The 122,943-nt window shown below is 31.8% G+C and overlaps 5 protein-coding genes and 1 long non-coding RNA gene across 7 annotated transcripts in view; 3 read left to right on the forward strand and 3 right to left on the reverse strand.

The window, feature by feature from the left end:
• Positions 1 to 11,762, reverse strand: part of LOC148305487 (uncharacterized) — a 19,150-nt gene extending 7,388 nt beyond the window's left edge. The window contains exons 1-13 of one of the 2 annotated variants that reach the window (XM_088266606.1): positions 11,607 to 11,708; positions 9,380 to 9,497; positions 9,052 to 9,253; positions 8,420 to 8,981; positions 6,964 to 8,341; positions 6,676 to 6,830; positions 6,080 to 6,229; positions 5,279 to 5,511; positions 3,256 to 3,364; positions 2,919 to 3,071; positions 2,179 to 2,294; positions 437 to 660; positions 34 to 178 (exon numbers count right to left, since the gene is read on the reverse strand). In XM_088266606.1, coding sequence (XP_088122732.1) covers positions 34 to 178; positions 437 to 660; positions 2,179 to 2,294; positions 2,919 to 3,071; positions 3,256 to 3,364; positions 5,279 to 5,511; positions 6,080 to 6,229; positions 6,676 to 6,830; positions 6,964 to 8,341; positions 8,420 to 8,981; positions 9,052 to 9,243 — 3,417 coding nt within the window. In that variant the 5' untranslated portion in view covers positions 9,244 to 9,253; positions 9,380 to 9,497; positions 11,607 to 11,708. Of the gene's footprint in view, positions 1 to 33; positions 179 to 436; positions 661 to 2,178; positions 2,295 to 2,918; positions 3,072 to 3,255; positions 3,365 to 5,278; positions 5,512 to 6,079; positions 6,230 to 6,675; positions 6,831 to 6,963; positions 8,342 to 8,419; positions 8,982 to 9,051; positions 9,254 to 9,379; positions 9,498 to 11,606 lie in introns of both variants that reach the window. The other variant, XM_088266605.1, reaches the window with a different exon arrangement.
• Positions 11,763 to 14,670: 2,908 nt separating this feature from the next.
• On the forward strand, positions 14,671 to 19,385 carry LOC148305488 (uncharacterized). The gene is made up of 3 exons (XM_088266618.1): positions 14,671 to 15,102; positions 16,403 to 16,573; positions 17,071 to 19,385. The coding sequence occupies exons 1-3, from the start codon at positions 14,916 to 14,918 to the stop codon at positions 18,708 to 18,710; spliced, it is 1,998 nt and encodes a 665-aa protein (XP_088122744.1). The 5' UTR covers positions 14,671 to 14,915; the 3' UTR covers positions 18,711 to 19,385.
• A 1,996-nt stretch (positions 19,386 to 21,381) lies between these two features.
• Positions 21,382 to 23,991, forward strand: LOC148305489 (uncharacterized). Its single transcript, XR_015838152.1, has 4 exons — positions 21,382 to 22,066; positions 22,357 to 22,437; positions 22,517 to 22,685; positions 23,583 to 23,991. It is a non-coding gene; the product is annotated as an uncharacterized LOC148305489 (long non-coding RNA).
• A 112-nt stretch (positions 23,992 to 24,103) lies between these two features.
• Positions 24,104 to 29,404, reverse strand: LOC148305490 (tether containing UBX domain for GLUT4). The gene is made up of 8 exons (XM_088266630.1): positions 29,216 to 29,404; positions 28,853 to 29,045; positions 28,511 to 28,736; positions 27,638 to 28,022; positions 27,336 to 27,533; positions 26,640 to 26,799; positions 25,230 to 25,422; positions 24,104 to 24,564 (listed from the first exon to the last, which is right to left on the reverse strand). The coding sequence occupies exons 1-8, from the start codon at positions 29,300 to 29,302 to the stop codon at positions 24,396 to 24,398; spliced, it is 1,611 nt and encodes a 536-aa protein (XP_088122756.1). The 5' UTR covers positions 29,303 to 29,404; the 3' UTR covers positions 24,104 to 24,395.
• Positions 29,405 to 29,750: 346 nt separating this feature from the next.
• Polr3H (RNA polymerase III subunit H) lies at positions 29,751 to 33,674 on the forward strand. Its single transcript, XM_088266610.1, has 4 exons — positions 29,751 to 29,941; positions 30,029 to 30,212; positions 30,970 to 31,110; positions 31,938 to 33,674. The coding sequence occupies exons 1-4, from the start codon at positions 29,831 to 29,833 to the stop codon at positions 32,159 to 32,161; spliced, it is 660 nt and encodes a 219-aa protein (XP_088122736.1). The 5' UTR covers positions 29,751 to 29,830; the 3' UTR covers positions 32,162 to 33,674.
• Positions 33,675 to 38,389: 4,715 nt separating this feature from the next.
• LOC148305492 (F-box/LRR-repeat protein 16) lies at positions 38,390 to 117,750 on the reverse strand. Its single transcript, XM_088266633.1, has 6 exons — positions 116,469 to 117,750; positions 106,927 to 107,049; positions 99,797 to 99,965; positions 75,472 to 75,667; positions 40,646 to 40,794; positions 38,390 to 39,885 (listed from the first exon to the last, which is right to left on the reverse strand). Exons 1-6 carry the CDS (start codon positions 117,087 to 117,089, stop codon positions 39,737 to 39,739), a joined length of 1,407 nt encoding a protein of 468 aa, XP_088122759.1. The 5' UTR covers positions 117,090 to 117,750; the 3' UTR covers positions 38,390 to 39,736.
• Positions 117,751 to 122,943: the final 5,193 nt, after the last annotated feature.

The raw sequence follows: 122,943 nt of genomic DNA on the forward strand, positions 1-122,943 counted from the left end.
TGCATATTATGTCTAAAATAAAGCGCACATTACCTGCGAGGAGACATAGGCAGGCAGTTGTTGGTGATCTCCCACCAGATGAAGGCTCTTGACGCCCAGCGATAGTGGAATGAGAACTTCCGGTTCCTTGGCCTTGGCTGCCTCGTCCACAATACAGAATGCTATCTTGTTTTTCAAGCTGCAATAAGATAGAAATCAGCTATAGCAAATAAAAGTCTATCAGCGAAAGCCAAACTGGCAGTACCTAAAAGGTACATAGTCCTGGTACCGGTGAAAAAATCACTTATATTTATTTGACACCCCCTTGGTAATGGAACCCGGGACCTCCAGTACGGTAGCCGAGTTACATTAATTAAACTAAAATTACACAGAATTTCATCGCACATTCTTCTGGCTTACAAAAATTTAATTTTATAAAATGTTAAAAGTTTTTCACCATTGCATCTTGAAGAGTGAGCAGCCTTGCAGCGTGGTGGCGATGACGTCCGCCCCCTCGATGACGGCCAGCTCCTCGTGAGCGAGGTTACCGCCGGCAGCCTGCAGCACCTCCAGCTTGCGCCTGTACGTCTGCAGCTGCACCTCCGAGTACGCGGCCTGGGGCCCGCTGCTGCTGCTGCAGCCCTCTGCGAACTTAGCTATCTGCTTCTCGATGATTTTGGTCTAGAGCGAGAACAGAATGAGTTCAAAATGGTCATACGATACCATCCAATATTGATATCTCTTAACACATTGTTGTCGGGCGGATTTTCTATCATCCCCGATCCTAATTATACTCGCCCCGTCTGCCGTCCGACCCTCAGTATACTAATTGTGAGTAACCGCAAAACCAATTCCGATCCGTACGATGTTTTTTGAAGTCTCTGGCGCTCTACCAAAAGTAAGCAAATAGAACGCTTATAAGCGTCTCCCGCTCTCTACCAACAGTATATAAAAGACACTTTTAAGCGTTTCCCACAAAGAATTTGTTAATATACAATTCTATTTTAAGCTGACACAGATGGGCATTCTGCAGTTTCAATTAACATTCTTGACACACTGGCTTTTGAGCAGTCGTAGTCACGGGTGACAACTGAGGTGTAGTGTACGTTGGAATGAGATTTTTGTATTAAAACTGCGAAGTGTCATGCTCCGGTAGCTTGAAGGAGTCGACTGCTTTAACTGTTAGTGTTGAGAATTGATATATCGATTCTGGTACACTTTGCCAAAAGTGCAGCCGTCGATATACCGAAAATGAAGCCAGTGTATTTTGGCGTTTGAGCTGGGAGGTTGTGCGTCGTAGCATGTGCATTTCTAAAACCCTAATTCATCAATTATGTTCGCAAATAAAAAAATTTAACCCATTTTTAGTGAAAAATATATTATTTTTTTTTATAAACCTATTGTTTTCGCCCTTACAATATCCACTAAATTTTAAATGGACTATTTTTGCAAAAAAGTCTTCAAAAAAAAAAAAACAAAGTTGCAATTTTAGCATACATATAAGGAAAAATATTACCACTAAAATTGTTAAGCTAGTCTGTTTCAGGCCTTAGCGGCGCAATTATTTAGTCGGCCATATATGTATAAGATACATTAAAAGACTCAACAGACCATTGATGGATGAAGCATCTTTTTAATATGAAGCGAACATGGAAGTCTGGAGATGGAGTCAGCGCTTACTACAAGGCATCACTTTATACACTGTGTAACATTCAGAATTATGCCCATATTGTACCATATCGAGCATCTACATATATTGCCTGCATTTGTGGAAGTTATATTTAGTTAAATATCTTGAATATAATATCTCTCACCTCAAGTACTAGCTATCTTTGGTATGAAGAGTATTTGATAAACATAGACGATCATAGTAAAAAACTGAAATAAATAATGACTCGAAATGACTGAAATAATAATGAATAATGTTAAAAGAAGTCATAAATTAATTTGGTTTTAGGATCCAATCTTTAAAGTTAGTCACGCCAATCAGTGAGCAAATTTTATCATGTATTGCATATTTCTAGCTTGTAATACATTTGACATTGAAAACATTAGCAGGCAAGAAATATAAACTATGATACATCCTCGGTCTTCGTAGGTTGCAAATCCAGTAACATGTACGTGTAGCGATCCATGTAGTGTGTCTCTGAGATACCATTGCTATAAGATGGACAATTACCTGGAATAATACTAAATTACCTGGAATAATACTTCGGGGTTGCTGTCGAGGCGGTGCTTGGCCAGCACGGCGGAACTTACTGGCAGGACGTACGGCTGCATGGCATCAGACCGGCCAACCCTCACCACACTGAATTCTGGAAAAGAAATATTACATAATGTGGCCATTTCAAATTAATTTATATCTGAATTGAATTTATATGTCAACAGAGACATTTTAATTTCTTTACCGTTTTCAACTTATTTCATTTTACTTCATATTAATGAATACATAAAAAACTTACATAGTTTTTTATACTTGCATTTGACCAGTGACCGTGTATTTGTTGACCACTACGACGAAAGTCCAACGGTGGTGTCGGTAATTACGAAACTCAGTCACTAGTCAAATAAAATAAAACTAAAAAAGTACATTATAGTTGTTGTTTCATTATATGTATACTAATGCTGAAACTATAAAACATTTGATAGAATCTATTAATGTCCGCAATCTGCAGTTGTACATAGAAATATTTAATTCAATACGGGAAGAAGATTGCACATATATCAGTATTTCTTACTAGCAGCATTATGTTACTAGAGCAATATTCTAATATCGTTTTGTATCAACATACTTTAATCTCTATACACACGAGGTTTGTTATAATGTGCACAGGTGCAGTGCATTATTTATCTTTAAACAATTCAATTTACCAACAACTGTGTTTCAGTCTTTACATTATTATCTTAGCATTCGGTATTTTTTGTACTATGAAAGTTACTTTGTTTCATTTGATCCCTGCTCTCCAGCAAACGCTTGACGAGCTCGTCCACGGCGATGTTGGTTTGGGCGCAAATTAAAATCTTCCCCCGTTGCGATTTCACAGTCCTTTCCAAATACTCAGCTACAATAGAAACAATAACCCTGGACTTTCCTGAAATTAAAGGAGAAAACTTCAAAATCATTTAGACTACGTAAACAGTATTTTTTTCTGATTTACTTCGAAATTAGAAAAAAAATCTTCGCAAATCGACACCATGTACATACTTAGTTCATTAAATGTCAATAATTCCTGCGATGAATTTTCAAAGAAGTGAATAAGTAGCGATAGAGTTTACCTGTTCCTGGAGGTCCCTGGATCATTTGTATAGTGGGATTGTCGGTGATGATGGCGCAGATACATTGAGCAACTGCCCTCTGTTGAGTGGGATTCAGCTGGTGTTTCCACTGAAACATAATATGTACCACAATTATAAGGTCCCTGGATCATTTGTATAGTGGGATTGTCGGTGATGATGGCGCAGATACATTGAGCAACTGCCCTCTGTTGAGTGGGATTCAGCTGGTGTTTCCACTGAAACATAATATGTACCACAATTATAAGGTCCCTGGATCATTTGTATAGTGGGATTGTCGGTGATGATGGCGCAGATACATTGAGCAACTGCCCTCTGTTGAGTGGGATTCAGCTGGTGTTTCCACTGAAACATAATATGTACCACAATTATAAGGTCCCTGGATCATTTGTATAGTGGGATTGTCGGTGATGATGGCGCAGATACATTGAGCAACTGCCCTCTGTTGAGTGGGATTCAGCTGGTGTTTCCACTGAAACATAATATGTACCACAATTATAAGGTCCCTGGATCATTTGTATAGTGGGATTGTCGGTGATGATGGCGCAGATACATTGAGCAACTGCCCTCTGTTGAGTGGGATTCAGCTGGTGTTTCCACTGAAACATAATATGTACCACAATTATAAGGTCCCTGGATCATTTGTATAGTGGGATTGTCGGTGATGATGGCGCAGATACATTGAGCAACTGCCCTCTGTTGAGTGGGATTCAGCTGGTGTTTCCACTGAAACATAATATGTACCACAATTATAAGGTCCCTGGATCATTTGTATAGTGGGATTGTCGGTGATGATGGCGCAGATACATTGAGCAACTGCCCTCTGTTGAGTGGGATTCAGCTGGTGTTTCCACTGAAACATAATATGTACCATAATTATAAGAGGTTAAAGATCACTTATTCCAAATAGAGAGGAAATTCAAAAAATATTTCTTCTTCTCTCTTCTTATAGATCCAATGATCTGTCTGTTCCGTTATCTGTCTCTTGTGATGTGGACTGCCAGCTGTCACGCCATCGCCATCCATTTGGAGGTCTTCTTCTTTCAGAGTTCTCTTGAAGAGAATTGGAATTATCGCACTGTCAAAGATTTTCGATATTAGCAGATGCAACTACCGGTGTAGCCCTGAATATTTGAACAGTTCATTTGATATATCGTCTAGTCCAGGTTCTTTCCCGTTTTTAGATTTTTAATGCTCTCTTCAGATCAGATGCCTCAATAGTCTCTTTAGTGTTGGGTCCAGATTTATTCCTCGGTCTTGGCCGGTCCCACTGTACAGTCGTGGAAAGTGATTTTCCCATTCCACAGGGACAATCTTTGTCGATTGGATGTATTCGGTGATAAGTTTCCCCATGTTTCCAATCATTTCCCGGACCTTTCTTTGTGCCCCATACAGGTCATTTTCCGTACATTTATGAATCTCATCCAGTATTACTTTTTAATTTTATTTATCTCAGAGTTCAAAAAATAATTTCAAATCTCAAGTTAAGAATATTTTTTGAGCTTTGATAGAAATAAAAAAATATTTTCAGCACAAAAATTTTCTAATACTTTGTTTTAAAATTTTATCCCACCATTAAGGACTGGTCCCGGACAAAGTGGTGTGAATTTATTTTTTAATGAACACATATTTTGTTTTATTCAATAGAAGGCATCGAGTTATTAATATAAATTTACTTTACGATGACTTATAAATCCGCAACAATGCTGGTCTGCTCCTTAACAGTCTGATCAACTTTCCGCACTAGCGCAGGGCCAGTCGTTAAAATGTTAAATTTAAATGACAAATCAAGAAAAATTATGAAAGATAATGATCATCTTAAAACTTGCCAATAATGTTGGTGTAAGGTGTGGTCAAAATATTTTAAGCGTATTAACAATATTTCTGTATTCCTAAGATTCTAGTTTTAAAATCACCCGTAGATGGGATAACGGCTCTAGTAACGTAATTTAAAAACTATAATATAGTAATATTTTGACTTAGTTAATAAAATAATATAATATACCTTTAACGGAGCTTTGCTATTATATTTCTGGAATATCCTCTCGCTAGGAGTGACGATAAACTCTCTGAGTGGTGAGTTTTTAAGATCGTACACCGACTTCACCATGCTGATTTCGTTATTTATCTGAGTGAGAACTTTGACGATGGCTTTAGAATCGGGTACCATATGTTTATACAGCCTCGGGTCCAGCCATAACCACATTGTGAAATACTCCTTACATCCGATATATTTATCTACAAAAAAATTAAGATACAAAAAGTGGTAATTATCTCATTGCATTAATTAACGCATTACATGCATAATTTTTTTTTCAAAGAATATTTAAAAGCAGATCGTTTAATTTAACAGGTTTCTTTCCAATAATTGATTTTACTGATTTTATTCGCAGTTGTTGTTATTTTCCAATAAAAAATAAAAATGATTTATTCATTTTCCAATTCGAAATATTTATTAAATTCAATTTTGAATTAAACAACCATTTCTTGAATATTTTTCGCAGATACTTTGTGGCACATTTCATAAAATTTATAAAATGAAACAAAGTTTAAAAAACTGCTCAGGAAGGGCTAGTAGATTTTCAATATCTTGTTATAATAAACATTGTTTGACTTTTAACTCTTTCTCTTTATCTAGCGCAAGGGTGGCCAATCCGATTCTGAGGGATTCCTAGAAAATAGCCCTGTATACAGGTGCCGGGCGCTTAAATCTAAGATAAAGAGAAGAGTCGAAACGCTCAGGCTACCTGTAGACAAGGCATAATATGACATACAATATATTTAAGATCGATGATTAAATTACTACCTTTACTCCCCCCACTAACCGACTTGAGCTCGGTTTCATCGACCAAGCCAAAAAACCATTTAGCGCCGCACAGCGGGTGAGCGGGATACTGCACGAGGAGAAGAGAGCCGCGACTTATGTTCCGCGTGAGAGAACAACTTCCTTCATCCACTGAAAAATATCAAAATTAACAATTCCACCTATTTATATTTGTTTACAATACGCGAAATGTGCAGATACCACTAAAAAGTGTTTTTCAAGCTTAGCAAGTCTCATTTAAAGTAACACCTATTTATGTCGCTAGCGGCTGTGGTTATCTTACTATCCATGATTTAGTGTAATGGGTGTTCAACTGAATTTGGACAATTATCTCACTCAAAAGGAAGATAAATAAGCCACATATTAATTCTATGATAAACTCATCATGGTCCACACGAGTTGGGCAGTAGCTGCTTATGGTTGATTTTCCAATACAGAAAAAGATCCATAATTTCAAATATGTATATATTTTTCAGCCTGTTTTCCACATCTAAGCTGAGCCAAGGCGATATTTCTTAAGTGTTGTTTTTGATAAAAATAATTGAGCCAGTATGATTTGTAAATAAAATGATGATTACCTTTCATGGTGACTTTGGTAACTTTAGTTCCCGTGAAGGGTTGGGGGGGATTTGAACAGAGAATACAATGTAATTCCTGTGTCTTCCCCTCGAGTCCTTTGTAAGCGATATAGACCTGTTCCCAAACCTCTATCAACATCAAATTTACCACCGTACTAGAATTAAAGAAAAATATATACATATATCAAAAATAAACATACAGCTTATTAATTACAACCGTAACAAAGACCGTATATGAAATTGCAAGAATGGTACGATGAGAAAAAGAAATGAATTTAAAATACTAACCTACAATAGGAATCAAAATTGCTATACGAATATAACATTACAGTTGGGACATTTTTGGGTCCGTTGTGAAGTATGGGCGGAAGATCCTCTTTTACGTACTCATCTAACCACACGGAGTTCCATCTCACCACGGCCGGCATAAACCTTCTGTGGTATTCCGGGAGGAATACATTCCAACTCTTCTTCGCAACTCTACTCGGGCGCAGAGGAGAGCCATTGTCGGCATCGTACAGACGGCTGAGAATAGACTTACTTCGAGGGTTACCTTGGACGTTTGAGTCACTGATGAATCCTACTATGGATTTTGAACGTTCAATTTTTTTTTTTACACTATTGTCAACCAAGTCGACTGTAGATTTTGGATTTTGGTCTCTTTTTTGCTGACCATTATCAAATAAACCAACTGTGGATTTTGAACGTTTAATTTTTATTGTAGTTCCATTGTTTGGGTCAATTGTACATTTTAATGGTTCAACACATCCTATATTTTTTTGTTCGACTGTTGGAAGCGATCCGACTATGGATTTTGAGCGTCTCATTTGTTTTGGATGACCATTATCAACTAAGTCGATTGTACATTTTAAAAATCCAACTTGTTTTTGTTGGCCATTGTTGAGCGAGCCAACTGTGGATTTTGAGCGCATATTTTTTTTTGGTTGGCAATTGTCGATGGAGCGAACTGTGGATTTCGAGCGTGCATTTTTTTTCATTTGAGCAATGTCAATCGAACCAACTGTGGGTTTTGAATGTTTTATATTATTTTGTTGACTATATTCAATCAAACAAACTTCAGGATTTAAACTTTGGTGAACACTTTGCACGGAAGAATTATAAGATTTATCTTTCAATCGAGGGTCTAAATTCCTACATTTTCTGCTGTTAGAAGATCCAGACTGGGCCATATCTAGAGAAGATTTATTGGCATTTTTAGTCTCGGTGACCTTAGGATCCACATTAGAACTACACTCACTTTTCCACTCAACATCTGACTTAGATGATCTTTTAGGTTTCGTCTTGCTATTATTTTCATTTTTGGTTGTTGATGTTTTTCTGACTTTCTTACTGTCATTTTCCGATTTGGTATCTTTATCAGCTTTCTTTTTAAGTTCTTTCGCTTTACTCTCGGCATTTCTGGAAGTCACTTTAGAAGAACTTATCTTAGTACTTGATTTAACACTTTCGGGAATAGAATTAGCGTCGTCGGTAGCGGCTTTATTTCTCTTACTCCTCGTCAGCATCGGAACAGTTTGATTGAGCTGTTCCTCTCTTTCTGAATATTTCCGTTTCTTCTTATCCAGGACATCGGATCGTGGCTTTCTTTTTGAATGCAGGGGGTCTATGACAATTATTTCACGTTGCTTTTTCTGCTTTTTCTCAACTGCAAAAATAATATAAAAAAATTACAAGAGCTTCATTACCGAAATAGAGTAGAATTATGAAATAGATAATAACTCACCGAGAACAGATGAAGTTGACATTGAGTGTAGTCGTTTTCTAGTCTTTTCCTTTCCCTCCGCTTGTTGACAAACATTACTCGAAGACGGAACACACGGAGGTTCATCGAGTACCGCATGTGGTGGAATGTGTATCTGTGCTTTTTCATTACACGGAGCTATATGACATGGAGACGGAACACAAGGTGGTTTTTCATTACACGGAGGTATATCAGGCGGTGAATTGGGAGAAAGTTCTTGTAGTTGCAATAACGGAATATTACTATTATTGTTTTGGATTCTGGCTTCGTACCGTGAGATATTGCCCACTTCATCGAACCCCAGCTTGATACAATGCGACAAAGTATCTATTTTCTTGACCAGTTGAGAAGTTGTATTCGCTTCTATGTCTAGAAAATGCCTAGCCCCCGGCGGCTTATCACACATTAACTGGAAGCAGTACTCAATGTCCAGATCTTCCATCAGGTCTATGGGTTTTCCAAAAGAAATTATGTCACTCTCCATTAAGAGGCAAAACCTTCCCGGTTCTGCTCTATCCCCGTTGATATATGTTCCATTAGTTGACTGCAATATAATGTTGTTAATGTTGTAATGTGTTAACTATTATAGGGGTTCCCGCAATAAAGCTACTTACGTTATAGTCCTTAATAAAAACAGGTGTATCTTCCTCTACTGCCAGGACAGCATGCTTCTTGGAGACAATTACGCTCAGGCATACTACGGTGGCATTGACATCTCTCCCGATGTGAGAGTGACCAATCACTAAGGGGTATTTTGTGGGATGTGAACATTTCCGCATGAGGTACCATATTGAAGTCTTTTCCATGATGGAATACCTAAAACAAGGCTATTATTTTAATATAATTTATATTTGAAGCACTAACTTTGTGTTTTTTCATTTTATAAATAAAATATAGTGATTTTAAATCAAAGTTACATTTTAATTATATTATTTTACTCACTATATTACAAATATACCTTCTCAATTGAATTCGACCTAAGAGCTTTTGCATTTGGGCTGTAGGGAAAAATTAAGTAGAAATTTGTATTCAAACTCGGGTCATCAGCATTGCCAAATATCTGGAATACTCCCAGGAAATAAAGATGTTATTATAACTACTAAAAAGGACACATCAGCCAGCCGCTCTGGAACAGCTCCGAAGCCGCATGCCATACCCACCCCCCAGGCCAATTAACTTACAAAACTAGCAAACCAAATTATGTATATTGTTTCAGTTTTGTAAAAAAATATACCTATTCTCTCAATAAATGGTATCACGCAATATAAACGGTATCTTAAAACTTTGTCAGCTGGACAATTTGCAAGTAGAGCCACTTTGTGAAAGTGATATTCAAACACCTCTTCTGGATTTTTGTTAAATAAAAAATAATATTCATGTTGAACAGGCAATCTTTGTAATATTCTGAATATTTATAATGTTATGAAGTTTGTGTAATGTACTTAAACGTGTAATCAAAAAAATGTATTACATTTATGATGAGACAAGAAAAGTAATATTTTTTCACAATTGTGTCATAATAATGTTCTCACCACACAACTAATTTGTGAGTGAATTAATGATGAATTTTACAGAAGTATGAAAATATTGTGGATTAGGTCCACTAAAACAGTCCTTTCACTCCTCTCCTTATATCTCCTTTCCTGATCCCTTTTTCTTTACCTCCTTAATCACTTATGCTTTTTACATTTTCACTTATATATTTAGGATATTGCTTATAACGTACAACGAATATTATGTATGACTAGAATTAGAGATGAGCTATATTTTTATACCGGTGACTTAGATAGCTACCGGTAATACCGGATGCCTAATTCTCCGCAAAGCAGCAACCCTGGTCGCTGCCGCAACAGCTCTGAGTTCAACATAATGTTGATATTCAAATGATTTTGGCATTACTCTTTTTTTTGTATGTAACACTATGATATTTACTATTTTTTGTATTTATTTAGTGCTTATGTTGTTTTGTTAAATGTTTTTTTAATGAAATTTTACAATGCCAGTCTGATGATGTCGGTAACGACGAAACCCGGTCGCTGGTCAAATAAAAAAGTGGAAAAGCTAAAAATATTGGTTTTAATCTAATAATAAATTAATTTTACAATTGTTTTCCCTATTTGTAGAAGTACAAAATAGTAAATACAATAAAAAATATGCTCTTTTATGCAGTATTTTTTTAATGTAATTTTTTAAAAATTATGTTTATTTTTTATATATCACTGTCATATATTATGTGACTTACAAATCACTGTCCTCGGTATACTGGTCACTTAAAAGTAGCTGTTCACCTCATCTCTAACTAGAATCATTCAATGCCATTGTTGCTCAGCAAAACTTAATACAGACTACACAGGGATTGCAAATCCAGAGCTGTTTTGGAAAATTTAGATTAAGGATTTCTTGCAACTGAAAATTCCCCTGATAATATGGATTTAATACTTTTATATGGTTCAAAATTGCAGTTTCTTTAAGAGCACTTTCGGTATGATGAAAATAACATACCGATCCATTTCTGTTGTTACAACACTGAATCAACCATGAACATAACAAGTTGTTATTATTAAAAACTGTACCAAAGTAAATAGGTACTAAATGTATTAAAATCAACAAAAAAGGCAGAAGGGTTTTGTTACATCTGTTAGCCGGTTGAACGCATACACTTCCTAAGGAATGCATTAAAAATAAATAAAAATACATCTACAATTTGGCTAATCCGCATTTTATATTTGAAAATCCAGATACTTCAGATATTCATAAAATTAAAATCTCATAAAATCCATATTATCTGGAAAGACGCCAACTTACCATCTCTAACATATTTCGCATTTGATTATGTTTACGAGTCAGTTCTGATTCTACAAAACGGAAATTTGTTAAAAATTTCAATTCAATGGATCAATTTGAAAAATTGCCTCGAGGACATCACATGTATCGAAATGTTTATTTAAATGAGGCCAATAATGGCTAAAAGACTGTCTCAAATGTCTCTACATTAAAAAATACAATATCATCAATATAGGTTAATCAATGATCTTCATGAAACTCTGATTATTAATATAATAAATATATCAATAAGAATAATAATAATGTATCAATAAGACATTAATTCACATGTTGGAATTTTATCTTCATGTATTTAATTAATAACTAAATTAAGTATTACAATTACCAAAAAAAACCCAGATATTTCACGAATAAGCGCGATCGAGCGCGATTCAATAGTCGTATAAATCACAAAACATTGAAATAAATCAGACCAAAGATTATATACGTCACAAAATATTTATATATCCTCAATATATCTATGGGGACCGAATATAATATTACTATCCTCATTTTTTACACAAAAAGGACCTACGCAGAAACTTAGCTAATAATTAAATTCTTTTTTGCACCACAGACTATTACTTATTTAGTTTTCTCCAAAAGGATTTCACTTACTCACTAAACAATTCCAGATTTTTTTAAAACTGGAAACTGGAACATAATTTTCATCAGTGTTCGTCAATCTTTTCATGCCTACCGCCCACTTTTGGTTATTTTTCACGGTAAAAAAACTCTAATTGTAATGATGTGACTGAATTTAGAAATTCCAATAATCAGTCTCGCTGATTGCAGTCAAGTCATTTTATTGTTTGATAGACCCATGTATATACCGTTACAATATATACGATTTTGCGGTAAAGGCAAAAATCGTCCAACTCGAAAGTCTTTACCGCCCACTAGTGGGTTGACAACCCGTAATCTACATTCCAGAAGTAATATTTGATTTTAAACAAACATTTCACTTTACTTTTCTTTGGCCGAAAATTATTTTAAATAATGCACTCACTAAACACAGCATACACGGGTCCGGCACTATCTAAGTTAACTTAAAACCAAAGTTTCTCTACATTTACTACAAATATTCAAAATGCATTAGCGGCCCTCCAAAATAAAATACTAGGTCAAAGATAATATACTTGTACATATACTATATAAATCTTTTGAAGATACTTTTTGCTGTCGACCGTCAAATGATCGTCAATACGATTTGTAATGAATGAAGACCTAAAAAATCTAATATAACTACAGCTGTAACGTATCTTTGTAGTACTTAAATAATATTATGTACGTACGATTGTGAACGATTCACTTTTCTAAATATGTATTCCTCTTTACTGACTCAAAGAACTTGTACAGATTAGCAATGCAGGCTAGTATAAGTTGATAGCAACCCTGAGTACCCTAGACATTACCGCTATTCAAGTACCCTTGAGGTAGTATTTTACGAAAATGACGTTATATAAATGATCTAAAATTATGCATATTATTATCCTTTTCCAACCAAATTTTTATCCTCCATTTTCTTTGAATTTGGAACACAATTAAATATAAACCAAAAAAAGTGAGATTTTTTTTTTCAAGAGCGATGCTAAAATAAAAAAGTGAATTGAAAATAGTTTTCAAAGGAAAATAAATAATATGTGCAAAACAGTTTGAGATAAAAGTATGTGATTGTTCGAAGTATAAATATATTTATTTTAGAGGAATTTTTCTCCCCTAATATCCACTTGATTGGATTTCATTTTTTTTTTGCAATTAAACTATCTTGATCTATATTTATAATAATCAATGTAGATATGTGTAATAAATAACATACAACGTTCAATCCATTCCAATGAAATATTTGAGTGCAGGATTTATATCTAATCTAGATGCAAATATATATTAGCATTTACGGTCCTCATCTTATGCACATACAAAATCATGTTACGTGTTATCTATTTTTTCTTTTCCATTTAATGAAACTGAGCCACAGCGACATGTGGCTGGGTACTGTTAGTAAATAGATAATTAACGTAGCCCTAGAACGTAGTACATACCTATTTATACACACGAACTGCGTACCATACACGGACTAATTAATTATAAATATAGTACAGTTTTTAGTCTTTGGATAGTATAGGTTTGGTACTTGGCACAGACTAACTAATTTATATAAAGACCGCCAACTGCCTCGGTTTTTCAGGGCTAGAAGTGATATTCGCCAGGGGCCGGAAGTGACGTAGACGGCTAGAAGTACTAAGCTCCCGGCTGGGCGTGACTTCGCCGCGGCTAGATGTCGAATCCACCCGCCGAAATATTTATCATTCATTTTTCAGGTTAAATGCTATTTATATTGAAATTTGTCGTATTACGTATTTTTTTTTTTTAAATCTTCACTTAGATTTTGAATAACTAACTCTAATATTTTTATTCTTTCGTGATCAGTCTCAGTGGATGTATTTGGTAGAAGAACAGAACCTGACGGAGTAGGAAGAACATTTTTTAAGAGAGCCCACTGTAGGAACCCTGTTTTCTTTATCACCTGTGGGGAAAGTACGATTATTAACATTATCTAATTGATTATTTATAAATTTAGAATTGCTGCACACATCCAAGAAATAAATGGGTGAAATTGATTCACTTGAACAAGGGATATCAATAATATTGCTGAAAAAACTTAAAGGCAAAGGCAGATTATGGTTAGGAAAAGCCCCTTTTTTTAAACGATTACGTGCAACGTCACTGACATTGAAGTGATTAGATCAAATTCGAGGATCTTTTATATTTAAAAAGTTATTAATATCCGTCAAATATGGGAACATTATCCTATACCATAACTCACCCTTACCTTTAGGAACTTTAAAATTTTTTATTGAATTATTTTTCCTTGAAGGGCAGCCAGGAACAATACATTTATAACCCATTATATAGGTTTGAAGGCACTGAAAATAATAATGCACTATCAAAAATTGATAAAAAGCAAATGCAGATTCAATTCCGGCAGGTCAAAATGGATTATCCAAGTTGTTTGAAGGCACTGAAAATAAAAATTATGATACATATTAAATTGAAAATAAAAATTAATAAAAGCAGATGTATGTAGAGTAGCAGAGCAAATCTCAAAACGAAATCGGTTCTAATTTAAATTGCCCGCAATATAACTGTAACCAACAGTAAGAAGATAAAAGAATAATTACCAGCAACATAATAAAACAAAAATATCAATATAATCGACGCTGCAATAGGTAGGCACCTACGGATTTCTATTTTTCTATCGATAATTGTCTATAACCATAGTTTGTCTATATTTATTTGAAATATTTGAACAATTTGTTGGTATCTCGTATTCTTCGTTCCCGTTTTGGTGTTTTTGTTAGTGGTTGGTGTTATCTCGTCATTTCTGGTCGTTTTTTGAACAATCTGACGTTTACGAGTCGACCCCCCCCTGGTACTTGGCACAGACTAACTAATTTATATAGTACTTGGTACCATGGTACTATTTGGCATGAAGTGTCAATAATCGAGTGCTTTTAATCTGTGATGTTTTTTCAAACGTCAGTGTCGCGAGCCGGCGTTAGGAAAATATTTGGAATTTGCGGTTTTCGTGGATCCTAGTATAATTAATTAGTTGTGTTGCGATTTCCATTAATTCTTGCAGTAAAATAGCAATATGGCTATGCATATTGCTCACAACCTCGAAGAAACTGAAAGAACGGAAGATATTGTAACACATGACGATGTTACTTTTGATGGGTTATTGCTATCGAAGGATACTCTTGCGGGACTTAAAGCTTGCGGTTTTAGGAAGCCTTCACCCATACAGCTCAAAGCTCTTCCGCTTGGAAAATGTGGATTTGGTAAGTATTTCTAGAATCCTTGCTTAGCTTTCTGAATTTTGTTCCTGAATCCAGAAAGCCCCTAAACGCACACACTCTACATTATAAATTATTTGAATTTATTTATTTTCTCTTAAGGACATCACTGACAAACGTTTTATTTCTTACTTTACGCCTAAATCTACGAATCCGGACTCTTGTATTGGTTACCTGCTTCTTTGCGTCCTTCCAAGCCAGGCTCGTGTCTCATGAGTTGGACAAGAACTGTCGATGAATTCTCAACAGTGTATGTTCCTGGTTATGGGAATCGGATACCTTGTAAAAAGTCATCCAATTCCTATCCAGTTTAACACTTTCCTTCATCGTTTACTTTGTGTAATACCACTTTTATAAACACTTATTTGTGACTGCCGGTTTCGGAAAATAATTCCATCAACAGGTTATTAAAATAAAATTATTACGATTTGACATTTCGCTCACTCCTTTCAACAACGTCATATATAAAAAAACTTGATTTTTCAGGAGATCCTTTTTAAAGAAAAATAAAATGGAATTATTATTGAAAAATAAAATGGAATTGTTATTGAAAAAAAAAGCAATTATTATTGATATTTATTAAAAATAAATATCATGCCACTTATTGAACTTTTTATTGTGCAACAGATCTTTTTAGGTAAAACCTGAATGTTTTTTCTCCATTTGAAAAATATTTTTTACATTTAAAAAAATAATTAAACAATACCTTTTCTTCAAAATGCAAAAACAACACTTTCTGCCCTGTAGCGGGTAAATATTATGCTAAAAATATGCCTCTTTTGCTGGGATTTAGTACATTTCCTGGGCATTCTGAAAACATGCACGGCTGAAAATTGACAATTTTTGATAAATGACGGTGAAAGGAGTGAGCGATTTGTATAAAAATTAAAAATATGAAATTTTTTGGATTTTTTTATTTTTATACAAATGTTAGATTGTAATAATTTTATTTTGCTGGAATGAATTTTCGAAACCGGTAGTCACAAATAAGTGTTTATAAAAGTGGTATTACACAAAGTAAACGATGAATGAAAAGGAGAGTGTTATATTACCATACCACAAAGTTATCAATGCTTTTAATGTACCAAATATACCCATCCAGTTTGATCAAGGCTCTCGGGAGGCATGCAGATTCGATGGTCTAACCAATTGAATTGTCTTTTTTTGGCAGCAGTTGTGACCATGCATTGTTTTTAATAAAAAAAATAGAAAGTTTCAGACCCTTCTTTGTTATGAATTCTAGCATTTTTTTATTATTATTGTTATGAATTGTTTGTTTTTACAGATCTTATAGTTGAAGCGAAGTCAGGAACTGGGAAGACAGCTGTGTTTGGAATAATAGCCCTGGAGATGCTTGTTATGTCTGTCGGTTGCCAAGTTATCATTATTACACCAACAAGAGAGATAGCATCTCAAGTCGGACAGGTTATTAAATCACTGGGAGTTGCCTATAAAGGTAAATACAAATCTGATGAATAAAAGTTACCAAAAAACCTTTCTCTGGCCCATATTTGCACCCAGGTGGTGCATACCCATCGAATTGACACTACAATCGTTGCACTACAATCAACAGTTTTGTGATACTGCTTTTTTTTGTCTTAGTCATCTTCCGCATACCTCTCAGCGCATAGTACTGAGTAATAAATGCATGCGAGGGATGTGGGAAATTCCAAATTGCCCCGTTAAATAATAGTTATTTTTTTCTCTTGTTTTTGCACCATCTTATTTTCAAATGGTGTAGAAAATGGAGTTCGCAATGAAGAGTTTAAGGGACTAGTGCATTTGCACTTTCTTGCGTAGAATGTAGTATAAGGAATGATGCATTTGCACATATGTACTAATGTACTTAAAAAAGGGGTAAAATGAATAAATTATTGAGTTATTTCAATGTTTGTTGTAATTAAAGCAGGTATTTACACATTTTGAATGGTGCTAATTTATTGTATTTTGTAGGATTAGAAGTTGAAGTCGTAATGGGAGGCACAAACATGGGTGAAGAAATTCAACGCCTGCGCGGCAAAAACTTTCAAATTCTCGTCGGAAGTCCCGGCCGTATGAAGCATCTCATCAAGTGTAAAGCCATTCCCCTCCAATCTGTGCGCCTCGTCATACTCGACGAAGCCGACAAACTCATGGAAGAATGCTTTCAGTATGACATTAATTATATATACTCCCTACTCCCCGAGAGAAAGCAGGTCATAGTGACGAGTGCTACATACACCCCGGAACTTCGGGATTTCCTGACACTGTATATGAGATCCCCGTCTCACATCTGTCCCTACTCTACCTCTATACTTATAGGAGTGACTCAGTTCAAGTGCGTTGTGGCTTCTCATTCTTACTCTGTCCGACAAAATGCCATCAATTTTGAAGAACTGAAAAGGATACTTTCCGAGGTCCCGTATAAACAATGTTTAGTGTTTTGTAATTATCAAACGAGAACTCGCAATACGTGCGCACAACTATCCAAAAGCGGGTGGCCGTCGGAGTATCTGGCGAGCTCTCAAACTCAAGAAGAGAGACTAGCGAGCCTGCAAAAGTTACAGGAATATGCTTGCCGAATTTTGGTAGCCACAGATTTGGCCGCCCGAGGTATAGACGCCGCTAATGTGGATCTTGTTATCAATCTAGATATCCCTTATAATCTTTCTACTTACTTGCATCGCATAGGGAGAACTGGAAGATACGGATCCAGGGGAACCGCTATCACCATCGTACCCGCAGGAGAAGAATCTAAGTTTATGTCGTTATTTGAAAGTTTCGGTACATCTCCAGAGATCAAACCGCTGAGAGTGCTCTCTGACCATGTTTCTACATTTTCGCAACCCAAACTAGCCATTCCAGCTGCGGAAGTTACCGAGCAAACGCGCATTGAAAATCATCTTATAGACTTAATGGTACATGTTCAAAGCTCCGATACTAATAAAGACAGTTTTGATAATTTATTAGATTCCCTAAATGGGTTTCGAACCGAGAATGAATCTCACGTTACCTTTGATTCTCTGCTGGAGTCATTAAATAATTTTAAGAACACCGATGAAAGCGAAGGTACTACAGAAATTTCTTTAAAAAACTGCAGTGATTCTGCGCCAATGTGTGACATACTTAAATATATCCAATCTAATGTAAATAGTAACAACTGCATTCCTCAAAATTTTTCCAAACTTGTAGATAATACAAAAGGTGATCAAATTTCCCCAAAAAATTATCATCATAACTCAGATCATATTAACAGCGGTCATGAAGATAGTGGAAACTTTACCAATTCTTGTCATTTTACAAATAATAGTTTTTCTGAATTTGATAGTCAAAATCAAACAACAGATGATCGCAAATGCAGATCTGCAAATAAAAGACAACCTAAGAAAATCAGTAATACAAATTGTAAAGAAAAAAAGGTAACCACACCGTCTTTTAGTAATGAGAATTTAGCGAGCCGCGGTTGTTTCGTAAACACTAAATCTGATATTTTGTGTACACCTCCTGTTAGTGTTGAGGATTATTTATTATGGAAATCTCAACTGGGATTCATGACCCAGTATATCCAACAGAGTGTTTATATTTTCACTCTTCAGGAATTAAACAAGTATTGAGATTTATTAATTACAATGATTTTATTTAAAATAATGGTACTCACTTTAATGAGGGATAGTAATATTAATATATAATAGATATATTAATGTATTTTACGCCACATTGACATATTTTGATAAATATTCTGTAATATGTTGTTATTAACAGGTTCATGGCCAAGATAGCCATAGCCGTCGATAATAAAGCCTCATTTGGGAACGAAAGAATGTGTTTTCAGTGCTCCAAAGACAAAACAACTGTCGGCACTCCGGTTATATTTTTATACTGTTGAATTAGATATTGTGTCCTACGATAAGCCGCAGTTTAAGGAAAACAGATAAAAAGTTTCAATTACCACAAAGGTGTCACTGATGTTTATTGGTCACTCAAATAATGCTCACCAGAATTGCCAGATGTCATGTGTTCTGCATATTGGCTGATATTCTAATTTGTTAATTCCTAAATCATGTTTTTTTTTAGTAAAAACAACATAGAAATGCTAATTTGAGTATCTACAGGTTTTGAAATGCTGTCTTATTTAGGTTTTGAAATGTGTGCTTATGCTTACGGCTTCAAACTATCATATTGTCCGTGAATGTGTTATATGACAATACTATTTGAAACCTGAAAGTATTTTTATATAAATTTTTGTATGAAAAAAAGTTTATTAATGTTTCTCAATGTACACAAAAAAATAATGTTATATTTTATAATAAAATATTGAAATTTAAAAAAAAAAGTTTTTTATATCCCTATATTTTCAAGTGCTTTTTATTATACTTTGTTCTTGGAACATTTTATTTAAATATTATGCTTGTCTTACACTCGAAATACATTTCAAATTATCAAATACATTTTTATGCTACCAAACCAAGTTCATTAAAACAAAAATGAAGACTAACTCCTCCTGGGGCTAAGTGGTGCATAGGACACTGCATTGAATCAATGAGGTGTTGACTTGATTGGGATTATATGTAGACAGTGTAGTCTTGTTATAGATTATAGAGACTTGCTATAGTCTATAGAGACTAAACTTATGTTCAATGGGATGCAGATGATGTAAGTGAATGAGCTCTGGGTCACGGACATTACTACAAGAGGAAGAAAGTGTAAGAAAAATAGTAAGTACTATTGGGAGAGGAAAGGGAGGATAGCTGCATTGACTGGGGCATTCAGGTTGCACGCTCGCACTCAAGCTAGCTTGTATAAGTTGCTATTTTATAGATACGATTCCCTTAAGAATATCAGACAATTCAAGCAGGGTTTTTTTTAGTTTAATGTGAAAGTTGCAGACACTCGAATTGTATTTTTTCATTCTTACCTTTTCCATCCTCCTTTCTTAAGAAACCCACTGCTAATTAGAGAGATGGTTAGTGTTATATTTCCTTTAGAAAATAATTTACCTTTATTTGGTGAATTACATCACTTTAAAAACCACTAATAATGAAAACGTACTAAGTATGTGTACTTACTTAAGTTAGCTTATTTATTTGGCATAGAGTACTAGTACTTGAGTACTTTGAAGATGTCCTTCATAGTTCACTAGCAATCAAATAAATAAAACGAAATTATAAATTATGATATAACAGCTGTTTTTTACCCCACTGTGTATTTTCACCGTTTCCTTTTCATTAACTAAAATGGTTTTAATGTTAGTTTTTTGGTTGAGCTAGGTAATTTCATTAACTAAAATCAATACAGTAATCAATTATTAAAGAACATATTACAGTAATTGTTTCATGACAAGTATGTAATTTACATAAATTAAAAAAAAAATTTATACAGAGCTATTGAAGTACTCATGAAACTTCTTTCATGCAAAGGATTTTTTCAGATGTGCAAAACATTTATAAAATTAAAATTTTTTGATATTTATTTTAATCTAAAAAAATTATAATTGAAAATGTTATTGTAATAAAAAAAGTAGTTTTGTAGTTTGAGTAGTTTTCATGAAAAAAAGTGTTCAAAACAATAAAAAAAATAAGCCTAAATGATTTCATGGATATTTATCGTCATTACTGTCTGCTTCTACAGTACAATAATCAGCGATTTAGCTACTATGCTGAAGGCCCTGGGTTTGATTCCCAGGGGGTCAAAGAGATTTTTCACAAAGGGAAGCGCAGGACTGGTTACCCTTTCTTACATATAATTGAACGATCAAGTTAACATTGCATACAATGTGACTTATCTGCCCCCAATGGTTTTTGACAAAAAAAATTAAAGCTTCTCTTTCTTGAAAGTTGAAATGCAATAAATCCTTTCATTTTAAAGTACATAATTAGATTAACGCGCCCTTTATGTTGTATGCGTCTACATTTTGTTTAAAGTGAATAATTTTTTTTCAACCACAAAATAACCTTGCTTGGTAACCACTGAATTTACCTTTATAAAATATTCAAGTAAATAGAAGGTATGACCACAACCAATTATTATTGGTAGGTGTATTCAGTCAAAATTTATTTTACACGGTTTGCTCCAATTCAAACATACATTTTCAATTTCCTATTTAAAAATTCGTAACAATAGTAATATGATAAAAGGCAAAATACTTTCACAAGAAGTAGATCCTTGGGGTCCGGTCAGACTTTTATTCAAGTTATTTTTTTTGGAGCAAACCGCATCCAACAATTGGAGTAGAAAAATATGTTGCTTATTTTTTATCACTCTTTCAATAATCGGTACGGTGTACACTTTCAGGTTGCGGTTTCAGTTTGTGTATTATCACATACCTCAAGTAGTTATTTTGACGGATTGTCTCGGATTGTGTACTATTTGGGTTCTCAGTATGTATAATGTTATTTTCAATACATTTTTCAACATTGCGGCATGCAACCGCAGTCATACCATCTATAAACAGATCGATTCTCTGCTTGCTGTCGATGGACCGGCGCTGCATAAAACGCTACGGAAATTCGTGATCCTGTTATTGGTTCCTGCAGTAGTAATACCAATATTGTTTCATTCATTTGATTTCTACACTTGGACCGTATCATTCGATTATGATCATTCATTCGCATACATGATAAATTATCTTTTTTACACTATAAACATACTCGCGACTCTACACTTTGTTATCGCACTTTACCTATTATGGAGCCGGTTTGTAATTCTAAATGCTCAGCTCGGAGTTTATTTTCAATTACTAAATGGAAATAATTTTGGCCTCGTAAAGAACACAACCAAGGATACTCCGTACTTTCTAGACTCCGATGAAAGTTCAAATATTGAGAATATTATTTTGAAAACCAAAACACTAAAAGGTTTGGGTAAGGAAGCTGTGGAGAATAAAATATATTTTAATGAAGACCGCTTAATGAAGGTGTACATGTTGTTATGCGACGGTGCTGATTTGTGCAATTATAATTTCAGCTTTCAGGTAAAAAAATCTTGGTTATTTTTATTGCATGTTTTAAATAGATTATCTAAAAATTGAATTTATTTTGAGAAATGAAATGTTTTAAATCCTGGGTATCACCAAATCGTGAATATAAATAGTCTCATGGTAGACACATTTGTGTATCATGACAGACATATGCGCGAGTTTTTACGGTGTTTAATTTATTCTTTGGATTTTAAAACTGGTTTGTAGTTTTAATTTAAAAATAGTAATATGTACTTTTAATGTTAATAGTTGACTAAATCATAAGATTTTTTTGTTTCTTTTAGAATTTATTGGCATCGCTGAGCGGATTGTTTTCAATTATAAGGACATTGAGAATTATGGTTATGTTCCTAACAAATGAAATGGTAATATAAAATATATCTATGAGAAAATTATTAATTTGTAATAAAAAAAATACCACTGAAGAAAATCAAAATATTTCAGATAAAATTTCAAGAAATGCACGTAATAAAACCGGTTTTAACTTCCCTAAACTACACAGTTTTGGAGATAGTCATCTTGCTTCTTGTGACATCAGTGTGTGAGCTCACTGTTTCTGAGGCGAAGAAAACATCGGGTATTCTGGACATCATCTTGTATTACAAAGGCACTGGTAATAGAAGAATCTATAAGTTTATATAAAACAAAATGTAATATGTACTTTAATGGGGTGATTTATTATTGTTACTATAGACTTTAGACTATGATTCTCAAAGTAGATATTATATGTGTCTGGGGTTTTGGAGGTGAAACAAGAAATCTGCTAGGGGTGACATTTGGAGATTGTTTTTTCAACATTGATATTTCTCCGCTGAAGGTTGCCAATTATCGTGGCAATTTTAACTCTGTCTCCAGCTGCTCTAAACAGCGATATAATTTTACAGTAGATCCATTCTCTCATGTTTTGAAGCTAGAATATAAGTATGTTTTATATTATATTTGACTTTCACTTGGTAAATACCGCTATTTTTATATATGTATTGCCAAGTAAGAGTAAAATATTAAATGGATAGCTATAACCGTGATATTTGGAGCATTCTTTATATGTAACACCACATTTCGAATCCTTTAATTTTCCTTCCGGTAGCTTGAGTAACTCAACACCACAGAGATGTTCTGAAAATATGCAGAAATGTCCCATTCTCTTGCGCAGATTAAGGCTCAAGTTATTATAACTTAGGGGGTCAAGTACTTTGAGAAGCAGTTTCTCGCCATTTCTATCCTGACTTTAATCTTTTGGGGATGGTACCACCGGTCATTAAACCAACAATACAGATATTCATATTCATGAACCTTTCCTAATACATTCAGAGGGGTGCAACTGGCAATCGTTTACTTTTAGAGAAAATCATATATGTATTTGATTTTAGACACATTTTATTAGCCCTTTATTGTTAAGGGTTATGTCAATTTGATTCATTAATCTTTGTAAACCTTCTATGACTGAAAATAAATAAAGTAATCATAAATCAGAATTGGATGTCAATTAATAACATATCTGTATTTTTAGGAGACTGCCACAAGTTGAAAGCATGGTCCCGCATGATGACACGCCGCGCTCCATACTTCTCTGCCTGTAAACTTTTCCCAATCGACTATACGCTTCTATACAACTTAACTGGAACAGTAGTTACATATTTTATCATAGTTATGCAAATAAGAGATTAATAAGATCGTTGTAATAATTGATTAAGCATACTTGACTTAATAATGTGTCTCGAAAAAGACTTTCATTTTGAATTTCCAATAATTTTGTGTTAAATATAGAATGCTGATATTTCAGTCGCTACCAGTAAGGTTTTATTAACTAACTAATCCCACACCACTGTCTTTGTAAACTTTCTTCGCCTCTTCCACATTCATGCATCTCCTCATACAATTATATACACCCCAGTATTAATTAAGATAAATTAAATCGATTCCGGTTAATCCAATTAAATTGAAAGAAAAAAATTCTGATACTTTAACCTACAGTCAACCTTCCATATTATGAAGTTAAAATCATAGCTAAAAAATTGTTAAATAAAAAAAATGTGTCACAATATAAATATAATTTTATTGGTAAATGGAATACAGATATGAAATAGCAGTTGGTGAAGGAAACGTGAGGGGGTGCAATAAAAATTGATCTGTTGCCTTCTAGAGGAACACAATCCATTCGGTCCATTGTACAGTAATGAAAAACGTGTCATTTCCTTTTTTAGAATTTTGGTACCTAACTCAACAATTTTTTAAAATAATCCAGTTCCTGGTTAATTGAGTCCCGGTGAATTGAGCCTGCTGTATGACACTTGTGTGCCCCTCAGTAGATATATTCTTCATTTTATTTGGAGGGTTTAAACCATTTCGGAAGCTTTCCATCCTTAACCCTGGAAGGTCCCGGCACGCTGAAGGGTTGGGTGCGGGGAGCTTTCCTATTCCCGATATATCCACTTACGGATGGTAAAGGCTCCAGATCAGAAGAATTGGTTTCCTTCATTTTTGTGATACCTCTGTAACAGATCAGAAATAACATAGTATAATAATAATATATTATAAAATGCTTGTGAATAAAATTAATGATCAGGTAAGTTTACTTACTATGCATATAAGTTTTTAGAAATACAGTGTCAGTTTGCTAATCCGAATGTAAATCGTGCAGGGGCCATTCGGATAGTAATCAGTACTCAGTAGAGTATTTTGAGAAAAAAGGGAATTTCAGCTTATGAGTTTCAGTAAGGAATGAATAATTTAACATTTTTATTTTAATTTAATGTTTTACTTAGTAAATACCACTATTTCTTCAAATCTACTGTGACACGTGTTTCAATGCATTCCGCATCATTTTCAAACACCGTAACACGTGTCACAGTAGATTTTAAGAAATAGTGGTATTTACTAAGTAAAACATTAATTAAAAATGGATAGATTTTACCACAAAGTGACTGCCGAATCAATAAATGAAATTTTTATTTTAGCTTGAAAAAATCAGGTATTTTCTTTCGAACCAACGAACCTTACTGGTGCTCAAGGGCTAAATCACGCAAACTGGCATCAACTGCTCGCCGTCACCAGAGCCGCAAAATTGTTCAGATCTGCGAACTGGCACTGTATGTGTCGGTTTTTTTGCTAAAGTTATATTAGTTATATTTAAGTTAGTTGCGCAATAATAAGGTACCTCGATTTTGACGCGGAGAATGATGCAGCCTCAGGGGAAGTTAATTTGGAAAGGATATCGTCCTTGAGGTATTGAGTGCTGGAAATTTCGGACTCCGCAACGTGAGGACCAAAATATATCAGCGCTGAAGGAACTAGGCTACAATCAACCAAAGTCATGTCAGGTCCCAAAATAACCTTCGGTGGAGTCACATCTAAAAATTATAAAAATATCAGCGAGTACGCTCCATACGGGTTACAAGTAAAACTTGAGGAGGACTTGACAAAAGGAGTTATCCATAAATAGATCAAATAATACATTTATACACTCGAGCTAATTAAGAAGTGTTTTGCCTAAATATTTACATTTTATTAACCAAAAAATAAACACATTATAAATCCATTATCCCGATAAACTTTCTTTATTTATTAAATAACAATGTTTATTTAAAACAAAATCACTTTTAAAAAAGAGGAATTTCAGTTATTTACTGACATTTCTTGGTGGAACTGCATTTTATATAAGAATGAAACAACTAATTAGCTTTTTTCTGGCGCTTTTTGGCTTTAATGTTGAATGTGTTAATCTACACACTAAATTCAACACCTATAACGTTATTTGACGATTACGACGTCTATATACATATTAGTAACATTACACGTAGGATTACACACTATGTGGACTTATCGTTAATTCTGAGTAACCAGATAGATGTGCGTAATAAAATTTTGTAATTAAGGTTTTCAGATAAATGTAAAGAGTATATGACAATTTATAATTTCGACCAAGTACAGTATTGGAAGGAAATCATGCAATTTTAAAAGCCGAAAGGGTCTCGCTGAAATGGAACTGACTATACCTACTAGTCACAAGCGGCCAGCGACTGAATTGCTGGCTATGGTATGGACTTAAGAAATGGTAGTAGTTTATAAAATATGCTAGGTCCGCTTAAATTTTTTATTCTACCATTACATTTAATTTGTCACCTTGGATTGTTTTAACCTCTCGAGTAACAAGATATTAATGACATTTAAAACATTCAGTTGGTAAAACAGGTAACTAGCCAATATAATATTTAATTGTGTTGTACATCAATAGATGGCGCTGTTAGTAGTCCAAATCCTGACATAATCTGAAAATAATCACTACACCCCAAATGTGGGGCCACTCGCTACCTGACCTGATATTTTATGGCCCTATGGTTGGGGCGGTACGCACGCAGAAGTTAGTCACTCCTTCGAAAACAGTTAGTTTCTCGAGATATTCCTTCACAGATAAATTAATTTCAGCGACAAAATTTATATACCGTACTAAGAAACCATATGTGCTTCTAATATAGTTTTTGAATTATCCATGTGTACATGCGTTTGTAGAAAAACCAATAAAAAAATACATTTTTAATACATTTTGAAGAGAGAGAAAGATTCTTACACAAATCAAACGTTTCAGAAGGGTTTTGTAAGTAATCCTTCACAAAGTCCATAACAGTTTGAATGGTGTCTAGGGGTCCAAATGTACCCTGCAGGACAATCCGATCCGGGAATAAAACTCTCAAAATCACTTTTCGGTAATCATGGAGCTGTGTTATCACCTGCAAAAGAAGTTTATGAGAAGTCTAGAGTTAAAATATGTTTACTAAACAAGTGCAATATTTAGAGGCTGAATTTATATAATCATTATCATCAAGATGTCAAAATAATAATAATTATTCAGAATTTGCCAATCAAAAATAAAGCTCAAAACATATTAAATATATGCAATAGAAAGCTTTTACATAAGTTATTTATTACTGATTTGGCACTAACTTTGTGGAATATCATGATGATTTATGTAATAAAAAACTTGTATATGACAACTTTTTAAATTTATTAATGTAAAAATGACTACAATAAATCGAGAACTACAGATGTTTTTAACAGGTGAAAATACAGATGTTTGTATTTTCATCTGTTGATTAGAACATCTGTAGTTCTTGAAACTAGTAGTGTTTACATTTGTAAACTCAAATAAGTGGTCTTATACAAGTATTAACTTAAATAACATTATACAAAAATATTAGAAAAAAATAAAATAATAATTAATAAATAAATATTGGTAGGTATCTTATAGACGGTGGTGCATGCTTACTCTTCGATTCACCTCCAAGTTTTTCAAAGCTTCAGTTTGTAGCGGGATATTCTCCAATTCTTCTCTCCGTTTACCCAAATCACTAAACAGTTTTCTGACCTCGTTCACCGTAAGCTCGTAAAAATCATCAGGCATATCATCGTAAGGTAATCTTGAAGCCATATTCTGGGAGAAGACCAAGGCATTTCTTTCGCCAAGCTGAAAATTAACAAGTGTTACATAGAAAACTAGGCGATCCTGTTAAAATGATCAGTTAAACCAGTCAATGATAGGTCCTTTGGAATGGTTTACTCGGTACTTACCACAATAATTTCTTCATCTAGATGCGAATCATCTTGATGACTATCTTCTGTAACAACATCGGATGCGACTGAAGAATCGGTTTCCATTTTAGAAACATCACAATCTTTTAACAAATTGTTAGATTCGGTAGTGTCAATTTTCTCAGCATCGTTGCTGCTTAGAGAGGAAGAATTAGGAATGTTTACAATCGTTTCATTGAGCACGCTACTTTCGCACGGTAAAATAGAGCTGCTTGTGTCAGTTTCTACAACATCCATTTGCAGCACAGGCTCATTCTCAATTGGCTCGCACACTTTGGTCGATGACAGAACGGATGATGTGTTAAATGAAATTTCAGAAACATCCTTCGACTTTGAAATTAGCGGGGTAGATACGTTCGCCTGCCTAAAATAATAAATTAATTCATAATACAAAATAAACTTAAGAATATTAGATTTTAAACATTCATTGGTGTCAAAATCAATTATGTTTGAAAATGGAATATTTTCAAATTCCTAATGTTGCCACAGTGACTTATTATTTTTTAGTAAAAGTATCTGTTTACTACTTACCTACTTACATTATTGTTCAGACTAAAAGCCTAAATTTAATGATTGTTTTAAAGAAAATTTGAAATAGATGTAAATTTATTTAGTTTAAAATTGTTGGTCCTTTTAATTTTTGTTGGTCCATAAATTTTATAAGTTTAAAACGATCACGATTTTTTTTTTTAAGTACACAATGTAAAGGCAACAATTTATTTTGGCATTCGTTGTCATAAAATATAAAGAGAAAAATATGTGACATGTAGTATTAAACACCGATGCTAGATTTTTTACAGTTGAAAGTAAAACAATCAGAAATGAATTGGTTAGATTAAAACATGTACTTACACTTTAAGTTGTTCAGGAGTTCTATGTATGAGTCTCAATATAGCTCGACCCCCAGTGAGCCCTAAACTTTTCAGTGTTGTTTCCTTTAGTAAATCTATTCCATAAACTTCCCGTCTCATATATATTATCACGGGATTGAGTTCAGCGGCACATTTATCCGGCGCTAGAGATGTAAGGATGCTCAAAAGGTCTGTGGATGGGCTAAAGTTGCCCATAACGCGCTCTCCTGCAAAGCCCAAAAGAAAAAGAATAATGCTAAACCATGATAAATAATATTCCCAAATTCTCATATATCCACTAAATCTATGAAGAAAATAAGATTATCTAAAAATGACGACTAACCCGTTTCTAATTGTAGCCCTATGACTACTTCGGTTTCTTTCCTGATCTTTTTAGTCTCGGCCATTTCGAGGAAAGCATTATTTGGTAACCCAGAGAATCGCAATGTTGTAGACACATCCAGAACATGGTTATGATGAGTTAGATCATATTCCTCTGGTCTAAAATCATGTTTTGCACAAGTTTGTTCTAGAATCTAAAACAGAAATAAATTTTAAAATGAGAAAATTGCCCAAGTTTTCAAATTTCAAAGAAGTAGGTAATGTTGAAATGAGTAATAAATGGGAAAACAGGAGTATGTAATATCGAAATGTTTATCACGCATACGTTAGTGACTCGACATATTCATAAAATATACAATTTTACCTGCAGAACTGTTGTATTTGGATTGCATTTGACAGTATTTCTCCTGCCGTTTGGAGTCAACACAACGACGGATAAATTGTTTGCCATTTTGAATGAATACAGTGGTTCCGAAATCAAGTTAATTAATGTAAATATAAGAAGAAAAAAAAACTGTCGGCAACCACTCAGAAAAGTCAGTTTTGATATGTCAGAATTTTCCTAACCCACCCGCCAAAGAAGTGAATCGAATAATACACATGAAGTTAGTCAATTTAGTGTGTCTATTAGAAAATAAATAAAACAGAGACCTACCGAAACTAGCTGTATTGTGAATGCATGAAACCTGAAAAAAACTACTTACCTGTATTGAATTATTTGTTTTTATTGAGTAATAATTGTTTATATACACAAAGCTGTCATATGATTTCTGGAATTTTATTTTAACTATTCGGAAAAACGAATACAAAAAACGCTCGTGTACAGCTACCTATAAGGAAAATAATATAAATGGCAGCACTGTTTGAATTGACAGTTGTTATCCATAGAAATTATTTTATACAACATGTTTTTGACGTATTGAGTCTTGAGTTTTTTCATACACATTTGAATGGTTTCAAAAATAATAACACATTAAAGATGTTTGTGTTGGCTGAGATGAAACATATAACGCGAATACCCCCTGATTTATTTAATTTAAAATTAACCGATGCAATTACTAGTGAACTTAATAGAAAATTAGCCAATAAAGTGAGGGTCTACCATAACCTAGTTCTTTTGTTTTTCTACAGATATTTCATTGAAAGTGGATACTAAAAGTTGTGTTCTTTTTTTCAGGTTGTTTTGAATGTCGGATTGTGTATCGCGTTATTTGATATTACTAAATTAGGCCATTCTTATATATTTCCCGGTGACGGCGCATCACACACGGAAGTAAATTTTAGATACATTGTGTTTAGGCCTGTTTTGGATGAGGTGTTAGTCGGTAAAATAAGAAGCTGCAGCAGAGAAGGCGTTCATGGTAATTATTTTATCTTTTGATTTTTTCATGTGTTATATATTGTATATAAATGCAGTGAATCAGCTTTATGATTGATTGCCACGACAGGACAAATGTTCACTTCTGATGTTTATTAGATTACCTATAGTTAATTACCTATAGTTTTATAGGTACTACAACTCAACGATTATCATTGTAAATATTTGTGAACATAACCAAACTGTACCACATTACCTGCTCTGGATCCGAAGTTTGGTTCCATGTAATTGTCAAATGTTTCGAGCTACCTGTCTGTGCTGCCGCTGTCTGTAGAGCCCCTTGCATTCCTGTCCTAAATACCTATTATATGCTCCTACTGCGCTGTATGTGAATCTTATTACTTTATTAAACTATGTTATATATGTACAACATTTTGAGTGTGTCCAAATACTTGTTCACAAAATCTGGATTATCTCCAATTACAGGAGTTATTTTCATATTATTTTTTGACATTTCATCAAAGATGAAGAAGAATATGGAAATCTGGGCATTTACGGGGCTTACGACCGTCATAGGCTGGTTTGAGTGATCACTTTACACACGTGTAACATTCACCAATTCTACCCATTATTGAATAATGGGTAGAATTGGTGAATGTTACACGTGTGTAAAGTGATCACTCAAACCAGCCTATGACGGTCGTAAGCCCCGTAAATGCCCAGATTTCCATATTCTTCTTCATCTTTGATGAAATGTCAAAAAATAATATGTTATATATGATTTTACTTTATGATTCCAGTAACATTGGGGTTTTTCGATGATATATTAATACCAGTCAGTGGGCTCCAGCATCCATCACAGTTCGATGAGACGGAACAGGCGTGGGTTTGGAAATATCCCGTTGGAGATGGAGATACGCACGACCTGTTCATGGATGCTGGTAAATAATATTGGAATTAATTTCCAGCGCTTTTATTTTATTTTATTATTATTTGTTTCATCATCTTACTCTGTCTATTACATCCTTATTTTATCGTAATTTAGTATTCTTTATTACCTAATTCTTTTTTAATCAATGTTTTACTTAGTAAATACCACTATTTTGAAAAATCTACTGTGACACGTGTTTCGATGCATTCTGCATCATTTTCAAACACGGTGTTTGAAAATGATGCGGAATGCATCGAAATACGTGTCACAGTAGATTTTTCAAAATAGTGGTATTTACTAAGTAAAACATTAATTAAAAATGGATAGATTTTACCAAAAAGTGACTGCCGAATCAATTAATGAAAACTTAATTATATTACTGCGCAATCTTCTAGTCTTTGGTTTTAACTATTCCTCACCTTAATTTATTTAATTTGTTTATTGCTTTCGACGCGTTTTTCCTTGTCATGTAGTCAAAATGTAAATATGTCAAATTTCTTCCTTTGAGACCTCCATACTTGACGCGCAATCGTTCACAACTGAACCCACCAAGCGCAATACTGTCAAAAAGCATTTGTGGTAATATACTCACATCTTTACAACGCCGTATCGTATGGTCGGATGTGACCAATAATGAACGAGATATACTTGGTTGATAAAAAAGGGCACAAAATACGAAATTACTTTTTCCTCACACAATATCTTCCAAGAAAGATCTTAATTATTTTCTCCTAAATAGGGATTAAAAAATACCTCCCTAACTAATTTAATTTGTGTTAGTTGTGACTTTTATTTTGATGATATTTACTCAGACACTAATAAGTATTTTATCATCAGGTGAGACAATCCGTTTCCGTGTTATTTCGGAGAGCTTCCAGGAGACTTCTCCCGTGGGTCCCCCGGGAAGCGACCGGCCCGCCGCGGCGGAGGAAGAGGGATCGGCGAGGGTGCCCTACCGACTGATGGCGGGGATCAACGAGCCCGGCCTCGGGCTGCTCACCTGGTGGGAGAACACGGCTCCGGAAGGACAGGAACCGGAGGAAGAGCCTGAGGAAGAGTGATTCTTTCAAATATATTTTCACCATAAGCTTAAAAACAAATTAATCTTTTTGGACAGTTAACGAAAATGGATTAGCAATCAATGTGTTAGCATGTGCCACTAATGCAGTATACAGTATATGGAACTATAATGGTCCGCCTCCGTGGTGTAATGGTTAGCGTAATTAGCTAGCCTTTTGGAGGGCCCCCCCTGGAAAACAAACCCGAGACCTTATAAAATCAATAATAAATATTATTGATTTTGCACTCTAATATTTATTTAATATTACACTGCACTGGGCCTTGAGGCCCAGGAGTGATCATCTCGCCTTTGTGTAAGTAACGATCAAGATAACACTGCGTCAATGTGATGCAGTGCCTTATGCATTATTGGGTGCAGATAAGGGTTACAAGAATATTTTTCTTTAAAAGACTAATATACCATAACAATAGCTTGTCCTACACAATGTTGTTTTACAAGTGCTGGTATGTGACCCCATGTACCCTAGCCTTTGCTGCTTTCCTGTTTTCCTACCTACTCCTCCTTATTTATTTCCTTTCCCACATACCAGTGATATCCCTAACTTAGAACATCTCTATACCATAAGATATGTTCCACTCCTAGTTCCATGAACCTTTCCAGGAGTCACTTTCTCTTTATTAATGATTGGTTATCGGCATGTCAATCTGATGCTGTGCCCTATGCACCACTGGCTGCGGATAGGAACTAGAACATTTTGGAATAGAGTAATATGGAGTCAATCATTATTTATTAAGTTATATTTTCATAGACACTGTTAATGTACCACAACTAATGACCCTTATCGGCACCCAATGTTCCAGTGAGCCCCGAATCAAATTGAGGCAATGTTAAGTTGATTGTTAATTATATGAGAACAAGGTGATCAATCTTGCGCTTCAGCAACCAGTCCAGGGCAATATAAAAATAAACATTAGAGTGAAAAAACATTTATTTTTATCTTGACCCCGGCATGGTAGACATATAACCGTTAACCACTATACAATGGGGGCGGATTGTAACTGTAATATAAGATAAAATATTTTTTGGGTAATACTGGTAATAATAAAATTAATTAATAGTATATGTTAGACTTGTGCCCCTTTTCTGTTTCACGACAGATATTGTGTTACAAAACTTCAAAACAAAAGTATTCTGAATTGGTCTTGCAATAGCCATCGTAAGTTACGTTTACACTGTATTGTTTAAAAATCTATCTATCTGTAAATGGTAGAAATTCGTTCTAGAACCACATTTGTGTAGATCAGGGATGGTTAAAGCGTCGACCGCGGTAGGCTGGTCAACCGCGTAACTGTTCCTAGTCGCCCGCCTATCTGATATGTGCATACTAATTATATTAATTGTGTATTTACAACTTCTTATCCATTATTTTTCTGAACAGTTGGTGAAAGTGAATAATAATCTGATTATCTCTACCCTGGTATCCATTTTCACAAACCTTTTTCTAGAATTGGTTGGGGTGTCAATGTCGTCGTTGGTGATACAAAAATGAAAAATGATAATGATTCGATTATGCCAAAACATCAAAAAAAGTTTAATTTTTTTACAATCAAGATAAGTTTGTCTAATCGTACAGCTTTAACATCCTCAATTTCATCATTACTTGTAATTTATTAGCTTAAATTACGTAAAGATTAGTTGTTTATCTTTTTTTTAAATTATATATTTATGATGCCGAGTAAAACAAGTTGACAAGTTGTGAGTTTTTTTTTACATAGACTAGTATAAATTATTAATAATTATATGAGTATGCATTTGTTTTTTGACTTGTCAGCTTTTTATAATAAAATGTTTTGTATTTATACAGTTACAAAAATATATATATATTTTCTAATGTAGTTATAAGTAAATAATTTGTGTATATATTGTGTTTAGTATTTAAAACTAGGATATTAAATAAATTTTGAAAAAAAAATCTGTTTCATTTCCTTAAGGCACACCAACAATACAATAATGATAGTCAAATAGAAGATTGTGTAATAATAATAATAAAAAACAATTTATTTCTTTCACGAATTTATTAGCATATAAGATTTTTATAGATCTAAAGGAAAGGTATGTATAGGTAGGTGGTTCTAAATCTATCATTGCACTTAGACTTAAAACAGAAATAACAAATAGAGAAAAACCTAACAATACTTATAAAAAAAGCTAAAACAAAAAAGTCATTGTAAAGATAACAAAAGACTTGATGTAAGTCAATGTCACAATAGTAAATGAGGTACTGTTGAAAGTAAATGAAACATCTTGATATAACCTTCCTTTGGAGAATTGAAATTGACACCTACGATAACCCAACAGACATATTACTCTTGTGAAAGTAATACCTTGTATATCACAAAACAAATATTTTACATTAGAAATATAAAAAAAAAACTAGATTTAGACACAAAACTTCAAATTCGAATTTTCGGTTAACAAATATTTTTCTTTGATTACAATTTTGAGAAAATAATTTATAATATGCTGACATTCTTACGTCATGTGTTGATCATAGTTCTTGCTGAGTATTACTGAGGTTCTCTTCAGGGTACACTCAAGATGGCTTCAACAATGGTGGCCGAAGCGTTGGAAAGAAGAAAGAATCGACACACAGTATAATAACCCAAAAAAATGCCAATAGCATCTTTACGACTTTGAAATTCTTATTTACAAATTTGAAAAAATAACTATAAGCCAAATCGTGAATCCATGTATGTACCACTCCAAGTATAGTTTTATGGATTCAAAGAATTACTTTAATAAGTAAAAACATTTTTTATTTTATTTGGTTAACAACATGTAGCCCGGTTGCTTCGACATGAGCAATAGTTTTAAAGCAAAAATATATTTTTTTTAATGATTTTTTGTGTCAGGATTATAATTTATGTAAATTGATTTGCCATTATGTACATTTTTTTGTAATTAATACACTTAATTTTTCACATATGAAATATCTACATTCATAATCTTATTTAACACCACATCACCAATCACAGTTATCTAACATTTAGAATTATCGTGAATTTTATGTGCATCGTGTTATTTATATTTGCATGGAAGGAATTCCTTCATCTTAGCATAGATTACAGGAAAGGCAAGATGGACATATTTTTGTTCATTTACGAGAAACAAATATCTACAATCATTCACGAACATAGCCCTTAGTTCAAATGGAATACGTGGCACTATAATAATATATTCTACGCTATATAATATTCACTTCTATTTGTCAAAGAGCCAGGCATTACAACATTATTATTATAATCATAAACAAATATTATCATTGTACAAAACGGAGCTTTCTTTTATGAAAACCTTTCATCCCGTAATTTCAAAAGAATATTTTAGTTTTAAATAATGGAATTGATAAATAATCTGAGTTCAGTTTTCGCATGGACAAATACAATTATTTTTAATGACAGGCAAATACATATATTTATTTCTTTTTGAGCAAACATGTTCAAGTCGTTGGGTGTATATATTTTAATGTGTTTTTAATACATTAAGGAACTCAAAATTAAAACTGTAGTATTAACTTTAAAATGCAAGAGTTTTGGTCCATTAGAATTACACTTAAAACCGCCAAGCATTGATTTAATCCTTTAAATAAATAAATCCTCAAGCAGGAGTTCTAGTTGTAACACTTTTCAAAAAATAATATTGAAATAATGTTTTATAAAGATCATTGAAAAAAATGTTAAAGGTAACAATTAGTTTGTATGGGTACATGTCTTTCAAATGTAAAATATAAAGATGTCATAAATTAATATTTTTATAACAGCAATGACATTTTGCATTATTTGTAGTTTTCCCGACTACTCTGACCTATCAACTATGCAAAAATAAATGTTTGGGAATTCATTGATGTTAAATTTTATTTATGAAGTTAAAAAAACTTTTTTTATTTTTAAGTTTAACTGAATTCATATATACATATATAAAAATTAATGAAATTATTTCATATCTACTGTGTTTTAGGACCAGTTTGTGAAACTTAAAAATTCCATGAGTTAATAACAATTAATAATAATAATTTTGGATAATTCATAAAGCGCCATTTTCATAAAATATCTTCTCTTTTTTTACCAAAAATTATATAGAAATTCATAAAATTCATTGTGCTTATAAACTTTACGCATCTTTGAGTATTATTAATTTTGAAAACTCTTCCGTGGCTTTTGATTAAGTGTTTTTAAAGGGGTGTTTATGTTAATCAAAAATGTGTTTTTGATTTTTTATGAAAGGATTTTAAAAGTTTTTTCATTTGCACCTAAGTCGTGCATAAAGCACTTCATCGCATCAATGTGTCTCATCATGATTATATGACAGCAGCATGATTAGTCTTGCATTCTAGATTCCTGGATCTAGGAGGTGAATATGTTTGATAGGATGCAGGTGGCAGTAGTGGTAGTAAGTGAAAGAGCTCAGGTTGAAAGACATTAATGCTATATGGGAAAAGAAATTGAGCAAGAAGGTAGGTACTTTAGGAGAGGGTAAGGAAAATAGCAGCAATGGCATGGAAACTCCGAGTTTTATACCCATACTAACTTGTGTAAGTTGTACACTGCTAATATTTACGCAATAGTAAGTTGTACAATGTACTAATAGGTAATTCCCTTGAGGTTTCTTCTTTTCCTTGAGTTCCCTTGAGATTACAATAAATCACCGCTCCAAAGTTTTACAATCTGGCCTAAAATCGCAGTATTTAAATATATATATATTTATTATTCTTTCGTAAAATATTAATGAATTTTATATCTGTGTCCATCGATTTTCTTTTTTTGTTACTTTTCTCAGGATATATATATTGTATCCTCATTCGAGTAAATTATCTCCTAACTACGTAATACTAATATATTTATTTTTAAAATCTGTTAAATATCTCTGAATGACTAGACAATATACGTATGTACAAATTGGATTTCATTATTGACAAGTTTCTTTGTTGCTCGGTTAGTTTAGAATAGTGAACCGTAAATAGATTTGAAGTAATGAAGCTTAATTTTGGTTATCATAATGTAGACAAAATATTCATATCATAAGTTATAAATTTCATTTTCAGTCTTGGACTAGTTGTTTCAAAGAATCAGATTTGAAGATATTAAATAAGTTGTTATCACAATTTAAAAGCATGATGTATTTTTTTTACTTGTTTTCTTATAAAAAAAAACTTTGCTTTAGATAGCTGCATGAAATAGGAATATGCATTGTAAATGTACTAATTGTATATCTACGACGCATTTATAAAGTACGTAGTGGTAATCATGTATCAAAAGCTTGGAACTATCGTATTTATAATTTATCTATAAGTATTTTACACTGCTCTACTGAGTGCTCGCTTATACTCATCGGTGAAATTATTTCTTAGTATACCTGATTTATTCTCGTTAAAAACCAAAGAACTAAAGCTGGTCAATTAGCCAAATATTTGAACAAGCTTTAATTTGATTTAATTAAGTACTGATTATATTCAATTGGTTTTTGAGCTATAAAATCTTGGTAAAATACCAAATCCTTAAATAGAGAAGTAATTTTCATGTATGTATCGCATGTATATTTTGATTAACAGATGTATCCGGCTATACACCTTCATTCTGTTCATATTAAAAGATAAATTAACTTACTCTTTAATAAAATACAAGGAAACTAATTATAGTTTCCGTGTATTATTATATAGAGTATAATTATATAGAGTATAATTATATAGAGTAAGTTATTTTAATTACCCTCATCGACACTCGATGGTGCATAGGGAAGTGCATCGCATTGTCCTGGTATTATCTTGATCGTTAATCATGTGAAGGGAATGTAATCTATCTTGCCATTTAGGTACCAGTCCAGGGTGATATAACATGAATATTTTAGTGAAAAATCATCGAAAATCTCTCCCCAGGAATAGAACTTCCAGCATGGTAGCCAAACGGAGTAACTCCTACGCTTTGGACGCAGACATACACTATAAAGATGGACATAAATTTTATCGTAAATTGTATTGTTTTCTGTTATGGGCTTAGGAAGATCAGCACAGCATTTATTACACTGCAATTTTTATCTGAATGAGGATAATGTACCATAACTAAATCACCAATTTAGTCTTTAAATCGAAGTCTACGTAGGGTGGGATAAAGTTTAATTTATTCTTTGTAGGGGAGGTAGCAGGGTAATGTTTAATTAAGTCCTACATGTACGGCAATTTGCAGGGTAAGTGGGAAGTTAACTGTTATAACACTTTTTTACATATGTTTGATTTTTTTTTATTTTCATAAACAGAAAGAGTTGTGAAGAATAACCCAACTTGTAGGATCACTTTACTTATAATCATGACTTATTCTAAAAAAAAACATTTGTTGCAAAAATTTACTATTAATCCATTTGTTAAATATACATACAATAACTATAACCTTTCCTTTCAAGCCTTTAGTAAACGTGGTTGACATAAAATAGTTTTTTTTTCCAGTCTCCAAATAAATATTTTTAAAGGAATAAACTGTGTCAGGATGTAAACACCCTATTTGATGAGTGAATTTTCAAAAGTGCGCTTACATATTGCGAAGATCCTGTCAAAAGAGTTGGCACAAAAAAGTGATTTATAATATTACAGCAACATTATAATTGTATTTTAGAAACAAATACAATTATATATTTGATTTAATCATTTTATTAACCTTTTTTTCAAAATAACATGACTTAGTTACTTTTAGAAGTATGTATGGTATGTTCACAATATTTTCATTTTACAAATTTGAAGGACTTAGTATTTTGTTTGTCTCCATAGTGTAGTGGTAAGCAGATTTGGCTACCTTGCTGGAGGTGCCAGGTTGGATTCACAGGGGGGTCAAACTAAATATCCTTGAATTTCCACTTTGATACTTATTTAACCATACCCTGGGCTGACATCTGAAGCGCAGGACTGCCATCATATAACCAACAATCAAGATGGCTCTGTGTATATATGATGCAGTGGCCTATGCACCATTGGGTGTGAATAAGGCTTAAAACAAGATAGTCTTAGATTTATCGCATAGAGAATAGGTTATTGAACTTTAAGGCATTGTAATCTAAATTTGGTCAATCAGTCCTTTTGAAAAGTCACTCTTCATTTGTGATGAATTATAGAATTCATGATTTTATTGGTATTTCGACATACCTAAACAGTTATATTGAGATGAGTTTCTGGGTATATACAGGATTTACAACCTGTCATTGGCTGGTTTAAGTGATTACTATATATACTGTGAACATTTATTATTCTATCCACGATTGACAACCACCTTTAACTGTTACCACTTGCAACATACGACATTAATTCAGAATGTGATTCATAGGCGACATCCATGGTTGAAAATTTCAAGTTATATTATGTTACAGAGTTATAGAATTAGCAGATCTATAGACTTAGCATCCATAATACTGATGTCAGTACAATTATATCAAGGTGACAATAGTATCGCAAGTTCATATAAAATTATTTTGTAATAATTGTCTATAATACTTTTATAATAATTATGCTTGTATTAAAAATACACACAAGATCTGGTGGACAGATTGTTTCCATACATTGTATTTGGTAATAGGTTTACTCTATAATAAGACATCTCGGGAGATGTTCCCGAAGGTAATCGAAGAGCTCTCTCGAAGCACCGGGACAATTGGTCAGTTCTAACTCTTGCATATGACGGAGTTGGATCAGGCTGGACAGTCCGCTGGATGTCAGCAATGGGCAACCTGGAATAACAAATAATAGTATCTTATAAAATATCGCAACAAACTTCACACACTAATTGGCTAATTCTCAAAATAGCTTTAACGTCTTTTTTTTGTGAATATTGAAATGCAATCCCATAGACAAATCGTTGTATGATAAATGAAAAAAATTATACAGGAAAGGAATGTAAGACGGAGACAGGAGATAGTCAAGAAAGATGAAGACAGGTAAGAACAATGAGTGTAAGTCCCTGTCCAAGAACAAGAACTTAGTCTCTTTATAAAGGAGAGCAGCAAAACTAATTTTAAGATTATCAAAAGTAAAAATGTCTAGCAAATGAGTTAAATTACATAATTAAAAAATCTTATAACCATATTAAATAATAAAAAAGGTTCTTTAAGGTGTTTGGTCACGCGTACAAATGGATGAAGAGAGAATAACTAAGAGAGTATATTTGGCAAATATGAATTGGAGACAGACAAGTGTGGCATTCTATCCTCTGTAGCGTAGAATTCATGGGAGAAGAAGGGCAACTATTACAATGTCATTTTTGAAATTATCAAACTAAATATAAAAACAGGAAATTGTAAATGAAAACACAATTTTTTACATTCATATTTACATATTAGAACGGTAAAAATATGATAAATAAAAATGTTAAATATGTAAATATGTAAGTAAATATGTATGTAAAAACAAAGGAATTGTAAATCATTTATTTTACATATTTTAGATACACCCAAATGAATATTAAAACTATTGTTTTATAGTTTAACTTACCAGCAAGGGAAAGAATTTGTAGATTTCTCATGCCACAGAGGTGTTGCAGTCCGATATCCCGAACTTGTGAACACCAGCGCAGAAAGAGGGCGGACAGTGACAGCATCGTGCTGATGTAACCCACACCAATGTCCGTTATGTGGACACACCTGCGGACAATTACAAAATAGTGATGAAATGGTGCAACTTGATATGTAACTTACTTACATGCCTTCTTCTTGTGTCCAGTATTAAACGACCTCCCTCTTGGACTTCCACAGTTCTTTGTTGAAGGTGACTCTCTTCCAGTGCAGGCACGTCACTTTCCTAATGTCATCTAACAATCTTGTCTGGGGCCTACCCACGCTTCAGCGTCCTAGGCCTCCAGTTTCTAAACATGCGAACATAGTTTTCAAATGAAGGGACCTTTCAAAGGGTATATTACTAAAAGATCCCTCCAGTGACACTCGACTCGATTGATATTTTCATTTGAACATTGGCTCTATTCACCTACTTTTGCTTTTAGTGCCGGTACATTTTTTAAATCTCAGCTAACTAGCTAACTTCACGTTATTCATGCACAATTAGTATATTGATATATACTGAAGAAAAAAATGTGCGAAAACAACACGTGTGGCTTCTTGCGCAGCCGGTCGCATACTGAATTGTACATTTTAGACCCTTAAGGTCGACAAAAAAATTAAAGATTTTTAAAAAACAATTTTTCAGTTTGGAGGCCTAAAATTCCATCCTTAGGGATTTTAAGTTTTGACGTTTAAAATTTTGCCTCTGGACGATGCCACTGAGGCATATATTTTTTTTATACATATATTTTTTAAACATATAAATATGTCTACTTATATGTAAGTTCTCTCATTTTTTCAAAACGATTCTCTTATATCGACGAATGCGATATTTTTGATAGGATGGATTCGATATATTATCAGTATTATAGAAAGAATATCTCGCCTAAACGGTCGACCGTTTACCGAAATTCCAGTGCTGTCATTTTATTAGCGAATTTTCCTAAAGTTCTCTTTCAAGGCTCGCGTCCAGCTGCCGCCTAATTAGGTAGAGCAGGTAGGTAGGTACTTCTCCCTGCTTTCCACCCTTTTTCCTTTTATTTTACGGCGGGAATGTCACGTTCAGCGAACAATCTTTCCCGCGCTAAAGCGGAAAAAAGTGTTCTAAATCTGTGCATACGTCAAAATTACGAGTACCTACCTTACTCACACAGTAACGATAAGAGAAATGAGTTTCCCGCGCAATTTGATATCCTCTAAAAAAACCCATTTACTTCTGAAAGTATTCAACGATAAAAAAATATTTGGGATTTGTAAGTTTTAACAAGGAATATAATCACAATATTTTGAGTGTGTGCAAATCTTTGTTCACAAATCCAGATTTATCCACTAAGGAGTTAGTTATATTGGCATTTCAACATAGATGAAGAAGAATATGGAAGTCTGGGTACTTGAAGGATTATAACCGGCTGGTTTAAGTGATAATTCTACCTATAATTGACAGCCTCACTACTCAAATTTCGGAAGTTGTATTTATTATTCGATTGACACCTTTCACATGTGAGTTCTCGGCACCATCTATGGTTGTATTTAGCAGAGACCTTCATAAAATGTATGTGAAGTTCTTTCCGAATTATTTTACATACTAGGAGACACTTGAAAATATGATTTTCAAATTTTATGAACTTATGAAATGAACGTGGGTGATAATTGTTAGGGGATCTTTTTCTCTTTTCAGCAAATTAACATGCTCTTACACGCCAATGAATTTTTCTCATGATTTTGGTTTATTAGCTATTAAATTATTATGAAAAATCATAAGACTATCGGTAGCATTCTTATTAAAATCTGTAGAGAAGTAAGGGAGATATGAAGATTTAAACTTTAGATATTTGAATAAAACGAAAAACGGACATTGCTATACGTTATCAAATTTTACGTCATTGGGTGAGTTGTGGGGCATATCCCTTTATGTATCTGCTTTAAAGAACTGTAAAACTTTAAAGAACTGTAAAAGTGTGGATTCGTTTCTGTGACGTCAATCGTTACCAACTTACGAAAACAACGTTTTTACGAAGGCGAATTTTTCAATAGAAAATGATGAATTAAAATATTGATTATATCGGCTGTTATAAACACTAAACGAGTCTTACACAACCCTTTATAGGTTCAGTATGTTAAAGTAGACATTTCTCCCGAGTGATAAAACTCCATCTTTTTCTCTTTTTAGCAAATAAACATCTCTTATACATGCCGATTATCGCTCCATTCAGTTGGCAAAACTGAACAAACTTTAAGTAAAATAATTAATATTCTGCGTGTTATACCTCAATTATATCAATGTCCTCATCTACTTGATGCGTAAGGCACTGTATAAAATAAGTAAAGTACAGCGTTATCTTGATTTTAGCGCAATTTATATATATTCAATGTGATCAGATCTACTTATCAAATTTAAGAACTGTTATTCATTTATTCTTGCATATACAGAGTGACGTAAATCGTAAAAAGCCATAATAAACGATAAAAGGCCACGACAATAAAAAAATACATATTACAGTTTTGGTGAAAGAAAATCCCACAAAATCATAAAGTGTAATTAATGTGGCAAGGGTAAGACGTAAAAAGGTATTTTAAGACTTTTTAAAGCTGATAAGAAATGTCGGTTCACAATCAAATAATATATAACACGAAACGGAACCCGAAAAGCTCAAATTGACCGCCATAATACTGAATTATTTATTTATCTTTATTCCAGACCTTGAGGTGAAGTGTGCAAGCCAAGAAGAATATCTTAAAGTATTTTTATAACGTTTGAAAAAAAAATCAATTACTTGTTATATCCATACATTGAGACTGTTTTTTTTTCCTTTTATTTTACAGATTTTCGTATTTAAAATAAATGTATGTTAAAAAATCACTTAATTTGATGTTTTGAGAAGGCCCTGATGATGATTTTTAAATAACACAGTTAGGTAAGAAAATGCAAAGATTAATTACAATATAATAAATTAATTTAAGCAATGAAAACAGAATAAGTCACATAAATTCGTAAATTATTACGAATGATATTGTTACTCTGTCCCAAAATAATAGATTTTGAGGGACTCATTGGGAGTATTACGCATATCGCTCACTCCTTTCAAGAACGTCATAAATCAAAAATCGTCAATTTTGAGTTATGCATGTTTTCGGAATGCCCAGAAAATGTACTATATCCCAGCAAAAGAGGCATATTTTACACATAATATTTACCCGCTACAGAGCAGAAAGTGTTGTTTTTGCATTTAGAAGAAAAAGCATTGTTTAATTATTTTTTCAATAAGTGGCTATTTAGTGGATATTTATTTTCTAAATAAATGGTATAAATGTGTATTATATAAAAATATAATACATAGTATTATATTTTTAAACTTCAAAAACGCTCTCCTGAAAAATCAAGTTTTTTTTATTTATGCCGTTCTTGAAAGGAGTGAGCGATATACGATTACGAATGTACCCAATACATGTCGATGGGTCGGTAAAATTCGATCTCACCCAATTGATGTCTATTGTCGATTATTGGATTCAATTTTTGGTACTTAAAAATCTACATACATCAATGAGCCAGTCTAAAGTACAGTCAATCTGGTTATATATAAACCATTTTTGTCTCTTTGCAATTACGTTTGTTTTTGTTACAAAAGTTATGATCAAACATTTTGGAACATAAGTTGTGAATTTTTCGCGTCATACCCTTATTCTTTTTTTATTAAAACAAATATGTTCACACAAATCGAGTAAGATTAAATATTATTATAAATCAAATAATTTTTCTTTAGATTTAATAAAGTAAGACCTTTTTTACCAAAAGAGATTAAATAAATTCCTCCAATTTTTTCATAAAATATATTTATTTTATCGCCCAAAGTAGGCTTTTAAAAATTAGGTTATGTACCTTCTTTCCTGATTTGCTTGGTAAAAATACAACTAAATAAATTTTTTGAAGAAATTCATACTAGTAATTGGTGATTTTCCTACTTTCACTTTAGTTTAAATATTCTCATATTTGTTAATTTAATAAATATTTTATTTTAAGTGAAAAAAATATATAATTGTTGATTTTTCATCTTAATATCCATTGTTTTCAATTTCATACCGTTTAGTGAATTGTATACCCACGTTTAGGTTTTTAATGACTATACTATCCCAGTTATTAGTGAGACAGAAATTCCTAAAGAAATACGTCTATTTTTCTATGTTACCCATATTTACTGTATTTAAAGAGACATTTTTCTGCAAAAAATCGAGCCAAGTAATGTTTGTCAAACGAAGAGGAAAATCTGAATAATGGAAATGTCACAAATCCCGAGATTGATATGAAAGTGTCAGAATATATATGACAGTTGATGAAGTCGAATTCCCAGGGCAGTCATATTTTAGGGATATTCATATTCTAGTTCTACTTTCATGTCACGTCTTGTAAGAAAAAAATATCTGCTTAAATCTAGGCTAGTGAAATAATACAGAAAAACTAGAAGAAAGACGGAGGAAGCGACTCTACTGCTTCCTAACGACTGTTACTGTCCTTATGCCCGAATTAAGGCTCGTGGCAAATGGGACCTCTAGAATGACAAGGTTACATTATAACTTTAATTTTTATTCAATTTTGAATTGTATACTTAATCTAGCTTTTTATTCAAACGAGGTTTTTAATATATAATACATAAAATTTTACATGAAATCTTTACACTTAACAAACGTTCTTGAAATAAATATAAAATCTTATTATTTTTTACATTTACCTACTGTATAAAATAAATGTAAACGGAATTATTTCATTCCTCATAGTTATTTTATCAAATTTTCTTACTTGGAACCTTGTTATTCTAAGGTTATGAAATACTTTTTGAAGAATAGCGTGACAATATTAAAATCATCACAAGAATCGGAACGGAACCGGGTCGAGCCGGAACGGATCCTATCTAAAATGAAAATGAGGACATGAAAAATTTATAGATACATCTGCATATGAAGATTTTTTAAAATAAACGTTTTATTTATAATTTTTATTGGTAAAAATTCTTTTCTTCGTGGGTTACAATCTGTGTGATAATTAGTTTGCTTATTTCATGACCAGTATCCACCCGACTCTATCCTCCGCTCGTCTCTTCAACTCGACGCACCTGCTACAGCGTATGTCGGAGACAGTTTGGTATGTGAAGTTAAATTGAAATTATACTTTAATTAAAACTCTAAAAGCATACTGTTGTACGGAAGCGAAACGTAGACTATCGGGCAGGCAGAACGTGGGTGGCTGAAGGCGTTTGAGATGTGCTGCTACAGGCGCATGTCGGGGATTTATCAGTCGGAACATGTAGGGAATAACGAGGTATCAAGCCCCTGCTGGGGAGTCTAGATGTTTACTGAATAAAGTAGCACAAAAGTGAGCCAAATAGGCCATAATATACGACACCCAGGCCTGCTTCTTACGATTGCAGAGGGCATATAAGAAATCATAAACTACAGAGGACGATTCCGCTTAAAATACATACACCAAATAACAATTCATGCTCGCGCTAGTCAAGAAGTTCCTAACGGGAAATATATTATCCTCCCATCCCAGCGGGGGATGGAGAAATTTTCTAGGGGGCACTCTAGGGGACGGAAAAAAGGACCGAGAAGTGGGCAATATATTTTTATCCCTTCCCTTTCTCATTGAGATGGCATTTTGCTATTTTTTCTCTAGACAAAAATAATAATTAATAAACAACAATCATAAAAAGTAAGTGCTTCAAAAGAGAAAATTTTAGTTTAAGATATAAAATTAACATTGGCACTCTCAAATTTGAGGAACGAAAACATTAAAGTATTTTTCACAAAGACTGCGCGAGATTGCTTTCCCACAAACAACTTCGAGCTGATTTTAAACAAACATTTATTGGCGTACTTAGAAACTTTTTAGCCTGGGGATTTTAGCAAGTGGAATTATTATGGAACAAGTTTCAGAAACACTTTCACTATAACTTGGAAGGAAATAAATGTTTAATCAAAATCATATCGCTCACTCCTTTCAAGAACGTCATAAATCAAAACTCTTCAATTTACAGTTGTGCATGTTTTCGGAATGCCCAGAAAATGTTCTATATCCCAGCAAAAGCGGCATATTTTTAACTTAATATTTACCCGCTACAGGGCAGAAAGTGTTGTTTTTGCATTTCGAAGAAAAGGTATTGTTTAAGTATTTTTTTTAAATATACTAAATATTTTTCAAATGTAGAAATAACATTCAGGTTTTACCTATAAAGATCTGTTGCACAGTAAAAAGTTCAATAAGTGGCTTGATATTAATTTTTAATGCATTGTATTATATTGTTAAACTTTAAAAAGTTCTACTGAAAAATCAAGTTTTTTGATTTATGACGTTCTTGAAAGGAGTGAGCGATATGTCAACCTATTATACCGCGGTAAGTGAGTAACGTTGAGATAACTGATATTTTATGCTATTTTCAAATTTGAAATTGTAATATTCTAATGGTTTCTTAGTGTCAAAGCACACTTCAGTTTTCTGAATTCAGAATCGAATTTATAAAAATAACGTAAACTGTATGTATAATTGTCATTAATAGTTTTGTTTGAATGAATTGGTTAGAACATCTGTCATAGTTATATGTACCTATGTTATGTTTATAGAGAAAGATTACCAAGAAGATAAAAAATCTTCACGAATGATGAATTGTGTGATTACAAATTTTCGTAGCTCAATCTCGGTTGTCTAAAAATAAAATGAAAAAAGGATAGTTTTTTTCAGCTTAAAGTAATAAAGCTAAAATAAGACAAATTTAAAACGCTGCTTAAATACGTAGGCAGGTAAGAAATTAATAAGAATACACGTCATTTCAATAAAGGTAAATACGAGACCTGAAATTTTCAGGGGTAATAAAAAGCTATGTCGGAATTAAAAATGAGTAGATATATTGTAAGGAGGACAAGCGCAATAATAAAGTTTTTATTTATTGCGAATGTTTTAAACTTATAAATTTATCGTTCTTTTTCTAGTTGTTCCGAAAAACCGTCACAAGTTTCGTTGGAATGCTGAAATGTGGCCATTTTACTGAAAAATTAAAAGCCGTCCAAAGTTATGTGAACGCGGTATTTTACAAAAAGTTGGAAATATTGTTATTTCAGTGTTTATTTTCTCAACGATTACAAGCTGAACTACCAATATTCTATCCCCAATCGTAAAAAAATATAATTGCCATGTTTGGTAAAAATCGATAAAATTGAATTGTCCAAAATATCAATTTTAATTTTATATCATACGGGGAATGGAGAGTTTTATATCATAGTTAGGTTAAATCTAGATTTTAGAAATACATATTTTTTGTGTTGAAAAAAATCTTGAATAAATTTCAACTTGGTAACAACTCATTGTAACTTGAAGGAAATTTAATAATTGTGTTTTTATCTTTTTGTTAAAGTCTTTTTCGGATCCTTTACGAAACATTTTTAAAAAAATGTAAAATAAAACACAAATTTCATTTTTAACTACTAGTTTCGCGCTATTTCTACAACCGGTTTCGACAAATACGTTGTTTTCTTCTTGTTATTTGTTATTTTATTTCCATTTATCTCAAATGTAAAAAGTACCATTTAATAATTTAAATTGGTTGATTGGGAAAGTATTCTTCCATGAGAATATCCTGACTAAATTTCAGTAAAATTGGTTGTGCTTTTTCATCCGTGGATATTATAATGATGCGGAATTAAGACATCAATCAATAGATTTATAATGGTACTTTAAAATAATTCGGAGTAATATTTTTCCACAAAACAGGTTCAGGTTCTTTTTTACCTGTGGTAATCCTAAAGAAATTTGAGTACGCAAAGTAGGTGACTTCTTGTTTGTAATTTAAATATTTGTTTGTAATGAAAGCCGTTCGTGATCGCTGGTTTTATTGTATACTATAATATCAATATATAATCTCTTATTGCTGTATTTACTCGTATTATGACTTTTCGTTATACTGGCACCGAATATCACATTTCGCTCTGATAATTTTCAAAAGGCCTAATGCACCCCATAATACCACGAAAAAGTCGTTCAATTTCGAATTTGGCAACACTTCTTATATATTTTTAGCAGCCTAGAGTAAGAATGGTGAGTGGTGAGTTACTCACAGGCCGTTGAATTAATAGGGGTGGGTGGTCGTCGGGCCTTTGTGTAGTGTCTAGTTTATTTTTAGTCCACTTCTACTAATATCACGTTAAATAAATTAAATAACTTTATTTTTATTTTGTTTTAACATTCCGAAAATATGCATTTAAAATAAGTTTTTTAATAAGGTACTTCAAAAACAAAATAAATACAAAAAGAATCAGAAGAAAAGTCGTTTAAAACGTAGAGATAGATACCTACATAAATATACCTTGATAATAATTTTTTTAATATTTATTTTGTATCACGTTTTCAGTTACTTATCTAAGGGCTTTTCAAAATGTTTTTAACTAAAAAATTGAATTAGTTCAGGCTAGGGTGAGAAATTTTAGTTTTACAGTTATCATTAACACATTTATTATATATTTGGTACCAAAAGTCTAATTACGAAAATTTTTTTTTATAATGATGGACCTCAGAATTTATTCTAATTAAAATAATAATCATTACAGGCGCCGTGGCGTTGTTAGGTTGACGCTCGTCTGCAAAATATGCGTCGCGGGCTCGATTCCCGCCAATTGCAAAATGAATTCTAGAAACATTTTTTCCAATAAATCTAGATAGTTTTGTTATATATTTCACATATTCCTTTTATATCTTTACTACATTTCGGCCGACAAGCCTCTATAAAAGTCACTTGGTGTAATTTTTACATGGCAAATTTTTACTTTTTCTTAAACCGTTTTGTTATATGTGATTTGATGCATTCAATATCATTTCCTCAAAAACTGTATGTGAAACTAAGCCTCAATTAATTAGTCTAAAGTTCCAAACATTGTATTTGAAAATGACGTTAAATGCATCGAAACACAAGAATATTCGATTTTGAGAAAAAGAGTTTTTCATCAAATATAAGTAAAATAAAGTATCCTAGGTTTATATTCGGTTTTCCAAATATAAAGTACTTTACACATTTTATCGTATGGTCCTGAAAAGGTTTTCCAATGACCCGTACACTACAATCGATACAGGCACTAGGGGTTTGCATTGTTACATCCCAAAAGGGTTGGGCCAACTGGCTAGATGTGTGTATTTGGATCTGATATCAAAAGGGGAGGTGTTGTCCCTCTCAAAAGCTGTAAATTTTAATATCGTTTGCCTCATCTTTGTAGAAGATGTCGTTAACACGTGTTTCAACCTTTCTAAATACTAAAATAGGAATAAATTGAGAAGGGTCAAATAACTGTCAATTATGAAAAAAAACCGCTCAACTTTTCAGCCTTTTCAATTTTAAATGAGTTCGAAACCCGTAAAAGAGTAAAAACATGTGTTTTGGCTGAGCCAAAGTTAACCTTTTACTCTATTTGAATATTTTATTTTAAAAACGGTTCCAGATACCAAGTCTGTTCTGATTAACCTTTTTTATTTTTTACTTATTGTCAACGTTTATGGATATTAACAAACATTTAACTATTATGTATCATATTTTCTAATACTTACTACAACTACTTTATATTTTTAATAAGAAGCATTTTTTTCTTACTGTGAAATAAAGGGAAATAGTAATCTAAACAGTCATTTTTAATTTAATTTCCCGAGTATCCAGACGTGATTCATCACTGAACAAAGCTATGACCATATCTATTTCCAACCGTAATACTCCAATAATTTCAAAATTGACAAAACTGTTACTATTCCTATTGATAAAAATAATCCAAATCACTTCAGTCCCGTCATCCAAATCCCTGGATCTGAATCATTTAAGTGACCCGTTCACAAATACCAAATCATTGAATGATGGATCTTTCAACAAACGAGGAGGGAGAAATTTCTACCACTCACTAAAGGTTGCTGGGAAATATTGCTATCGTAAAACCTTAAGTTTTTTTCAAATTTCCCTAATTTTTTAGGGACATTGATTGGTTCACAATTTATTTATGAATTTATGTTAGACGAATTTGTGATCAACAACCGGCCAGAGTTAGTGAACGAAATTTATCTGAAATTTGGAACCAGTCACTGAATCAATATAAATGAACGAGTCGTTACGATCCGTTCACGAACGATCCATGTCATCATCATATTCTTAGTAAAACAACGTTTTGATACCCGTTAGTAAGTTATGGCGGGTAATGTTTCAATTTTCAAAGTATTCATTTGAACATAATCATAAAATAAACAACAGCAGAGTACTGATGTTTCCTATTCGTTTCAGGTACTAGTCGTTAGTCGAGAATCACGCAATTTCACGTCTTTCCACAGTGAAATACGTTGTACTTTACTTCTGGCAGAGTAAGGGGAGTTTTCCTGTATTAATAACAAGAGATTACGAATGTCAGCGCCAATGTTCAGAAATTTTGCGACTGACTGAATTCATAATCCTTCGTCCAATTTATTTCATCTCCGAAATGAGCTCGGATAATCCACTTCATCGCGCAGTAAAAATGATGAATTTTGGTACAATAAGACGGGAGCCTTTTGAGACTAAAAATACTACGCAATATTACGTTTCCCCAAAGGATTTATCGAAAAAGTTGATAGGGTCCTGGCGTTTTAAAGGGCTTGTATGACTAGATGGATGGAAATTCGGAAAGCTAGAACGAGGTCACTTACTACAGTAAGATTTAATAATCTATTGCCTTCATTTAACTGTCAAGTTAACGTTAACATGTACGTATGTATCGTTTATTATAAAATGATTCACGTTTTTAAACTAAACTGTTGTACGGAAGTATACTTAAATTTATGATTTTTTGACACACGATGCTGTGGCTCAGTCCAGTTAAAAGGAAAATGAAGAAAAAAAAACACAATTCCAAAATGTTGTAATTTAGATTGGTTGTAGGTAAACAATATTTTAGCAGTTATCGAGAAACAGGCTGTCCGTCATAAACAATTTTTAAATTTGATAATGTTCTTCGTTGCATTTAACAGCTGGCACTGCCATTGCGGTAAAAATGTGTTAAAATATGTAAAATATTTTAACCTATCATAGGTACACCATATAATACCTGTGTTCTATTAAAAATTCAAACAATCGATGAATAAATTTAGAAGATTTAAAGTTTAGAACAAAATTTTATATCTGTAGAAAATTAAGGCAGTGCTTTGTCCTATGTAAAAATATAAAAAATTCAATCGCGATATTCGCATTAAAGTAGCAAAGTTATAAAAAAATATTCTTTATGGAAGTCCCGAAAATATCATATCTCTTATAAGTCAAATAAACACGATGTTTGCTTTTTATTTGTTTTTCGATAAACAACTGAACCGTATTGTAAACAAGTATTGTTTATGAAATGTGAGAATAATAAGCTCGTTTCACAACTGTTTTTCGACAGGTTCGTTATTTTAATTATATGTTTTTGAGAAAAACATCGAGAACAATAGATAACCTTTGGCATTTGCACATAATGAGATTACGAAGAATTTAAATCTCGAGATAAATCTCCAGAAAATTTAATATCTTTTCTTTCAATTACGAAAAAATATAATCGAGTTTCAGAAATGGGAAATGAATTAGGGATAAATTTAATTAACGGAGGAATACGGAATAATTGTAATTTAGGGTATTACAATAAACCTGGAAGACCTCCAAAGCGATGGCGTGACAACTGGCAATCCACATCACAAGATACTGATAATGGAATAAACAGATCCAAACATCTATAAGAAAGAAGAAGAAGAAAACAATAGAGTTATCCTTTTTTAAAAACTTTAAAAAAATTAATACATTTTATGTATTGCCATTTCAAACTGAAATTTATTGACTACTAGGTATCTAGGATAACGTACTTACGATTGGACTGTGATTACTAGTATCTAAATATCTTATTTTACCACATCCTAACAACATCAATACAAGATGAAAAACCACACCAGCAGATGCCTCTTTGCAGAACTTATATACACACACACACACACACACACACATATATATATATATATATATATATATATATATATATATATATATATATATATATATATATATATATATATATATATATATATATATATATATATATATATATATATATATATATATATATATATATATATATATATATATATATATATATATATATATTTATATATATATATATAAATATATATATATATATATATATATATATATATATATATATATATATATATATATATATATATATATATATATATATATATATATATATATATATTATATTATACCTCCAAATGTCTTCATTCTCAAATCTCCTCATCTTTTTTATTTCAACTTCTTGTATCGTAAATACTTTATTTATTAAAAAATAAATACTGGAATGACCACTTATTGAGTTTGATTTAATTTTACACGACTAGTTTTGAATTATGGTTGTTTTCATTGACAGGTGATTACAAAAACCCAACAAACAAACAAAAGTTTTTCATCGATTTTTTTTATGTTGGGTTTTTGTAATCACCAGTCGATGAAAACACATATAGCTTTCGAAACTAAATGTCGTGTTTGTCGTGTAAAATGAAATAAAACTCAATGAGTGGCATAATATAAGTGTTTAATTTAGAACAGTGATTCCCAATGTGGTCTATATCGACCCCCAGGGGTCTATGACAACTTGCAAGGGGTCTATGTTTTAATTTGAATTTTAAATATAAATGTATAAAACCTAACATGTGTGGTTCAAAGAAAAACACTACATATACCAGCTGTCAAAAATACATTTGAAGTTAATGAATTTGATGAAAATCAATATCAGGTAAGGCAAGGGGTCTACGAGATAAAAGAGTTTGGGAACCTCCGATTTAGAATAATCAACATGTTATTCCACAAAGTTAATGCCAAATCGATAAATAATATGACTTTACGTCAATATTATGTATTCATCCGAACTCTATATCCGAAAATTTAAAGTTACTATTTTTCTTTTAATATCAATTGCGCATGTAAAGCGATTTAAGTATAATAATTAATGTAAGTATAATAATTAAGTATAATAATTAAGTATAATGATTACTTTAAAAATATGGCCTCGTGATAAAAAAAAACAGTACTTGCGAGCGAAAGGCGAAAAACGCTCACCATGTGATTTTCCCGACATACGTTATGAAATTATTCTAGACTTTCTTCAAGCCCATCAAATAATTTAAAAAAAGTTTAAAATGCACATCTGAATTAGGTTTAAATAAAGCAACTATTCATTTCAAAATTATAAAAACGAAGGTATTTTTTTTAATCTGAAAAAATACAGCATGATTTTTCCGAAATAATTATTTAGCGGAGGGTGGAATAGTTTTTGTTGTATTATGGGTTGTATAATGTAGTTGTGGTTAATAGAACAGCGCAGGTAAGGGTTGTGTGCAGACAAATTAGATAGGGTTGATTGAACCTCGCGGAACTAATGTCAGGTACCTTACTAGTTAGGCTTACAAAGCTACCGTTATGTACACAATATATAATGTAAAATATCAAAGTAAAATCATAGCTTTTGTCCACACTATAATTGTTCCCCAAACTCTAACAGTACGTACAAATATACCCACGTAGTAAACGGTTTAAGTGGTTTCATGCTTTTTGTGTGGCGCGCTTTATGTCACATTTAAATTTGCAAAATTCAATTTCCAAAACTGTTTGCAGACAGAGAAAAATTATGGATTTTTATTATTGAAACATTTAAGCGAAATGATGAGATTTTTTTGAAGGGAAGCTTTTTAGTCGGCTATTCGATAATCGATAATTGGAGAATTTAATTCAAAGGACGCGTCACGTTTATTAGGTATATTTCGTTACATGAGAGAGAAGTAAAATACAACGTAGAGAGAAGGAGAAAGAGAGGTAAACATTTTGACGTCAATGTAGTGGAGTAAAAGAGAGCGATATAGATAATGAATTCGAAGCGATTGAATAAGGTAGTGTGGCATGCGTTCATTGAATTTTGTATTGTTGTATTTCTTTTAAAATGCTCTCTCTTTCTCTGTCTCTCATACCAAATCTCTTTTATTATTTTATTCATTTCTATTATTTTTCATATCGTTTTCCTTATTTCACAACTTAACCATATATCGTGGTTGTCGATTTTTTGCTAATGCTTTCTCTTAAAATACATAAAACGAGGCATTTCATTCAGTAACAATCTAAGGATAACTCGCGATCCTCCATTTTCAGCCTGCCAAAAACATTCAGGACCTCAATTTTCTGATAATCGCCAGAAATGGTCGGAAAACCGCTTAAAAACGATGACATATTCCTACGTCTCGTGTTAATGAGGACCGAACACATTTTTGGTTACACAATTTATCGAGTTTGAATAATATTTACAAAACGTAAACAAAAAACAAGCAAATAATTTTATAATAAATTTATTTTATTTGATGATATCAATTTTCAAGTCAGGTTGATTCCAATTAGTTTCTATGACAACAGACATAGCGTTAGCTGGAAAATTTCCCGGGTATTGCTGAGTTTATTTTCGTATGTTTTGTATGTATATGGGTTTATCGGCAAAGAGGGGGTATCTTGCCTGGAGCTGTGTATAAACTGCCAAGGGGATGCAAACACATTCGCTTTGGAAGCATTGTGGAGAACATATCTCATTTATTTGGGTTCTTTCGAATACGGAAAGTAAACTTTGATTAAAAGTAAGTACAGATGATTGGTCCCAAAGTTATGGAGAGTAACTTTGATAAAAAAAAAATTACAGTTACATTCAATTTCACATTTTTTAGTTAAAAGAAATATGAAAACTCGTAAATTTCACTCAAATTTTTTTAATTATAATTTTTAATTAGTTTACGTTTTTTATACGTTGATATGTAAAAACACAAAGAATTCTAAAGAGATGGAAGACTGAGCATTTACAGGGTTTGTAACCTTTGATTGGGTGGTTTAAGTGATCACTTTTAATGCTACATACGTTCATTATTTACTAATACTCATCTTTTCAAGACACATATCAACTATACTATAAATTATGTTATGGCAGATTTCGAAAATTTTTTTTACTTAATATTGCTGTTTAAAATAAAAGATTCCTCATTTTAGGAAGTAATTAATTGATAAGTTTCCAATCACTTCAAAAAACGACATATTTTTTCCTGTAATATTTTTGTTTCAGTTCGGAAAAATGACCGTTATCTATCTTTTTTGCCTACCTGTTATGATTACTCGTCTAAAGATAAAATATCTTTTAAACAAAATACTACATTAAAAATAATAGGTTTGGCTCCCTAAATATGTATTATATGTTCACAGATCAGGAGACCAAAAAAGGTTTAACTCTGTTAAAGAGCCATATGAAAGCATGTTGATTAATTAATTCATTAAAAATCTGATCTTCAAAATATTTCTACAGGTGGTCTCGAAGGAACGAAGAGAAAATTAATATACGGTTGCAATATCTAAAGATCATTTTACTGCGAAATATATCGTTTTTAATTAGTGTACAAAAGATAATTCAACGCCATCTAGCGCCATAGTAAAGCGCGCGAGTTTAATCAAGTAAGATTTTCCCGCGCGCCGCGGAGCGGGAAATTAGATGACATGTTCAGTGCCCACTGCTCGCGCGCACGAAACATGGACGAGAATTATTATACCGGGGAAGGAAGTTAACTGTTGGCTTATTATGTATAGTTATTAAATTTTCCAGGGAAATAATCACAGCGGATAGAATACTCATAGTGAGAGAGTACATCCAGAATTCAAAGCGAGGAAGATAATATTGCTTACGGTATGAATGTATAATATTAATCCTTACTATACAGGATGTCAAATCATGTCAGAATACCTAAAAAGGGTCTTTTGAGATCCCTAAACTATTCAAGTAATCAAAAGTGTTATACTGTAGTATTATATATACATAATGAGATTATGTAGGTACCTACTTCATTCTATGGTATGTTAATTTCTTAAAAAAACTCACACATTTTGGTGTGTTAGACGCAAACTTAGAATTATCTATCAAACATGAAAAATAAGTCATTTATGTTAAAAGAATTTTAGATGTAAAAAAACATTTTAAAAATGTTTCTTAGTTGATTAAGAACAAAAAATGAATGCAATTTCATAGAATTTTTTTTTTAATAAATACTATTAGAAACAAGAAATTTCGTTTTAATAGATAAAAGACATATATTTGGATTTATGTTGAGAACCCGCATTTTTTATTTATACGCTCGAAACTAAAAGAACATATTTAAGATAACTCACAGAACCCGGATGATTTTTGAGTTGAGGTTTACCTTTGAGGCAAAAAAGTCTTCAATTTATCTTTAGAAAGGCCTTTAATTATGTTTTCTTGATTTCCCTGTGCCTTTTCCGGGTAAAAGTGTTTTCAGGAAATGGTGCTAACCTCCCTGAAACAACTTCAATAGGAAATCGACCAAACATTTTACATTTTCAGAGAAAAATCTATTCAGAACGACTTCCCCTAAGAAATGAGGAAAAATAAGTCGTTACCTAAATATAGATGAAAAATATCTTTACGAAAATGCTAGCGGATTATATATGACCTTTTGAATATTTTCGAATCAGAAATATTGTCATTTTAAAATTGTATTAAAACCTTTTGGCGTATTAAATAAGATCTAAAATGTTCCATTACTTTGAAACCTTTGTATTCATAAAAATAAAATGAATAAACGAAAAAACAATTTTTTCATTCCATCTAAATAACAAATAACTTAACAATATTTTGGGTAACATTTGACCTTTGGAGTGATATTTTATCAATCTCTGTACAAGGATTTTTTTATAATTGTGATTTACACTTTATTATTCACCCTTTTTGTCAATTTAATGTATTACATGATTTTAACATATGTAATGAATTATATCCTCATGAGTAAGATTAATGTTTTTACTTTCAAGTATCGGCTAAGAAAATAATTGATGATAAAATATAAAACAAACAAAATTCTCAAACAAAAGAAGAGTAATTAATAAATTCACAAAGGTGGAAAGGGTATACAAAATAAATGTTGGTGTTTTTGTTTCAGCTTTCAATTCCACTAAACGTCTTCGGACGACAGCTACCATTCCCTATTATTCCTATCTTTCATTAGAGAAAGTTTCTCTATTGGCAAGAACGTGAAACAACTTGAGGTTGAAAAGAATTGTTTCGGAGGAATCCAAAGTTCTTAATGAGATAACTCGTCGCTTTATCTAACTAAATTACAAGAACTTTCAGTTACCCAGTTGATGAAAGAGTTATCTATACAAATTGAACTATACAAGTAGAACTTCCATTTTGAGGGTCAACTAAGACACACAAAATGATGAAATTAAGGTTCATTTTTAAACACCCAAGTTTATAAAGGCATTAGAATTTTGGAATTATTTTTAATAAAAAAAAAATATATTAAAAGGAAACGTAACAGTTTATTTGGCAAATAAATAAAATTTACAAAATCGGATAATTGAAGAAGATAAGTAGATAATTGGTACCATTTAATATAAATCTGCAAATAATAAAACAACGATAAAAGGGATAAGAAGGTGTATTGTAAAGGAGTTGTCAATGATTATTTATAATATAAGAATCGCTTATGTTTATCATTTAATGAGTGAAACGGTATAAAATCATCTTTTAAGGGGTCAGAAATCTAAAACAGTTAAACAAAGATCAAATATTTGCACTTAAAAAAATATACAAAGAAAATGCAAAAAATGTGTAGTTATTCAAAATAATTGTCTTTTGAAATTTTAGGAAGCATAATTAATGCCGCTGGGTTACATTTTAAAATATGTTTATAGGTTTTTCGAATAAAATGTACAAACATGGTACTTACAAAGACCGTAAGACCATAAAACATCTCTCTTATTTAAAATTCCATTACATCGGATGCAAAATTGGCCCTAGTTTTTCGTTCAACAAATCAGGCCAAGAATCACGTAATTGTTGGAAAGAAAAATGTTGCCAGTAAATTAGGGCAATCTTTTTACTACGAGGAAAGAAAAGGCAAGAACGTCCTGATAAAAGCCCTTACATTGCTTCCTCGTTTTCCTTTAAGGTATATAATGTGATGATGTTCAGGAATACCTAAAAAAACAAATGAGCCCCCAACGTGGGGCCAAGAATAATAGCTACAATTAGTAAGTAATTTTTATGCACATCAATATACGAGTATTTTACAATTTACTCGAAAAACATATTAAAAACTAACTGTTCTCGGCTGCGCGTTGCTGTGGTCCAGAAGAGCGAAAGTACATTTATAATATTTTGTTAATAATTTATACATTTATAATATTTTTTCCTGTTTGCTATGAGCAATGTTTAATGTTGCGTGTTTCCGTTAATATTAAAAAAAGTGATACTAAAGTAACAAAAAACGTGTTTTTACCCGCCACAGGTAAAAGCAAAATATTTATTTTTTACGCACAATTTCAAAGCAATCGGTAAATAACTGAAAGATATTGAAGACTTTAAGAGCAAATATTAAAATTTTTATTTATAAAGATTATACCTTCGTCTCATCAAATAAAATTTCTCAAATAAATATATAGGTAGGTACCCAAAAGCCGCAATATTAATAATTGAAGTAATTTACCAGCGTTAATAATTTGCCATTCCTTTAAAACGTATTAAAAAGTACTTTCATAGAGTTTTCTTGTCACCATAAACTCCACTTTACCGATGACACATTTATAAAATTCCATTGAAAAATAAAGGTTTCCACGGATGAAGTTTTTTAAAATAATATTTTCTTTATTATTATTATTATTATTATATATATATATATATATATATATATATATATATATATATATATATATATATATATATATATATATATATATATATATATATATTTAATTTATTTCTCAAATATAAATGTACATTAACATATATATGAACATTCATTTGTAAATTCTTAAAAATAATTTACATATTATTTTTAAACACACTTTTTGTGTGTTGTCAGTGGAGTTCTTTTAAAGTACCTAGTTTATTTTAAAAAATCTATTGTAATAAAATATGTACACAACAAAACTTTTTACTATTTTCAAAATATTGATTTTTTTCTTTCTTTCAATATCCTTTATCACTCTTTCCTTAATTTTGTCTATAAATATTAATAACTTTTAAAATTAGAAATGTATTTTTTAAATAAGTAGTACGTTAGTGAAAATTCATCCACGATATTTTTTTCTTAAATTAAATCACATTTTATGAATATTTTATTCACAAGTAAAGAGTTTATGGTAAAACACTTAAATATGTGAAAAAGAGGTCTGAAATAAAATATATATTAAAATTACATTTTGTTTAATTAATAAGCACAATATTCCCGTAAACAGCGATTGCTTAAATTATTTTAGAAATTGCGTACAAACTATGGGAAACCACACAAGTTTTAGTAAATCAACACGCAAAACGAGCATTGGAAATATTGTAATTCGATGTTTACTCAAATGAAACGAAAATATCAGAATAAATTATACCAATTTACGACTGATATTTTTTAAAGGGTCTGTTATAGAAATGTATAAAATAACTTTAACAACGATCAAACGATCAATATTTTTTGATGCAATTTTCCTGACCGGTCTTTTTCAAATACTTGAAAGTGACCAGGTCAGGAAAAAAACAGCGGGTATGGTATGCCCTTGGCCTGAAAACTCTGTAAGGGCACATTACCGTAATCTGTAATTTGTAATTATGTACGAGTATATGATGACAATAAATACATTAATAAAACAATATGAGGAAATGTATGAAGGTCGAGGAGGTCAAGATTGTTTGCAAATACTGATTGGTGTGGCATTCTTTTCTCTCTGCCTATCCCTGTGGGGAAGAGGTGTGACGCGTGATGGTTGGTTTTTTATATTTTTTCTCAATTTTACCAAATGGCGCATTTATTACAGAATAAAACTCTTCCACATATTGAAAATATTTTTTTCTAGATTATAATTTAAATCCACTACTTGTTAAACATTCTCGTGATGCATTATTTTTGTAACCCTTATCCGCTTCCAAAAGTGCATGGGGAACTGCATCGTATTGAATTAAGCTTATTTTGACCGTCTATAATACAAAGGCAAGGTCCTTCAATTCTAGAAGTAGTTATGAATGATATCAAGTGAAACCCGAGACCTTTAATAAGATAGCGAAACGCACTAACCACTAAGACAAGAGATTTAGTTCGATTATCCTTTGTACCAAATGTGACGTTAAAAAAAAAGAAAATCTCGCACACGCCACGTTTTTCAAGAGCTTTTAGCTAGTTTAGATTCGCCCAAAGTATTATGGAATGTTCCTTGCTATTATAACCGTTGACGTCATTAGATATGCCTTACGTTATTCTTAGAAGCCTTTCGGCAAATAAATCAATTGTTTGCATGTACTAGGAACGTAATTTCTCGTCTACCTAATGCCCGAATAACATCACGAAACTCAACCCCTACGTGTTGCCAACACACAAATAAATTGAACCCCCAGAAATAATTATATCCGTCTGGCAACTCTAAATAATAATTAATTAAGTTATACATGTACTTGATGTATTTAAACAACTATCTCCCGAAACAGTAATTAGCACTATATACTGTGTACTATATTATACTTAATTACTTACATATATTATTACTAATATGTACCAGTAATAACGGACTAATTTAATAATAATACACTTCTAGGATCACTTATTGAACCATTGGAATACCTATAGTTCTTAAAAATAATATTAAGAATATTTTTTAGGACCAATAGATGGCACTTATAATGTTTGAATCAAAAAATAAGAATGATGTTTCAGTTGAACCATACATACTTCGAAATTTAAGAAGTATGTTTGTCAATCATGAGTAGAATGATGAATGTTACACAGCGTATAAAATGATCTAAATTGATATATCAACAAAAATAATAAAGAATATAGATGTCTGGGTATTACAGAGTTATACATGTGTAACATTCACCAGAATGAATGGTGACAATTCCACTAATCAAACTTCGGATCAAGTATTAAATTAACGTTGTGTATAAAATTATTATATATTATTAGATTAAAACCAATATTTTTAGCTTTTCCACTTTATTTTCATTTGACCAGTGACCGGGTTTCGTCATAACACAAAGTATTTTTATTTCTCGAAATAATATAAAGTAGAAAAGCTAAAAATATTGGTTTCAATCTAATAATATATGAAAATGCAATTCCATCACGAAGTGTCAGTGGATAATATAAATCTTTTATAAAATTATCGTTGAAACCAGCCAAAATAAAGTCATAACCCCTTTAAATACCAAGCATTCATATCAGTAGACTTTTCCATCTATGCTGAGATATAAATAGAATCTTTCTATAATATGTACATACATATATTCAAAATGTTCCTAGATATCGTCATCCTTTTATGAAATCCTTAATGGAGTGTAAAAGCTTTCAGGCGTCAGTATCTGTTCGCCGTTAAAATTAATATTTATTAACCCTATCGAGACAGGTCAATGAACAGCTCAAACTCTGAATACGTTCTGAAACCTTTTGCCTTTAATATTATTTAAGGGGCATCGCATCGTAGTACAAATATATTCATACAGGTTTACTTTAACTTATGCGTGATGTACTCGTATTTATTAAAAAATGGTAGATATTAATACATTTGAAAAATTGCATAACCTGAACAAGAGAATTAATTTTATTGATTAATTCGGTAGTCACTTTGTAGTACTATCTATTTATTTTGAGCTACTTCATGTTTACTTCAAGCTTTAGTTTTACTTGGTTAATACTATTTATATCCTAAATTCTATTGTGACACATGTTTCATGACAAGATAATTAAATCAATTATTATACTCGGATTGCCATTATACAGTCTTGGCTGTAAAGGTTTCGATCGCTCTCTTGAACAAAAACTTGTTTTTATCAGCTTATTTTACAAATTATCTTAATTTACAAATTGAGAGCCTTATAGACAATCTACTAGATAGTACTGACAATTATAAATTGACAGATGAATTTGTAGTATCTATAATATGTTACAGTCGATTATTGTAATTGGATAGGATATATACGGGTCTACCAAAAAATCGAAACTCGACTGTAATCAGTATTTACCGCGGCAGCAATAATAATTTTTGTAATTTCCATTTTCAGTCAAATCACTCCACTACTCTACCAATTGAGCGGATAACGCTTTTACGAAAGGGTAGGATATATTATTTGTCTTCTAATCAATCCATAACACGGTTTCAAAGTTTCCAAGAAAGCTTTACAATCTAGACGAATAACGGATAGCCTTAGGTAATGTGGTCCTACCAGTTCGCAACCAGTGCACTAAATTTTATTAGCGTGCCTTTTTTTATTTCGGGCCCTATGGTAAGGAATGCTTTTCAATAATCTTTTTTCTTATCCACACAGGAGATTGAGAAGTATTGTTTGTAAAAAACATTTACATATTTTTTGTGACATATTTTAATTTTACAGATTAATCAAAGTTCCCTAGGGCAAAGTATAATACAAAAATATAATAAAATGGTCCAAAAATAATTATTTATTGTTTTTGTTGCCAACGATCTAATTACATTGCCCTAGTTCTTTTAAAACTTATATAACATAACGTAAATAAACAGAAAAAAAAATCTTACAAAAAAATATGAGTTTTTAATAGTAGTACATAGAAGTACTTTTTTTTAAAAGTAGTACGCTAACGTAACCTTATAAATTACCCGAATTTAACGGTAAATACACCAAACTTGTGACAATCTTGTGGGGTAAGAGATACCCCGCCTCAAACCGCAAGTGCTGTGAAATGTGTCTTCACTTAAGTGTTCAGATCAAAAATAAATTGGATAATCTAATTTGTTTGTAGCGGCAGTGCTTGCCGACGCGGTATTCATCCTAAAAGCGCTGGATGAAAATTGCGGCACACTCGCGCAGTGGTGGCGGCGGTGTGAGGGAGCTAAATGCCATTTTAAGGGTTCATATTAAACGGATCAACTGACAAGTTCAAAAACCACGTAAGGTACACTTTTACAAAAATTAATTATTGAGATTGATGTCTTACTATTCTCAATATTATCAATATTTAATGCATTTTATTTGTCATTTTAACATTTGCATTTTATTTTAATTTTATAATTTTTTCCCGAAGAGTCGGGTACGTCTAGAAACCGGTAGTCAAAAAAATATTTGTGAGTGGTTATATACTAATCTCTTTTTGTGTTTATTTCAAACTTCTTGTACAGTATTGGAAGTGACTTGATGGTTACCTACCCCCGAACATGTCCAAACACCTCAAAAAGTAGCTGTATTTTGTTCATAGATATTGAAATCATATCTATGAACCAACAAACTCTTCATTGTAGTACAAGTGGTACATATTGCACATTTTAAATGGATAAATAGTACTTATACAAATTAATATGTAATTGATATATATATATATATATATATATATATATATATATATACATATACATATATATATATATATATATATATATATATATATATATATATATATATATATATATATATATATATATATATATATATATATATATACATATTGTATATATATATAGCTGTATCTAAAGGTCACATACCGTGTTTTGGACAAACAATGTACTTAATACTTTTATGGTAGAGGTAGAATAAAAGGGACAGGTATAACAAGGAGACGAGAAGCTCAGAGCTCCTTATTCTGAATAAATTATGTGCATCAAAAATCATAATGGATTTATCAGTATCAAAGACATTGTGACCACTAACCTTTATAATATATCCTACAATGTCGCATAGGTATATAAATATAGTCCATGATCCATACATTTTTTTTATTATCATTTTACTTTATAATGGTTTTCAGTATTACATTGAAAATTTGAAAAAAAAGTTTTTAAAAGAAATTTTTTACATTTTTAAAGGAATAACCCTCATAACATCTATTTTAGAGGACGGAATTGTTTAATCACAATGCATATCAGTGTAATGATCGTTTAAAATATGTTAATCAATATCACGTAAAGGTTTTTTCTCACAATATCACGTAAAGATACGATATTTTTCGGTTACTCTATTTAAGGTTGTTTAATATATTTTAAGATTGAAAGCTCAATAATTTAGTTTGATCCTTGGTGCAGCTTTTAGATTAATTAGTACCATGATACGAACAATGCGGCCAGCTTTCCGATGTCAGCTCCTATAACCTAAGTTAATTAAGCTTTGACACTATAACACCGAGAACCTTAAGGCTGTTCACAAGTTCCCGTGTTGCTAGAAGTCCATAGACGTTCCGCCCCAAGAAGTAAGTCTCTTGTTAATAAGTTATTGAATCATAACTTGGCAGGCCCCATACTTACCATGCAAGAAATTACTTTGGAAACAATCTATATATTGTATAAACATACTTTTTATGCTAAGTAATTGATGGATGGAACGAGTTGATACTGACGGGAAAGTTTTTATTTAGCAGAGATCCTTTTATTTCTATTATTTATGCATATTTTACTTAATTTGGATTATTTTACATACAAAAGAAATGCCTGGAAACTTGATTCTTCATTTTATAAAGCTAATAATTAGATAAGTTATTTTATTTACAGATGAAAAAAGTGACAGGTCAACAATACATCAAAATTACCGAAATGATATACTTTTTTTCCTATTTTACCATAATTTTCGGTATCGACGAAATTTTGGTTCGCGATCGACCAGTTGGGCATCTTCGAATTGGAACATTTTCATTGAAACAGATTAAAACAAACCGCCTTTCATATATAATTTCATTTGATGAAAATTTTCTGAAGTTATCTTACCGGTAATTCAATTTACATTTTGTTAGCGACTAGACAAATTCGTTCTTTGTCTTGTTTACTTGCTTGAATTAATTCAGAGAGTTTTTTTTTTAAAAAACGAAAACGTTTATAACTAATTTGCTTTTGCCGCTTGCCAAAGTACATTGTAATTTTCCAGGGATTTGCATTCTTATTAAAAATATTTTGATTACATCTAAATCTTTGTACATGAATATTAGATGAATCCCCTGAGGGATGTTATTAGTACGTAGCATATAAACACAGAAGTTACGAAAATTGAAAATAGCATGGATGTTCTATCACGGGAGAAATCGTGAAATATTTTTTTAATATTTCAGACTAATACATAAGTCCTTGTTTGATATGTTCATCCTTGTTAAATATACTTAAAAAATAAAAAAAAAATTATTACCATATTATTTTATGTAATATTTTATGTTCAAATTGGCTACAGCTGTTAATAAAAGAAAAAAACGCCGAAGATATTTCGTAAGCCCAGCAAATTCCCGAACCTTCATTATTCATATTACTTTTAAATTTTTAATCCAACATCTATATTTATATTCATATTTTGGATTTTTCATAATAAACAATAAATTAGGTCGCGATGCGTTCTATGTTTGACCGCATTCCTGCCAGAACTTAAAAAGTATACACAAACATGTCTCAGAAACCTTTTGGGGCAGGTTATGATAAGCGATGCATCCATTGAATAATACGTCAGTTTAATTTTAGTCAACGTCTCCAGAGATGGCGCCTGTGTTCTTGTTGACTGAACGCGACAAGCGATGCAACCGCATAATGTTCAGTGACAAGCAAAAATATCAGTTGAAAGTGCTGAGCGATTTATTTGATTCATCGATCTTCGTATGAGGAATTGAGAGCCAAAGGAACTTAAGAACAATATATTTTTAGAAAAATGGCTGAAATATTTTCGACTTGGTTTTTAAAATGACATGGTTAATGTAATGTTTTTATTGACATTTTGTCATATAATCAATTTATTTTTATTTTTATAGCTGTTAGTTTAATAGTGAGTCAGTGCGCTTCAAACTATTATTGTTATTAAACTATATAATCAGATAAAATTTTTGAAAAATATCTCTTATGCTCCTATGTTGCCCTATATAAGACGCCTTATACGATGATTTTTACATTTGTGCTCTTTTGTTCCTTTTTATCACTCTGGACTCGCTCGTCACTTTCGAATAAAGTTGTTGAATATTTTTTCGTAATGTACTTAATATATTCACCCTTTGAAGTGATTTGATCATGTATAATATTACACGAGAAATGTTTGCGTCACAGAATTACAAAAAAATAACAAAAAAATAGAGACGCTTCGCTAACATTGGCGCCTAACGTGTCTTACCGATACCATAATTCCTAAGTGCGTAGTCTAAATCGATCGCTCTGGAGTGACGGGGCTACAAACCATTTAAAAAAAGAAATATTCAAATAACAAACAACAAATATAAATACACTTTTAATTACCTTATTTGTGGGATCATTCTTGGGCTTACTATGTTAGTATAATTTACATAAAATTAATCATCAGAATAATAAATCTTATCTATTGAAAAATAAATTACATACACCATTAACATACATTTTTAATTATATAGGAATAGGAAATTTATTGATTCCAAAGAAAAGAATTTGGTGTACACTATGAGTGGCAAAATATACCGAGTGCCTGAAAATTTTTGACCTTTCGTGATATTAAAAAGTGGAGAATTTTTTTTATATAGGTATATTTTTTTAATATTATTTTATTGATATTTAATTTATATTGTTTGAATTTAAAATATTTAATACCAGAATAAAAACGTTCAATTCGAATAAGTTGTATTTGGCGAAAAACTAAAAATGCCAAATACATTTTTAGATTAGATTATCAAACGCATAATATTGAAGGTTATAATAGGAAAAATAAACAAATTATTTCTTTATGACAGTGTAGTAGGTAGTTAAGATTTTTTGTCCTGCAAGTGTACCTATAGCAAAATGTAGATAATTCATCGATTTGCTGCAATGTCGGCAGATTCCAATGCTAATAAACCGCAACGCCCACAAGTAGGTACTGAAGATTTACGGCTTTCTCAAAACTCCATTTTCAAAAACAAATTTTCTTTCTAAACTTGGCATTCCTGTGTCGATGCGGCACCCGATTGTGACAATGTTGCCAACAGAACAAACAAGCTGCGGTAAACTTTGGCCGGCTCAGCGCAGGTACTTACTTGGAAAAATCTTTCTGTCGTAAGATTCCGAACAACTTGTTTATTACAAAAATGCTACGAAGCGGCAGTTCCAAGCATCATATTGTTTGCTCCATACAAAAGGATTGTCAATTCGACATTTTTCAAATGGAAAATTCATAATTTTAGTTCAACGATACGTATTGTTAGGGATTTCTGAAGATTAAAAATTTAAAGATTTTCACTTCTTCTGATGGGTATAATATTTAAACATGTTTTACGCATAACTTTGTTACACTCTAATAAACTACTTTTGATTAGTTTATTGCATCTTAATTCAAATAATGAAAGCATTCAATATGATCATTTTGAATTCTACTTTTTCTTATAAAATAAAAATAAAATCTGAATGTTGTATTTTTTTCTAAATGTGGCTTTCATTCAGATCAAATTAAAATATCGTTATTCTATTGTACTAATGTGCTATTTATATTTAACTTAATTATGTAAATCCTAATTTTAAAATCTAAGTAAATGATTTTCCACGTATATATTTGAACATCCCGCAACCTATATAGTTTTATAATACCTAAGATCTTTAAATAAAATATCAACTCTTCTGTTTTTACTCTTTGTTAAAAAAGGTAACGAGATGTCTTTGGAAACTCTTGTAATTTTATGTCGAATGGAAAGGTTACTCAAGGTTATAGGGGTAGCAATAAAAAATATCTAACCTTTTTTTCTAAAAATATTAATTGAAACTAGTTTTAAGATTGAATTGAAGTTTTTTATTTATTTGATATATGTTTTGTCTTGCGTTGAGAGACAAGATACTGAAAAATAATTTACTAATATATATTACGTAGTATTGGCAAAGAAAAACTCAATTGGGACACATTATTGAAAATTTAAAATTGTGTGAGAAAAACAAATAAATAAAAAGCATTATTTTCAAATTTACTTGGTTAAATCACTATTCATTAAAATCTATTGTCACACTCCACGTCATTTACAAACACTGTATGAAAATAATGTGAAATGCATCGAAACACGTATCATGATAGATTAAAAAAAAGTGGTATTTACCAAGTAAAAATTAAAATAAAAATGGATAGATTTTACAAGAAATTGAATACCGAATCAATTTACAAAAAAGTAAGTATTTGAAATAAATAATTTTGTTAAATATTTTTCAAAATGTACGATAGTAAGACGAATAAAATATTTAGACAATTCGAATAATTTGTGAACTTTATTAATGTAACTTCAAATTATCTGGCGTCTACACAGTATCATCGGGGGAGATGGGTGTAGATTATAAAAAATGTAAAAGGCTAAAAGGTCACGTTTATTGATTAAAATACAGGATTCCTAGGTATAATATTTCATTCGTCTAGAATTTTCTGGAAATTTGCCAAATAATCCCCAGTATTCGGAGAGGAACATAATACTATGAATATATTTTCAATTATGGCTAAAGGTCTCTGGTTGGACTGGAATTTGTTTTCTTAGATTTGGCTACGATGTAAAGATGTATTTAAGAATTATTTTGGCACGAAAGCTGAAATGATTTGTCATACGGCAATGCGTATAGAATGGCGTCAGGATTTTTTTTATTTCTATATAAATGTTGAACTGCGAAGGATGGTCATTAGCTGATCTACAAAGATATCAGCTAACGTGAGATATGACGTAACGATATCAACTAATATAAGTGATGACGTTCATAATAACGAAGGAAGTTCAAAATACAAATTGAATTTACCTACTTGGATCTTTAAATAAGGCAAGGTATTGAAGTCATCTCATTGTCACAAGTCGAATCATGGCAATATTAAATGAGATTAATAAATTTATTGGTCTTCCCAGGGGTGATTTAGATATAATTTATCAGTAACATAAGTGGTACTTTTTTTTAGTTTTACTAATTGTTTCTATCTAAGAAAGCAACCATGTTGGTTATGAAGTCTTTTACTTATGTAAAATCACTCTAATATTTATTCAATATAACCCTGGATGGGTACCTGAAGCACAAGTATATCACCTTTTCTTAATGTATTTATCTATCACGATAACTGTGCTTAATTGGATGCGGGTAAAGGAAGAAGAAGAATAATAACAACATATTTAGTGATTTTTAACAATTTTACTTTGTTTGGTACAATGCAAAATCACAAAGTTGGTATTTCTAGTATTTGTTATATTTATATATTGTATTTTAGAACTATTTATTGATAGATTTCCTCCTAAACACGTAGTAAAGTTATAGATGGAATTCCGTCAAGAAACGTTACTGGCATAATTTGAATAAGTATGTAAATTCAACAATTTTAACTCTCAACATTAAGTGTATTCAAATTAAGAAGTATTCAACTAGTGTTTTAGGAGTCACTGTTAATTTAAGGATATACTTACACAAGTTCCGAAATTTAAGTAGCGTAATTGTCAATTATGGGTAGAATGATGAATGTCGCGGAGACCACTAAAACCAGCCTAAGATAGGTCGTAAGCCTGGTAAATACCCAGACTTTCATATTCGTCTTCATCTTTGTTGAAATTTTGATATAAACGATTGAATAATTAAAATATAAGTTAACGTGCAAATGTCATAATTATTCCAAATATTATTTTTGCTAGTACGTTCTCACATTGCCGTTTTTAACTTAAGGCTTCGTGATATTATGACGCTTTCAAGAGCGAATAGAGGTTTCTGTATAAAATGGGATTAAGTGTATCCAATTACGTTTTACGGTGCGAAATTCAGACTCTTTTGTTAGGGATTTTGTTTCAATTTGACTGCGAGCTTCTCTACAGCGCTGATGAAGTTTCACGAGAATTAATCCAGGGCTTTGTAACAAGAATGCCATTCCGGCCACTGTCTTATCCAGCGGTGGGCTGCAGGGAGCTCAGTGGGGCTCGCACGAGCCCCTTGTTAAATTTACAGAAATAATTTTTCTCTGATTAAATCAGTAATCTACCATAAAAAAATATGTCATGTCTTTATTTTGTCGTTTAATGTGCATATTAAGAATTTTTTATTATTTTCGATAGTTATTTGGGATTGTTAAAACAAAATGATCGATGGCAGATCGATTGCAGGTCCTAGTGGCATCAAGGTTAATGACTAAATTATTTTTTAAGATATATTTTAAAGCAATATATCATACAAGCTATTTATGTAGGTATGTCAATGAAATACAACAAATTTAATAATTTCACATAAAAAAGAAGGTTAATACAGCAATTCTTTGAGAAAGTTATTTAGACATACTTATAAATAAAGAAAAAATTGATTTCTCAGGAGATCGTTTTTAAAGTTTAAAAAAAATCAAATGTATTAAAAATAAATATCAAGCCACTTATTAAACTTTTTACTGTGCAACAGATCTTTTTAGGTAAAATCTGAAAGTTTTTTCCCCATTTGAAAAATATTTCGTACATTTAAAAAAATAATTAAATAATATATTTTCTTCAAAATGCAAAAAAAAAAACACTTTCTGCCTTGTAGCGGGTAAATATTAAGTTAAAAATATGCCGCTATTGCTGGGATAAAGTACATTTTCTGGGCAAACCGAAAACATGCACAACTGAAAATTTTCGATTTTTGATATATGACGTTGTTGAACGGAGTGAGCGAAAAACAATAACAAGAACACATCGATATGTTTTAATGGGCAGTATGTCAAATACGTAATGGAATTCACATGAGTGAGTGTGGTGCCATCTGGGTTTACGGTCTGGTAGCTCTAACACGCAATATTCTTGTCAAATTATTTCAAACAACCATTTTCAATACCTCCGGCGAAATCGCGCGACAAAAGCAATCCTAAATAAATAATATTTTTTCATGAAAGAATACATCGTAGCACGGGTAATGTGTACAACGCGTGCTGAAAATACCATAATGTATTTCTGCTATCAAAAAACTTACCAACAAAAACATTATTTTCAAATTATCAAGTCCCTAATATGGAAAACCTATTGAAAAACCCATATTATTTTACCTTTGTAAAAAAATGATTTTTTCAGGTAATAAAAAGTAATTGAAATGTTGAATTGAAGTCAAACAAAAAAAATCGTTATAATTTAAAATGATTTCAGAATACCAAAGTCCAACATTAAGCGATTCCAAACAAAAAAAAATTTTTGATTTTTTTAAAAATAGCTTACATACATAAATTAAAATAAAAGATATAAAACTACCGAGAATAATGCCATTCATACATACATATATAAAAAAAAGTGTTTAAAAAAAGTATGATAAATAAATATCGTACGTAAGTTCCTCTCACAAAGCACAAAGCCTAGTCTCTTTTTTGCAGAGGAACAGTGTAATTTTTTTGTATTTTTTAAGACCCTCTCATTTCTGACTCTTATGCCCCCCAAAAGTGCATTGAACACTACATCAGATCAACGAAATGTTAACGTAGTCGTTGATTATGAAAAGGCAACGTGACCAGACCTGCGTATCAGATACCAACCAATCCTCATTGTCGAAACTTGACAAAAATCAAGCCGACTTCCAAATCTTTACGGTCTCTAAATTCTTGCTCGAACGGATACATCATTTCGTATATGTGTAAGTCTTTTGGGAATAGTTTTTAAGTAAAATTTTCTACCGGTTGAGGTGATTTTTCTTGGGTTTTTGTCAAATTAACCTTATTCTTAACGAAACATCTCGAACTTCCATAAGTTTATTATCCCAACCCTGACAATTTATTTCAGTTTTTTTATGTGTTTTGTTTGCATGTCATTATTTCTTTAGTTTAAAGAAATATAATAATAAAGCATTTTTACATTTTTCCTTGGACGCAAATCTAGGGCACCTCAGTACAGGAAAAATCTTAGATTAAATCCTTATTTTATAATTCACGTTATGCCTAAGATACAATCTCTAATATACTCGGGGTCGATATATTGACAGCAGGTATTTGATATAATGAAATCAAGTTGCATTGTTCTTTGTTTAAATTTGTTTACTACTTGCATGCACTGTTGATAAAAGGAGATTTCTATTTTATGACGTACCAACATACGTTTATTTTTATTTTCCATCGATTAATTTAACCGATTCATTACGGTTTTTTTTAAATATTGTAGTATTTTCTCAATTATGAGAAATAAACCCTCTAAATTTATGTATTACGAAGTACAAAAACATGTTCGTATTATTTTTACAATTCACTATTACTATATTAAATCTTGTAAATATAGTCAGCTATGTAAAAAAAATTAAAATCTATGCCAACCATTTATAAAAATTGAGAGAAGATCAGACATTCATTATCGTTAGAAAACTAAATGATTTATGAATTAAATTTTTCGTACAATATACTCCCTGACAAAATATTACTTTGATGTTACAAACGATTCTCTTATTGTATTGTATTAATAGCCCAATATTCACCTCATAATTTTTGGCGAACTTGTTATTTTTTCTCTCGAATTATATACAGACGTTTGGAACTATCGATGTTCCAAACAAGTATTTTTGAAAGTATCATGTATTAATAATTTTTATTTTATTTTTATTTTTATTTTATTTTATTTGGGATTTTTACAGCCAAAACAATATATTATACAACATTAATTAACCAAACTATGGCCAATTACAAAAAATCCTCCGATAGTGCTATTCTTATGTTGGTTGGGGTGAGTGAGTGTGTGTGTGTGTGTGTTTGTGTTTGTGTTTGTGTGTGTGTGTGTGTTTGTGTGTGTGTGTGTGTGTGTGTGTGTGTGTGTGTGTGTGTGTGTGTGTGTGTTATTTTATTATTTTATTTTTTAATAATGATTTTTATTTTATTTTTTATTAAACTTCATTTAACTTTTATCTTCACCCAACGTTTTACAAAGTAAAGGGGTTAGAAACGATCTAAAGTAGGTGTGCCTAAAACTCTGTTTTGGTATTAATAGCGAGATAGATCCTAACTTCCAAATAAAATAACCAAATATAATTATTACCTTATTGTATATAAATATTTTGTTATCGTGATGAATGTAAGTGCCCATAAAAGTACTTAGGTTGGTGATTTGGTATTTTATAGACGCAAAGCTTTATTCATTATGAACGTTTCAAGAACTTGAGTTTTCTCGGAAATTGGTAATAACACCATCATTCAATTCAATTCAATTCAATTCAATTTATTCAATAATTAATATATACATCATTAAACAGCCTAATCGGATTGTAATATAATAAAAGATTTCTCTCGCAAGAAAGTTTATTTCTTAGACTCCTTATAAACTTAAACTGAGGCACGCCTAAATTCATTGAAGATGAATAGTTAGGATTATTAGGTTTATTCAATAAAAATTGTTAACGATTATTTATAACAGAATAAAAAATAATAATAATATACTTAAAACGGTATCGGGTGTGTTTAATATTGTCATTTTAATAAAACGGTTTATGTTCATATAAAATTAGTCAGATCCCAAAATTTTAATAGTATATATTAATTTTAAAAAAAAAACAAGAAAACTCAACTCTCAAACTGAAGTTTCTAGTACGAACGAAAACATAGAAAATGCAATAAATATTGAGTTTATCCATGTTTCTACTTACTATCATCGGGAACTTTAGTGGTTGCGTTTATATTATTTCGAAGCACACGGGATACCGAGAGATGGTAATTTACGAGATTAATTATAGTTTTAACTGGATGGGATAGATTACATGGACTGTTCATCTCAAGGTAAAAAGCGGAATTTCTTAATGCTGGTAATTTTTTTTCCCTAGTGTTTTCATGGTATATGTTTGATTTATATTGAACGTATTATCATTAATGTTTTTCGTTAAGTAAATTAAATTTAGTAAATATAATACTTAATTTAATAAAGGTCTTCGTATTCACCAAAATGTAACATTTTTAAGAAGCACTTTTTTCCAATTAAAAGGGGTATTAAAAATTCTAGCCTGGGATAGGTAGAGAGAAAAGAACCTCACACTAATCTGTTTTTGCAATCTTCGCCTCTTCCACATTCTTGCATCTACTCATACATACCCGCCGATTATTCCGACTCTTGACCTGACCACGCCCAAGTATATAAAGGGGTACTATTATATAAGAAAGGGAATAAATACAAAGGTTATTTGAAGCGTATTCGATTTATACCAAGTGTTACGTAACGGTGAAAATCCATTTGTTGAATTTATAAGCCGTAAAATTAAGGCAAAACGTTTGCAGACGTAAAAAAGGAGATCATAAAAAATGAATACAGATCTGTTCCTCCGCATTCTACATAATACAGAAGCATCTAGGCTTCCCGACAGACCTTCTCTTGCAATGAGTTTTTGTTTGTTTTATGAACTTAGTCGGTCCTGGCTGTCTAGGGTGTAGAGGTCTAAGTTCATTGAAAGCTGTCCCACCGCATGCCTAGATCTGATACAGAAGCATCTAGGCTTCCTGACAGATCTGCTCTTGCTAAGTATTTTTTTGTTAAACTAAGTTGCAAAATTATTGAAAATGTGAAACAGTATAAAATTTTATCCCGATTTTACTGTGAATTTACATTTAAAAGCTTTCAATATACCTGTCACTGCCAATGTAAATAAATACAGGTTTGTAAATCCGTCACCAAATTTTCTTACAGTACCCCGGTGCTTAGGCAGTGAAAGGGATTTAGTTCAATTAGTCAGCTAGATCCGACTCCGACCCGACGCTGGCCGGTACACAGACGCCCACAACCCCGACCAGCAGGGATGACGACACGGAAAAGTGCAAAGGTCTAAGTTCAGAATGGAGGCATACCTGTCCAGGGTGAGTTCCTCGAGCTGGTTGAGGTCGCACGCGATGTACTCGAGCGCCGCGTCCGTGATGCGCGGGCACCAGGACAGGTCCAGCGCGCGCAGGCGGGGTAGGTTCTCGGCCACCAGCTCTACGCCCTCGTCCGTCACCTTGCTGCAGCCAGACAGAGATAGCACCGTCAGGTTTGGTAACGAATGGACTGAAACGGAAAAACAAAACGCAATCAATCACTTTTTACAGTAAAAAAAAAAAACAAAATTGGTTCATACATATAGAACTTCTCTAGTGAAGGTCTAGTGATTCAAGAACAATGTTTAAATATTGGTTAATATATATAGAACTTCCAAGAATTTGAGTAGTGTGATTGTCAGTAATGGGTAGAATTGGTGAATGTTACACGTGTGTAAAGTGATAACTTAAACCAGCCTTCTTCATTTAGGTTGTGATGTCAAAAAATTATATAAAAATAACTCGTAATTGGAGATAATCCAGATTTGTGAACAAGTATTCGGACTCACTCAAAATGTTGTAAATAAAATAACAACTGCGTAGTTTTTTTTCAATTTTATTTATTGTTTTTGCATAAATTTTGTGGTAAGATTTGATGAAATTTTAAATGAAAACACTTGTTTTTACCACTTGAGTTATATTTATTATAAAGATTAGTTTCGGAAGCTACAGATGTTTCCATCTTCGGGTCTGAATATAAGCTGTTTATATTTAGACCCGAAGATGGAAGCATCTATAGCTTCCGAAACTAGTCGCTAAAATAAATATAAATAACTCAAATAGTAAGAAACAAGTGTTTTCATTTACAATTAGTTTTTTCAACATATAATTTATTTGATCCGTGACCGGATTCCTTGTTTACCGACATCATCAAACTTGTCACTAGTCGCGGCGATTGACTTTTAACGTAATAGATTTTTTCCAAACGTATCCATGTATTGTCGTCTATAGCCATCTGTTGACAACAGTAAGTTAGTTGCATCGACATGCACCATACCTCAAAACATACGATGGAAGTAACTTGTCAGTTTGTAAGAACAAACAATCAATTTTACGGAGATTTTTATAGCAATTTTAATGGTTATATTTACGATAACGTTACCAACATACTCATACGAATTTAAGGGTTAGTGATAAATGTTAGTATGACTCAAGAAGTTTCAGAAAAGCATTATACCAAAATACAGTGAGCAATAAGCAATAACCACGATTCATGAGCTCATCGACTCCTGCATTGTTAAGGGTAGTAATGGAGATTGGAAATTTGATTCATTTCCGGTCGGAAAGCCAAGCTGACCGGATATTGCCAATGAGCTGAGCTGGTGCCCAAACCGCTGACGTGAATGCGCCGAACCGGTGCGGTGACCCTGCTTTGTTGGCCAAAGTTGGTGCCCAATCGCGCTTAGTGGACCCATCGACCGTTTGAATATAAAGCTTAACAGCTTAATCCGTGAAAGCGCTCATGTATGGCTGCCCTACGAAATAAAGTACCTTGAGGGTTTTCTAATAGAGAAAAAAGATGTTTCAAAAACATTTACATTTAAGGCCTAAAAGACCTTATTCTAAAATTGGAGATGCATTTATTATTTACCTTGATACAATGATTAAAGAAAACACTTGTTTTATACTCAAGTGGTATAAAACAAGTGTTTTCTTTAATCATTGTAACATGTCTTACCACAAAGTTAAGGCCGAAACAATAAATAAAATATTTATCTTGATTATTACGTAAAAGGTTTATAGATCTTAAAGTGGATTTTCGATTCTTCTAGCTAAAAAAATGCTTTATTTTAATCTGTGTTGCCTTAGAGACCTTTAAATTTGAACCCTTGAATTGGTCAGTATCGAGATGGACAATGAAACTGGGGTTAGTTGTTATTGATTGACCTATATTACAGTAAAAACGCAAATAGTTGTTTACGTTTTGTATTGACGACACCGAATTGTGTTATGTTTATATAAATATATACATATATATATGTGTATATATATATATATATATATATATATATATATATATATATATATATATATATATATATATATATATATATATATATATATATATATATATATATATATATATATATATATATATATATATATATATATATATATATATAATAATATATATATATATATATATATATATATATATATATAAATATATATATATATATATATATATATATATATATATACATATATATATATATATATATATATATATATATATATATATATATATATATATATATATATATATATATATATATAAATAAATATAAATACAGTGTACAAAGTAATTCCTTAAGCCAACTACTCAGCCCTGGGATACTAAGACTTCCGTCTGTTTTCAAATAATAAAAAACGAAAGATAGTTCAATTGAGCTCAGACACCTGTAATTGATTAGTTTTACAAGTAAATGTTTCATTTTTTTAATATGGTGAAAAATACTAAAAAAGGTTAATTTACTGATTAAATTAAATTTATCAAATTCAATGTCAAATTATTACACAGAACCATATTATATTTGTAAAAGTTCTAAAATCATTAAATTTGAATCCCTGTGTGGTGTGTTTTGACATTATTTTATCAGCTTTGTTTTTTAAATCACAAAATGAAATTTATTTTTCCTTTTCCTATTTTGTGGTTAGAAAATGACTGCATATTACCGTTATTTATTTCCTACAATAAGGACGGTCGTGAAGTAAAGCTCTTGAAGGATTTACGAGAAGGGATTTTTCTGAGAAAATAAAGAATTTAGGTAAATATGAATAGGGGAGATGTAAATTCATATTTTGATAAAAACACAAAACAAAAACCTAAAAAAAACGCTTTTATTTCACCATTACGTTATATGGCTTGGTTTCATGTAAAAATAATAAAAATGTAATATTATCCTATATACTGTAGTATTTTCCCATTATTTTTATTTATTCAAATATGCGAGACGGTGACTAAATAATTATTATATTTATATTATCCACTGACACTTCGTGATGGAATTGCATTTTTAATTTATTATTAGATTAAAACCAATATTTTTAGCTTTTCCACTTTTTTATTTGACCAGCGACCGGGTTTCGTCGTTACCGACCGAAAATATTTGTTTTAATCTAATAATAAATTAATTATTATATGTCCGCCTCCATGTTTAACGGTTAGCTACCGTGTTGGAGGTCCCGGGTTCGATTCCCAAGGGTTGTAAAAATAAATATTTATGATTTTACACTCTAATATTTATTTTATTTAACCCTGGACTGGTCCCTGAAACGCGGAAGCGATCACCTTGCCTTCATGTAAGTAAGATCAAGAAAACACAGCGTCAATACGATGCAGTACACGATGCTCTATTGAGTGCAGATAAGGGTTACAAGGAGAAGAAATAATTGTTCCAATTTTTAATTAAATCACAGCATCCAATACAGAATTCACATTCAAAATAAGCAAGAAAAACAAAAATGATAATATTATTTACAATAGTTAAACCGCAACCTTTCAAATATAAGATTTTCGGGCGATTTAAATGTTGGTACGTTTTTTTACACCGCACCGTAGAATTACACATATTTTGTTTACATCTGATTTTGATCATTACATAAAAAAAGATTAAGCTGTGTTTTCATAATTCCTGCTGTAGCATGGAGTCATCACTTTATCCTTCCCGACTGAATGTCACACAGTGACGGATGATGTATTGAAAATTGTCTAAGGCACTCGGAGTGGCATATAAGTACTTATACTAGCTTGCGTAATTTCTACACATCTAATTTGTTTGGCACCATTGAGGAAAACGTAGTTAAAAATGGAAACATTAGATATTAAATAAATAATAAATCTTGAATTAATAAACTAACAATATCTAAATGCTAAGCTTTGCATACGATTATTTAATATAGCTGTTGAAGGCATGAAAATGCGTGTCCATAATACAATAAGTGGTCATATTTTTTTCTTCCAATCACTAGTCGCTACTATAACTAGGTACTTTGTAACGAATCTCAAAAGAATTTAAGACTTCGAAGTATGCCATATTAACTTAACTTTTCTGACCTGCTTTGTAGCCAATTAATTTACTATTGACGATCGACTATTAAAGTGCCGTTATTTTAAAAATCAATAAAATAATATCATTCTTTATTATTCTTTATTAAAACGACATAAAACTAAATTAATTCGTCCTTGCTTTTGATTTCAAATATTATTCATTATGTCTTTCGGCATAGATAAATAAGCAAGTATGTACCCACCTACTACTCATATTTATGACAATTTTTTGTCGACTTTTTGCCTAAAAAAGGGGAAAAATAACATGAGGTGTGTACCTCACGTATTATTTAATTGCCTGTGTAGTATTATACAAGCAGATCAGTTTCATAATACGACCCCCAAAGGTCTCGTAAAGCATAGCATTTTATTATTTCACTGCCGTGGATAAAATATAAAAGAACAACAGTTTTGAGATCGTCTTGAGATCTCGAGCCAGCTTTAATTTTTATATTTTATTACATGGTTGTATGATGAATAATACCTACTAGAAAAAAGGGTTTTTTGGTATGGACATTTGGAGCGAATGGATAGTGAGAGAATGACTATGAAAGTATACGTATGTGGCGAATGTGAGCGGGAGAACAGAACGAGGAGGGCCGAAAAAGACTTTCGAGAAAAAAGAGATCAATCGGAACCTAAAATCTGGTGGTGTCTAAAGTCTGCGTAATCGGAGGGCATGTAAGACTTAATGTATGGATGTGAAGGAAGCGAAGAGTGTAAGTCAGGACAAAAGAGTGTGGAGCTCCATCTTCTCTGCCTGCGAAATGGCGTGATGGTAGTAGTAGTCGTAGTAGAAAAAAATACATATCTTTACAAAACTTGCCTTTATTTTAATTGAAAAAGGTATTATTTTTAAGGTGAGAACGTTTAAAGTAGTTGAAATACATTAATTTATACGACTTATGACAACTTAACGCATTTAATGCTTTTAAGAAAGTAAACGGATAAAGCAATATTTTTCTTTGTATTGTAGAAAATGTCTGAAAAAAGTTTTTATAGATACAAAAATTTGTGGTGCGGAATTCAATAAATAAATCACAATGAAATGACACAATCTGTTTTATTTATTTCCTTTTTTATGCGGAATTTCCCAGAAATCCATTTAGAAAGCAAGTCCTACTTACTTTTTGAAATCCAATAAAACTTTTCCGACTTTTGGAGCGAATAAATTTAACTTTTCATTTGATTTTACGGCTGACAACACTTTGATTCACTCCCAACATTTCATTTCCTTCAGACGAATTTACTTTATTAATCTGGAAACATTATCATAATTTGTATATTTTTCATTCAGAATTGACACACAAGCCTTATTTTTCAAATTTAAAAAAATGTAGATGTAGTAGGTACTTACTTCAAAAGTTTGATTAATTTTGTGGCTCCGTGTTTTATGTCTATAATAAAATACAGAAATAAATAAAACTCACAGACGATGTACGAGTATATCAAATCTTTCTGAAAATTCTTACCGTGATCATCTTGCCTTCATGTGATTGACGATCAAAATAACGCTCATTCGATATGATGCAGTGCCCTGTGCACTTTTGTATGCAGATAAGGGTTACATGAAGAATACATCACGAGAATGTTTAACAAGTAACCACTACTTGTTAATCATTCTAATAATAATGTAGAAAAATTAATAAAACTACATTTGTTTGCTTTCAATTTATTTTACCAACAACCTTGTCAACCAAGTCAAAAATGAAAAACCATTTATTTGTTGATTTAAAAGCAGATATTAAAAATAATCTAACTTATTTACATGTATACCCTATAAAAAGAGATGTCATTTATTATTGTTTTTCTTCAATATAATAAGTAATTACAATAAGTAATTTCAATATTTGAAGCAGAAAACTGTCGGGAAAGGATGTGAAAGGGAAAGTTACATTTGCGATCCTTTTTTAAGGGAAAAAATGAGGTTTGAGAGCTTTCGCCAACCCTCATATTTCACATACGGAGTTTGACCACAAAACGGTCCGTTGCATGCGCAGAGAGAACTTATATTTTTTGTTTTGTTATTATTATTTTTTTAATCTTTTTTAATACATTTAAAGGTCTTTTCTACATCTACCAATATAATACAAAGTTTAAAATGAACTTTTCTAACCCAGCTAAAATAATGCCTCTCCCCATTAATTAAACGCCTTAAAGCCTGGTGCACAAAACAATGTACATCAACTTTAGACCCATACACTGATGGTCATTTTTATTTAAATTATTTTGTTGTTGTTGTAATATAAAGTTGAATATTTATGTTTATTAGTACATATTTTGTTACAATAATATATTTAATTTTAATAAACACAACATTTTCCATTTAAATGGTGTTTATGTGAAATGGTAAAATAATTTTCCATTAATTTCTCATCAATCGAAATTTATACAGTAGAATAAATAAATTTAACGAAATTCATAAAATTCATGAATATGCTTGTCAATATTTTTATAACGACTAGCACAAACGACAAAAAACGTACGGTAATCAATAACAACTAACCCCAGTTACATTGCCCATCTAGATACTGACCAATTCAATACCCATAAATTTTAAAATGTTCATTTAAAATTCCTATCCCGCATAGTGTAAAATCCCATCCGAATTTCGAATCTAATCTCGCCCGAGTGTTGAGCTCTGTGTTGCCACCATTTTGACAAATGACCCAAGTACACGGTAATCTGGTTGTACGCCAAAATGGCTGCCAACTGTCAATTGATGTAAACGAATGCTTTATCCGATATCGAGATAGACGTGATGGAGCACCCCATGTCTAAAAGTATAATAAAGCGGCTGCATCTTGTAATTCCCCGCAATTCAGGACTATCGGTCAGTGCAAATAAATACAAACAATTACATACACATACACACCTTTATATTTGTCTCATAGGCAGGTTACATTTTCGTAGATATATTTTTTCTTATTGTTGTAATAACTTCCTCCATTTAACTTTTGCTGTACCTACGTGAAAAGTTTTTCATTTTGAGCATTGCTTTATTTGTAGATGAAATGGAATTTTTTTTTTATCAGGTTGCTTTTATTTATTGCTCTTTGATTTTATCACAGCATCAGTACATACAGCTTATTTTATGTCCTACATTACTAGACTTATTTGAAGTACGTTGGCAACACTAAGCAATCAATGTCAAAAAGGGGCGAAGAGATTTCCTCCATACTCCGAAATGTGTTTTTAATTTTTAAATTATTTTATTTTTCTTTACTTTAAAAACAAATTATATTGTACATATATAAGATGTTATATGTAAAATGTAACATGTAAATAATACGTAATATGGCCAATTTATGAAACTGCTTAATTTTTATCATAAAAACCCTGTGGGTATAACATATGTTGAATAAATATATTTATCTCTATAGCACTCCAGTAGGTACTTACTAGAGCTCAATGGAATAGAAAGACTTGCATACAATGTTGAATACGATAATAATTTAATATATACTGTGCGAAGAAAGGTACGGAAGCTATCTTAAATTTCCACAAGTCGAGTCTTAGTTTTATTGTGCATGTAACAGCCAGAGTACATAGTTAAGATGAATAACGACCGTCGCATTTTCGTAGAAGTAAAATAATTGAAATAAGCGGCTCTTTGGTCACTGGTGCCGTTTGTTGCGCAAGTTCAAACGCGGGAAATATTTGGGTCGGCGCCATAATGGTCCTCGCCGGCGCTGCCAACTGTCCCGAGCGAAGTGGACTAGGAAGACTTACTTCTCGTTTTTGGAGGGAATTCCGTGTCAGTGGGTCGGTTTCAAAGATACATATACCGATAATTTTGTTAGCTTATTGATTGACTCGACCGGTGTTGCTAGATGTGATGTCAACAATAAAGGTTTTTGTTTTTAATTTGTTTGTTTCCCGCAAATTTCAACGGATATCAACGAAAGAAATGATTTCAACTGGTGTTGTATACACATTTCTCATCCTTTTTTTCTTATTGGTGTGTGCTGCTATTCCTTCGCTTTAAGTGTTTCTGTTTTAGTCGAGTAGGTTAAATGCCATTTTGTTTGGAAAATGAAATAAGTAATTTGGCCGCCACGGCTCTCTTTGGTAACGCTTATCATGGAGGTCTAATTTTCACAAAGCATTTTTATGTAAATGTGTCTAAATTTCAAAATAAAACGCTATTATTAGTGTCCTCTATGGTGCCAATAGCTTGTGGTTGGTAGACATAGATCAATGATTTGATGAAACTAAAATGTGATACCAAATCAGAGTCTCGGTGTTTATTTGACGCCACTGCGAAATAACGAGTCTTCTAGTATAAGTTGTAATAAATTCAATGTTCTTGGATATCGCATAAAAAGACTGTTCATATTTTACAGAACTGAACATTTAATTCATTTAAATTATTAACGAGTTTAAAAAATGTTTTTATACATTTTATTAATCGTATAAACTGTCTAATATTTCAAATGGATAAACATTGTTGCTTTTAAAAGGAATGTTACGGAAACAAAATATAACGAAAAGAGGCTACAAATGCAAAATCCCTGGTTTCTGTTCAGAGCTGAAAAAAATCCTATGTAAACACGAAGACTGAATAAACAAAATTTTGATCAATTGAGGGTTTCTCGTACATTTAGCTCAAAAGCCAATGTTTCTTTTGTAGAATATACCGCATTTCTACAAACAAGAGTCGTAACAGAATAAAGCATTTAGACGATATACAGTATACATATTCTTTCATTTTTTATTTATTATTTATAACGCGTGTTGAATGTCTGGAACGAATTTAATATTTTTGTTTATCTAGAAAGTATGTTTTGAAGGATAGGAAAAGTGGGTGGAGATATTCAGTGGAAACTGTATAGAGGGAATGTAAAAAAAGTACCTATTTTGAATACAATAATTACAAATAAAAACATATCTGTCGAAGTCAAACTGGTAGTTCATATGGAGGCGAAGCATGGAACGGAAACCTTTAAAATTCGATCCTTTAGATATTACAATAAAAATATCAATAATTGTCGTAGGGATAAATAAAATGGTAAAAAAACTTTAAGGTGGTTCGGACATGTTATCAAATAATAAAAATGAGAGAACAGACGAGGAAGGCCGAAAAAAACTTGGCACTGCCAAATTGATCATAGTCCAAAATCTGGCAAAACTCTACGTTATTGAAGGTCATGTATGGATGCAACGAAGACAGAAGTTTCTTGATGTATGTGTATGTGATGTATGTGACTTAGTGTCATACATAATGTATATCCATAAATAATGTATATGAACAAACGAGTGTGGTGTTTTACCCTCTCTGCCTACTCCTGGAGAATACGAAATGATGCTAATGATAAAACGTGATATGTACCTATAAGTAACTTGTGCTTACGTTTTTATTCATTAATCATACATATTTAGTGACGTAAGAAAATAAATATTGTATTAAAAATATATGAGAGTTAAGAACACGATTTAAAAAATACTTATGACTTTTTAAACTTTGAAAACTACATAAATGTAAATTTTCCTTGACTCGTGAAATATGGAGAGTAAAAACTTTTTCAACATTTTTGAAAATACCAATTTCAACACTTTATATCATATGTTTTTTTACTTTATGTCATGTTTATATCAGTTTTATTTTATTTTATTACGAATACAGTAAAAATGAACAGTCAGGGTTTGCCAAAAGGTAGGAATCTTATAGAAGACGCAAAAAATAACAATAATGGAGGAAAACGTCAGAAAAGATGATAATGCGGTACCGGAAAGTAGAAAGATGTAATCTGTAACATGTTACAATACACATAAATCCTTGAGGTTGTAAAGATATTTCAAGGATCCCTGATATCATATCGCATAACACCATGTTTGATAAATGGACCCGAATCCATTATCTGGAAAATCGAATCAGCTTCAATAGAAATCACAAAACCTTATCAGGATCCTACTCAGTTGAAATATCAAACACGACTTATCCTTCGTACCTGTAGTGTGAATTCGCACTAGAGGCGGATTTGGACCGCGATATTTTGGGAGTCCTATATAATGTTCTTTATACAGGATAATTGGTACTAATTAGTATTGACTTATATGCCCCGTTAACAGAGTAGGGACTTAGAGAGCATTAGAAATCATATAATCGAAAAAACTTTTAATGATTGATTTAATACCGATATAAGATTTTTTAAAGTTTTTGCATAGATGGGTCAAAATGCAAACCAAAAGTTTCAATGTTGGACCTAAAATATGGCGGGAGCTTTTAGAAGGTAATTGGTAATTCGATAACTTTTAGTAGGTATTTTACAATTATTTTCTTTAAAAGAAAACGCATGGTTTCCTAGTAATTTTTAGTTTTATCTGTGGTTTTATTTACTGATTTTGCTTATTTATTAATAAAACAAGTACATAGCTTTCTCAAGTCGTTTTTACTCCTGCGAAATAACGGTTCCAAAAATAATTGAAATTATGTGTGAATAGCGCTCACACACTTAACGGGCAATTTGAGTGTCCAGCGGAAACGTATATATTTTAATAAATATACGTGTATTATGAAAATCTGTTAAATCATTGTCCTGTTGAACAAAGTACACGATTTTATTCAAACGGATCTCCCTCCTTTTATCTTACTATCATTATATATACGACTATATCATAAAAATCGAATAACCGTCGCTCGTGTGCTCCATGTATAAAAATACCGAACCAAACACATATTTTCAATATCACAACTATATTATTAGTATGAGCGTCTCTGAGCATTACTTATTTATCGAATTTCATTTTTAGCTACGAGGTGTAGATAACTTTAACTTTATTTTATTTGCATACGAAACAAATCTTTTTCTTATTCTTCTTTATCTTTCTTTAGATCCCGGGGATCTGTCACCGCCTTTTCCTCTTGGGATATCGACCGCCAGCTATCTCTAGATCTGTCCTTCGTCCGAATAAGTTACTTAGCGCCATTATCGTAAAATACTACCTCAAGGGCGCTTCACTGTGATGTCAAAATCTAGAAGTAGAAAATGATGCGGATTGCATCGAAACACGTGTCACAATAGGAAACTGTAGTACATATTTACCAAGTAAAGATTAAATTAAAAATGAAAATGGATTTGACCACGTATCGCCCTTCAAGGAATCCCTGAAGGACGCAGACCTCCAGGCGGATCTCCAAAAAGGTGGAAAGACAGCTGGGAGTCAACATCCCAAGAGCTACAAGCGGAGGCACAAACAAATCCTTAGGATCTATGTAGAAAAAGAAGAAGAAGAAGATTTGTGATGCCGAATTAATTGATGAAATTCTACAAATATAGTTTAAGTAATCTTCAGTACACAGTTAAGGCTTTTTCTTCCGTTAGTAATACCATCTTTGAGTCGTATATTGTTCTGCGATAAATCCGACCCTGCACGTAATGGCTCGTTCCTTCTACGTAGAATGATTTTGAGGTTTTATCTCCGACCGCCAGCATATCCCATTATATTACGCAGACAATTCCGCAGTTTCCTTGCGGTTGAAGCTTGATAAATTTGAACTGATGGACGAGTTGCGAAATGATAGTTCATTATGTTGATTGATTACCTTTAAGTACTCTACACCGGGGAGTTTTTTAGATAACGCGCTTTGGGGGAAATATGTCAACATTTTTTACGAAGCACCCGAAAGGATTTTTTAATATGAAAAAAGATTGATAACCCGATCGATGTGAAAAATTGCCTCAGTTTACATATTCTATATTTAAATTAAATGTAATAAGGTGTTAAAGATTTGTCAGAGATGGAAATTGACAGGTTAAGACCTGTCATCGGCTGGCTTGGTGAGCTCTTACTACACTATTTTATCATACTTCCTTACATATTCACTACCCAACGATTTCGTTTCTGCAAGACACACACATATATTTCAATCTTGATAACACTCCCTCGAGGAATATGTATAAAAATAAAAATATTATGCATCAAATATTAAAAATATTTAATAATAAATAAGGCACAAAAGATAATCCAGGATTTTTTTTTCTATTTTTTAACATTATATTGTAGTAATTTGTACATAAATAATATATTGGTGGAAAATATTACGACTTCGTACAAAAAATTGTCATTCCAACCTCTCTGTCTATCCCTGCGGGGAAGCGGAGTGATGATTAGTTATTAGATTTTTATCATTTCATATTTCGATAATCATTGTCGATCATTATTATTGGATTCCTTCAAGCGATTAGTACGATAACAGGGATGCTACTCCGATTGCCTTAAATATTGATCCTATTCTCCTCCTTTTCCTAAAAACTATTAATTCTCCGTATCCTTTTTGACATAACGGTAATGTTTTCAGAACTGAGTTTCTTCATCACTTACGCTATCTTTACCCTATCAAGTATGTAAAAGGATCAAGAGCGCAGGAGTAATCATCGTACCTTCATAGAATTAACAGTAAACATCGTGCCGAAGTAATGAGGTGCCCTAGGTGCACCACTAGGTGGAAATTAAGATTAAATATAATGAAATTCAGGCGCAAAATACATAAATTCATAACATGTGTGTAGGCAAGTAGGTAGGTACTTATTTCTGTAATTCTTTTACCCCTGACAACACAATAATTCTCTTGAAAGTTTTAAAATGCCACCGAATTCAGAGAAATAGCCAAAAGTGAGTTTACAACTAGACTGTAATGAGAGTTACTGGTCAGTTAAGTACTTTGTTTACGGTTGAAAAGCTCCAGATAAACAGAAATGTGGAGGAAAAACCGGTGCCCAGTTCCGTAGAGGGGCGGTTTATGGTGTCAATGACCCCCGCGAGTAGGAACATCCGCATTGGAGTGAACTCAGCTACTCGCCGTAGGGACAAGAAGCCAACTTTTATGGCTATTGCGTTCTTGGCCGAATTTGAAAATTATTGCGCTCGCAAGATGTAGATTGGTAGGTACCCACCTAGATAAATAAGCTTTCATCCGGAGGGTTGGAAAAGGGGAGCAGTAACAAATATTTAGGTAGAAATCTTTGAGTTAACTTAAAACATTACCTTTTTTTACTACTACTAGTACCATTACATACACACGTGTATATATATATATATATTTATATATATATATATATAAATATATATATATATATATATATATATATATATATATATATATATATATATATATATATATATATATATATATATATATATATATATATATATATATATATATATATATATATATATTTATATATATATGTATATATATATATTTATATATATATATATATATATATATATATATATATATATATATATATATATATATATATATATATATATTTATATATATATAGATATATATATATATATATATAAATATATATATAGGGTCCGCCATCTAAAGTTTTTTTTTTTAACTAGTGTTTATTTCGTGAATGGTAACACTTAGCTCATGTCTGATTTGACAGATAATTAGTTTTATCCTTCCGCTAAGCGAATATGGTTGTGTATACGCTTAAACAACGCTGGGAAATATTGCGACATTCGACTTACAGAAGATGCCGATTTTGCCAAAAAAATCATCTTTTCGGATGAAGCTCATTTTGATCTTGGCGGGTATGTAAACAAGCAAAATTGTCGTATTTGGGGCACAAAAAACCCGCACGCATACATTGAAAAGCCGGTACACCCAAAACGAGTCACTGTTTGGTGCGGATTTTGGTCCAGAGGCATAATTGGGCCATTTTTCTTTGAAAATGAGCAAGGAGTGGCCGTTAGTCAATGGCGATCGTTATCGGGCCATGTTGAACGGATTTTTGTTCACAAAAATTGAAGAGGAGGATATTGGCAACATTTGGTTTCAACAGGATGGCGTTACGTGCCACACAGCCGAAGCTACACTCGATGTTTTGCGCCCCATTTTCAAAAAAAAAATTTTATTTGGCGGACCCTTTATATATATATATATATATATATATATATATATATATATATATATATATATATATATATATATATATATATATATATATATATATACATATACACACATATGTGTGTGTGTGTATAGAGAGTGAGTCTATAAAAACGGTTAACGATTACTTTTAACGTGTGATCTGTTATGTCACCCGTTTTCGATATATCATTGTGTCATATCATCAATTGCTAGCTTAGGTATCGCGTGTGCTTGAAAATTCCAAAGAGCAAAAATATTTTTTACATCTGAAATTATTAATTAGTATTTGAAAAAAGGTAAATAAATTTAAATTATTTGTACTCAAACCATGTCTCAAATTGATGTTACTTAAATTAACGAACAGCATTTATAAACTAAATTCTATTATGGATTTTCCCCATATTTTTTTTCGTATCCTCGCTGAAAATTTCATAATACGTTACATTTCGTAACGACTTCGTTTTCATTGATTTTAAGGATATGGGATACCGTCACGGTAATTTAATAATAAAATTGTGGTTTTAACTGGATGAAGATAGGATACAGTGGGTGAGTGGTATGTTATTTCATTATATGTCTAAATTTTAACAGGGTTAGTAAAGGTTAATACAATTCATACTTTAAATCCAACGAGGTCTATTTATGTTTTATTGAATTAATCTTTGAAAAGTCTTGACTTAATATTAAATCGATTTGTGAAATAATCCTTTAGTACCGTAAAATTAATTCGTTGTTCTAAAATATTTGTTTTGTAGAATAATGTGTTATTAATTTGGAAAGAAAATAGAATAAGCAAAATAAAGTGCATCGTGTGATAATTTTCTAACAAACAGTTGTTTTAATGTTTAACTTTCGTAATACTAAATACATGCTTTAAAATATTAGTGATTAATAGTGATTAATAGTGATAGAGAAAAATCAATAGAAAAACAACACAACTATGTAACTTTTTCCACAAGAATTTTATTTGAACAGCTTTGACCAGCTGGTCAAATAAAATTCATTAAAATTAATGTGGAAAAAATTACATACTTCTTATTTTATTATATAAATATTTCTTAATAATTTAATATTGCACAGATGTAAAACAACAGCAGCGTTAAATCATTATACGTACGTGGGTAAAAAAACCTTTAATAAACTTCCGGAAAACTTAACTCTATAAAAAAATACAAAACCTTTAAAACTTAATTCAAAAAACATATAAGACTCCAATCTAAACTCCGTACCAATGAATATTTTTTAAATTTTTAATTTACCTTGTTTTAATTTACTTTGTTTGTAAAAAAAATAATCGTAAAACGAACTCCCTCTCTAAGCACAAGTATCAAATTTATTAGAGAGGTAGAAACGTTATAATTTAAAATTTTTGGATATGTACCAACTAATTTGTATATTTAAATATGTTTTTGTAAAAAAAAATCACTGAAATTTTTTTTAATGCAGTTCCACCAAAAAATATCAGTACAACTTAAATCTAAGAAACAAAATATTTACGATTAATTAAATATGTCAAAATAATGAAAAGCACCGTTCTGTTGTGAAGTTTGGTCAGGTAGGTATTAGGTACCTGGATGAACGCAGAGGGCGTGATGTCATGACAGGCGCGAACGTGCTGGGTGAGTACTTGTTTAATGCCAGTCGACAATTTTCTATGATATGCACTAGGCGGTAAGCAGCTACTCAAGGGTGTGTTGAGAGGGTGGCCTTTCTACCTATTCTCTCTCAGAAATTGTGGGTAGGCACACTTTTATTGATTGAGTTAGATTGTGCTTTTAGATATCACCCCTAGGTAAAAACATCTTTTCGGAAATATGAAAAGATGACGCATTTATTCTGCATTAGGGTTGGAATTGTAGTGGTAAGATAAATATATACACAATTTAAGTGAAATAATAAAAATAATATACACTACTTAAATTTATTTAATTTTAATTTAATAAAATGCGTTTCATAAATAATACAAAAAAATACGTTCGTAATCCCTGTTTTGTGTCATTTATAATAATTTTGTCTATTCTCTTACTTTTCTGATAATGTCGGTAATACAAAAACACAGTCACTGGTCAAACGAAATAAAAATGAAATAGTTATTTGAGTATTATTTTATTCTGATAAAAATGCAGTACAAACCAACAACAACAAAAAAACTTTGAATATATTACATTCTTTACTTAAATATTTTTTGTTGTTGTTATTTATGTTGACTTTATAAACATAAAATAAAACAATTCAAAGATTTCAGATATTTACATAAATTTACAAAAAACTTGAAAATAATCTATTTTACATTTTGTTTATTAAAAACATTGTTATCTTTGTAGTATGGTAATATAACACTATCCTTATCATTCGTAGTTAACTTAGTGTAATACCACTTTGACTAAAGGTGGTATTACACAAAATGAACGATGAATGATAAGGAGAGTGTTAATCTATTTTACGTTTAAATGAATTATCTATCAAACTACATACGTTCGGTGGAAAAGTGCCATTTCTCAAATGCACGCTTAAACTCTCATACGATTATCTCTCTAATAGCTTGGAGCAGCCAGTTGCTGGCGCAAGATGCAACCGCATGTATTTGTGTTGCAAGTTCAGCGTGGCGTGAGGGTTCCTCCGTCGGGCGGACACGTGTCGCGGCGGAGGGGCCGCGGGGCGTGGGCGGGGCGGAGAGGGGCGGGGGTGGGGATCGATAGAGGGGTACGTGACACCCCTACAGTATTATTACATAACGGTGGGTTCACACGACCCGCGGTGAAACAAACCAGAATCGTTGATTACAGGCCGCGTGGAAAGAGACCATATCGGCATTTTGACAATCCCATATTCCAAGCACTTTTTTAAACCCTCATTTGTACTCAATGGTGCATAGGGCAGTACATCGTATAAAGGCATTTTTTTGTAAAACGTTAATTACATGAAAGCAAGGTGTTCCAGTCGTGCACTTCAGGTATTCGAGTAGGATAATATGACATAAAAATTGGACTGAATAATCACTCATGCGAGTATTTATTTTGACCCCCCTGGGAATCGAACGCTAGTCATATCTTTATCACTAGAGGTAGTATCGTGTAAGATAAAAATGGTAAAGGACATTGGTACCATAAACCATGCTAGGACACAAAATGCCGAACCCTCTTCTAGAGGAACGTGGTTACGTGGTTTTCTCCCAGCAATGAGCAAATGCTGACATGTTCCTGATCGGCCCACGCTTATTTATTTTTCCCAACACAAAGTAAAACAAAACTTGTTCTTAGATAGAAACAAACAAAGAAAGATAGAAAGAAACAAAAAAAAAACTAATTGATCTATAAAAAGCGAATAAACTCCCATCTAAAAAAACACGTTAGCCAAAAGCTGTAACCAGTACATTGCAGAACTGGACATATGGTATTAGCAGGGTCTAAGCGATACAAGCTATATCAATACAGGTGTACATCTTCGAGTGCTTTTACTATCACTAAATTTTCCAACATCAAATTCCTTTTCCTTTTCTTTTCCCGTATTTAGTAAGTTCTTCATCCTGAGTTTCTTCATGTACGTTCTTCCCTCGGAGTAATAAAATCAAATTAACGATTGATTTATCACAGCAAAGATCCGATGAGATGCTCTGTATACCATTTAATTGCCGAGAAGCCGCTCAAAAGAAGACGAGATATTCGTATCTATCAATGGGATCAAAATTCACAATGCTACAGTGTGAACATAGTTTAATGTATTCAAAAAGATAATAAGAGGAAAAGAAATAAGTTGCAGGTGAAATGGACTTCAATAATATCTTTATTATAGACATTCAAGGCTCTAATCACGGATCCAAGAGTATATTATCTGCAAAAAATCAAACCGGATAGTTTTTGTAGTAACCAAACCAGAACGGAGTTCCCTTCTCCCATCCAATTTAAAAATTTGCCATATGAAATATAAAAAGCAAAGATCTTTCAATTACGCAAGAAATTCGCACAAATTTAAACGAAACAACAAAGTTTTAAATTAGTTTGCATGGCTAAAATAAATTGCTTAACTTAACAAGCAGTTTCCGCGAAATGGGCAGAAAAAGGAAAATATAATGAATCGAGCTTACTTTACTCCGGGCAATGAATATCACAGCAATGTAAATTTTGCTAATTTACACTCAACAGTGTAAACAACACATTTTCTTATAAATAATTACACTGTACCTCGAAACAAAGGCAATAATCGCTGCTTCCTCTGACTTCTTAAATGTAAAAAATTGCCAATTTTAGTATTCTTAGACTGATTATAATGGATACACTTACACATCACTGCGTTGTATCATGTTTATATATGGTCAGCACGTTAGGCTACCGTACTGAAAGTCCCGAGTTCGATTTCCAGGGGTGAAAATAAATATTAGTGATTTTTACACTTTAATATTTATTTAATATTACCCTGGACTAGTCCCTGAAGCGCAGGAATGATAACCTTTACTTCATGTAAGTAACGATCAAGATAACACTGCGTCAATACGATGCAGTGCCATGGGCACCATTGGGTGTGGATAAGGGTTAAAGAGAAAGTGATGTAGAACGGTAAAGTGGCGTGATACTTAGTTAGTAAGTTACGTAACATTTAAATTTGTCCTTCATTAGGCATGACTGCTCAGACTTAGTGTTTTCAGTTTTCTTGCCCAAAAAATAAAACGCGCTGGGAAGGGTTGGATATTAGAGAATTTGTTTTGATGTTTTTGACTTTGGAGAGATATAAATTATTGTTATGATGCTTAAATGCCACCCTCTGATGTTTTTTGCCGACTCCTTGATAGTTAGTATTATAGATATCAACTTGAATGAAAATGTTATTTTTTTTAATTAAATTTTTTGGATTTAAAAAAACTTTGTTACAATTTATTTACCGACCGATTAAACTCATTCGACTCAGTCATGTGAAGTTATATTGCCTTAAACGAAATATTGAGAAGACATTTTAAATCACAATAAGAATTTAACAAGAGCAGCTTTAATATTCCTGTCGTCAAAATGGAAAAAGTTTTATTATTAGAAAATTTTAAAATCTAAGTTAGATGAAATCGAAAAGAATCAGGAGAAGAATTTCATATTTTTACGTATTCTACAAAATTGAGATATAAGAACCTTGATTTCATGTGAAAATAAATTAAAATAAATACAAAAAAAACAATATTACAGGTGTCTCAACATGAGATGAAGCATATATATTTATATTATTTTTTGACATCTCATCAAAGATGAAGAAGAATATTGTCTGGGCATTTACGGGGCTGACGACCGTCATAGGTTGGTTTAAGTGACCACTTTACACACGTGTAACATTCACCAATTCCACCCATTATTGACAACCACACTACTCAAATTCTTGGAAGTTCTATATATATATGCACAAATTTTGAAACATTGTTCTTGAATCAATAGAATATCACTAGAGACATCTATTGGTGAGATGAAAAGCTTTTTATTGAGCAGAAACTCTTTTATTAGTATGTGAGGTCCGAATCCTGGATTATAATCACACACATGAGGAACGCCAGAAAATATCATTTTCATTTTTATTATTTAAGCTTATAATTTGACCAGATAATTTATTTACAACATTTTGAGTGTGTCCCAAATATTGTTCACAAAATCTGGATTATCTCCAATTACCGTAAAATAACTCCTGCAATTGGAGATAATCCAGATTTTGTGAACAAGTATTGGGACACACTCAAAATGTTGTAAACATATATATTTTTTTATTCGCAGGAATATGGAAATCTAAGCATCCAAGGGCTCTTGGGCAGCTGGCACTTGGGCAGCTTCAGTGATCGAATTATACACTTGTGTAACGTTCGCCATTCTGCCCATTACTGATCATCCATATAGCATTAACTTTTAAAGTATTTTTGGCTTATACCATATCTTCCTGAATGTTTTTGTAAATACTTTTGCACATTTCATAAACTTTATTAAATAAAACAAATTTGTTTTTAGCCACTTTTCATTGGTACTTTTTCCAACCGGTTTCGAAAAGAAACATGTCAACGTCAGGGTTAAACATTAACCTTGTCATCACCAGATTAAACAGTACAGAGAAAAGTACCAATGAAAAGTGGTTAATAATAAAGTAGTTTTATTTTATAAAGTTAATATTTGTTGTTACAACGTTAAATTTTAAACAATTACTTGTACGCGTACATAACGTTTTAATAAATACGATTTAAATTAAAATAGAAGAAGAAAACATAATAGCGTAACATCTAGATACACGTATTTTTTAAGGTATAATAAATGCTTCGTAAATTTGAAAAGGATCACAATAAGGTTGTGTGTTCTGTGAAGGAAATCGCATGAAAACAAATTAATATACATGCGGTGCGCTCTTCGTAAACTCTAATCCACAAATCTACCCTTACTTCGGGTGGAACGAAGCCCGGGCTTAATTTTCGATTAGCTCCAAATCTGACTGTGGTGCTATTATAAATTTTAAAGACTTATTAATCTCTCGCTATGCGTATGAAAAGATTAAGGTTGGATTAGATTTGATGGATATAAAACCAATATACACCTTTGGACAACATTTAATTTATTAAAATAAGACTATATATTTATGTATATCTTCAAACCCTTATCCACACCCAATGGTGCATAAGGCACTGCATCATATAAACGCAGCATTATCTTGATCGTTAAATACATGAAGGAAAGGTGATCAGCTCTCCGCATCAGGTACCAGATTTTTTTTATCCTTTTTAACAAGATCGTATAAATGTTCTGTTTTCTGTCAATAAATAGTCTATAAAGCAGTTAAATCAGTGTTTATTGCTACCACGGAAATTTATTGATTAAATTGAAAATATGGCAATTTTTCGAAAAAGACGATGAATGAAACTTGTAGACTATATACAATACGTCATATGAATAAAACCTTATATATATGCATGAACTAAGCATCTTTATATAGTGGTATTACTTTTTGTAATCCCCTTTTTAACAGCATTTAATATTTAAAAAATATTAATAAGTATGATGTTAAATTAAAAGATGGTTTATATTATTTTTTGACATCTCAATGTGAAAAATACTCCTATAATCCAGATTTGTGAACAAGTATTTGGACACACTCGAAATGTTGTAAGATGATTTATAATTTTGATTAATCTACTTAGTAAACGCGCCTCACATATTGCCAAATTATTATGAAGATAATCTGTTTTAATGGAAATAAAGCTCCGCGGTATTCATAATTGGTTGAGTAAGTAATTACATTAATTACGTCTTACTACTTATCAACTCCGAGTTAGTACTACGTTCCAGAAATATTATTAATTGACAAAAAATTATTAAATATATTGATAAATTAAGCTCAATTGTGTAGGTAAATAATACATTATACATAAACGAGCTTCTATCGCAATAAAACATCGATTTATTCAAAGCTCATCGTTATCACGCAAGGCACGACATTGAAATAGAAACATAATGAGCAACTGTGTGTTTAAAAAGTGTCTGACCATATTTTTCAAACACTTCGGGCAGCTGATTAAGATTAAACATTTTTCCTATTTTACATGATTAAGTTGTAATAAATGAAATACAGATAATTATAAAATCACTTTTTAATTATTTTGGAATGCCTTTTTTGTTTTTATGGAACTGTTTGACGTACATGTGTATATATCATGCAACGTAAATAAAAACCTTATATCTCTAATAAATACGTAACATTTACAATTTTAGGCCGTGGAAACGTTTCTAATGATAGAATATTGTGTTATTGAACTTATGGTCTTATAATAAATAGCTTTACTGAAACAAATTATTATTCAGGACCAATCACAAAAGCAATTTATCGAGCGGGTTCGCTGACCTGATAAAGTCACGTGAGCTACGTGGTATAAGAACTTTCTAGACATATTTGAGGCTATTCTCTAACAGCTTCGTAATATAATAATATAAATATGAAAATTTATTCAAATATTTAGGTACTAAGATATTTAGGTACTAAGATATAGTGATACAGGAGAATGTGACCTGGTGCATTTTTTACAAAAACGTGATTACTGACCATTTGATATCATACTAACTTAATATTGCCCTGAAAAAATCCCAAAGCGATTTTAAACTTGGAAGTATGATATATTGATTTTTTTTAAATGACTAACTGCATTGATGTTTATTTTCTTGCCAAGCCATAGTGACTTAAATGGCCCTCCTGAACATTTTACGTTTTGTTAGTTGGTCTTTCTTTCTCGCTTTCTCCTGTACGACTACGATATATTTAATAATAATTTAAAAGTCTCGGAAACGTTGTTCCGATTATTCGATCACGGGGAATCGAGAGCTTGAAGTGTATTTACATTCGAAATAAGTTGGCCGAACAGTTTGACTGTCAACTAGCTGTCCAATTTACGATATACAAGTGGAAGAGTGGAACTTGCATTGTTTGAAATCTTTGAATAGCGACAAAGCTAATTATACTTGTATCCGAACGGACTTACGAGTGACAACGTAACAGTGACCGCTTTAAATTACAATATAGAGTCATCATTAACTGGCTTTTACACATCGGTGAGACGTTATATTTTTGCAATCAAAACATGAAAACTTACCTAAGGATAGTTAACAAAAAAATGGACTTGTCATTAATTTATAACAGTTTATAAAGTAGAAAAATAACCGATTGTTTTGTTAAAAATAAAACTATTTTTCATTTCTACATATTATTTTTTTTAAACTCGTGTTTTGTTGTTCAAAGAGTTTTGTTAAAAAACTGGAATTCATGGCACAGACGATTAAATAATTTATTGATGTCCTATAACATCTTCATTTTTCCACATATTCGTCAAAGGAATGACATCCCAATGGTGTTCACTCTGTTTTTATTTTTGTTCATACATGGATCGCATCCATGTATGAATTTAGGCATCACAATACATATTGCCAGTTTGGCCCCAATGAAGATATTTTCTTATATTATTGGAAAATTGAGATTTCAGAACAATAGAAATGGCATAACACAAATTCATAAGAAAGGATTAATTCAAAGCTTCAGTTAACCCGAGGAAAGATAAGGTCTTAAATTAATTAATGTCTGATTTGTAGTATAAACGTAATCCTTGATTTCAATTAAATGTTGCTTTGTTGTGTCAAAATGGTTAGAAGTTTAAGACTCGTTGTGAATGTTTGAACAGAAGAGGTGGCGAATCTCGTCAAAATTAGAAAGGAATTGAAGAATTAGGCCGATCGACATCAAATTTCCAATTATTTCATAAAAAATGCTTGTTTATTTTAAAATTGTCTATTATCTGTAATTGTTACACACAACTTATGAAAGAAAATACCTACTTCGTAAAAAGTATGTTCTTTAAATCAGGGCTGTTAACGTTTTTAATTTTTGTTTATTTTAAAAAATTTATAATTGTTACACACAACTTATGAAAGAAAATGCTTTCAAAAAAAGGTATGTTATTTGAATCAGGGCGTCGACTTTGTATGGATGTAAGCATTTTAAATGTTGAGTGAAGAAAACGTTAAATGTTTTTTTTTATAACAAAAACACGGATTGATAGCTGGTTTAAAATGCAGAAGTCGTTATGAATAAAAGTCCAGAAGTAATGTTAAAGTTACCTACAGTGTGTATATACCACTTTATCTACAATTCAGCATTAGGAAGTGAGGCTTCGTAATACTGAATTTATACATAAGATTCATGTTCTCTATCATGATTTCGATTGAATTTATTAATTGGATATGATTGACAAACTCACGTTTCTCTTATTGAAATGACTCGTTTCGGTTTGGTGCACTATAAAGTCGTAAAGTTGTATTCTTGACATTGGCATTGGATAATTATCATTAATATGACACTAGACAGGTGGGCAATACATCATGAAATGAGTCAAACTCCACATTGAGACAAATGTGCCTACTGAAGATCCGAAATAGCTTTGACGTTAACGTCTATTTTTACCGTGGACATAAATATATTCGAAATCAGTGGTGTCCGAACTTTTTTGAAAAGGGTCAGATAGCAAAAGAAAATTGTTTGATGGGCCAGGAGTTCTTGGGAATATTTATATATTACAGGTGTCTCAACTTGATAAGAAACATCTTTCGTTTTTTTAAATGAAAGAAGATGGAAATCTATATCTCAGGGCGCTTAAGGTTGGAAGTTGGGTAGACGCTCGACTCCGAAACTGGCATCGGGGGTTCCATTCCCGTCAATTGCAAAATAATTTCAAGAAAGAAACAGGACTCCGTTGTGTAGTGCCAGTTTAGCTTTTGTTGATAGGTTTTTATTTACCATTTAAATGTACATGATAAAAACAAATATTTTCCTTATTAAAATGAAATTGTTTGTTGCATAAGAAATAACGTGTTCGTGATTTATTTACTCACCGATATTTACGACGCCGTGGTTCGTGAGTTCCCAGCAAGAGTGCAGACGGAGGACGCTGAGCGAAGCACTTTGCTTGGGAGAAAAGTAGCCCAGAGCTGTGTCGGTCACGTGGTACGCTTGAAGGGAGAACTCGTATAGCGAAGGGAGTAATTGCGCCACCGCTCCTACCTGTGAACAATTAAAACGATGTAAAGGAACCATTTACAAGAAAATATGACAAAAACTTGGTTGTCAAGCACAGGCTTGTCTGCAGGTAGGATAGTAAGGGAAGGTAAATGTGAAAAATACATCACAAACACCCAGACCAATTGAAAATAAATCTTTCTTGAACTTATCGTCAAACACTCTTCGTCAAACCCTTATCCGCAATCAATAGTGCACAGGGCACTGCATCCTATTAACGTAGTGTGATAGTTACTTACATGAAGGAAGGTTTATGGTAATCTGAAATGAAAATATAGTGAAAAAATCATCTATATTCTGAGAATCAAACTCAGGGCCTTCAGCACGTTAGCTAAATGTACTAACCACTACACTGCGAAGACGGACAGGTCATTTAATATGTTTATTAAAAGGAAATTCTATCACTCGAATAATAAACTAGATAATTGCTAGAGATTTTATTTTAATAATTTTTGTTAAACCTGCATTTTCTTTTTTTTAATGATTTTTCTTACTCATTTATTTATTACTTTAATAAAGCACATTTGTAAAAAATTATGCTCGCAAAACACACTCACCCCTAAATATAACTTGTTATTTTTAAAAAAATTTAAAATATATGAATGATTGTATCATGAGATATAAAAAAATATAAAAAAATAAAAAAATAAAAAAATAAAAATCATAAAAAATTACATATCATAAATTTTTATATATTTATTTACTTCATAATACACAGAATCAAAATTTTAATTGAATGATAATGATAGTTGGTATTTCTGTGTTTAGGGCATTTTAGAAATATTGATTAGTGATTAATGCAATCATGGATGATATGATCTGATGTAATGATCTTTTTTTTTAATCCTATAAAAATACCTTAAATTATAATGGGGTACAAAAGCGTTAAGGTACCTGTCCAAAGAAAAGCATTTTGCGATACGTGGGCATTATTTAAAAGAAGGTTCTGGCATACTGAACCAGTTGTTGAAGAAGAACTAGCGTTCAAAATTAATATAAAAAGGTACAAAAGCAATATGTTAGATGTTGGAGCGATATATTGGAATTCCAGTACAGGTTGTCCGTTTTGAATATCAAACATTTTAATGGATGATTCGAAAGATTATAAGAAAAAAGAAGCATAAATTGAGTGAATATATGTGTACAATACTTTTTCATAGCTAATGGACATTTAGAGATTTTAAACGGTGAAAGCTTATATTTTGTACATGAAAAGCATTGTTAACGTAGGGGTATGGTAATATAATACTCTTCTTATTGATCATCGTTCACTTAAAAACATTACTTAATGACTAATGGTTTCGGAATAAAAAATCCACCATCAGGCCAACTGTAGACTAAAGTGAAATTGCTACGGTCTCCTTTTTATATAAAATAAAAATGATTATTACTTGAAAGAAAAAGAAAGAGGATAATTGATTTAGTGACGATACTCCTTGTAAAAAAATAGGCTAGTACTCATCCCCTCGTTTATCTTCATTCAGTTAAGATGACGCTGATGCATACACCAAAAATTAATAGAGAAACTAGATTTTAACTGAAAGATAGTATAAAAAAAAGAGGGAATGGGTCCAGTATCTTTTTTTAGTCTGTAATTTTCATTGTGAGGTCAAATATTAACAGGATTTGTGAATACAGATATTATGGTGTCGATCAATATAAGCAAATTTGACATGTATAATAGATTCAAGTCAATTGAAAACTTAAATTACAATTTACAACATTTTGAGTGTGTCCAAATACTTGTTCACAAAAATCAATATATATATTATGTTCAATCTACATAATATAAGAGTTTCTGCTTAATAAAAATCTTCTTTACATCTCACCAATAGATGTCTCTAGTGAAGTTCTAGTGATTCAAGAACAAGGTTTCTAAATTGGTTCATATATATAGAACTTCCAAGAATTTGAGTAGTGTGGTTGTCAATAATGGGTAGAATTGGTGAATGTTACACGTGTGTAAAGTGATCACTTAAACCAGCCTATGACGGTCGTCAGCCCCGTAAATGCCCAGACTTCCATATTCTTCTTCATCTTTGATGAGATGTTAAAAAATAATAAAAATTACAATCGTCTTTGTTGTACCTTTATAGGATACAAAAATACAATGATGGTTTTAAATAATAATAAAAACAAATTTATATATTTTTTTCATTAAAATTTTACTTGTAAAAGCCCTTCGGGCGTTTGTGTGAATGAAATAAAATATTAAAAAAAATTGAAGTACCTTTCATAATTTAATACAAAAAATAATTGAAAATTAAGAATAATAAAAGACCTTTCAAACTGAGACACCCTGTTTTCTTTCAGGTCACTAGCTCTGAGACGCAATCTACATTTGTGTGTCCCTTTATTCACAGTTCTTATGCTCGGCAAGAAGTTTGTGCTTTCAGACGGAGCCTCAACCCTAAATAAAAGACCTACGAGAGCGTGAAGGAATATGATCTTTTCATCTGGTATGGGTTGAATGAATCCCCAGTTTTCTGGCCATCTTTACAACCAGAATTTCAAAGATAATCTCTATGAACGTATGACACTTTTCTAAAAAAAATGTGTAAGCTCACAAACGAAACATGTATAAAGAAAGAAATGTACAATCTCCCGGTTTTATAAAAACGCGGAAATTAATTTTGTCACCATAATTAATTAATATTTGGTGAATCCTATCGACTTTTACGTTTTATAAACATTACTGTTGTTTTTAGGCAGTGTAATGGTCAGCACGCTCGGTTACCAGGTCTGGAGGTCCCGGATTCGATTCCCATGGGGGGTCAAATAAATATAAGTGATTTCTTCACTGTCATTATTATTCAAAATTACCCTGGACTGGTACCTGGAGCGGAGGGCTGATCACCTTTCCTTCATCTGTAAACGATCAAAATAACACTGCGTTTATATGAAGCAGTGCCCTATGCACCATTGGGTGCGGATAAGGGTTTTATTATTTTTATTTTTAATATTAATCATTTGACTACGGGTGGTATAGTATATAACTATTTGTATCATTCCCGAAAAGTTACACAGTCGACGGTTCTCCGAAACACGTCGACCTTTATACTTTTATAGTTTATTTGGAAGTTTTATATGGCAATGATTTATTATTAAAAGTGATTGAATGCTATTTTTGCAAATATTTTAATTAATTTAGAGATATTTATATAAAAATTCAGACACATTTTGAAATTTTTTTTTGACCACAAGATATACCAATTAAATATTGACTTCAATGCTCTTGAAGGGTGATAAGCTAATATTAAATTTATTTTAAAAAAATACAGTGACTGCTAAGCAATTCTCTGTATTTTGATCTTCAATAAAACATGAGTATTGTGACAGGAGAAATCAAGTTTACTTTGTGACGTTACAAATTTCCTTGAACAAACACCTCGACGACTCGTGTCGGAAATTGGACAAATAGCGAGTAATTGGACAGTAGACAGACAGTCCTGGCGCTAACAGGGGTGTAAGGTGATTAAGAGAAGCCACAGACTGGTTTCTATATAATTTGCTGTACTGCGATTTCGAGAATTATTGCTTGTTTGACAAGTTAAATTATACCTTCAGTTATGAATATCTTTGAAGGAATTTGACAGCAAAACCAAGCTCCAATTTATCAAATAAATATAACAGACATATATAACAACCCATATAAGAGTAATATATATATATATATATATATATATATATATATATATATATATATATATTTATAAATATATATATATATATATATACATATATATATATATATATATATATATATATATATATATATATATATATATATATATATATATATATATATATATATATATATATATATATATATATATATATATATATATATATATATATATATATATATATATATATATATATATATATATATATATATATATATATATATATATATATATGTATATACATATATACATATATATAAAAAAATATACGAATTTTAGAGATTTGGTCACTCAAGATTTGTGAAATGTTGATTGGGTAGAAAAAATTATTTATTTTAAACAAGAAATGTTAATTAAGTTATTCGTAGGTAAGTAAGTATATTTTATTATTTTTTTTAGTTATTGTCTTACTGAAATTCAGCAGCGTTTTCCAATATTGGATCGGATTGACAGGTTTCAACAATTCAGCGCAGAGTTTCAGAACACCGACATCAAATAATACCCTCGGGATTATCAGGAAAGGTTAGGGGGTGAGGGAAACATTTCGGAAATTCGCCCTATTCGGGAAATCTAAGGAAATGTGCCAAAAGGTTGACAAATTGTTCAGATAATTTGAAAATACCGAGAAAGGTGTTGGAATACCTTTAATACAAAGTATCCTTGCTTAAATTTATTGAAAATGGCCAATACGCGCTTGCTTACTAAACTGGAAAGATTTATTCATCTTTTTATCTAAATTAATAAATGAATTGATTTTCTCAAAAGGTTTTTGTAAATTAAAAGGCTTATTAATTCTGGTTTTATTCTTATATTATATTTTACTTTTGTATTAAAATTTCTTGGTGGAACTGCATTTTATATGATAAAACAAAAGCTTCATAGTTTTTTTACACATTTATTTTATATTTTTTGACCAGTTGCCGGGTTTCATCATTATCGATATTACCAGACTGGTGTCAGCAGTTTTAATATACTTTAAAAAAATAATAATTAAAAGCTTTAAAATTTCATCCTGAGGCTTTAAATTAAAGCCTTTAACCAATCTTCATCCCTTGTCTAATCTTCTCTATAAATTATTGGGAAATCATGCATACTTATATGCTGAAGATCTATCGCGTTTACATTAAAAAATATATTTAATCTTCCTGGATATAATTTACGAGCAATGCTTTGTTTTCTTTTTTTAAATGTACTTAATTATGTATTCACAGTGATATTTGGTCAGTTGATTTTGTAATGATTTTACACTAATTGATTTTACACTAACGAGTAATTAATTAAAATAATTCAACCTTTATATTTATTGTATTCAATTAAAAATATAACAGAGTTGTACTTAAATACAATGCTATTTGTGCAATAATGTATTTCAGTAAAGTGAATGTAATATTCATTAATATTCAGTTCATTTCAATTACTCTTTTTTGTATTTTTATGAAGTACATATTAGAAAATTTACTGGTCAGGTAAATAAAATAAAATGCAGGCCACCTCTTTAGCTAATTATACAAGATTTTAATTTTGTTTTTGAGAACTGTATTTGATTTTTTTAAAACTATGTAAAATAACTCTTGCCATTAACAGGTTTGACAACTTAACATAACTTAAAAGTGATCATATTATCAATATTTATTTATATTATTTTGTGGTTAGTCATTTTTACTTATTTTTTTTTACAAAATTGTTAATAATATTAGTTTATAACCATGTTTATACTGTGCATGTTTAACCTCGGCTCGTAACGCATGTCTGTGTTGAAAATTGTAGTGGATGTTGGTCCTCGGGTCGACCAAAAATCGCATGTGTTAGACATTTTGTGTAGTTTTGAGAGTGAACATAAATGGTGCTAAGGTGGTGAAGGGTGGTATTGTTTGCATGCTCTGATAGTGATTATCCTGACGAAGAGACGGGTACGTCTCGAAACCGGTAGACATAAAAATCTCTGTGAGTGGTTATACTAATATTATTAACATTTTTGTAAAAATAATAAATAAGTAAAAGTGATAACTTTATACTCTGTCTAACATTGACTATTCAGCTAATGATTGAATATCCTTGTATTATTGGAAACTTGTATTCATTTTATGTAACAAGGAAGGTTTTACATGCGAGTTCGAAGCACCATCTGGGGAAATTCATGTGAAGGATAGCCCTAAAACCTCATTTACTGACTTGAGATTCTTTAATAATGTATTGTTTTCCGTAGTGTAGTGGTCAGCATGTTTAGTTAACGTATTTGATTCCCGGGCGGTTAAAAATATATGTATGTGTTTTTATGCCTTGCCTTGCCTTTATGTAATTAACAACCAAAATGTCAATACGATTCAGTGCCTTATGCACTGTAGATGTACATTTAAAAACTTTATTATACATGTATGTTTACATATGTGAACTATTGAAAAACCTTTTTTGTATGTAGGTTTACGTAGATGTAAAAATAGTGTAGTTAATCTTTTTCAAGAATATTGTTGAAACTTAGTTTTAGTTATGAGGTATCGCTATAGTAAAAAAATATGAACGAATATATATATGTGGAGATCCTTGCCAAAAAGTTGCATTTCCAATATTGCACTTAAAAATCTTTAAATGCAAATCTGTTATCTTTACTGTATTCTATCGAAATCCTAATTAAAATTGCGACAAAACGTGACCATATATATATATATATAAATATATCTATATATATATATATATATATATATATATATATATATATATATATATATATATATATATATATATATTTATATATATATATATATATATATATATATATATATATATATATAAATATATATATATATATATATATATATATATATATATATATATATATATATATATATATATATATATATATATATATATATATATATATATATATACATATATATATATATATATATATATATATATATATATATATATATATATATATATATATATATATATATATATATATATATATATATATATATATATATATATATATATATATACATATATATTTAGTTTTTCTCAATGCTAAATTTACTTGTCACGATAAAGCTCAAATTGATATATCAGGTATTTTCTAGAGCGGATATATCGTTCCGTGAGTTCAAAGGTTATACCACTACCATTTTATATTTTATTTATACATACATAAGAATTATATAAAATAAATATAAAATACTTTACATGAAGGATCAGATCTCGCTATTACGTGAAATTATTAATTAGTGAAACTGCATGCGGTAGAGGGAGATAAATAGACTCACCGCCTCATCGGCGACGTTGATGCAGTCCGTGAGTGTGAGCGAGACGATGCGAGGCGTCAGGCACGCCCAGAGCCCGGCCTCGGTCACCTCGTTGCAGCCAGCCAGTTCTAGCTCGAACAAAGCCTGAAACGTAAAGAAAATGGTCATAAATCACATTTCGACAGCGGTCATTATGGGGCTTGATTAAATTAATTATTCATAGTATCAGGGTAGTATAATTAGCACCCATTTTTTATAATATTCAATTCAATAACTATTATTTTGAGAAAAGACTTTTTTTTAAATGTGTGAGTGGATCAAAAAACGAAGTCTTTTTATTTCTCAAAATAATATAACCATAACAAATTTTATTTTCTGAACGAACTTAGCATTGTGACGCTTTACATGTAACATCGGGTGCAAGGTCAAATTTAATCTACTCTTAAAAAATATTTTTTAATTTTTTTTATAAATTAAGACTTCCTAACTTACTAACTAACCATCTCGTCGCTTTCCCACAGGCAGAGATAATGGAATGTCATATAAATTTGTCTTTGTAAACAATATTCACCTCGTTCATATTAATCCATCTCCTCATATTTTACCATCTTCTTCTCTAACCCTTACCAGTTCCAAATGGTGCATAGGGCACTGGATCGTATAGAAACAGTGTTTTCTTGATCGTTACTTACATGAAGGCAAGGTGATCACTCATACGCTTCAGGGACCAGTCCACGCTAATATAAAATAAATATTCGAGTGTAAAATCACAGATATTTATTTTCTCCCACTCTGGGAATCAAACCCGGGATCTCCAGTACGTTAGCTAAACGCTCTAACCACAGCACGGTGGTGAACCTCATACATACCTTCCGATTTTTCCATTTTTTATAAAATTAAATTTAAAAATTGAAATTGAATTTAATAAATTAAAGAAAATGTATGCATTTAAAATATATCAAGATCTAATAAAAATCCCATTTGTTATAAAGTACTTAAGTTTTTAAACGTTCGGCAAAATTATGTTGCACTTTAAAGGAAAATATTGACATATTTTTGTTGTTATTTTATGTTCAGAATTTAAACATGACCTTTAAATTATTTTTTTATATACACTACAGGCCGCAATGTAGGTTATGAGCATTCACGTTATTTGCAATAACGAAAATAAAAATATACAACCTGCCCCAGTTCTAAAAATCAATACCTCACATCGCATGCCAATATTGTACATTGTACTGCTCTACATGGTTAAAATGTTTTATTTACAAACATTCCAAACAAGGCGAACATAATGATTAAATCGATTTATTATGAATGATTCAGTAGTGCTAGCTTATGTATTGAAATATTATATTATTTTTCCCAGAATTTTCGCGTTGAAATATGCAACGAACAACAGCTGAAAGATTTATTAAATTATTTTGTATCGTTATTATTTTTTTTGGCAATTTTAGAACACTTACATAAATTGGGATCGGACCCATTCGGATAGTCAAAAATTCGGAGAATTGGATTTTTCACCGAAAAGGGGTCTATTTTAATTAACACAGTAAGGACGGGAAAGGTATTTCTACCCGTTCGATCGATTGATGGTTAAGGACACATATTTTTACCTTTTGCGCCAGCCTCATTTCATAGGTAGAAATGAAGGAATTATCCAATGTTTTTATGTAAATATTAAACACCAATCTTTTTATAAAGGTCTTAACTATATGTGCATATATAATTATCAAATCCCATCGCCAGCAGTCCGTAGGCGTAAAAAAATAGCCGTCTGAAATGTGTTAATAACTTAACGTATTATTTTTTTTAGTTAAACACTTGTAATAAACCACTTAATGAGTTTTATTTTTATACACGACTAGTTTCGAAAACTTACAAATATTTTCATCTACAGGTGAAATATGAATGAATGATTCAGTAGTGCTAGCTTATGTATTGAAATATTGTATTATTTTTCCCAGAATTTTCGCGTTGAAATATGCAACGAACAACAGCTGAAAGATTTATTAAATTATTTTGTATCGTTATTATTTTTTTTGGCAATTTTAGAACACTTACATAAATTCATTAACATTAACGAGTAACATAAAACAGGTATTTGTACCATTCCAGTTACAAAACTTCACATTTTTAAGTTAGTGAAAATACCTGGAAGAGGGACGAGAGGGAGGAAAAGGGGAAAAGGGAAAGATCAAAGCTCAAGTCAAAGGCAAATTATATGACAATAGTGACACACCACGACATGAATGTTGACTTACTATGTAAGCGATCTCAGTGCTGACAATGTCGAGTAGAATATATCAAAATTCTCATATTCATCGTTGACCAATTTTGATGAACCTAAATATAGGTTTAAGTACTTACTGCTTACCTCCGTTTTTACATATACAGGTTTCACATACTTGCATTTTATATTGTTGAGTAGGCCTATTCTACAAAAGTTATTTATTTATTTATTAAAACGATTATTTTAAACAAAACGAACAACAGTTAAAAAAATCTCACTCGTCTTCAATCAACATACGACCCTCAATTTTCAGCGCGTAATGTAAATATAGCGCGTTTCAAACATTTTTAGCCATTAAAACCATAAAAACGTTTCGAGTACTAGAGTGATCACCTTGTCTTCATGTTATTAATAATCAAGAATATCCTGCGTTCATACGTTGCACTGCTCTATGCACTATTAGATACGGATAATGGTTAGAAAAACCATGCATTCCATACAAAATTGGTCTAAAATATATATTATGGAGTCAATATAGTATTTACCATAAACTATTCGTTCATTTATGACTACATCCAAATTTAAAAAAAAAATATATATACAAATTGAAAACAATCATTAAATATTAATTTGACACTACTCATATTTTGACATTTTAATTTTTAAAGTTATCGATATTTACATCTTGAAGAAATGTTTAACCGGTTGTTTTTATGCTGGTTTCTAGCCTATGTTATGCAATAATTTTAATAATTTAAAATATGTTACGTGTTTCTATAAATGTATGTACATATTTGAAGTCTTCATAATATCCTTTAAATATTTATGCAAAAAATATATATTTTGTTGGGTTTCACTTTTCTTAAAATGTTACTGTCTAGCGAGAACAATCTTGCAGTAATGTTTCGAACAGATTGGCGGTAATGTTAAGTATATTTTTTTGGATATAATTTATAAATTAATTAATCGAAAGTAAACAGCTTTTGGTATAAAATAATATCTTGGAATTTTCTCGTAAAAAAATAAACATGCTGAAAATCTGTCATTACTTGAAAAAGCTTTTTTGTGTTAAGATAATTGTTTTCTTGCGTGGCTAGTATTGCCACGTTTAATATGTACATATATTATCATATAATATGCCTACTTCCGAGAATCGTCATTCGTGAAAAGGCTTAGAAAAACGCAATTTATATGTTAAGGATCCAAAATCTGCGGAAAAACGTAAAATATCAAGGAATTTTTACTTGGCATAAGCGTTCCTTAACACATAATACATAAAATAAAACTGTCGAATAAAACATTATCACAATTAAATTAATCTTAATTTTCCCTTTCCTCCCTCACATTCTTCTTTCAGATATTTTTACAAATGAGGAAATTTCTTACAAGAACAGTAGGTAGTGCTCGTATATGTGAATGGCTGGATGTAACTGTTGTGTTAAAATAACACATTTACCTACAAAGAAAATACTAAGTATGTATGTAAATATATATATATATATATATATATATATATATATATATATATATATATATATATATATTTACCTACCTACTGATTTTATTAAATACCTACATATAGTACCGACTCTCAATATTGTGACACTCGGTAAAGCAGATCGCGCAAATCTAATATTAATTAAGAATAAATTTTACTGTCGTTTCTTTACTTACAAAGCAACACATTGTTTTTTTATTATATATATATATATATATATATATATATATATATATATATATATATATATATATATATATATATATATATATATATATATATATATATATATATATATATATATATTTCCATTTTCTTTTTTTGCACGAGGTGGATCGCTTGAACGAGTACTTAATTTTACTTGGAAAACTGGTTTCTAGGGTTTATCGTCTTTGGGGATTAATGAATCCTATAAGCTTGATGTTTGGACTGATCTGTTTTATATTCAAATTAGCAATTTATCCGAACTAGTTCTAATTAACATATTCGATGAATTATTCATCGCGCAAGAAGGTTTCAAATAGCCTCGTAAACGCGATCATCGAATTTCCCTGGAACTTACAATCTGAAGGGACACACCATCATGATGGGATCACAAAACGAATTTTTTTCCATCACGTAATTTATCATTTTCAAGATGTTTGCAGCATTTTATATTTGATATGACTGTAAGAGAGGCGTCTGATTTATTGTTATATACAATAGTTGCCGAACATTTACTGATCATTAAATTTATTTTCTTGTTATTTTTTTAAAAATATTTATTGAATAAAAAATAAAACCCTTATCCGCACCCCCATGATGCATAGGGCACTGCGTCATATAAACGCAGTGTTATCTTGATCGTTTACACATGAAGGAAAGGTGATCAGCCCTCCGCCTCAGGTACCAGTCCAGGGTAATAATATTGAATAAATATTACAGAGAGAAAATCACTTATATTTATTTTACCCCCCTTGGGAATCGAACCCGGGACCTCCAGAACGGTAGCCGAGCGTGCTGACCATTACACTACGGAGGCGGACATATTTATTAGTATTTCTTTTTTAAAATTATATTTAAAATTTAAATAAATAAATGAGAAGTGGCTGACTTAGTTGAAATGTAAATTTTACAAGTCGCTTAAATCACTAAATACAATCAAGAGAAGTTGTAAAGTATTCATAGATCAAAGTGTTCCGTCTCAAAGTTGAGTGAGTGACAACTCAAAAACTCTCAAAGTATCGCGTAATTTATTTCAGGAAGTGGCTTTTATTTTCAGTCCGCTATTCTTGGTGTTAAAAACATGCTGAAAATTCTAAATCGTCGCGACGCCGACGCTTGTAGCGTCCAGTTCCAATGCGCTTTCTATTATTGTCTTCTAGCGAAAAGGATTCGCGTACCTACTGTCAATGGCCCACGTGTGGTGTCTCTTAGGCTCAGAGTCAAAATAACTTAATGTAATTTATTTAATTTTAAGGAGAGCGCGAAAAACATACGACATGCCTCGAATCCTATTTGCAAAGCATTATTTCGCCAACATATCTGAACCATCAAATTAAAATCTTCATAGTATAATGGAAGTCGTCGACGGGTTGTTATTGTGTTGCTGTGGGAACACAGAGCTTGTTCCTCAGAAAACTTTGCAAATCATTAAATAAACAGAATTAAACACATCTATTATATTAAACCATATCCGCTCCCTAGGTGGAGCATATGGAGTCCACAAACTGTCTCCAGGCTTTTCTGTCGGCTGCCAGCTCCCTTGCATCCTCCCAAGTCAGATCCGCGTCCCGAAGTTCTGACGAGAACTGCCGACGAATTGTCAGCAGTGGTCGTCCTGGGCGGCGCGAACCTGATGCCTTGTAAAAGAGGCAAGCTTGATGGCGGCTGTCAGGAGGCATGCGGAGTACATGGCCAAGCCAACTGAATCGCCTTTTCTTGACGACAGTTGTGACCAAGATTTGCTGCGTCCTACGCCTTATCTCTTCATTCCTCACAAAGTCAAACCACCGCACGCCTAAAATTCTCCACAAACACCTATTCTCGAAGCTTAGTACACGGCTGCTCTGGGCCCTTGTAAGGTGCCATGTTTCGCAGCCGTATAAGAGAACAGGAATTAAACGTTGAAGTTATTATTTCATAGTTAAGTATTTTTAAAGAATAAAGAAATTTGAGGCTTTATCAGTATCTCCCTATTGACCCCATATATACGTAATTTGAAAATATTTTTTTTTTAATACATCTTTCAAAACCTATATACTTATATGTATCATATATTTATATATATATATATATATATATATATATATATATATATATATATATATATATATATATATATATATATATATATATATATATATATATATATATATGTGTGTGTGTGTGCATTGTATTCAGAAATTATCATTGTGTTGCGTGTTCATACACTGTGCATATGGTATTAGAGGAGAGAAGATCCGCGATTCAGCGAGCATTCATTCGATTGTCATTAATCATTATTATCGCTTGCTCGACGCTGACACCTGCTGAATAGAGTAAAGGAACATCTTCAATTTTCCAAACATATCATTGGCTCGTCAAACTCACCCAGTAATGAATGATTCAATATCAATCGATCGGAAGAATCACCGGGCTGGATATTATTATTCCGTCATGCGTGTTGATAATATTATGTATTACTTAAGAGATAATTATTGAGTGAACAATTCTACAATATAAAAAAATACACCTCCCAGTAAAACAAACATATCAGGAACACATCTACAAATATAATACTTCCCCCCCTTTGGTCAAAAGAATTACGCAATAAATCTTTATAACTTTTTTTCATTATCTGTAGTCATTAAATAACGAAACAATGCACAAAATAATTATCCATGATCGATCACGGATGTAGATATATTCGAAATATATAGTATATTCGGGCCATTATATCATTCACATCATGCATTGCATGACTCGTGATAGAAGAATTACTAAAAAGTACAAGAATTGTAAAATGTCCCCTTGGTATTGGAAACCCAGTGAGGGAAAATGTTCATATGTACAGAAATAAATATGAATGAATAAATTTGTTACCAATAGTATGCGTATATATTTAATATACCCCTATACTGACACTTGAAGCGCAATACTGATTACCTTGCATACATTAGATTATTAAGTTTTTACTTAACAATTTGATGCAGTGCCCTATGCATCACTGAATGTGGAGTGGATGTGAAAAGATAAAACAAATAAGGAGTAATGAAACGTATGATGTATGTTACTCAAAGATTTATCGTATTTCAACGTTTATTTTTAGTTCGCAAGTCGAAACGTTTAACCACTGACTATTCTGATAATGATACTATTATAGCGGACATGTAGTAATAAATAACCAGAGATGATACACGCACAGACGACAGGAATGATTGTCACACGTGTCATCTTCCGTGACGATGGAGATTAATGATTGAAAATACATTTTCTAACAAGAGGACGCGCGACACGACGCCGGTGCTCGAGGTGAGCATTGCACTGAGCAGACAGTTTCATTTAAAATTCACACTCACTGCATATAAAATTTTAACGTTTTGGAAATCAAAATCATCTTATTACTAATTGCATTCAAATGCACACCATTGATATATTTTCCCACATAAAATTTGACTGAATATCAAATCCAATACAGAAGAGCTCCAATTATCCGAATGAATTGGGATCGGACCCATTCGGATAATCAAAAATTCGGAGAATTGGATTTTTCACCGAAAAGGGGTCTATTTTAATTAACACAGTAAGGACGGGAAAGGTATTTTTACCCGTTCGATCGATTGATGGTTAAGGACACATATTTTTACCTTTTGCGCCAGCCTCATTTCATAGGTAGAAATGAAGGAATTATCCAATGTTTTTATATAAATATTAAACACCAATCTTTTTATAAAGGTCTTAACTATATGTGCATATATAATTATCAAATCCCATCGCCAGCAGTCCGCAGGCGTAAAAAAATTGCCGTCTGAAATGTGTTAATAACTTAACGTATTTTTTTTTTAATTAAACACTTGTAATAAACCACTTAATGAGTTTTATTTTTATACACGACTAGTTTTGAAAACTTACAAATATTTTCATCTACAGGTGAAATAAAAGTATTTAATTAAACTTAAGTTTTAATTTTCACTTGTAGATGAAAATATCTGTAAGTTTTCGAAAATAGTCGTGTATAAAATAAAACTCATTAAGTGGTTTATTACAAGTGTTAAATTAAAAAAAAATAATACGTTAAGTTTTTTTTAAATAATCAACTTGTCATTCCACAAAGTTAATGCCGAATCAATAAATAATATTACTTTCCATATGTTGAAAGTGACAGAAAACGAGCTTTCAATTAATTAAATGAAAAGGCAACACTTTTACATGTTAGGCGTAGTTACTAGTGTTGTACATTGACTGACTGACTGACTTATCAAAACGAACAGTGACAGGTGGCTTCGCGAAGGCAATCATTATTTTGCAAATCGTAGTACCTACGTTTCCCTCTTAATTTTTTGTCTGTAATTCTGCAAGCGAATCGGATAGTTCGGAGTTCTAGTAATTGAAGTTCTTCTGTAAATGTATCAATTTTTTTTTTTGTCGTTATCTAGTGTTGTCATCGACATTTGTTGTCATTTAGTGTTGTCATCGACATTTTTTGTCATTTAGTGTTGTCATCGACATTTGTTATTATCTAGTGTTGTCATCGACATTTGTTGTCATTTAGTGTTGTCATCGACATTTGTTATTATCTAGTGTTGTCATCGACATTTGTTGTCATTTAGTGTTGTCATCGACATTTGTTACTATCTAGTGTTGTCATCGACATTTGTTGTCATTGAGTGTTGTCATCGACATTTGTTTTTGTTGCCATTTTCTAAACCAATACATATACTAAGTTAATAAAAGCTGAACAATTAAAATTAATACATTTTTAAATATTTTGAATAAGTTTCAATAAAACTGCATAAATTATTGATCAATCAATCAAAGTCAAAACCTCGTGACTTGAATTATAACTAGAATTTAGTGTAAATATGTAACGCATGAAATTATTTAATTTAATTGTATTTAACTGCATAAAATGACTGATAATTTGATATTTGGTTATTAAATTCAGCAGTTTTAAAATTGAAATATCCCCTTTACTTCTTTAGTTGCGTCTTATATTTATTGTCAAAGTAAGGCCGTACTTCATTAAGAAAAGTGAATCGTCTATTCGATATTATTACATGAATAAGATACTCAAATAAATTTGGAAGGAATATAATGAAAAATCGAGATAATTTAAAAAACATATTTTCAATTTGTTAGAGACTGTTGATTGCGTGTACGGTAAAGAGATTTTATCATAAAAAGGATTATGACGGCGTAATGTCAAACCCGTAAAAGGTATCTTATCTCTTTTTTAATCCTGGCATATTTTATGAATGGTCAGGAACGTACCTATGTCGTGGATACATATTAAAGTTGCCAGGTGTGCAATTATAAATAAAATATAAATGTGGACTCTTGAGATCAGCATTTTTTTTCATCACTTTTTCATCACCATCACTTTTTGGGTGTATAAAATTATTATTTATTTAGGTAGGTTCGTATGCATAGCTCGATTCATATGTAAAATATCGCGGTGTGTCTGATATCGCTGATCTTTCCCCCTTTTCCTCTCTCCTGTCCCTCTTTCAGGTATTTTCTCAAATTAACAATAGTGGAGTTTTGTATCTGGAATAGTACAAGTACGAAACTCATTTATTTGAATAACTTGCTCTGTAAAATTCCCAAATAAAATAAAACAATGTTGAAATTGAAAAAAATTTTAATATTGACCTGCAGATGGTCGAGCAGCGTCTCCAGGCCGCGGTCGCTGAGGCTGGAGCAGCGCAGGCTGAGCGAGTGCACGTGCGCGGCGGCCAGCGGGAAGCTGGCGGGCAGCTCCATGGCGTCCTCGTCCGTGGCGCCCGAGAGAGCGAGCGCGCGGAAGCCGCGCCGCACGAGCGAGGCGTACAGACGCGCGCGCGCCGGCGCCGGCGCCGCGCGCAGCTCCTTGCAGCGCAGCACGGGCAGCAACCCGCCCCACCAGCGCGGCCGGTACAGCACGTCGCGCCAGCGCGAGCACACCTGCGCCAGCGCGCGCCGCTCGCCCGCCGAGAAGTACAGGAACAGGCGGCACAGGAACTTTTCGTCCAGCGCGAGCGCGTCCCAGGGCAGGTAGCCGGGCGGCGCGACGGCTCGCCGGCGCTGGGCGCGCCGCGGCGCCGCGCGCGCCGGCTTGTCGGGCGCGCCGAGCGCCGCCGAGCCGCCGCACAGCGCGCTGGTGACGCGCTCCATGACGCTGGCGCGCGCGCCGCCCGGCGAGTGGTGCTTGCCCCGCAGCCCGAGCCCGTGGATGCGCTTGGACAGCTCGGCTGAGGCCCTCTCCACCACGCCCTGGGCGGACATCGAGGACATCTTCACCTTGACCTTCTTTATTGTCGGGCGGTCTGGCGCGCCCGGCGCCGAGCTCGGGGGAACCTGCGGCCGCTCAGGCCGCCGCCGCAGCGAGCCCCTGGCTCATACTTCCCACGCTCCCACTCTTTATTTCCTCTAACTATTGGTAGCGACAGAGAACAACTCCTTCGTCGATCGTCCAAAATGATCCGAACAACTTTCTGACGACTAGTTTGTTTATTTCACACGAAAACACTCGCTATTTGTTGTCAAGACCGCGGATATCTTGGTACAAAACATCGTAGTGTCATTACGTTGAAAATAAAGAAATTGTTAGTCTGTAAAAAAAGCATAGTTATCGACTTAAAAAACAACGAAAGATTTTTTTGTTTGTATAACACTTACATAACCTTAAAACAGTACACCCCCAGAACTGTGTTCCCCAGCAGTTATTTACCTAAAAGAGGGTTATTATCATATGACTACAACTATTTACACATTGTAACAAAACTTTCGCGATCCACACTAAAAAGTTAGTTGATTTTTGTTTCTTTCATGTTTTGTAACGCTAATGAAAGAAAATGTAGTTTTCGGTGTGATAAAGCGTCGGGAAATACTCGAACGCGCGTCGGGAAAATAAAAACACACCACGACCTCTCACTCCGAAGTACGGAGACGGACTGTCTGTGCTGGTTATCGCTTTCAGGTTTCAGTGTTTTGCTTGGGACACTGCGGAGGGTGGCTTTGAGTGCTATAGTAGAAATACATAATGATTAATAACCATTTCGCACGCAGTTCTTTTTTTGCGAAAAAATATAACATTGGGAAAAAATTATGCCATCGTGTTCTCAATATAATAAACATAACGATTTTTTTAAAAACAATAATGCAAGTAATATTTATATTAAATAAAAATAAAAATGTCTTTACTATTAATGATGTGATATCATCTCGAATCCCACTTATTTGCTGAGATTATTAAGATCTCCTCAATTCCATCGAAATTTTAGCTGCAAATATAAATAGTACCAACATAAGGCTTGGCTGATATTAATACTCGCTGCTGTCATTGATCACGTAACATACCTAAGCATCGGTTTATTTTTCAAAAATATTATAACTATATTTAACAAAAATCATTATTGTAATGGTTTTTGTTACTGATGGAAATATTTAAGCTTTACTGTCATAGTATAATTGTGGGAGATAAATACCTTTTTTCATTTTAATTTATTTTATCTTGTCTTAAATTTGCGTTTCCTTTTACGGTGATGTTGATGACGATTATAATAAATAAATGAAATATTATTATAAATTTATCACACTTTCAATAACAATCAACTAATGTATCAAGAAAATACAATCATTCTTTAATTTTAATGTGTCACTGAAATAAAATTATAAAAGAAACCTAGTTCTTAATAAATCAATGCATTAGATTGATGTAGTTTTAATAGTGATCGTCGCGACGCACAGTGGGGTATATTGGCGATCTGGGCGGCCAATATTATTTTTCGTTCTAAATCGATTCCAAATATGCCTTTTGACTAATTCATTGTATTATATGGAGATATTTTTTACTTATCAGTAAAAAAAAAAAAAAAATTTTTTTTTTTTTAATAAATGCAAATCGTAGTAAATAATTTAAAAAATATTAGTCCGAGAAAGATGGCCATGGTTCCTCGTCCGGACACAGTTCTTCTTCCGCTTTTAATATAAGCGATTTCTTCATTTGTTATTTTTTTTGTTTCCTTTATAAATCGTATTCTTATTGGACGACAATAACGTGGTGAAGAAGGAATTGGGTTTTGCCAAATAACCTTATTATTCAAGGAACAAATAAGTTGTAGGGGCACAAACGAACTCTGAAATATGTTTGCATCGGAGTCTGCATCATTTAAAAACGTTTGTTTATATTGAGCTTGTTGTGCTCCATCACAACCCCACTTGCACATTTAAACTAATGTTTCTCTTTCTTTTTTATTTAAATTTTGTAAACATTCTTCTAAATGTGTCAATAGTCACGTGGTAGTGTGATCCATTAAACTCTGTAGGTTTACTTTGGCACAAGTTTCAGTTACTCTGTAAGCTTTCTTAGCAGGGTAACACTCGAGTTTTGCTTTTTGTAAGATACTGTAACACGGGTATAGTTTTTTATGAGAACTCCTTACTATTTCATATTGCCTTCTCGAAAGATCGGCTTCAACAAAAATAGATAAAGCCTGTGATGGAGTCAATTGCGTTATCCGGGTATTTTTTTGCTGGCAACGAGAATACGCTTTCTTATATTTGGTAGCACGCTTAGGTGTACAGATGATTTCTTTCAACACCAAAGAAGCATCTCTCATCCCGCTTTCTCCTAACTTTGACCGAGTAGCATGGGTGAGCACATCTAATTCAATATGTTTGCGCAAATCTTCTGTTTTCCTTCTTTTGCTTCTCTGACTTGATTCACCAAACGACTTTGATGGTCGTCCTGATCGATTCATTACCCAAGGAATTGTAAAAGTTCCGTCAAGCCAATTTTCATTTTTTATCAAGAAAGTTTCCTCCTTTTTGAGTGCATTAGTCTATCTTCGTTTCATTTCAGACTTGAAATGCGAAAAATCGTTTTTAATTTTCATTGCACACTCGTCAGAAAAATTATCTAATTGTAAAAGGTACTTTTGCAAGCATTCTAATTTTTCATTAATTTTATTAGCATTTTGTTGCTGCATGATAATAAATAACTGTTTTCTAGTCATTATTCTAACATCTACTGGTCCTAAAATAAAAATGTAACAATTTAAAGATAAAAAACTGTACGTAGTTCAGTTTTCATTATTGTGCTGACTCATCTTAAAAGAGCGATTTCTTGCAAAAGAGCAAAATTCTGCAAAAAAATTTTCAATTTATATAAAGAAAGAGGGCTAAGCTATTTGATACAATCAAAATTATAGCCGGATAACACTCGGAAGCACAACTAAATATCCTTTATTTAAAAAAAAAATGAAGGAAAAATCCATTTAAAGGCACTTATTTAAATTAGTTTTTTTTTAGTAAATATGTTAGCTATTGCAACTTAAATCTATGTACAATACACTATCTTACCTGCTTGATCACAATCCATTATTAAATTGTATACGTGTAATACAAAAAAATAATAATAATCACTGAAATGTTTGCGTACTAAACGAACAGCGAAAGAGAAACACGTGCACTCACAATAACAACAACTTTGCGACTGACCATTAGACACGTGAGATGTGCGTGGGGGGGATACAATTATTGCATGTCATCAAAAAAATACTCTATTTCATGTTGATATATTTTTCATACACCTGCGACAATTTTTTTAAAAGTGACTTTTGGCCGCCCAGATCGCTAATATACCCCACTGTGCGACGGTGGCATTGATTTTTTCCCTTTGCTAGCACATTATGATTTGATTTTAAACATTAAGTACCAATAAAAAATCGTGTAATTTGAATCAAAGTATATAAAGTATTTATACTCAATAGAATCACATAATAATCGAAATAAAAAGAAAAAAAAATACTAGAAGAATCAATCATTATTATTTTCAAACTATAGGAAGTCGAAACTGAAATTTTGTGTACGGTGCCTAACAGGTCCTTATGAAAAATTATTAGGTATAATTTATACCATTCTGAAAATCGGATGATCATCATCATCGGATGAAAATCAATTTTTGTTTCTTTGTACTCAAACAATTATTAAAGTAAATAATAACTTAAATAATTTTATATCAGCGATTTGCAAAATACAGAAATGTTAACAACAAATGTTGTTTTCATTAATTTATTCGGCAGTCACTTTGTGTTAAAATCTATCCATTTTTAATTTAATTCTTCATTGTATTGTACCCCCTATTGTCAATGTTTCCACTGATAAGAAATGAAAAATAAAAAGAAATGAATTAACAAATAAGAATAAAAAATCGTTCCTTCCCCCTCTTCAACTTTTGAGGACACAACTCTAAAAAAATAGACATACGGTATTTGAAAATGGTGCGAAATGCATCGAAACACGTGTCAAGATAGGTTTTTTTTTAAATAGTGGTATTTACTAAGTAAAACATTTAATATCAGTTTTAAAAGAAATGGTGTTACAGATACGGACGATAAAGAATGTGAACACAGCTGTTTTTTTTATAGTAACATAAATAACAATTTGACATCTATAAAGTTTGGTCAGTCGACGATTCGAAGTATGGCAGACTGTCCGCCCTCGGAATAAAGTGTAGCGCAAGCGCCCCTCGCGCGCATGCCTCGTGACGCCTCTCCCACATGGCGTAGTCGATAGGGCGTCGCGGAGGGACGGTGGCGGGCGGCGGGCGGCGCGGGGAGCGGCGCGGGGCGGGGGCTGCAGTCCACGAGGACGCGACACCTACCCGCTACCCCTACGTAGGTACCTGGGTACCTGAACCCTAGCTTATTCGTAAGGCAGTAACCAAATTAGGGGGATATTGTCGTACCTACCAAATATTACTTACTTACCATATATTATTATAGTATGCACTGGATCAATCGGTAGGTACATGATTCGGTTGACAGGAAGGTACGGATAAAACCTGTCTAAATTCACCTGATTTAAACCATAAGTCAATGATAATTGTTTTTTAGTTTTTAAAAGTCCATCAGAAAAAATGTCAAATTTGACAAAATGTATTTTTTTATCATTATTATTATGATTCATCGTCATTATTATTATGAATGTGCATAAAGGACATTCATGTATTTGCCAATGCAGAGATGGGCTGTAATTTTTTTAACAAGGGGCTCGCGGGTGGAGCGGGAAGGGATGGGGGAGGGGGGAGGTGTATAATTTTGTTTTAAATATCCAAAATATATATATTTTAAACTCCTTATATGTACATCAGATGACAAAATATAGATATGACTTCCACTGAAATTGCATTTATGTATTGATTTAATCAGAGAATATTGATTTCTCTTAATTTAACAAGAGGCTCGCCGGCCCAAGCCAAATTTAACAAGGGGCTCGCGCGAGCCCCTCCGAGCCCCCTGCAGCCCACCCCTGTGCCAATGTATGAATGCATTTCATGCGTTCAAAATAAATTGTTCCTTTTTATGTTATTCGGCAGTCACTTTGTGGTAAAATCTATAAATTTTCAATTAAAATTTTACTTGGTAAATACCACTCTTTCTTATAATCTAAAGTGACCCTTGTTTCAATGCATTTCGTATAAACACCATATCTAAATTTTAGAGTAATAAACAAAAATTAGAAACAGCTCCTACACCCTCTTCATTTTCCAACATCCCGAGGACACAACCCTTATATTTAAATTATAAAAAAATAGTTCGTTTCATTCATTGTTTATAATTTGTGGTTGGCTCCTGTCTGCATAACGCCCAGCCAATGTCAATAACTGTGACATAAAATTTGTAAGGCGCGAAAATGGATTTGTGGGAAAATTTTAAAAGTCCACATAGGAAATGGGTTAAAATTATTGTTAAAAAATTAATATAATTAATTTTCTATTGTTTTTTTTATCAAAAAACATGTTCAAAAATATGTGCAAAAAATATATGTAACGACCCAATATCTGCAAGAGAAAATGTAGGCGTTTGTTAAAAAACGAATGTTTGACTACACTTTTAGGAGTAATTTTATATTTAGTTTTCAAATAATCACATAGATGTCGTTAATAAAAAGAATTTTTTTATATGCGCACAAAAATATTTATACATACTTAAGTATTATCTATTAGCGGAATATTTATATATTAGCGGAATAAATCATGTGTATTAATCATTCTTCCAAATTATTTTTTAATATATATTTTTGTATGGTAATTTAGAGAAAATGCGACGAATAAGGACCCTTATTAGTATGAATACACCAGAGT

Source organism: Brachycentrus maculatus, unplaced genomic scaffold (assembly GCF_059751285.1).
Source record: "Brachycentrus maculatus isolate JH-2025_06_01 unplaced genomic scaffold, ASM5975128v1 h1tg000272l, whole genome shotgun sequence".
NCBI classification, from domain to species: Eukaryota; Metazoa; Arthropoda; class Insecta; order Trichoptera; family Brachycentridae; genus Brachycentrus; species Brachycentrus maculatus.

Excerpts from the sequence above, each read along its gene's own strand:
- LOC148305492 (XM_088266633.1), bottom strand. The coding sequence starts at position 117,089 with ATGTCCTCGATGTCCGCCCAGGGCGTGGTGGAGAGGGCCTCAGCCGAG. Across the intron at positions 40,795-75,471 it reads GAGGAACTCACCCTGGACAG|GTGTGTCCACATAACGGACA; the intron begins GTATGCCTCCAT and ends AATTGTCCGCAG. Across the intron at positions 39,886-40,645 it reads ACAAATTCTTTCCCTTGCTG|GTTGCCCATTGCTGACATCC; the intron begins GTAAGTTAAACT and ends TTGTTATTCCAG.
- LOC148305488 (XM_088266618.1), top strand. The coding sequence starts at position 14,916 with ATGGCTATGCATATTGCTCACAACCTCGAAGAAACTGAAAGAACGGAA. Across the intron at positions 15,103-16,402 it reads GCTTGGAAAATGTGGATTTG|ATCTTATAGTTGAAGCGAAG; the intron begins GTAAGTATTTCT and ends TTGTTTTTACAG. Across the intron at positions 16,574-17,070 it reads ACTGGGAGTTGCCTATAAAG|GATTAGAAGTTGAAGTCGTA; the intron begins GTAAATACAAAT and ends TGTATTTTGTAG.
- Polr3H (XM_088266610.1), top strand. The coding sequence starts at position 29,831 with ATGTTTGTGTTGGCTGAGATGAAACATATAACGCGAATACCCCCTGAT. Across the intron at positions 29,942-30,028 it reads ATAGAAAATTAGCCAATAAA|GTTGTTTTGAATGTCGGATT; the intron begins GTGAGGGTCTAC and ends TCTTTTTTTCAG. Across the intron at positions 30,213-30,969 it reads CAGCAGAGAAGGCGTTCATG|TAACATTGGGGTTTTTCGAT; the intron begins GTAATTATTTTA and ends TTATGATTCCAG.
- LOC148305490 (XM_088266630.1), bottom strand. The coding sequence starts at position 29,302 with ATGGCAAACAATTTATCCGTCGTTGTGTTGACTCCAAACGGCAGGAGA. Across the intron at positions 26,800-27,335 it reads ACTTGGAGGTGAATCGAAGA|GTGATAACACAGCTCCATGA; the intron begins GTAAGCATGCAC and ends CTTCTTTTGCAG. Across the intron at positions 25,423-26,639 it reads TTCTGAAACGTTTGATTTGT|ATGTGACTCCACCGAAGGTT; the intron begins GTAAGAATCTTT and ends TATAATTTTTAG.